This window comes from Molossus molossus, unplaced genomic scaffold (genome assembly GCF_014108415.1).
Source record: "Molossus molossus isolate mMolMol1 unplaced genomic scaffold, mMolMol1.p scaffold_m16_p_12, whole genome shotgun sequence".
NCBI lineage: Eukaryota > Metazoa > Chordata > Mammalia > Chiroptera > Molossidae > Molossus > Molossus molossus.
The window spans coordinates 36,921,559-37,029,351 of NW_023425347.1; the positions used below are offsets into that span (position 1 = coordinate 36,921,559).

At 38.8% G+C, this 107,793-nt stretch overlaps 2 protein-coding genes across 3 annotated transcripts; both read right to left on the bottom strand.

The window, feature by feature from the left end:
* Positions 1-7,772: 7,772 nt before the first annotated feature.
* On the bottom strand, positions 7,773-36,113 carry CLCA4 (chloride channel accessory 4). Of its 2 annotated transcripts, XM_036256444.1 has the most exons (15): positions 35,955-36,113; positions 28,701-28,841; positions 28,409-28,556; positions 25,172-25,280; positions 23,494-23,671; positions 22,944-23,162; positions 20,629-20,862; positions 18,974-18,988; positions 17,008-17,161; positions 15,346-15,452; positions 12,813-13,028; positions 11,917-12,184; positions 9,963-10,133; positions 8,657-8,890; positions 7,773-8,290 (listed from the first exon to the last, which is right to left on the bottom strand). In XM_036256444.1, the coding sequence occupies exons 1-15, from the start codon at positions 36,111-36,113 to the stop codon at positions 7,881-7,883; spliced, it is 2,763 nt and encodes a 920-aa protein (XP_036112337.1). In that variant the 3' UTR covers positions 7,773-7,880. The 2 variants fall into 2 exon arrangements, with proteins under 2 accessions (XP_036112337.1, XP_036112336.1); XM_036256443.1 differs by lacking the exon at positions 18,974-18,988 and having other exon boundaries at positions 17,008-17,185; positions 20,635-20,862.
* Positions 36,114-65,652: 29,539 nt separating this feature from the next.
* CLCA1 (chloride channel accessory 1) lies at positions 65,653-94,512 on the bottom strand. The gene is made up of 14 exons (XM_036256204.1): positions 94,311-94,512; positions 90,443-90,583; positions 90,124-90,271; positions 87,460-87,565; positions 82,355-82,532; positions 79,639-79,857; positions 78,928-79,155; positions 75,708-75,882; positions 73,800-73,906; positions 71,620-71,835; positions 70,801-71,062; positions 69,501-69,671; positions 67,000-67,239; positions 65,653-66,074 (listed from the first exon to the last, which is right to left on the bottom strand). Exons 1-14 carry the CDS (start codon positions 94,470-94,472, stop codon positions 65,686-65,688), a joined length of 2,742 nt encoding a protein of 913 aa, XP_036112097.1. The 5' UTR covers positions 94,473-94,512; the 3' UTR covers positions 65,653-65,685.
* Positions 94,513-107,793: the final 13,281 nt, after the last annotated feature.

The following is a 107,793-nucleotide window of genomic DNA, read 5'->3' on the forward strand; positions in this document are numbered from 1 at the left end:
TCTGCTTCTACAGCAGTGTCCAGCTTCTTTTCCAAAGATTGCTGTGAGAGTAACCCAAACCTTCCCAATAATTAGGGTCTCCTGTGTATTTGCTCCTCCCTTGATTCTTTGCTTCTTCCAAGTTAAACCACAGGACCCTTTTTTTAGAACCTGCTGATCATACCAAATAAATTATATCAGATCAAAAGATCTGTTCTATGTTTAAAGATTGTTAAAAGTGGCTTCAGGACTCGGTTTGTATGACTTTCATTTTGGTTTACTTCCAAACCTGTAAATAATGTATAAGAGATTAGGATGCAAATGATGGGTGCTGATCTTTGTGCCTCTCTAATTCCTCAGGGAACTGAACTATAGTGGTAAAACTCTGTGCAAAGTGAGAAACCATCAGTTGGAGGAACAAGGCAACCATATGCTTGTGAAGTTGGATTCATAAGTCCACCTACTCCATGATGAAAATTCTCTCAGCACCATAGTAGGCCCATGGTTACATGCTCTGTGTTTTATTTTGTTTGCATCTTTGGGGTCTCTGGCAGGCCTGGCCATGGCTTACCATGTGAACCTGCTCTTCCCAACCTACCTTCTCTCTTTAATTGATCTCCTTCATTACTATGGTTATGACTCTTAGGCTATGACTCAATGATAATTAGATATTTAAAACATTTTAGTTTTCTTTCTTTATTTGATATATATATTATTATATTGAACTGAAATAAGGGAGTCTATGATTTGAAATTGGTAACTGATTCTTTTTTTTTTTTTCTGTTATCTTCCATGTCAGTGAATTGTAGTAAACATGGCCTTATTTATATTGTATATAGTGGTATATAATTGAAAATCTTGGGCAAATACAATATCAATTTACACTTAAAATTTCCAAGACCAGAACTTTTCATGCTGTGAAGATGGTGGCACGCAGGACCAGAGCAGGGGTGAGTGTGTGAGAGTGTGAGAGTGTGAGCAAGTGCGAGTGAGAGAGTGAGTGGACGTGAATGTGGACGAGCAGCCTTGAGCAGTACAGAAACATGGGGCAGAAGGTTTCTGTGCTGTGGATGGAAAGCACTGCAGTAAGTGGCTCCTCAGCTAGCTTCTGGGAAGGCCCCGCCATTTTGGAATATCCTTGGTCTTCTCTGGGAGGAGGCAGAAGGGAGCAGCTAGGACCCAGTGACCTGAGTCCACCAGAGCACCTTGCACCATTTAATCAGTGGACCCCGCTGTGTCAACGCAGACCAGCACACAGTAGCAGTGCTATCGAGGTGCGTGCTGTGGTAGCTGCAACCGGCCAGGAGCCAAGCACCATCCCCCACAGCAGCAGCCTGATTGGAGCCAAACACCACCACCACCAGCAGTAGTCACAGCTTGGGAGCCCAGTACCTTCCCCCACAGCAGCAGTGACTGGGTGGGAGTGGAGCCCCAATCCCCATAACAGCAGAGGCTCTGGAGCCAAGACACACCCCCAGCAGCAGGGGGTTGGGAGCCAATATCCATCCCCAGGCAGCAGCAGCACAGATCAGCGGCTGATATGAATCCCCAGCAGCATCAGCATCAGCACAGGCTGATCAAAAGTGGTGCCCCAGCCCAAGCCTTGCTGCTGCTTAGGCAGCCGAGACCCATCCCTGACAACTACAGCAGTGGATTTGGAGTGGAGCCCCACCCTTCCAGCAGCAGCAACATCCCAGGAGCTGAGCATCCTCAGCTGCCAACAATAGCAGTGGATTGGGAGCTGAGAGCACACCCTGGCAATAGCAGCAGCAGTAGAAGTGCAAACTGGAGCTGACACTCGCTGCAACTGATCAGGAACTGAGCCTACTAGGCAGCAGCATACCCCAGCAGCACACCAGTGGGACCCACACACCCCAACAGTTTACCAGCTGGATCCACGCACCCCAGAAGCACACCAGCTGGACCCATGCACCCCAGGCAGCAGCAGCACAGATCAGCAGATGACACCCATCCACAGCAGCATCAGCAGAGGGTGATCAGGTGCAGTGCCCCATCCCAAGCAGCAGAAAGACTGGGGCAGCTGAGATCTGCATGATAGATCTAACATGACAGACCAGTACAAGCCACCAGTTGTCAATCCTCCAGGACCCACAGCAGGCAAGAGGCGCCATGCACCAAAACAGTCTTGGAGGCACAGAAGCCTTATTTGATACACAACAACCTGCCTATATGTTTCAACATTTCTCACCGGCCTAGAACTGCCAGATTGCTAAAATGGTGAGACAAAGAAACAACACCCAAATGAAATAAAAGGAGGAATCACCAGAAATGGAACTACATGAAATGGAAGAAAGCAATTTGTCAGATAAAGAATTCAAATCAATGATTTTAGGGGTGCTCAAACAATTTTGTGAAAACTACAAGCAACTTAATAAGAATTATGAAGAGCACAGTGGGAACTATATCAGCTTAAAAAAGAGGTAGAAGCTATGCATAAAAATCAAGAAGAAATAAAGTATGACATAGCTGTTTTGAAAAATACCTTAGAAGGATTCAATAGTAGATTAGAAGAAGCTGAAGACTGAATCAGCAAGTTAGAAGACAAGGTAGAAAAAAACACACACCCAAATAGAGCAGCAAATGGGGGGGGGGGGGTGAAAAAGCAGGAAGAGAGTTTAAGGGAGCTTTGGGACAATACAAAACATAACAACATTCACATCATAAGGGTACTGGAAGGAGAAGAATCAGAGAAAAAATAGAGAACCTGTTTGAAGAAATAATGACAGAAAACTTTCCTAAATTGGTGAAGGAAAATGTCACACAAGTCCAGGAAACACAGAGAGTCCTAAGCAAGATGAACCCCAAAAGACCCACAGCTAGACACATTATAATTAAAATGGCAAACATTAAAGACGAAGAAAGATTCTTAAAGGAAGCAAGAGAGAGACAGAAAGTTACCTGCAAGGGAGCTCCCACTAGACTGTCAGCTGATTTCTCAATAGAAACACTGCAGGCTAGAAGGGAGAAGTATACAAAACAATGAAAGTCAAGGGTCTGAATCCAAGAATACTCTATCCAATAAGGCTATCATTCAAAATTGAAGAAGAAATAAAGAGCTTCACAGACAAAAAAAAGCTAAAGAAATTTACCATCACCAAACCAGAATTGCAAGAAATGCTGAAGGGATTGTCATCAGAAGAAGAAGAAACAGAGAGAGAGGAACACAGGCATTAAGTAAAAATGGCAACTAATAAGTGTCTATCAATAATAACCTTAAATGTAAATGGCTTAAATGCTCCAATCAAACGACATAGGGTAGCTGATTGGATAAGGAAACATGACCCATATATATGCTGTCTACAAAAGAACAGCTTCAGAACAAAAGACTCAGGATGAAAGTGAAGGGATGGAAATTTTTTTTCCAAGCAAATGGAAATGAAAAGAAAGCTGGTGTAGCAATACACATATCTGATAAGATAGACTTCAAAATGAGGGCTATAATAGACAAAAAAAAGTCACTACATAATATTAAAAGGAGCAATCCAAAAAGAGGCTATAACCCTGGTAAACATATATACACCAAATACGGGAGCACAAAAATACATTAAAAAACATCTGGAGGACTTAAAGGGAGAGATTAAAAGCAATACAATCATAGTGGGTAGCTTTAACACCCCACTGACACCACTAGATAGATCTTTTAAACAAAAAATCAACAAAGACACAGAGTCCTTAAATGATGAACTAGATCAGTCGGACTTAATTGATATTTACAGAATATTTCACCCCAAAGCTGTGGAATATACATTCTTCTCAAGTGCACATGGGACATTCTCAAAGATAGACCATATGTTAGGACACAAAGTAAGTCTCTATAAATTCAAGAAGATTGAAATCATATCAAGTATCTTCTCAGATCACAATGGCAGGAAACTAGAAATCAATTAAAACAAAAACATTCAAACACTTGGAAGCTAAATAGCATGTTATTAAACAATGAATGGATTACCAATGAGATCAAGGAAGAAATTAAAAACTTCCTGGAAACCAATGAAAAATACACAATAACACAAAATCTATGGGACACTGAGAAAGCAGTCCTGAGAGGGAAGTTCACAGCATTACAGGCCTACCTCAAACAACGAGAATAATTCCTAATTGACTTTCTAACCTTACAACTTAAAGAACTAGAAAGTAAATAAAAAGAAAAACCCGCCCTGGCCGGTTTGGCTCAGCAGTTAGAGTGTCGGCCTGCGGTCCAGAGAGACCCGGGTTCGGTTCCCGCTAAGGGCACGTACCTCGGTTGCAGTTTGTCCCCGGCCCTGGTCGGTCGTGCGGGTGGCAGCCACTCGATGTGTTCCTTTCACGTTGATGTTTCTCTCTCTCTCTGTTCCTCTCTCTCCCTCCCATTCTACCTGAACAAAAAATGGAAAAATGTCCTCGGGTGAGGATTAAAAAAAAAAAGAAAAAAGAAAATAAAAAAAGAAAAACCCAGAGCAAGTAGAAGGAAAGAAATAGTAAAGGTCAGAGCAGAAATAATGACATAGAAACTAAAAAAAATTCAAAATACGAATGAAACAAAGAGCTGGTTCTTTGAAAAGATAAACAAGATTGATGGAGCTTTAGCCAGACTCAGCAAGAAACAAAAAGAGAGGACCCAAATAAACAAAATCAGAAAATAAAGAGGAGAAATAACAACTGACACTGCAGAAATACAAAGGCTCATGAAAACACACTATGAACAATTATACACCAACAAATTGGACAATCTAGGTGAAATGGAAAAATTTCTACAGACACACAGTCTTCCAAAACTGAACCAGGAAGAAATAGAAAACTTGAACAGACCAATAACAACTAAGGAAATTGAAGATGTAATCAAGAAACTCCCCGCAAAGAAAAGGCCAGACCCAGACGGCTTCATGGAGGAGTTTTACCGAACATTCAAAGAACTAACACCCATTCTCCGCAAACTATTCCCCAAAAAAATCTAAGAACACGGAAGACTTCCAAACTCATTTTATGATGCCAGCATAATCCTAATTCCAAAACTGGATAAAGACACAACAAAGAAAGAAAACTACAGACTAATATCCCTGATGAACACAGATGCCAAAATTCTTAATAAAATATTAGCAAATCGGATCCAGCAATACATCAAAATTATTCATCATGACCAAGTGGGTTTCATCCCAGGCATGCAAGGATGGTAAATATTTGCAAATCAATAAATGTAACATATTTATTGATACCACATGAACAAAATGAAAGATAAAACCATATGATCTTATCAATAAATGCTGAAAAAACATTCGACAAAATTCAACACCCATTTCTGATAAAAATGCTCAGTGATGTGGGAATAGAGGGATCATATCTCAACATAATAAAGGCCATATATGAAAAACCTACAGCCAACTTCATACTCAATGGGCCAAAACTAAAAGTATTTTCCTTAAGAACAGGAACAAGACAGGGATGCCCACTTTCGCCACTCTTATTTAACATAGTACTGGAAGTCTTAGCCATAGTAATTAGACATGAAGAAAGAAAAAAGGGATCTAAATTGGAAAGGAGGAAGTGAAACTGTTACTATTTGCAGATGACATGATATTGTACATAGAAAGCCCTAAAGACTCCATAAAAAATCTACTAGATTTAATAAATGAATTTGGCAAAGTAGCAGGATACAAAATTAATGTCAAGAAATCAATGGCATTCTTAAGCACTAATGATGAACTCACAGAAAGAGAAACTAAAAAAACAATCCCATTTACCATTGCGGCAAAAAATTAAGATACCTAGGTATAAATTTAACCAAAGAAGTAAAGGACCTCTTCACAGATAACTACATGTCATTGAGAAACAAAATAGAGGCAGATATAAAAAAGTGGAAGCATATACTGTGTTCATGGACTGGAAGAATTAACATCATTAAAATATTCATACTACCCAAGGCAATCTATAGATTCAAAGTAATCCCCATTAAAATACCAATGACATATTTCCCAGAACTAGAACAAATACTCCAAAAGTTTACATAGAATTAAAAAAGACCCTGAATAGCCACAACAGTCTTGAAAAAGAAGAATAAAGTAGGAGGAATCACAATACCAGATATCAGGTTATACTACAAAGTGACTGTAATCAAAACAACCTGGTACTGGCACAAGAACAGGCATATAGATCGATGGGACAGAATAGAGAACTCAGAAATTGACCCAAGACAATCCACTCAATCAATATTTGGCAAGAGCATACAGTGGAGACAAGAAAGCCTCTTCAATAAATGGTGTTGGGAAAATTGGACAGCTACATGCAAAAAAAATGAAACTAGACCACCATCTTACACCATACATAAGAATAAACTCAAAATGGATAAAAGACTTAGATGTGAGTCATGAATCCATAAAATTCTAGAAGAAAATGTAGGCAACAAAATTTCAGACATCATACGCAGCAGAATTTTCACTGATACAACACCTAAGGCAAGAGAAACAAAGAAAAAAAATGAACACATGGGACTACATCAAACTAAAAAGCTTCTGCACAACAAAAGAAACAATTGTCAAAATGGAAAGGAAACCCACTATATGGGAGAACATCATTGCCAATGATACATCAGATAAGCAGTTAATTTCCAAAATCTATAGAGTGCTCATACAACTCAGCAAGAGGAAGACAAAGAACCCAATTAATAAATGGGCAGAGGACCTAAAGAAACACCTCTCCAAACAGGACATACAAATGACCAAGAGACATATGAAGAAATGCTCAACATCACCAATCATCAGAGAGATACAAATTAAAACAACAATGAAGTATCACCTCACACCTGTCAGAATGGCCACCATCAACAAATCATCAAACAAGTGTTGGTGAGGGTGTGGAGAAAAGGGGACTCTAGTACACTGCTGGTGGGAATGCAGACTGGTGCAGTCACTATGGAAAGCAGTATGGTGTTACCTCAAAAAATTAAAAATTGAACTTCCATTTGACCCAGTGATCCCACTTCTAGGAATATACCCTAAGAAGCCTGAAACACCAATCAGAAAGAATATATGTACCCCCATGTTTATAGCAGCACTATTTACAATAGCTAAGATCTGGAAACAGCTCAAGTGTCCATCAATAGATGAATGGATACAAAAGCAGTGGTACTTATACACACTGGAATACTATGCAGCTGGAAGAAAGAAAGATCTCTTATCCTTTGAGAAGACATGGAGGTACCTGGAGAGTATTATCCTACGCGAAACAAGCCAATCAGAGAAAGACAAATGTCACATGATTTCACTTATTTGTGGAATATAATGAACAAAGCAAGCTGGTGAACAAAATAGACCCAGAGACATAGAAGTAGGGTACAGACTGATGCACTCAGAAGACGGGGTGAGGGGAAGAGAAGAGATAAACCAGAAAAGTTATATGCATGTATGCATAACCATGGACATAGAAAACAATGCTGGGCCCGGGGTTGGGGGGGATCAGGAAGAGGAAGTCAATTGGGGAAAAAGGAGAAACATGTGTAACAAAAATAAATTAATTAAAAAATATTAAAAATTAAAAAAAAATTTCAAGACCAAACTCATTTTTACTCTAATATTGTTTGTTTGCTTTCTTATACTTGTATTTGACTGTTCACATCGGCAATTTAACTTTTCCATGAAATTTGTAGTTTTTTCCAGACAGCTATTGTCTCAAATAATCAACAACCTGATATCCATGTAAAAAAAGTTTTTATTCATTACTTTTTCTGATAAACAAAATAATGAGTCAATAAACTTATTAAAAATTAGTACTGACATAATTTTTCAAATACTTTTGGGTGTTTATACTTAAGGTATCCCTTCTAGAATTCCTAAAATTATTTTTATGAGTTCATAATCAGGGGATGAATCAAATTCAGAAATATCCTACACTTTTGTTGTTGATGTGTTTTAAAACCCTGTTGTAGGTTTACTTGAATTTTTTTTCTTTTGTATGGTACAAATGGTGATACTTAGAATAATACTAACAAGTACCACAGATCCAACCACTATCAACACCAAAGAAGAAATGCTGATTCCAGAATTAGGATTTGGTTGACTTTCATCAGGAACAGGAGTAAACAAAGCTACTCGTTCAATGTTGGATACTTTTGATGTCAAATTGCTTTTATCTACACTTCGAATGGCAACAAATATGTGGGTTGCATTTTCTTCTGAGATATTTCCTGGTTTAAATGCAAAGATTTCCTTGGCGTTAGCCTCATTTGGTACCAGATCAGCAGTATTTACTTGTAAAGCATCATCAAAATTGTCTCTTAGATCCAGGATACTTCCACTCGTTCTTATGATATATTGTTTAACTAGGGAAAAAAAAGGGGGTACATGTAGTTCAGAAACTAGAGCATACCATGTTAAATTCCTTTTTATTCATTCTCCTCAAAATATTGTTTAGTTATGCCAAGCTTATACTCATATCCAAAGTCTTACTAATTTTTCAATATAAACTGTGTTTTAATTTTTTGACTTTGCCATCGCTACATTTTTTGTTTGAAAGTGGGACCAGATAAAACGTGTTCTATTTGATTGATTTAAAAATATCAGATTATAAAATTAATAATTTACTGAGTTATGGATTAAAAACTGTTCACCTCCCACCCACCCTCACACCCTTGCTTTTGCATGAGCATCTTTCTCTTGATCAACACCATATGACACCTCATTCTTACCTTTTCCAACATCAAAATCATCTCCTGGTGCTGTCCATGTTAGATTGATCATATCTCCATCAAATGTGGCTTCAAGGTCTGTGATTTGACTTGGTGGGTACAGGTCAGGCAAAGCAGATGATGAAACATTTGAAACCACAAATGCATCTCCAGATGCTATTCTGGTGAAACTCTCCACAATTGTCTGAGAATCCTTATTAATTTCAGGTCTTGGTGGATTCATTTCAATTTTCCCTGCGTTAAAAAGTCCCAGTTTATTATGAGCACAACACTCCTAGTGTTTTCAATGGAATCCCCATCCTACTTGTCCTCTCCTCTTACATATATAAAAGGTTAGGGCAAAAGTAGGTTTACAGTTATGAGTATGTGAAACAGAGTTTATTCTTGTATTATTTACTAATTATTGTATTATTTTTCATAGGAACAACTGTAAACCTACTTTTGCCCCACCACATATATATATATGTATGCACAATGACATTTTAACAAGTTTGGTGACAAAGTCATAAGCATGCAATTGATGGGAGAATTTGTTTTCTTTAGTACCCTGACCAGGATATTGTAGGATATAACTGGACAATGAATTGCTAAGGAATTAAGGCTGCCCTGAATGGGAGTAATGTTATATAAATGCTTTTTTTTTAAAGGGATTTTTTATTTTATTTCTCAAATTATCTTTAAGCCGGGAATAAACCTGTGGAGATTGCTTCCGGTTTCCTTCTAACCACTGTACCCCGTTCTTCCCTTCCTCCCTGCTGCAAGTACTAAGAAATAATACTTCAGGTTATAGTCCAGTTGTTAACAGAAAAGCCCCGAAAGTCACAGATAAGATGCAAAACAAAGGAAAATGAACAAGGAATGCTTTCTTAAGCCTTATCTTTTTCACCTTGCTCAATACATTTTTTTGACTTAATAAAAATATTCAAAATAAATGTTTATTCATTTATGTATCTTTTACAATATGTGTAATCTGAAAGATAAATTCTGCCACTGGCTTATGCTTAGGTACATAACACGTTAACCTGGTCCCTTCACCCTTCGTTAAATTTTGGCATATTATTATTGCTATAGGTAAGGTGCTCCAAATTAATTTAATGGCTGACATTTATTGAATGCTTACTAGATACCAGACACTGTACCAAAGCATATGTTAATTTGAAGGCAAACCCCAACATGACTGAGAACTTCATTGCAGAAATGGGAAAAACTATATTTTGAGTTGTGAAATGTTTGAAGCCTTAATCATATCAACTCTCAATTAATTATTACAGCCAGCACTGGATTTCAGCTGTCATGAGTTACTCACCATCCACTACCCAGCCTGGTATATATGCAGCTCTATTTGGTGTATGCCTGAAGCTTCTGGTGACAGTGTTTGCTCCTCCATGAGCCCGCACTTTCAAACTATATCTGCCATTTGCTGAATAAGCTGTAAAATATCTGGAGTAGACCCCATCATCCTTGAAAGTATCAGCACCTTGTTATAGAAATTAAGAAATAAATTATTATAATAAAGAAAAAGAGAAATTTATGCATTTTCTAAGTCAAGCATATGGCCTTTGTAAGCATATCCTTTAGAATGAACTCCATATTTTGTGATTGACCCCTTGGGGAATATTTCTATTATGCTCTATCAACCAGTATCTTAAGTTGATATCCTTGAATTATGATCTATATATTTATATATCAATATATGTGTAATATTAAATGTATTATAATATGTATAATACTACACACATATACACACACTGATACTTATGTGTGTCTAATAAATACCTTCATCTTTATTAATTTATATGCAGATTATTAAAGTACTTGTTTTATCATTTCTCAGTCAAATGATTTGTTTGAAGGTCTTAGTTTATCTAAATGCATAATTATGTCATCTCTCTGTTCAAATCAGAAGGATCTCCACTAAAAAAGTATATTAGCATAGAATTTAATTCTCACTATAGTTACTTACAAATTATTTTGACATAATCTTCAACCACTTTTTTTTTTTTTTTAAATCCTCACCTCTTGCTCTATGATGCATTAACTTCCTGGTCTGATCATAAGTATAGTTCTTGATATCATGGGTACTGAAGTTATTCATTAAATTGCAAATACATTGCCAAGGGCATTTAACATTCCAAGACAGAGGTTCTTTAAATGAGGACCTTGGATCAACAGAATCTGTATCTCTCTGGATTGTATTAGGAATGCAACTTTCTTAGACCTCTTAGGGAAGGGCCAGCATTCTGTGTTATAACAAGCCCTCTAGGTGATTCCTCTGCTTGCTAAAGTTTAAGAACCCCTGCTACAAGTCATTGATAATCATCAATATATTCTTAGGTAAAGGCATTCTAAATTAGCTAAGTAGCTACCTGGTAAAACCTTGAGAAATGACAAGATACAGGTGATTTTTATGTAGCATGGAAGGAGTTGGGGGAAAAGGAAGAGTTAGAGGATAGTTGAGGAAAATACTGTCAGATCAGGAGGTCACTGAGGTACCCCAAAGAATAATTTTACTTTCTAACTCTTGTTGATTATAGGATTATGAATGAACTGGATTAATTACACTGCTTAGGATACTAAGAAATCTGTGGTAATTCAGATGTCTATCAAATTGGTTTTTTTCTTTGATCACTGACCTCTCAAAAGAAGGTTCAGTTCCCAGACAAACCCGGAGTCTGTGAGAAAGGTTTTTAAGTACCTCTCACCCATGCAGACCAGGGAGACTGTGTGGCCAACAGTATATTTTGTTTTCCTGCCAGTCAGACCTGGTATCTGATGCCTTTGTGATGTCCCCTCCTCTCTTGTGGCAGTTCTGCCTGCCCTTGGGCCTCGGTCCCCAGGACTATATTTGCAGTTTGGGAATCACTCTTGCCTGTCTCCCCTTGCCTGCTGGGGGGTCCAGGTCCCACCACCTAACCCTTGTGGTTGGTGTGCTTCACTCTCTCTGGCCAGACTTCCTTGATGATGTGCCTAAGAAACACACGTTCAGAGTGTTGATGCCATCCTCACTCTCTTGAATGAGACCTTTCTGTCTAGATGACAAACAATAATGACAGTAAATGACATTTATTATTACTATGGGCAAAACACTTCCTAATCACTTTGTAGGATGTACCAGGATAGAATTTCCTGCTGGCCCTGCAGTTCATCCATAATCTGCATCGATTTTCTTGGTGTCTGTCGCTCCCCTATACTGCCATGGACCCAAACATATCCTGAGTTATGGAAACATAGACGAATTCTTTAACCAAACTGTAAATTACCTGCACCATTGTCCAAAAGTTCCAAGACTTCTGTTTTCCCACTACTTGATTCAATGAACGCAGTCACATTGGCTCCAATGATGCGAGTATACCCTTGTAGAATTTCCGCATAAACAACCATTGGGTTGGGGAAGCTGTTTGTATCTTTATTCATTTTAGCATTCACTGTGATTGGAGGCACAGAAGAATTTGCTGCCCGAGAATTAACTGTTATAGTTAATGTTTCTGAGTCTGCTTTGGCTTGAAGATTGTACGTCCAAACACCCGCCTAAAAATTCAAAGGAATAGAGTGAGTATCCAAGATCAAGTTATTTTTTTTTTGTTTCCATTATCCAACTCCAAAATAAATCTTAGAAATATGTTGCAGAAAAGATAGGGTTTGAAATTTTTGAACGATTTATTTATTTATATATTTATTTATTTTTTGAATGTGAAAGGATGATAATGGAGACAGCTTGGGCAGGGCATCCTGGCTATTGTCATGCACAGTCTCCAAACTTTGTGAAATCTCAGCTGGGAAAAATAAGTTTTGGAAAGTTTGCCTTTGTCTTGACCTTACTCATTGACCTGGGTGTTCATAAATTCTATGATCTGGTAATGGTGATAAGGAATGACTATGTACACACCAAGTTGCACAGACTCCCTACACTGCCTCCTCAAAGTTATTCTTAGCCTACCTCATTTTTCCACTTTTCTCCCTTCCTCTTAATGCATAAGTCCTTTTCTCCTTTCCCTGCCACCACAATTTTCAGGACCATACAGGCACAGCAAGTACATTGTATTTTATCTTAATTTTGAAGATGATACAAGTATTGGTACCCATATTGATGATATTAAACAATGTATTTTTAGCCATGAAACAGATTTGTGTGGAAATCAAAAAGGTGATTGCTTACCTTTGCAATTCCCGGAACAGTGAAATAGGCCATTTTGCAATCATTGTCCACAATGAAATTTGTCATTGATGTTCCATGGGGGTCCCAGAGAGAAATCGTGGGATACTGCTTTTCCCATGTGATGAGAAAGAATGTGTCCTTTCCCACAGTGCTGTCAATGATTACAGTTCCATTCATCCAGAGATTATAACTGAGCTTTAATCCCCTACTTTCAAGCTGTAAAAAATACATCTTTAAAAAATTAATGACTGGAGAGAAGAGTAATTTTATTCTTAAAAATTAAAAAACAAAAACATAGTTCTTAATTTCTGGCCTGAGAAATAACTCCTTAGGCTTGTGATCTCCGTGAAAGCTGATTGGGATGTGACATTTCCACAGACATTTCCACAGAAAGTGTGGAAATGTAGGGTCTGAGGAAAGGACAGAGTATGATAAAAGCATCAGAGCAGGAGCGTGGGTTTTACAGTTGGACACGTGGCTGTATTATTTTTTTCCAGTTGTTTCTGTGAACACCCACTTGAGACTTTAGCATTAAAGGGTGCTACAACGTTGAAGAAGAATTAGCTGTAGGGTGTGTGTGTGTGTGTGTGTGTGTGTGTGTGTGTGTGTGAATTACCCTCAGTTTATCCATCTTTATGATGACCTAAAAGAAAATACTTATTGGTGGTGGCTACAGTATTTGAGTAGAGGCACAGGAAAGTCAGGGATAGCAAATAATGAGAAAAGCACTCATGGGTATTTTTCTGATGGGAAATCTTCAAATAAATTTTCACACATTGTAGAGTTAGTAGCCCTGGACATTAAACATGTCCAACAAGAGTGTAAAGAGGACCAAAGGATGTTTATGAAGGTTGGAATCTTGAGAAGAGAAGTGACTGTTAGGACCTTTCTTGGAGAGGAGCCTCAAAGAAAGTTTTTCAAGTCTTTGCAGATGGCTCTTAGGCAAGTATGGTGAATTTTATCTTCTGACCAAAATGGTGCTTTCAACAGATGTGCCATATCATGAAGTGATGGGAAATTCTACTTCTACTTTAACCCATCCCTAAACCCAAAATACTTCCATATCACTGCTGAGAGAAAAGAGTGAAGTCTACCACTGAAACATCATTGCAATAACAAAAATCTCAGTCCTATGTTAAGTGGATATGTCTTTGAGTGAGCAAAGTATTATCGAGTTAAATCTGAAATATGAATGACTTTCTTAGACTCCCCATCAGGAGAGTAGCACCAGGGGACAATGACTGAGTAAGGAGTGGGGCTCCGTATTTCAGCTGTTAGTGAGGGGAACAAAACCTTCTGCCCCATCCATACAGTTTAAGTCCATTTTAAAAACTTTGAGCACTTCCTGTATGCAAATGTGTCTTTTCTGGCTGATTTTCCACAACCTGTTCTTATATTTATAATTTTTAAAACTATTTTATTTTAATATCCCACCATCCACTGAAAATTACTAATGCTTAAACAGAATACAAACTAATATCTTCAAAATTAGTTCGCCCTCTTTGCTTGACAATTTTAGACAGTAGTATTGTCATTTTCTGAGTCAAACAGATTGAAACCCTTGGGAATTGAATTTAGTGTTCTCCTTCAGTTTATTCTCCATACACTGCCAAGCTAGATCCCAGACCACTTTTTAATCTGTTTGCAAGGTAGGGCTACAAACCAGATCTCTACATCAATCTGCACATATACTCCTAATCCTGCCTCCTATCATTTATGTGCTCTTCATTGTTGGAGATGAGAGGAAAATAGGTTTGTTTAGGTGCTCTTGTCAAGTGTGCACATAGGCTGAGACCTTGGTGGGAATGGATATGCATAAAAACAGAACTTTGTAAATATTTGCAAGGAAATAATCCGTGTCGACATCTTACAATGGACACAAGTGAAGAATAAAAATTTAGTCACAGTTTTTAAATCTAAGTAACAGAAAATGAGAGTGTTATTTAAGCACAAATAAAAAAAGGAGTTGAGTCCAGAAAAGAGGTGAATAAAATAGAGAGCCAGTGAAAAGAGAGGTTGAAGACGTAAAAGAAACACTACATTTTTAGATCTGTAATGATTATTCATTCTCTTTCTTCAGGTCAGTTTCTTTCCAAGACACTTCCTGTCCATTTGTAAGCCAGGTTCTTGAGTTCATTCATCTAATCTAAATTTATTTCACAGCAGCCAAGGGTGAGAGAAATCTTGGAAGTATGAGATATTTTTATGCACTCAGAGAAAAACAGATGCTATATTATTGAACAAAGTCTAATTTTTACGAAAAGTTTAACATTTTGATGTTATTCCTTAGCCAAACTCTGTGTGAAAAGAAAAATATAGATATATATATATATCTTTGCTATTTTACTACTTTACTATTTTACTACTTAGTTTGGCCATATCTAAAGAATAATTTCCATTTCATACTTAAGTTTTGATTTTAATTTACAATTGACTTTGAGGAAAATATAGAACTCAAAACTTATAACAACCAAATAATGTTTCTTCGTTATGGCTAAATGCGAACACGAAAACTGAGGAGCGGGACTCAGACCTGAAGGGACTGCTGGGAGGCGGCGGTGTTCCCCGAAGAAAGGGCCCCGAAAGCATCGATGAGGCCATTGCTCTCGGCATTGTCCGAGGGAGAAAAATGTTTTCCTCCTAAAATGAAAATACAGTTGCTAAGTTGCTTTCCAGAAAGCAAGTACTTACCACAAGTTAGCGATTTTAAGGCAACGGGATAAACAAAATAAGTTTCAGTACATATTATTAAAATAGACTCAAACCAGATAGAGGTAAAGTCTGAAATGTTAACTTAAAAACGTCATAACCAGAAAGCGTAAGCCGCTTTGATACCTTACAGAAATCTCAGCTGGTTGAAATGCATTGAATGATCACAGAATACAAAAAAGACGTTACAATTCCACATATTCAAACTCACAGATTTTACGCAGTCCTTTTAGGGGAATTATTCATTTTTATTTATGAGACAGTTCTTAACAGTATTGGCCTTCAGATTTTCTGGCCACAGTGGATCAGAATCAGAGACCTAGAATGGTTAAAGTGCTGCTATGTTGAGGTATCCTGACAATGGCCTGCACTGAGGAGTCAGGAAAACAGTAAGCAATGGAGACAAGTCTAAACAAGTACTACTTTTGGGAGCTACTTGGGACAGAAATAAATTTTACAATGGCCATGAATGCACTTTGAAAGTATGTGAGTTTGTACAACTAAGCATTTAAAAAGCAAGTATATATTTGGTAACATTAGAAGCCAACTCAATATATAATAATTGATGTTCATAGTTTTAAATTATGTATTCTCTACTGTATTTAAGAAGGCATTGAAAACATGTAGTTCATTTTCATCCTGTCTCTGTATCTAAGATAACAGCTACCAAAGTAAATGTTTATCTAGAAACTTCATTATTTACATCTATTCAGCCTGAGCGTGTGTGAATCCCATCGTCCCCCTACCCCTGCAGCCTAAGTAAGCTTTGGACTCATGGATTTCTTTCTCTCCATGTGCCTGGCATTGCCATCCCAACATGATTTTTTTTTTTAATCCTCACCCGAGGACACTTTTGCATTTATCTTTAGATAGAGTGGGAGGGAGAGAGGGAGGAAGAGAGAGAGAGAAACACCTTCATGGGAGAAACACATTGACTAGTTGCCACCCACACAACCCCCACTGGGGCTGGGGACAAACTACAACTGAGGTACATGCCCTTAGCGGAACCGAACCCGGGACTGTATGGTCCGCGGGCCGATGCTCTAACCACTGAGCAAAACCGGCCAGGGCCCAACATGATTTTTTACTTATGACCTGACCATCTTTTGTACTCCTTTTGCTCCAGAGAAATTCAACATCTGGTTCAAGACCCAGCTCAGAAGTCACCTTGCCTCGCATACCTTCTTTCCTTGACTCTATACAAGCCTGGGAGAAATCACGGCTTCCTCTGCTGTCACTGTGCTCTGCTCCTATATACTCCCCCTGTCATGGAAGAGTGTTATCTGATTATACAATCTGATTAGTAGTTTTATTTGTCTTTCTAGCCAACTGGACTCTGGGCTCCTTAAAACAAAGATCAGGTCTTGTTTAACTCTGGTCCCTAGCTCCTGGTACAGTGCCCTCAGAGCTCAAAAGAAGTTGAGTTGTCAGTCTCTACACTTACGCACTGCCATTGAAGGGCTAGAATATATAGGTCATCTTTTACCTGTTATAGTGGTCATCTGTGTGATGGCTTTATCAGCAGATGGTCCCAAAGCAATAAGATGAATGATGGCCCCACTTTCTTTCACTTTATCAACACAGAGACTTGCAGAGCTATCCTCCCCATCGGTCAGCAGCACTATTTCAGATCCACTGAGCTGGGAGTATATTGCTCCTATTACCTGCGAACATAATCAGAACATAATTACCAAAATGCTCCCAGATCAAGTAGACTTATAAGAGATTAGAAAATGGTGTACAGAGAAAATAAACATGCAGAAAATAAGTGATAGCTTCTGTGTTAAAATTATAGAATCTGCAATCAACAACCCATGAGGGAACTTAAACATGACTGTAGGGAATGTCCATCTGCTGTAGGGAATGTATGCTCAAGTGAAATTAGGTGGTAGTAGGGCTTTGGAGCATCCTACTTGGGTTAAATAACAGTGACATCTCAGCCTGGGGACGTCAGGTCAATAAGAAACCAGAAGCGTAACTGCAGAGTGTGGCATTAAATATTTCTCTTCTTTCTTTGACCAGACTTCCCTCTGACAAGCCTTCAGTGTATAAAATCTGTTGCATTTAGACAGCTAAATGCATTAAGAAACCACTTCAACATTAAAAAAACAAAAATTATTTCAAATTAGACAACCCTCAGTTACACTTATAGAGAAAGAATATAGAAAGTTCTAAGCAGGTCAAGGTTAAGAATCTTGTTACATAACTTTTATTTTACATCTGAAATCAACAAGCACAAAACTAAGTATATCTGTGGTGCTTAGAGAATACATAAATTATGTTTATTGAGGTGGAATGTTATTTGTGGCTTGAACCTTTTTCCTATAAAAGCCAAACAGTTTACACTTAGATTTCTGAATCGAAGCTCCTGTAAAAAAAAAAAGGATAAAGACAATTTGTCACAGGATAGCAACTATATTTCATCTTCTCTGACAGGTTTAACAGGTAGTGGCTTCTTGGTATACCATTTTGAAAAATTGAGTGCAGGCTAAGAGAAGAAAACATGACAGATGTATCAGTGGCTTTCATGGACTTGGAGTGGAGGTTTGTTAGATTTACAGAAACAGGTTTGGAATGTGGAAAGCCCTAATGACCTGAGGTCAGGGAATAACGGAAACAGCCTCATTTAAATTTTTGCATGTTTTGAGGCAAATAATGACTATTATATATATTGCAGTTTGGGGGGAAATATGCTCTGATATTCCCTAAAATCAAACTGAGAAATTGGAAATACTTTTATACATTTACAACATTTATACCGTCTCCCCATCACATTCCCCCTACACATTTCATTGCAAAATGAAGATCCAAAGATGAAGTAGATTTCTCTTTTCTCCACCTCTCCCTTTCTTGTATTAGTTATTCACTGAGCACTTAGTGTGTGTTTAGTCACTTTCCTGGCTGCTGGAGATTCAACAGGAACGACAGGTTCCTGCCTTCCTGGGAAGAATGGAATTAAATTTAAAATTGTTTATTGAAGTAGAGGTGAGACTGAGGAGATAGGAGATGAGGGAAAAGACACAATTCATGTATTCTGTAGTTGAAGAGAAACAGCACAGTATAATGGTGCTACATTTTCTGGAACATTTGCTAAGTGTTGAATGTGTTTTATACAATGTGTAATTTAATCCAAGTTCAAGTTCCCAATCTGTCCCCAGACCACTGCCCTACTACCATGCTTACTCCCTACAGTTTATTTTATACAGGGGCACCAGAGTCATCTTCCTAAAATATGAATTGATGATCAAGCTCTCATACTTAAAACCCTCTAGTAGCTTTCTGTTGGACTTAACATAAAATAAAAACCTCTTATGTTTTTAAGTTTTGAAAGATCTAGCCGTTATCTACCTACCGACTGCACTTCCTACCCCCTTATTTACCAAACTCCAGTGCCACTAACTCTAACAACTCTTAGAATAATCCAGTTCTTTTTCACCTCTTTCTTAAGAGACTTTGTACTTTCTTTTCTTTTGGAACCAATGGCTCTTTTTCATCCTTCAAATCATAGCTTCAATGGTATCCTTCAGAGAGGGTCAATGACCTCTTCACCTTGAGTAGGCAGTGCCCCTTCTTGCAGTTACTGTGTCACATCACCCTGTTTGGTTTCTTCACAACACTATCTCTACAATGTCCAATTATTGTTTTTATTCATGTATCTATCTGTGTATTATTTATTCCCCACTGAAATTGCATATACCATGAGGACAGAGAAGCTTTGCTTGGCACATAATATATGTTGTATACAATAATATATGGTATGTTTGCCCTCTGTTTCCTACAATAAATGTATCTTGAATAAATTAAACATAATTGACTCTATATGCTAGCTTTCATTACCCCATTTTACCAAAGAGGTAGTTGATGGCGACAGAGATGAAGAATCATGCTTAGTGTCACAAAGTTAGTAAGTGATCACTGAAGTTTTAACCTAGGACTTCATGTTAGAAAGCTACACTAAAATGCCTTGCAATTCATAAATGAGAGAGATTTAGTAGTGTTGGGAATACATGGAAATGCTACATGAAGAAGGAAGGATTTTGAAGAATTGGTAGAATCTTAACATGCAAAGGTGGAAAGAAGGAAACATTTTAGGCAGAGGGATTGCCTGGGCAAAGGTGCAGAGGCTGTTAGTCCGTGGGCTTGGAGAACAATGTGTGGGCTTGGAGAACAATGTGTGCAGTAAATTGGTTAGAATATAGAGCAACAGAAAGGAGAACTGAGAAAAAAAGGCCAGAGAGAGATATGAGAGCAGTTTTATTGAAGGGGTGAGAGACTTTTTGAATAACACCAGACTGAAGAATTCAATACAATTTTATAGACTGTGAGAATGAAGATTTCTAAGCAGGAAAATGACATACTTGATAGTCATTATAAGCTCAAGATAACAATATTAAAAAAAATAAAGTTTATAATAATAGTTGTGAATTATAAATTTACTATGTAACTTAATAAATATTATTCTAAGTATGTAAATATATAATTTCATTTAATTATAATAATCTCATGAGGTAGACATTCTTATTTGCCTATATTTTATAGATAAGGCATTCAGAGTCCAAAGATACTGAAAATGTTGCCTAAGATCACATAGCTGCTCAATAGCAGTTAGTACTCTGATGTCAAAACTCATGTCCTTACCATAGGATTAAGAGTCCCTGCTACATCTGCTTAATAGATAAAAATCAGGTTGTCCTAACTGAATGTCACAGAGATTGAAATGAGAATTGGCCCAAAGTGGAATCATGCCATGTAACTTGTTCCATTGCCTTAAAAGTTGATGACTTTTGCTGCCCAATCACATTTATTTATTTAAATAACATTTACTGAGCACTGACTTTTGCAAGGTAAAACAAAAAACAAAAACAAGACAAAGTCCCTGACTTTACTGGACTTATATTCTAGTGGCATTTTTATAGTAATATATTTATCTATCTGTTTATTCAATGATTCACTGACCCATTTAGGAAATCAAGTGAATGTTTTATGTTCTTAGTTTTGTATTTTTTAGAATCAGTTATGTTAAAATTAGTGAGCAAGTGTGTGCAGCTGCACTAATAGAAAACTGTCCTAATAATAAAAAACAAAACAAAGTATGCATGCAGTTGACTTTCACCTGAAATGCTGATTCAATCCCAGCGCAGATGGAAGTTCCCCCATTAGCTGCTGTAGGCAAACTACTCAAGAGCTTGTCTTTTTCATTGGTGCTTATTATTTGAATTAGCCCACTTTTAACGATGGCGTTACTATCAAAGTGCACCATCCCCACCCAGGTTCCGTTTTCAATAGTCTGCAGCAGGAAAAGTTTTGCTGCTTGATTCATTCGATTTAGACGATTATAATCCTGAATGAAAAAGGACAAGAAAAACAACCCATTGGTTTTGACAGGAAAATAAGAGCAGATTACATAAAATGAGTAAACAGAATTTGTTAGGAATTTTCTATTAGTAGTTGGTGTTATTTAAGAAAGCAATTTTTAAAGTGATAACATTAAAAAAACAGTTATGTGTACAATGGAACACGTATAGTATAATCAGGTACACAGGCTTTTAAGTAGAAGTGATTCTTGGCTGCTTAGCACCCAAATTACAGGTGTAGGTTCAGGGGGTTGGGTTAGGATTGAGGGGTGATGACTCATGTCTTGAAGACTTCCTAACTACCCCTGGGGTATCAAGATGAAACCACTCCCTAGATCCCACAATATCAAACCAGACTGTCATGAACTCCAGCTAGAGACTGAAATCTCCCCATCCACTTACCTTGTCTGCTCCTAACCTTTCCTCACCATTTCTGCATCAATGGATTAATTGGTTCTTTAGTAACCCATTAAGACTTACATCCCTCTAACCTAAGTGAATGCCCAGGATGTAAGTCTGTTCATACATTTGTCTTTTCTAGTCTCAACACCAAGTTATCTGTAGTACCTCCCCCTTAACACATTCCCACATTTCCTTCTGAACCTCCTAGATCCAAGCGAGAGACGTCTACAGCCCCATCTTTGAGGGCTCTCTCTGCCACTTTGCTTTACCTTTAAACCTGGCTCTGTCATCTCTCCCCAACAATGCTTCCTAGAACACTTCCATGTACTGGTGGCTAGCACTGATGCTCTTTCTGAAACCATGTGCTATTGTAAATTAGTCACTGCCCTTTTCAGTAACTACACAATCTCCCATTTGTTGAATGCATTCTTTCTGATCTTTAGTATGCTCAGTCCTGTCTCAAATGTGCCATTCTTCTGGGTGCCTTATCACATTATGTCTGCTCTTGTGTGCCCATTTATTTCAATAATTATATATTGAGGACCTATATGTGGTAAATACTATTCTAGGCAAAAGGGAGACAAGATGAATAAGACATGGTTCAAGCCCAGCTGGTGTGGCTCAGTGGTTGAACATTGACCCATGCACCAAGAGGCCACTGGTTTGATTCCCATTTGGGGCACATGCCAAGGTTGTGGGCCCAATCCCCAGTGGGGGGACATGCAGGAGGTGGCCAATTGATATTCTCTCTCATCGATGTTTCTATCCCTCTCCCTTCCACTCTCTCTAAAATCAATAAAGAAAAATTATTTTAAAAAAAGACATGGTTTCAAGTATTAGAGGACATGGTTTCTAGAGGATATGGTTTCTAGAGGAGCTCCTAATCCAGTGGGAGAGAAATGTATAATTTCAGTATAATGTATAGTAATAGAGATTTGCTCAGTTTATTGTGGGAGACCAGTAGAAGAGCCTTTAGCCCAGCCTGGAAGACTAGTCTATCTTCTGGAGGAGGTGAATGCCTGTACCAAATTTTGAAGGAGGAATATGAATTAACCAGGTAATGGGGAAGAAAAAGTTTTCTCTATGCAATTGGGAGCCATTCAAGGATATGGGTCTCTGTTCCCAGAGCCTAGCACAATGCCTACCATTTACTAAATGACAGTAGAAGGAATGAGTGGCTGAATCCAGCCATAGCTTCCTTACAGTGATGATTTTGTTTGTATCATTGATCATAAAGAGGTCATTTATATGGATGATAAATATAAGCTCAACTCTGAATGGAGTTCAGCATTTCACTCTATTCTCCTGTCTGTCAAATATTTCCAGTAGATAAAGAGGGCAGATAAGAAAACATTTTCATATTTCAATCTCTTGTTCTGATTTTCTAACTAAATCTTTGTTAATGGGCCTAAAAGTTCTCCCTAGTAAACCCTCCATTTTCTGGAAGAAAAAGAGAGTTTCAGATTAAGTCTTTTAAACTCCATTGTCATCCTTCTTTTATTACAATAGTCACTGCCCATCCTGAGGTCATGATCACAGGATGTGATGGGATTTACGCCACCTTGCAGTTCAGAACTACCCAGGTGAAGGTAGTGTTCAGAGTGTTCTTAGGCATTCGTACCTCCACTAGTCACTATATCCAGGAAAAATGGGCTCATAAACTTACCCCCATGCTTCCAGACTTATCAAGAACTAAGCACACAATTCTTTCTCTGATCCTCAGCAGTGAGAAGGCAGGTGGAGGGGGTGATTTCTCCATACGCGTGGTGTTTTTAAAATCCTCAGAAATACTGATCACCTCCCATGTGCTTCTGGATTGGCACATTTTGTTTTGTAGGTTTGGAGCATCTCGGTTATGGTTTTTTTCATTACAGAACTCAACAACCTAAAAGGTTAGTAAGATGGAACAAATAAGCTTTATATATGACGCATTTAAAAATTCAACTAAAATTTTGATTAAAAAAAATCTGCTATGCAAATAGGCTGTTTATTGAATAAAATTTGATTCATTGAAAATCATACAATAGTAAGGTGGATTTTCAATAATAGTTATAATAAGTAACACTAATTGAGTGCTTCCTGTGTGCCAATGTTCAAAGAACTCTATATTAATACATCTAATCCCTCAGGTCACTTGCACAGATATTTCACGTAAACATGATATCATGTCCTTTGATTATAAATATACTATGTGAAGTAATAATTGACATACTTACAGAATCAATACTTTGCATAAACATTATGGATGTCTTTTCAATTTGCTCTTTATCAGGGAAGAATTGACAATTTTTTTCATATAGTTGTGTTGTAGAATTAATTTTGCATTTACTAAGTGCACAGCTGTTTCCTTGACACTTATAAACTCTATTCATACCAGTAACACTTTCGGAACACCTGAAAATAAGTGACAGTTAGTCTTTGAGGCAACCTAGCCATTAACTTTTAAAAAAAAATCCTAAGTGTTCCTATTCACAATGATCCTTACATCAAGGTTTTTATTCTTATTTTACAGCAAAGTTTAAGGATTTCTACCAGAGCAGTTTTCCAAAAAATTTCAGAGGGAAACTTTAAGTGGTATCCCCAGTATATGCAATGGCTACGTTATCTGCTGAGATTAAGAAGTGCTGCTGACCTGTTTACACTAGTGGCTGTAGGCTCCCCTTTTCCAAACATCTCTCTTGGTAGCCTTGGGAAGTAAATGTATTGCAGGCCTCTGGGTAGGGTAAATTGTGAAACCATTTTCTCTTGGTACCACCTTTGCTTTATAGTTTTTTTTTTTTTTTTCCAAAGAAGATATCTCCAAAGAATTGGATGTGGCAAAACTACAAGTGTTTTGTTTATTCAAGGAGCACTTTTATCCAAAGTGAAAGGTGGCCTAAAGGAAAGGCTGAGGTAGTGCCTGGGATAGTAAAGAATGGTGGAGGCATTTTAGGCATATGTTTTATTGCATAGAATTGGCCACAGGTGGCAGTGATTATAACAAACCTGCTGGCATGTAAATATATCGGATCTTTTCAATGTATTTTCAGTTTATATTTAAGAGGCAATGACTAGCTTTTATTCATTCATTTAGGGAGTTTCCTGCATACATGTAGGCTATTACTGCCCCGAAACTCAGTGAATATAATGATGTTATCTATATGAATGACCATGATGAATTTTCTGCAGTATAAACTAAACATTTAGGTGGAATATGATGTAAACAAATGTAATCAATGTAATATTCTCTATACCAGTCCTGAAACTGGTACTCTGGGATGATAAAGGGTCTTCATTGAAATTATATATCTTAGAGTTTGTACATTTATGATAAGTCTCCAGCCCCAACAGAGCATCTAAGATTGATTAGACTAATGGCACATACTTTTATTTTTTTTTAATGGAACATACTTTTAGATTTCCTCCAACCATTCTGCTCTCTTGACCTCAGAACCAAGATGGTTGTCTATTATTAACTGTGATGTTAGTTTGGTATTTTAAAATAAATTTTATAAATCTCAGGAAATTTCTGTTTCGGCTCCTTGAAGCTGGTTGAATTTTTCCCAGCCTACAGTTACCACTATTTATTAACCTCTTTTTTCATTCTTATGTAATGTAAACACTTTTGAACTCCCAGCATATAGTACAACTCTACACAGAGCACAACGTCAGTGTAAATGAGTTCTGGTAACCATGGTGGAGAAGTATAAAAATATGTCAACTCAGCTTCAAAATGTTCTTGAAGTTATGTGTTAAAAAAAACACACACAACAGAAAAGCACTGTTTTATGATATAACATCTATTATCTGCATTGGGACAAAATGATGATTGGCATTTCAAATAAATATAAATCAAACTAAGGAAAATAGGAAATTACAGCATGAAGTAATTTAAGAAAATGTAAATGATCATGCCTTGTTGCTTCAATTCTTCTTGGCGTAACACTGTAGAAAGGCTCATTGTCATTGTACTCATCAAACACTCCCCAGCGGAGATGGGCCCACTCGTGGACAAACAGTCGACCTGTGGGGAAATATTTCCAATACATGATCGTAATGCTAGTGACAAAATTTGCCCTTCAAATATTTTAAGAAATGTTTTGTAAAAATAAAAGTAATTGTATTTAGCTTTTAAATAACTGCCAATATTCATATTTTTTATTGTAAAAAGCATATAGCATTCTATTGAATTATAATATGGTATATAGTATATTATCTTTTCATTCTACAACTGTTAAATCAATGACACATTTGTTATGTAGGTATGTATATGCTATGGACAGAATCGACTGGGCTTTAGGTTTTGGTTCTTTGGTGGGGTCAAAAATCTTAGCTGTTACAATGATTTTCAGTTCTACAAAGTTCACTTCTACTGACAACATAAACAGATATGTAAAATTTGTGGTACTAAAATTTCACGAGGGCCCAATTAAATGTTAAAAAATGTCTATAAATGTTCCTTAGGGGATTGATACTGAAAAAAAAGGTTCAAAACACTACTATAGATCATATAAAATGTTGGGGCTATCTAAGGGAAGTGATTAGTTTATATTAGTTAGCACATATAATCATTAATTATATGAAATTAATACTATTAAATATATATTTAACACTATACTAGGTACTAGGAAATACAAAGATCAGTAAGGTATTTTTCTTTACTAGGATAAACTTAGAGAGAGAGAATCAGATTAACAAAGATTTTTTTCCCTAAGAATTTCAGGGTAAATAGAAGAATAAAGATAAAGCTGCAGCTTGCAATGCAGGAAGAAAAAAACAAGTTGAATTTTTGTTTTATCAATATTAGGAAAAACTTCAAAGGAAATAGAAATGGAGAAGGGAAGGATAGAAATATAGTCTGTTCTGCTACTATGAGCTTCCCTAACTCAAATGAACGAATGAGATCTGAAAATAGGAGAAAAATATCAGTTATTATGCAAAAATCATGTTTTTTCTTTAAGTCCTTGCTTCTCAAATGTGTTCTTGACCCAGAGTATCAGCATTACCTGGGAGCTAACAAGAAATACAAAATCTTGGGTCTACACTAGACCTACTGAATCAGAATCCGATCCCTAAGTCACTCCTCTACACATTAAACTTTAAAAGCACTGATTTAAGATTTCCTAGGCAAATGGAGTCAGATTAGTGATTATGAAATTATATATAACCTTCAATACAGGAGAAAAAACAAACCCTCATATCACTTAAATTCCTCAAATCATAGGAATTTAGTGAATTTTAAGAAAATTTAAGACCGCCTGCACCTGTGGCTCTCTTTTTACAGCAGTCCACCCTTAGACTCGCTTCCTTCTCAGCTTCTGGCAGGTTGCCTGCCTCCCACGCCCACCTTAATTTGCTAAGAAGGTAGATTTCAGGTCTCACCCCCTGACCCCCACACACAAAGGTGACTATATAGAATCATTTCACTATTCAATATGTATATCAAATCATCATGTTTTACACCTTAAATATACACAAGTTTTATTGCAAGAAAAGCAGCGCCTATGACTTAGAATTTCATCCCCACCTATATCATTGTCTCAGTTCCCGCTAGCCCCGTTCTGATTTCTAGTAGCATTTTGCTCTGTGTGTGTGCTTGTGTGTGCGTTTTTAATATCTACTATGATGGTAGCTTCCAGCCAAACTGAGCTAGGGCCAGGATGGTTCAAATGGTCATTTCAGGTAGCCATTGTCATTGTTGTTATCATTTTTATTACAAATTGCGTATATTTTGAGGACCCTTTTCTTAATCTTATTTTTCAAGAGTTGTGTTGTTTACAGAACACTGTTTTCCAGAATGTGAGATTTTCACAAACACATATATCACATTGTAGGAGAAATTCCTAAGAGCAAGGGGGAAAACTGTGAGTCATGGAATAGCGCCGAGGTACGGGTATGAGAAAAGAGCAGAAGCTCTAGTTGGGATGTTAACTTTAAAAACTGGAGAAAATCCTCCTTGTCTAAAATAGGTGTAGCTGGGCATGCATTTGGAAGTAGCACAGAAGAAGGTAAGGGTTCTAGTTTCTCAACCGAGTCCTCTGTTGATTGATGGGATTGGAAAAAGTGGCCCGAGATCTTGAGAAAATGGTACAAGTTTTAGAACAGCTGCTTAGGAATGAGAAGGAGTTGAGAAGAGGCAAGTACAACGTTGTTGAGTGGCTTTGAGGGCTTCGCTAATTTTAAAACATTTTTTTTTGAATGATACCAATTCATTTTGTAATTTTCTTTCACTGTCTTGGGAACATTAACAGGAGCAAAAGGAAACCAGCTGGAAATGCAGTAGAGGGAATCTGGCACGTTGAATAAAGCATAAGGATAAGAGTGGTGAGGGAATTGAGCTATTTACACTTTGCTGGACATGCCAAGTAGGGAAAAAAAGTATAGCTAGAAGGGAGCAAAACATTAGAGTTGCCAAGGAGAACAAACATGGAGGTTGGATAAAAGTATGGGGGAGAGTTAAGACCGAAATGGGATGAGATGATGGAGCTTTCAAGACTGGGGTGGGTAAGAGGTTCAGGTACTGATGAGAATCAGGGCTAACTGAGTGTTTGACAGAAACAAGAGACTTCATGAATGCTCACTGAAGGAACAGTGGAAGAAGGAGAGGTGATCTTGGGGTATGTGGATCTAGGAATGTTTTCCTGTAGTGATGTAAAACAACATGCTTTAGGTTCATTTGAACGCGTGATCTTAACTTTAAGATTGAGCTTTTAGATGAAATTGCCATTTTTTATAGGTGAAATGGTCACTAAAAGACAAGCACTTCTAGTTCAACCAAATAGGTTGAATAATAGTATCAGCAACTACGGCCTGTGAGTGTTTTTGTCTTGGCCAAAACATCTTGTGTCTTTTCAGCTTTACACCCATCTGCCTTCCGTCAAGGTGAGATGTGGCCGATTAATATCCAGCTGTGGAGAACTGGAAAGTTAAGGTTTGAAAAGTATACTTTTTAAGAAAAAGATTTATTATTGTTGCTCTGTGTTCAGATTTCTATAGACATGCTACTGAGAACTAGCTTACTTGTCCAGAGCTGATAAGTAGGGGAAATCAGATTGAACCTATAGACTATAACTCTAGGGTTTGTACACCTAACCTGGGTACACAGCTGCTTATTGGGATCATTGCAAAGTATATATTAACCTAAATTTTTACCTGTTGGTCCATATTGATTTTGTTTTTTCCCAAGTACAAAGTCAGTGGTGAAATGAATGTGTTCTCCTTTTACTCCACAGCCACTGAACTGCGTGGTGTATGGTTCATCTCCACCTGGTAGGGCTGGTAGTGTAACTAAAACATCAGCCTGAGAATATTTTAAAAGATTTTTAAATAATCAGAAATAGAAATGATAACATTTAGTCAGAAAAACTCTGAAACAATCAATTTGAAGTTCAATATAGGAGTATCAGAAAATATAATATTTTAAGAGAAGTTTTTTGACTCTTACATGTTTGTAACTTTCATGTTTTGGTCTTTTGTATTGAGGGTTTTCCTTCCAAGTCTCAGGAATCAATATTGATATGCTTTTGAAAAAAAATCTTTTTTCCGTGGCTTCAAACAGGTAAGTAGAAGCTGAAGTCACCATGTCCTGTTACAAAAGGAAAAGATACATGAGGATGACCAAGCGACAATGAACTGAATGAGCAGAGGTGCATCACAGGCATTTCTCAGATTAAGTGGATAGAAAAAGCAACTGACTAGTGAGCAGAGCCTCTGACTCAGAATTCCAACTCTGCCACCTTTCAGTCCAAAATTGTAGGTTAATCCTGCATATTTAAAGGCTTTGAGTACAATTCTTCATCAAAAGGCAAATGCTTCTATTTGTTGTTAGGAGAACTTGCATAATGTGAGAAAGAGCATGGACGTTAGAGTTATCTACTTGGTTCCAATGCTGGCATTAGCACTTTCTGAGTGGTAGATCTTGGCCAATTTATATAATGCTATGAAGCTTAGTTTTCTTCTCTCTCTCTCTCTTTTTTGGTTAATCCTCACCCAGGCATATTTTTTTTCCCCATTAATTTTTAGATAGAGTGGAAAGGAGGGAGGGGGAGAGCAAGAGAGAGAAACATTAATGTAAGAGACACATCAGTTGGTTGTCTCCTGAACAACCCAGACATGGGTTGGGGGTTGAACCTGCAACCCAGGTATGTGCCCTTGACCAGGAATCCAACCTGTGACTCTTCGGTCCTTGGGTGGACGCTCACACCGCTGAGCCAAACTGGCCAGGGCAATCTCCTCATCTCTTAAATGGGCTATTCATACCTATCTTTAAAGGTAGGATTAAACATTAAATGAGTTATAAAGTACTCTACACATAGTCATAAAACTGATAGATATCATGACTTTATAACTCTAGTAGAGAACAATCTTAGTTGATGCAAGTTTAGAACAGCCTATAGGCATGGGTCATAGGAGAGGTTTTTCATTATACTATACCTATTCCCCTAGTAGAAGCAGCTTGGTTGAATTGGAGCTTGGGGGTAGGCTGATAGAAAAAATTTTTAGTAGAGGCAGATTTTTTTGATCATAGGCAGAACTTGTTGCTCTGCTATCAAGGTAAAAATAATGTCATCCCATATTGTTCAGCATCCTGAACCCCAAAATACAATGATTAATAAGAGAGATAGTCCTGCCCTAGAGCTTACTATCTGGGGGTTGGGGGTAGATGGATAAAAGGGTAGAGGTATAAAAGGGCTTTATGATAATTCAGTCTACATGATGAACCCATTGAATAATTGAGAGATCCTGGTGCTAGATGATGATATCAACCTCTTGATCTTGCTGGAAACATCCCAGTCTATGTTGTTGCTGTTTTCTTCAAGGTCAGCTCATGTCCTCCATGATACTCCTGACCTGGCATAAGCCCAGAATGGAACTGCCCTCCTTCCGGAATTCCAGGGCTCTCTTTTCTTTCCTGTTGAAGACAGGCCAGTGTGCTACTGCATATGTACTGAAGAGAACAGCAAACGGATTGAGTTCAGGGTCATGAATTCAGAGAATCGAAGGCCCAGAGGACTAGATGGGAGTCAGAAAAAGAGCTTTGAAGAGCTCCCAAGGTAGGTTGGAGGTTACTTCATTACTGGCCTAAAGCATATATGAAAGAATTCTCTACCTGTTCCCTAAGGATACCTTCCCTTTCTTTGTGTTTTGAGATATCTAGGTCTCAGTGATCGCTACCTTCTGCTTGAAGCGATGGCACTCTCTGTGACTAAGAGATTAAAATGTATATAGTGGTTTAACTCATCAAGAAGAAAAGGGAGAGGACTGAAATACAATCAGAAGTGAAAGATGAAATGTTGTACTTGACACCACAGAAATAGAAAGGATTATAAGAGACAATTATGAACAATTAAATGCCAACAAATTGGACAACCTAGAAGAAATGGGAAAAATTCCTAGACATACTAAGACTGAATCATGAAGAAATAGAATATCTGAATAGACCAAATACTAGTAAGGAGATTGAATCAGTAATTCCACCCCCTCCCGCAAAATAATTCAAGACCAGACAGCTTTACTAGAGAATTACATCAAACATTCAAATAAAAATTAATACCAATTGATTTCAAACTTTTCCAAAATAGAAGAGGAAGGTACACTTCTAAACTCGTTTTATGAGGCCAGCATGATCTTGATACCAAAATCAGATAAGGATGCCACAGGAAAATAAAATTACAGGCTAATATCCCCGATGAACATAAATGCAAAAATTCTAAAAAAAATATTAGCAAATTGAATTAAACAATACATTAAAATGATCACACACCATGATCAAGTGGAATTTATTCCAGGGATGCAAAGATGGTCTGACATTTGCAAATCAAACATGATATATCTCATTAACAAAATGAAGGATAAAAATTCTGTGATCATGTCAATAGATGCAGAAAAAGCATTTGATAAAATTCAACAACATTTGTGATAAAACTCTCAACAAAATGGGTATAGAGGAATATATGTCAAAATAATAAAGGCCATATGTGACAAGCCCACAGCTAACATCATATTTAATGGTGAAAAAAAAATGAAAGCTTTTCCTTTAAGATGAGAAACAAGACAAGGATGTCCACTCTTGCCACTTTTATTCAACACAGTATTAGAAGCCCTAGCCAGAGCAATTAGGGCAGAAAAAGAAAAGAAAGGCATCAAATATCAGAAAGACAGATACAACCTGTCACTATTTGAAGATGGCATGGCATTATATATGAAAACCCTAAGGAATCCACCAAACAACAACAACAAAGCTATTGGAACTCATAAATGAATTCAGTAAAATTGCAGGATACAAAATTAATATACAATATATGTTGCATTTCCATACACTAATAACAAATGATCAGAAAGAGAAATTAAGATAATAATCCCATTTACAATTGCATCAAAAAGAGTAAAATGCCTTGGAATAATTTTAACCAAGTAGGTAAAATTTCTGTACACTTAAAACACTTACAGTCATTGATGAAAGAAATTGAAGAAGATAGAAATAAATGGAAAGATATTTCATGCTCATGAATTAGAAAAATCAGCAGTGTTAACATGTTCATACTAGCCAAGACAATCTACAGATACAATGTTATCCCTATCAAAATGCAAATTGTATTTTGCACAGAAATAGAACAACCAATCCTAAAATATATATAAAACCACAAAAGATCCTGAATAGCCAAAGCAATTTTGAGAAGGAGGAACAAAGCTGGAGAAATCATGCTCCCTGATTTCAAACTATACTACACAGCAGTAGTAATCAAAAGAGTAGTATTAGCATAAAAGCAGACACATAGTTCAAAGGAACAGAATCAGAAGTCCAGAAATAAACCTACACATATATCATCAATTAATTAATGACCAAGAAGCCAAGAATGTGCATTTGGGTAAGGACTGTCTTTTCAAAAATGGTATAGGGATCCAGCCAGAGTGGTTCAGTTGGTTGAACATTGTCCTATACAACAAAAAGTTGCCAGTTTGACTCCCGGTCAGGGCACATACCTGGTTTATGGGTTCAATCCCTAATCAAAAAGCAACCAATTGATGTTTTTCTTTCATATCAATGTTTCTCTCCCCCCCCCCCAGCATGTCCTTGGGTGAGGATTAAAAACGATTTTTTTTAAAATTAAAAAAGTGGTGTTGGGAAAATTGGACAGGCTCATGCAAAAGAATGATACTGGACCACTATCTTACACGATATACAAAACCTAACTCAAAATGCATTAAATACCTGAAACCATAAAGTCCTAGAAGAAAACATAAACTCCCTGAAATTGGTCTTGGCAATAATTTTTTTGGATTTGATACCAAAAGCAAAAGCAAAAGCAATAGCAAAAAGCCCCATATAAAACAAAAACAATCAAACAATCTGATTAAAAAATGGGCAGAGGATCTGAAAAGACAATATTCCAAAGAATACATACAAATGGCCAACAGGTACATAAAAAGTTGCTCAATATCATTAGTCATCAGGGAAGTATAAAGCAAGACCACAAAGAGGTATCACTTCACATCTGTTAGCACAAAAAAAGGTAAGACATAATAAATGTTGGCAAGAATGTGGAGAAAAGGGAACCCTTGTGCACTGTTGGTGGGAATGTAAGTTGGTACAGCTACTATGGAAAACAGTATGGAGGTTCCTGAAAAAACTTAAAAATGGAACTGGCATTTGATACAGCAATTCCACTACTGGGTATTTACTAGAAGGAAATGAAAACACTAATTTGAAAAGATTATGTATCCCCATGTTCACTGCAGCATTATTTACAGTGGCCAACACATAGAAACAACCTAAGTGTCCATAGATAGATGAATGGATAAAGCTGTGGTATATATAAACAATGGAATATTACTGAGCCACAAAAAAGAAGGAAATCCTGCTATTTCCAACAATATGGATAGACCTCAAGGGTATTATGCCATGTAAAATAAGTCAGACAGAGAAGGAAAAATAATGTTTAATCTCACTTATATGTTGATTCAAAAAAGGAAAGAAAAAGAAAAACAACAACAAAAACAGGGCTCATAGATCCAGAGAATAAGTTGTTGGATGGCAGAGGCTTTAGGATTGGGAGAATTGGCTAAATGGGTGTCAAAAGTTACAAACTTCTAGTTATGCGATAAATAAGTCATTGTGATATCATGTACAGCATGGTGACTGTAGTTAATAATACTGTATTGTATATTAGAAAGTTGCTAAAATAGCAAACCAAAAGTTCTTAGCAAAATGATTTTGTAATTATGTTATGGTGATGGATGTTAACCAGACTTATTTTGGTGATTGTTTTTGTAATATACACAAATATCAAATCATTACATGGTATACATGAAACTAAAATGTCAATTATATGTCAATTAAAAAAGGTATATATGGTGGTTTGAACTATGGTACCAATCTGGAAATGTAGGGTTGCTGCATACAGTTGTGTGGGCTGTGCATTGTATAACTCCAAGCGATTTTATTAACTTTGGAGTCTCCATGGCCCTTGGACAGACTTGGGTAGTGGTATATTTTCAGGTAATGGAGGTATTTTTCATAGACTCTATATCAGATGACTGTGATCTCCCAGAGCACACTAGGGTGGCTAATAATTGTTCCCACAGGCTTTTAAACAGAATTCCTATAATATTCACTCTAAATTGTTTCTCAGAATTCCTATAATATTCTAGTTGGATCAAAGAAGATTAAGATGATCAATGTTTAAAAAAATAAGTACTCTCAAACTAAAAAGACACATAAGTGAAGGACAAGGAAAGTTGACAATTGACATCTCAGGTCATAAAGTATTAATCAATTCATCATAAATTTTATTATGGTCAGATATTATCCCAGGATTAAAGTTATGTCCACATATTGGTTCACAAGTTACAAAAAAAAAAAAAAAAAAAGAGTGATTTTTGTCATCTTACACAAGCCAGAACTCAAACTCCAGTCTGTAAGTCAGTCTTCAAGTATACTGGATCTCCACTCTGATTATGCTACTTAGGAAATCTTTGAAAAATCATTAAATTTTTCCAAATCCCAGTTTTCTCTTCTATATAACTTGGATGACTATGTTTTACATGGTTGTCTGTATTATAAATGCAAGGACTTTGTAGAGGGCTGAGAGGATGTCAGGAAACATTGTGCAATCTAGGAATGTCTACTAACAATCAGATTTTTAGTTAACACTTTCAGTAGAGGACCTTTTAGCAACCTTTTTACCCCTAGAAATAATTCTTCCAAATATTGATTTCTGAGGTTTAGAAGTATTTGAAACTGATCAACTGTTCCTGGACACTAAGCAGCCATTGTTCAGAATTAGCTATATTAACTGCTATTCAATCCTGTGTTCTTTTGTAAAGGGATATTTATCTTCCCCTGAAATTCAAAGGTATCAGAAAGTGAACATCAATCTGCTGCAGGAGTTTATACAGAATGAGTGATACATGGCAGCTAAAGAATCACCTGCTCACAATTCAGATCATGCCTATCAGCTTCTGCTGGATAACAGCACCCACAGAGTTGGCTAAAACAGGGAGCGTAAGGACACAGTAGTGGAGGAATTCAGTAGGAGGAATTAGTAGATGCTGATGTCAGGGATAGGGGAAACAAGTTTACGGGGCTGTAACACCAATCTCTTTATTAGAAGAAACGTTATAGTTGAAAGAAACTTTAGAAATAAAGTTCTTAATTCAGTTCTGGAGTCTTTCTCTTCACTGACATATTGAATTCCTCCACTACTGTGTCCTAGAGTCAATGTGATACTAGAACATGCACGAGAGAGCACACTTCTCCTCTGCTCGGAATTCTTCCATGAATTCCTATCCCACGCAGAGTAAAAGCCCAACTTTCCACTGTTCTGGGCCTTGCTGCCCCTCCATCTTCAGCTCTCCCACCTTTCCTCCTGCTTATTTACAGTTGTTTCCTTGGTCCCAACAAGCATGCTACGACCCCCATGCTGCTGCACCCTCTATTCCCTACCCCAGATGTCCAATGGGCTCTTTCCCTCATCTCAGGTCTCTGCTCAGAGGTCACATCAACAGTGAGGCTGTCCCTGACTACCCTACATGAAAGAGTAAACCACATTTTCCCCCTGCCCCAGCCCCGCCAACACTGCCTACCTTCTTTGCTGATTTATTTTACTCCATAGCAACTTACCACCAACTGTCCTGCTATACATTTACAGGTTTTAATTATCTGTATCTGAAGAGAATGTACACAGCATGATGGAGGGGGCTTTTTTCATTCACTGTTGTTCTGCTATAAGCACACAATAATTGTTTAAAGACCAGACAGCTTAGTGGTTACAGCATCATCCAGCTATACCAAGGCTACAGGTTCAATCTCCGGTCAGGGCACATACAAGAATCAACAAATGAATTAATAAATAAGTGGAACATATTGACGTTTCTCTCTCTGCCCCTTCATTCTGTCTAACATCAATAAATTAAAAAAACACAAACAAAACAGAACAGACAAGTCCAACTGCTCATTTACAGACGACGAAACTGAGGATCGGGTAAGCCCTGTGCCTTGTCTTTTGATCTTATGTTGAAATAGGAGAAAACCTATCTACAGCCTCCAGTTCCCGCTGTCCACTCCAGCACTGCCCTCACTGCACCATGCTGCTTTCAAACTCTCTGGAGCATTCAGAAGTTTCTGTAATAATTATTAACTACCATTTTTTTCCTTTTCTATAATTCGAACAGAAGAAAATACCCATTTCTTTCTTACCTTTATTTGTTCAATTAGTGCTTCATTTTCTGGCACACCAGGGTCTATGGCAATGATAATGCCTTCATAGCCATTGTTCTCTAGCCGAACAAGGGAGGTGTTGGACCCCTGCAGCAGGTGTAGGACGAAGAGAAAGACAAAGCTTCTGAAGAACACCATTGTTCCTCTCCAGTTTTTCTGGCCTCACTGTTGGTTTCTTCAAGAGGCTTTGCTATCATTTTCTCTCTCTCCATGTATTTATATTGTCCTAATTATAGGTGTGGTTCATTACACAGGTGAAAAATATTTGAGCTTATATAACCATTATATTGTATGTTACTGTAAAAGAGATTAGAAAAGTAGAAGTGACACTAGAACATGCACGAGAGAGCACCCTTCTCCTCTGCTTGAATTCTTTTCATAAACTACATTCTACCTTTTTAATTTGGCAAGCTTTTTCTATATTTTCTAATTTTGCTTAAATTCCTAAATGTGGACATATACTTTGTATTTACTATAGAGTGCATTGTAAAAATAAAATTTCAGATTAAAATGAATAGAAGCAATAACACTAACATTGTTTTTCAGTTTTACAAAGCAATTTAATTATTATTTAGATTATTTACCAAGAGTATAAACAATGGAAGAGAATATAAGATTATTAAATGTAAACAACATCAAATTAAGTAAGGTGTCTTTAAAATATAAATTAAAAACTTTAAATACTTTGATAAATTAAGCGAGATTTGATAAAGTTATTAGAGTGAAATTAATAAAACCCCTGCCGTAAAGAATGAATAGAATTTGCTTTCCTACAAGCATATCAAAAAAGTCTGGCAGAATGTCAAGCACAATGAAAAACAAAAGAGTCTGCTAGTGTGCTGGTTTCCATTACAGCAGAGTGAATACTGTTAGTAGTTAATATTTATTTGGTGCTAACCAGGGCAGAGATTCTCTCACTTAATCCTCAGCACCACGCTCTAAGGTTAAGCCTGATCATTATCTTCATTAAGTATGGGGAACTGAGGCACACAGAGTTTCAGTAACTTGCTAAGATCATATAGCTCATAAATGGCAGAGTCAGGGCTGTACCCAGCATTCCAACCCCAGAGCCCATGGATTTAATTACTTTACAAGAAGACCATGTTGTTTTATAAGGCAAGTAATATAATAAGATTTTTTTTTTTTTTTTTTAAAGGAGGAAGACGACCCAGTTTAGGAGTTGTGATAATGAATTAAGAATGTCTAGTCCTAAAACAAAAGTATCCAGGACTCATCAGAAACCCCAAAGAGAACTGAAACTAGAATAGCAGAAAACATCTTTAAATCAAAAGTTCAGATAGGAGGATACTTGTGTTGCATTCTGGACAAGCAACATCCCTAAGATAGAGGCTTTATTGTATGTGTAGACTCTGTCTTTTTAGGCAGTATCCCACACCCTCCTTCCATTTCCTCAGGGGTATTATGAAATAATTGTACATTCATAGAACAAATATGTTGTATGAGATACAGGGTGGAACTGTTGGCACCGGCCACCCCCGGGAGACCATGGTTTCCTGGAAGGGATAGAGGACTGTATATTAACAAGTAGATCCTAGGCACCCTTGACCTGGTTCCCTCACCGACCTCTCTTCCACTTATTCCTCTCTCTCCCTCATCTCCAGACTGGGGGCTTCAAGCAAATCATGAAGCATGCTCTTATCCCATAGCATTGGTGCTCAGGAAATTGCTATTGATTGATGGACTGAATTAGTGAATGATTATCATTTTAACCCCAAACAACAACATATCACAATCCCTAAACAGAAGCTTGTCCAAGGTATTTGAAATGTTGGAAGAAAATGAGGAACTTAGATCTCCTCTAGTGTTTGGGGTCCTACCTAGACTATTTTTAGAGGGTGTTATTACTCTCAATAAAACCAGGAAAGTCTTTGTTTTAAGGTTGGAAGGGAGATCTTTCCACTTTGTCGGAGGAGTTAAGAAAAGCTCCCTTCAGCCCTGGCCGGTTTGACTCAGCGGTTAGAGCATTGGCCAGCGGACCAATGAGTTGTGGGTTCGATTTCTGTCAAGGGCATGTACCTGGGTTGTGGTTCGTCCTGGCCCCGGTTGGGTCCTGCGGGAGGCAACCAGTCGATGTGGCTCTATCACGTCAATATTTCTCTCTATCTCTCTGTCTCCCTTCCTCCCACTCTATCTGATAAGTGGAAAAATATCCCTGGGCGAGGAATAAAATAAAAAAGAAAAGGAAAGCTCCCTTCAAGCACGGAGCACATGCAGCTCCCTGAAAAAAGACAAAAATGTATGACATCTCCCCTCTACTTGTTCTGTGTGGCACAGAAAGGAGTGATGCTTCGTGGACTGTGAAAAAGGATCACCTACAAATTGAAGACAAATATGTGCTCTTGACTTAATTTTATCTCTTTCTCTGGCTGTGTTTCTAATCTGCTTTATAAAGAGGAAAGTGGGCGGCTTTTCTGGTGTTCTCTGAGCCGCTGCCACCCATAACAAGCTGCCTCTTGCCAATGCCGTTTGTTGGCTCAGCTACAAGGGCCACTGTTTCTCTCAAGCCAACCTCAGGCAGACATTCTGGGCAGAGGCTGAGAGAGTCTAAACTGAATTTTGCGCAGGCAAACAGGCTCATTCAGGGTACTTAACAGGGTTGGGTTTCCTTATATATAAGTAGGTTAAGAAGGACCTTTGAAAAAATTTAGCCATTATCCAACATATCAAATCTGTGATTTCAAAGATATTGCTATTATAAAAATTCCAAATTTTTTCAAGTACATTGATTTAAAGATCAATGAAGAAAACCATAGAATGGTACATGAACATGGCAACAACCTTTGAGTTGGTATGTATATGCATGAGGTTAGGAAACATAATATATGGTAGTTCATATAGAATTTTCTCATTTATTTAAATATTGAATATAATTTTATAATATAGAATCATTATAACTTAAGATTTTCCTTGTTGTTGAATATTATAGGTATTTAGTTTCCAGTTTGGGGATTATAATGTAAGAGAAAGTTTTCTCTATATACTTTCACTAGCCCCAGAAATCATGCATTTAAAAATTATATTTGCAGCTTTTGATTTTTATTGGTGGTGGTGCTCATTAATTCATTCACATCTTTTATAATTAGTCACTGCTTTCACTACTTTTACTTTATTGATTTTAGAGAGAGAGAAAAGGAGAGGGAGAGAGAGAAAGAAACATTGATGAGAGAGAACATCGATTGGCCATCTCCTGCATGCTCCCCACTGGGGATTTGGCCCACAACCTGGGCATGTGCCCTGACCAGGAATCAAACCCATGACCTCTTGGTGCATGGTTTGACGTCAACCACTGAGCCACACCGGCTGGGCTGCTTTCACTACTCTTAGATTTATAATGTAGTTCTTTTTCTAGTTTCTCAAGTAGATTTGGAGCTAATTTATTTTATTGTTGTTGTTTAGGAACAAAATGTTAAAGCAGGTACATTGATTAGTATCTTCACCATGTCCTTCAGGTTTTAAATGTTTTGTGTTCCGGTCTAGACAGTCTTTTTGTTCCACTGATGTATTTGACATTTATTACTACATAGTTTAGTAATTTTAATTTTAATTGTACATAAAATTGGGGAAATTTGAACATTTAATACTAATGCTATTTTGCTAAATTCTCCCAGTGTTCTTAAATATCATACAGTAATTTCATTTTTGGTTGGATTAAATTTATTTTACTTTTTTTTTTTTAATCCTAACCTGAGGACATTTTTTCATTTTTTGTTCAGATAGAGTGTGAGGGAGAGAGAGACATCGACGTGAGAAAGACACACTGAGTGGCTGCCACCCGCACGACCCAACCAGGGCCGGGGACACACTGCTACCGAGGTACGTGCCCTTAGCAGGAACTGAACCCGGGTCTCTCTGGACCACCGGCCAACACTCTAACTGCTGAGCCAAACCGGCCAGGGCAAATTTATTTCACTTTTTAATAAAATTTCTATGTTGATATATACAATATTTCTAAATTGATAAATATTATTTTTACAAATATAATTACTCTCAATTGTTTCTGTATAAAATTTTATAATATATAAAACTCTTTATTCAACTTCAAAATACAGTTTTTGAAGTTGAGTTTTGCTAAGTTTAGTTATCAGACCATAACCCAAAAGGAAAATAGTTGATAAAGTTTGACTAATTGTTTCTAGTGGGTAGCAGCTTCCCTTAGATAGTATTAAAAGTTTGGGTGAGCATTTAGGGTGTTAGGAGAACTTAGCTTTACTGTGTTAATAATTCCCTATCCTACTTTCTTTCTGTCTCAAATAGACATATGTTAAAGAAGATTAGCAACCTTATAAAGGTTGAGCAATCCAACCTGTCATTTTTCTTCTCTGAAATTTTATATTCTTTGTACTATAATAGGAAATTCTACACAGGAAATCCTCCAGATGTCAGGATTTAGGAACTGAGGTTTCCAATATCCACATAATAGAATTTTAGTGCTGGGATGTACCTGAGAGACTGACCATTCAGTTCAACCACTGATGTTTTAGATAAGAACACGTATCCTAGGAAGGTTAAATGACTTAGTGGCAAAATTTGAATGAGAGTCATCTGCTTTTAGTTTAGTTTGACCTTCCTCATGGCTTCCTTCTCATCAACACTGAGCCAGCCTCTCTTTCCTCTCCCTGGCTGATGCTTCTATTGATCTTTGTTATACTGGCCGTATTCCCAGCCCAAAGTACCCCCCACCTTTTTTTTGAAATTGTAAAATTAGCAGATGTTATAGAAATATTGTAACATGACTCCTAAATTAGCTCTATAATCCGCTATCTATATAATGAATTAGGGAATCCTATAATGATTAGGGAGAGCAAACATATACATATATGTATGTATAAAATTGTTATATAAGTTTCAGGTGTACATTATAATTTAACATATGTGTACACTATAAAGTGGTCACCCCCAAAAGTCTAGTTACTATCCATCACCATACAATTGACCCATCTTCCCTTTAGCCCTTCCCCAACCCCTTCCTACCTGGTAACCACTGATCTGTTTTTTATGTCTATTTACGGTATCTATGAGTGTTTGTTTTGTTCATTTTTATATATATATTCCACATATGAGTGAAATCATATGGTATTTGTCTTTCTCTTTCTGACTGTTTTCACTTAACGTTATTCCCTCAATATTTTTCCATGTTGTCACAAATGGCAAGATTTCATTTTTTTTATCCTCACCGAGGACATTTTTCCATTGATTTTAAGATAGAGTGGAAGGGAAGGAGGAATAGTGGAAGAGAGAGAGAAGAAAATATCAATGTGATTGGCTTCCTCCTGCATGACCCCGACCAGGGCTGGAATCAAACCTGCAACCTGGTATGTGCCCAGGAATCAAACCTGCGACCATCAGTCTGTGGGCTGACATTCTAACTGCTAAGCCTAACTGGTCAGGGCAAGATTTCAGTTTTTTTTTTTTTTTTTAATGCTAAGTAGTATTATATATATATATATATATATCTCACATCACCTATATTAGTTCACATTTAGGTTGTTGCTTCCATATCTTGGCTAGTGTAAATAGCGCTGCAGTGAATATAGACATGCTTATATCTTTTCAAATTAGTGCTTTTTTCTTCAGATAAGTACCTAGAACTGGGATAGCTGGATCATATGGTAGTTCTACTCTTAAATTTCTGTGGAATCCCCACAGTGTTTTCCATAGTGGCTGCAACAACTTGTAGTCCAACCAATAGTTTACGAGGATTCCCTTTTTTCCCAAATCGTTTCTAACACTTGTTATTTCTTGTCTTTCTGATAATAGTTATTCTAATAGGTATAAGGTGACATCTTATTGTGGTTTTGACTTTTATTTCCCTAACAATTTGTGATATTGAACATATTTTTATGTGTCTCTTGATCATTGGTATGTATTCTTTGGAAAAATGTCTATTCAGATCCTCTGCCCATTTATTTAACTGAGTTATTTGTTTTGTTGTTGTTGTTGTTGAGTTGTATGAGTTTTTAATATATTTTTGGTGTCAACCCTTTATAAAATGTATGATTTGCAAATATTTTTTCCCATTCAGTGAGTTGCCTTTTTGTTTTGATGATGGTTTCTTTCACTGTGCTAAAGATTTTTACTTTGATGTAGTCCTATTTGTTTATTTTTGCTTTTGTTTTTCTTGTGTTTGGAATCATAGCCATTGAAAAAAAACATTAGACCAAAAAACTGTTTGAAGTAATAAATGAATTCAGTAAGTTCATAAGATACTAATAACAAACTTATCAAAATCAGAAATTAAAAAAAATACCCAGTATCATTTACCATCACATCAAAAGAATAAAACACCTAGGAATAAATTTAACCAAGGAGGTGAAAGACCTGTACACTGAAAACTGTTAAGACACTTATGAAAGAAACTGAAGAAGACACAAATAAATGGAAAGACATTCCATACGTGTGGATTGGAAGACTGAACACTTAAAATGTCAGTACTCCCCAAAGCAACCTACAGATTCATTCCAATCCCTATAAAAATTCCAATGGCATATTTCACCAAACTGGAACAAATAATTCTAAAATATGTATGGACTGTAAAAGATCCGTAGCAATTTTGAGAAAAGAAGGACAAAACTAGAAGTATCATGCGGCCTGATTTCAAACTATCCAAAAGCTGTGGTAATCAAAACAGTATTGTACTGGCACAGAAACAGACACATAGACCACTGGAACAGAGCTGAGAGTCCAGAAATAAACACACACATATAAGGAATTAATTTACAACAACGAAGCCAAGAACATACCGTGGGGAAAGGATGGACTCTTTAATTAATTGTGTTGAGAAAACAGGACAGCCACATGCCAAAGAATGAAACAGGACCTGTGCCCCAGGGCCTTAATGATGCCTCATTTGTCCTCTCTCTTTTCTGTCTACTGTCTTCTTACTCCAATCCCTTTTCGTCATAAAAAGGAAATATAGTAGCTTGGCTGTAGTGTTTCATGCAGTGAACAATTGGGAGTACTTCATCTTACTTGACCTCTTTGTAATATTTGATGTTCCTCATTCCCTCTTTTTGGAAACTGCCTCTTTTCTTGGTTTACATGACACACTTCTGATTATCTTTGTAAATCTCCAGCTGTTCCTCCTCAGTCTAGTTCGCAATGCCTCTTTCTTTACCCCCCATTCAAGGGTTGACTTTTCTTAAGTGTTCCCTGTTGGCTCCCTTCTCTTCTCTCTCTCCGTGCTCCAGGGGGGGATCTCACTGCCTCGCATGACCAGTTATCCTCTGCACTGATGACGGCCAAGTACACGTTCAGCCCAGACTCCTCAACGACAGCCCTGGGGACAACTAGAAATGGAATAATATTTTCAAAGTGTTGAAAGAACAAAGTTAAACTTCATATTTCACATTATCACTTAGATATTAGAGTGAAGTAAAAATGTCAGAAATTCTAGGCGTCTGACGATCTCATACATACTCCTAAAACACTCCTGGGGGAAATTCTTCAACATAGAAGCAAAATAAATAAAAAAGGATAAGATATAAAAAAATAATAATTTAGTATAATTTCTTGTCTAAATAAGTAATGAATAAAAACAACAAAAATGTATTAATTCACAATTTAAACTCTAGAAATATCAACATGAGGGAGGTTGGTGTTAGAATCCAGTGAGAGGCAAGAGTTTGCTAAGGCATTTCTGTTGCAAGTGAAGGGGATAAGAGGACTACAAATATTGTTAAGTGTTCGAATTCTATTACTATAGGAAATAAATCAATTGTTTTCCTGTAACTATATGAAATCATATCTTATCATATCACATTACATTACTTTGTTTATCTCCATGACTAAACTGTATGTCACTGGAAGAGCAGAGACTGTGGTCCCAGCCTCCAGGATGATGCGTGTCATATACACAAATTGTTCTCAATGACTAAGCGGATCCACATCAACAAATATTATGTTCTAGATGCTAGATGACACTAGACTCAGACCAATAGGTAAGAAACAAAAATTTAGGAAATAGATTCTGTGTATAAAGATTACAATGTTTTGTCTGACTGGTGTGACTCAGTGGTTGAGCATCAACCTGTGCACCAAGAGGTCACCAGTTCAATTCCAGTCAGGGCACATGCCCAGGTTGTGGGCCAAATCTCCAGTGGGGAGCATGCAGGAGGCGGCCAATCAATGATCTCTCTCATCGATGTTTTTATCTCTCTCTCCCTCTCCCTTTATCTCTCTCTAAAATCAATAAAGGAAAAAAGATTAAAAAAAAAGATTTACACACACACACAAAAGATTACAATGTTTTATTTTTTCAGTTCAAAAAAAGAGACTGAATAAAACAAGTTCTTTTGTAAAATATTAATATCATTGAATGAGTGATTTAGACAGCACTCTGGTTGCATGTGCCAGAAGACCAACTTAAGTTATTTCTTTACTTGTTTACTGGAAGGATATTTCCTACTTCTGGTTCAAAAGTCTTGGAGAAGTGCTCTGATAAGCTTGTTCTGAGTCAACCACAGCCAGGAGAACAACCTGATCTTCCTGAGTCAGGTGCCTATCCTGGGTGAATGGATGATAGCAAAGAGGGCAGGGTCAAATAGCAAAGTTATGAGGAGTGGGGGCAGTCTCAATACTTGTAACTCAAAGTAAGGTCCTCCAGATCTTCTGGAGATTATTAGAAATTAAGATTCTTGGGCCCCTGAACCTACTGAACCAGTGTCTGTATTTTAACTGGTCCCCCAAGTAACTTATGTACACACTCAAGTTTGAGGATCACAGGACACATTAACCAGGGACAATGTTCTCTGTGTCTTTGGAGGTTGGGAGAATTAGCACTAGTTTAAAGTAGAGGCAGAAAATATTTCAAGGAAATGTTTGCAAGATCATCCTAAGTGTTTAAAACATGAAATACAATGTTTTGCAAAGTTTTGGAATTTTCTTTTTGAGCAAATGTTGCAGAGTAATATCCATTATTTTCCTCTGGGATAGTTTGTCACATATGCAAAGAAATAGACATTTCGACTTCCTTTACTGTTCCATCATTTTTATAGCAAATTCATCTACTCTTATTTAACAGCCCAAACACTAATTACTGGCTCCTAGAAATCACCATTTCTAAACCAGTGACCTATTTCCTCCTTGGGCCCCACTCATTATGTTTTCCTCAGATGGTCTTCATTAGACCATTGGACATGGAGCATGACAACTTCCAGGACATGGTCCTGTGGTGATATCAATACACTTTCTGGGATTGTTTATCGTCATCATTGTCATCATCATCATCATCATCATCATCATCATCATCATTATCATTATTATTATATGACCTGACATTTCATTGACTGTATTATTCTAGTGGTACAGTAATTTTAAGGAATATGGCTTGTCTATGTTGAAGTATTTTCCTTTTACCTTCTGAGCATGTGGTTGCACAGTTTCCAAAGCAGCAACTATCCATTTGAATTTTAAATGAAACTGGAGTAACCAAAGGCTCTCTCCATTTGGTGCAATTGAATTGTTTCTCCTTCAGGAAGTAGGTCCCTGAGAGAACTCGACACTGGTCCAACTGCAGATTATACAGGAACCAACGCAGATACTTTTTGCTGGCAACGTTTTTCATCTAGATCAGATTCTGAAACTATCTGGGGGATGCTTTCCTAAAGCCTGAGATGGTTCCAGGTGACAACACCCTGGTTGGCAGATGCACTAGGCTGCTGCATATGTTGTTCTGGAACAACCAGTGTTAGCTAGTCTGGTGTTCTTTGTTATTATTCGTATGGGTTTATGTCTAGCATCAATTAACAATAAATAAGGTCACTGAATTTTCCAGATAACCGAAACCTAACTCATGTACTTGGCAAACTTAATTTTAAGTATTTTCATGCCTCTATATCTGAACGAGAGTATACAGAGTAGGATATTTTGAAGATAGCTTGGGTAACGTAATGGGACCGAAGAGCGAGTGCAGGTGGCAAGAATCTTCATGAATATCATCGAGTGGGAACCAGGATCATATATTGCAAACCTTTATCCAAAAGGACGCACTTTTATTTTCACAGAAGGGAAATGCCAGATTTTAAAATGTGTTAGTAATCAATTCTAAGTAAATTCATGAGGTAATCAGTTATGGCGAAAGCGAGCAGAAAAAGCTCATTTACATCTCTGAGAGTTTCTTAAGTTTGCCCTCTGTGGCACCTCCTATCTGATGTTAGAATTAGTTTAGCTGCAAACTCAGAATCATCTTTCTGTACATCAACATTTGGGGTCTCCTCTGGAGACCAATGCAATATTCTTGAAAATTAGTTAATCTCAGTGGTGAGTGGCGTCCCATGTGCCTGTAGCATGACACACTGGCCCCTGAAGGCACTGCTGTGATCTTGTCCTATCTGCAGACCTGTATATTCTCCATTTTCCTCCTTCCTGGCTCTTTGCTGTCTTCCCAGTGCCCCCACCCCCTTTTCTGATTGCCATTTTGAATTTCTGGCATCAACCTTCTGTTTTTTGTGTGTGTGTTTCTCAACATGTTTTGGCTTTTGTATTATGTAGATTGTTTATTTTTTTTATGTGAAAATCTTTGTACTAATAAATAATGCATGCTTATTGTAAAAAAATTGGAATGCATTATAATGTTTAAAGAAGGATATTTTAATTATTATATATAATATATATTCTTTAATTACATATATATATTCTTTTCTTTTTAAAAATGTTTTTTATTGAGTTTTAGAGAGAGAGGAAGGGAGAGGGAAAGAGAGAGACAGAAACGTCAGTGAGAAAGACACATAGATTGGCTGCCTCCTGCACACACACAATGGGGATCGGGCCCACACACCAGGCATGTGAACTGATTGGGAATCGAACTGACAACCTCTTGGTCCATGGGTTGACGCTCAACCACTGAACCACATCGGCTGGGCTCTTTTTTGAATCATTAAGACCATATTGTGCATTTATTTATTTTGAAATAATTTTTATTTTTCAATTACAGTTGACGTGCAATATTATATTAGTTTCGGGTGTCCAATGATTAGGCATTTATATAACTTATAAATTGTTTCCCCTGATACATCTAGTACCCATCTGACACCATACATAGTTATTATAATATTATTGACTATATTCCCTATGCTATACTTTACATCCCTATGTCTATTCTGTAGCTACCAATTTGTATTTCTTAACCCCTTCACCTTTTTCACCCATTCCCCAACCTCCCTCGCATCAGGCTACCATCAAAATGTTCTCTGTAGCTGAGTCTGTTTCTGTTCTGCTTCTTTGTTTATTTTGTTTCTTAGATTCCACATATAAGAGAAATCATATGGTATTTATCTTTCTCTGACTTATTTCATTCCACACAATACCCTCTAGGTTCAGTGGCAAGATTTCATTTTTTTTTATGACTCTCATGTCTTGGTTATTGTAAATAATGCTGCAATGAACATATGGATGAATATGTCTTTTCAATGTACTGTTTTGGGGTTCTCTGGATAAATACCCAGAAGTAGAATTCCTGGGTCCTTTTTATTCTCTTGTTATAGCCTTTTTAAAAAAAAATTTTTTTGTTACAGATGTTTCTCCTTTTTTACCCCATTGGCACCCCCTCCTCACCCCACACCCACCCCATCCCCAGCTTTGTTGTCCATATCTATTGGTTATGTATACATGCATATAAGTTCTGTGGTTTATCTCCCCCCACCCCTCTTCTGAGGGATGTCAGTCTGTGCCCTACCTCCATGTTTCTGGGTCTACCGTATTCCTCAGACTGTTATGTTCATTATATTCCGTATATAAGTGAAATCATGTGGTATTTGTCTTTTTCTGCTTGGCTTATTTCACTTAGGATAATACTTTCCAGGTCCTTCCATGTCATCTCAAAGGATAAGAAATCTTTCTTTCTTGCAACTGCATAGTATTACATTGTGTATATGTACCACTGCTTTTTGATCCATTCTTCTACTGATGGACACTTGGGCTGTTTCCAGATCTTAGCTATTGTAAATAGTGCTGCTATGAACATGGGCTTCTTAGGGTATATTCCTAGAAGCGGGATCACTGGGTCAAATGGAAGTTCAATTTTTAATTTTTTGAGGTAACACCATATTGTTTTCCATAGTGGCTGCACCAGTCTGCATTCCCACCAGTAGTGTACTAGAGTCCCCTTTTCTCCACACCCTCGCCAACACTTGTTGTTTGATGATTTGTTGATGGTGGCCATTCTGACAGGTGTGAGGTGATACCTCATTGTTGTTTTAATTTGCATCTCTCTGATGATTAGTGATGTTGAGCATTTCTTCATATGTCTCTTGGCCATTTGTATGTCCTGTTTGGAGAGGTGTCTATTCAGCTCCTCTGCCCATTTTTTAATTGGGTTCTTTGTCTTCCTTTTGTTGAGTCGTATGAGCACTCTATATATATTGGAAATTAACCCCTTATCTGATGTATCATTGGCAATGATGTTCTCCCATACAGTGGGTTGCCTTTCCATTTTGATGATTGTTTCTTTTGCTGTGCAGAAGCTTTTTAGTTTGATGTAGTCCCATATGTTCATTGTTCCCTTTGTTTCTGTTGCCTTAGGTGATGTATCAGTGAAAAGAGAAGTCAACTGAGAGCCTTATGGGGTTTCCTTTGTAGGTAACCTGTTGCTTATCTCTTGCTGCTTTTAGGATTCTCTCTTTGTCTTTAATTTTTGGAATTTTAATTACTATGTGTCTTGGTGTGGGCTTGTTTGGGTTCTTCTTACTTGGGACTCTCTGTGCTTCTTGAACTTGAATGCCTTCTTCCTTCACCAAATTAGGAAAGTTTTCTGTCACTATTTTTTTGAATATATTCTCTATCCCTTGCTCGTTTTCTTCTTCTTTGGGGACTTCTATGATGCGAATATTATTACGTTTCCAGTTGTCCCACAGTTCTCTTAAGCTGTATTCCTGTTTTTTCAATCATTTTTTCCTTTTGGTTTTCTGATTGGTTGATTTTTTCTACCCTGTCTTCTAATTCACTGATCCGGTCCTCAGCTTCCTCTACTCTGCTTTTTAAACCTTCCAATGTGTTTTTCATTTCGGATATGTTATTTTTTATCTCTTCTTGATGGTTTTTAATTTCCAATTGGCTTATTTTCAGCGTCTCTATGTCCTTATTCATGCTGTTGAGCTTTCTCAAGATCATGGCTCTGAATTCTAGCTCTGTTAACATGCCTAACTGCTCCACATTGATCTCATCTTCGGTGGAGGTCTCTTGCTCTTTCATTTGGCTTCTGTTTCTGTGTTTCACCATTTTGGCTATCACAGTGGGCTTTGGAACCTGTCAAGTTCTCCCTGTGGGTGTTGGTGTTCTGCTGTTTGTGGCTCCCTCTCCTGGGTTTAGATGAGTGAGGGAGGACCCACGTTGAACACCACTGTCAAGTCTTACTTTCCTGGTTAAAGTTGCTAGCCAGGAAAGGTACTGTTATCCTCTAGCTTTTTGCCTGGAGGCTAGCAGTCCAGGTTACTTGATGAGTTTTGGGTTGTCAGTTGATTGAGAAACTCCCTCAGGTGCTCCGCATAAGGGGATTTCCTGAGGGTGGGGCAGATGCTGGTTGCTAATGAGTTTCAATTAGCACTTCAATGGCCCACAAGGTAGGGTTGGATCTCCGAGGGAGGGGCTGCTGCCTCTCTCCAGAGCCCTGGGAAGGAGCAATATGGCCACCGTCCTGCGTGGCAGCAACTCAGCAAAAGCTCTGAGCACCCTCCAAATCCCGAGTGTCCCCACACAGCTCCAGTCCAGTCTGCCCTCCCTCTGCCGGAGCCCAAGGTGAGTGGCTGTGGCTGTTTCAGCCTCTGCCTGGCTCTGCTCTGTGGAGCCGCCTGGGAGTGTAACCCGAGGGCGCCGCTCCCAGGTGAAACCGCTGCCGAGCTGCCGACCGTGGGCTCCCAGCCCCCGTCTTGCGCCTTCGCAGTCCTTCCAGGTTCAAGTCAGTGTCCCTGGTTATATGGTCCTCGCAAGCTGCTTTTCTGTTGGTTTTTCCCGTCGATTTGTCTGTGTTATAGTTGTAATTCCAGTTTGGTTCTGGGAGACGGTCTGTGTAGCTTCGTTCACTCTTCCTCCATTTTGGAATCTTCTTGTGATAGCCTTTGTATTAAAGTTTATTTTGTCTGGTATAAGTATTGTTACCCGAGCATTTTTTTCCATTTTCATGAAGTATATTTTTTCATCCCTTTACTTTCAGTTTGTGTGTTAATTTATCTGAAGTGAATCTCTAATAGACAGCATCTCTAAGGGTCTTACTTTATTATCCATTCAAGCCACCATGTGTCTTTTGATTGGAACATTTAATCCATTTGCATTTAAAGTAATTGTTGATAGATATGTATTCATTGCCATTTTATTATTCAAGTTTTTTATCTTTTTTCTTCTTCTTCTTCTTGATGAAGGCCCTTTAACATTTCTTGTAATATTAGTTTCATGATGATAAACTCCTTTAGCTTCTTCTTGTCTGGGAAACTCTTTATTTGTCCTCCCATTCTAAATGATAGCTTTGCTGGGTAGAGTAATGTTGGTTGTAGATTCTTCCTTTTCATCACTTTGTATATTTTGTACCACTCCTTTCTGGACTCAAGTGTTTCTATTGAGAATCAGCTGACAGTCTTATGGGAGCTCCCTATTGATAACCAACTGCTATTCTCTTAGATTCTAAGACTGACAAACCGCAGAGGAGGGGTGGTTGGGGGAGGGATGTGATAAATCAAAGAACTTATATGCACATATTTGTAACTAAGGGACATGGACAACAGTGCTGGGGAAGGGGGCGGGCGGGATCGGGAGGAGAGTGTCTAGGAGGGGAAAAGGAAACCCATCTGGCTCTCAACCTTCCTAATGCCATGACCTTTTAATACAGTTCCTCATGTTGTAGTGACCCCCAACCATAAAATTATTTTTGTTGCTACTTCATAACTATAATTTTGCTACCATTATGTCTTAGGCAGCCCCTGCTAAAGGGTCGTTCAACTCCCAAAGGGGTCGACACACAGGCTGAGAACCGCTGTCTTAAAGCTTTTAAGATTCTTTCCTTGTCTTTAACCTTACAATGTGTGTTGGTGTAGGACTCTGTGTTCATCTTGTTTGAAACTCTCTGCACTTCCTGGACTTGTATGTCTATTTTCTTCTCCAGGTTAGGGGAGTTTTCTGTCATTGATTTTTCAAATAGGTTTTCACTTTCTTGCTTGCTTTCTTCTCTTTTTAGCACCCTCATGATGCAAATGTTCATATGTTTGAAGTGGTCCCAGAGGCTCCTTAAACTGTCATCATATTTTTGGATTCTTCTTTCAGTTTGCTGTTCTGATTGGGTGTTTTCTACTTTTTTCCTTTTTTTGCAATTTTTATTAATTTATTTTTGTTATAGATGTTTTTCCTTTTCCCCTCCTAGACACCCTCCTCCTGATCCCCCCCCCCCCCAGCATTGATGTCTGTGTCCCTTGGTTACAAATATGTGCATATAAGTTCTTTGATTTATCTCATCCTCCCCCCCCCCCGGCCCCTTCCTCTGAGGTTTGTTAATCTGAACCATATACCTTTCTATGTCTCTGAGTCTATTTTGTTCATCAGCTTATGTTGTTCATTATATTCCACAAATAAGTGAGATCATGTGGGGTTTGTCTTTCTCTAATCAGCTTATTTTGCTTAGCACAATACTCTCCAGGTCCCTCCATGTCATTTCAAAGGATTAGAGATCTCTCTTTCTTACAGCTGCATAGTGTTCCATTGTGTATATGTACCACAGCTTTTTTATTTACTCATCTATTGATGGACACTTGGGCTGTTTCCAGATCTAAGCAATTGTAAACAGTGCTGCTATGAACATAGGGGTACATATATTCTTTCTGATTGGTGTTTCAGGCTTCTTAGGATATATTTCTAGAAGTGGGATCACGGTCAAATAGCAGTTCCATTTTGAATTTTTTGAGGAAACACCATATTGATTTTCATAGTGGCTGCACCAGACTGCATTCCCACCAGCAGTGTACTAAGGTCCCCTTTTCTCCACACTCTTGCCAGCACTTGTTTGATAATTTGTTGATGGCAGCCATTCTGGAAGATGTAAGGTGATGCCTTATAGTTATTTTAATTTGCATCTCTCTAATGATTAGTGACGTTGAGAATTTTTTCATATGTCTCTTAGCCATTTGTATGTCCTGTTTGGAGAGGTGTCTATTAAGGTCCTCTGCCTATTTTGTAATTTAGCCCTTTGTCTGCCTTTTGTTGAGTTGTATGAGTACTCTATATATATTGGAAATTAACCCTTTATCTGATGTATCATTGGCAATTATGCTCTCCCATACAGTGGGTTCCCTTTCCATTCTGATGGTTGTTTCTTTTGCTGTGCAGAAGCTTTTTACTTTGATGTAATCCCATGTATTATTTTTTTTCTTTGTTTCTCTTGCCTTAGGCATTGTATCAGTGGAAATTTTGCTGCATGTGATGTCTAAAATTTTGTTGCCTACATTTTCTTCTAGGATTTTTATGGATTCACGAGTCACATTTAAGTTGTTTATCCATTTTGAGTTTATTTTTGTGTATGGTGTAAGTTGGTGGTCTAGTTTCATTTTTTTGCATATAGTTGTCCAATTTTTCCAACACCATTTATTAAAGAGACTTTCTTTACTCCACTGTATGCTCTTGCCACCTTTGTCAAATATTAATTGAGCATAATGTCTTGGGTCAATTTCCGGGTTCTCTGTTCTGTTTCATTGATCTATGTGCCTGTTCTTGTGTCAGTACCAGGTTATTTTGACTACAGTGGCTTTGTAGTATAACGTGATATCCTGTATTTTGATCCCTTCCACTTTGTTATTCTTTTGCAAGATTGCTGTGGCCATTTGGGGTCTTTTTGGTTCCATGTAAACTTTTGAAGCATTTGTTCTAGTTCTGTGAAATACGTTGTTGGTATTTTGATGGGGATTGCATTGAATGTATAGATTGCTTTGGGCAGTATGGACATTTTAATGATGTTAATTATTCCAATTCATGAACAAGGTATGTGCTTCCACTTTTTTATATCTTCCTGTATTTTTTTTTATTTTTTATTTTTATTTTTTTTATCCTCACCTGAGGACATTTTTCCATTTTTTGTACAGAGAGAGTGGGAGGGAGAGAGAGGAAGAGAGAGAGAGGGAAACATCGATGTGAAAGAGACACATCGAGTGGCTGCCACCCACTTGACCAACCAGGGCCAGGGACAAACTGCAACCGAAGTACGTGCCCTTAGCGGGAACCGAACCCGGGTCTCTCCGAACCGCAGGCGGACGCTCCAACCGCTGAGCCAAACCGGCCAGGGCCTGTATTTTTTTTTAAATGTCTTGTAGTTTTCTTCTAATAGGTCCTTTACTTTTTTGATTTAGTGTATTCCTAGGTATCTTAATATTTTTTTCTCAATGGTAATTGGGATTGTTGTTTTAATTTCTCTTTCTGTGAGTTCATTATCAGTATATAAAATGCAATCAATTTCTTGATGTTAATTTTATATCTTGCTACCTTGCCAAATTTGTTTATTAAATCTAGTAGATTTTTTATGGAGTCTTTATGTACAGTTTCATGTTATCTGCAAATAGTGAAAGTTTCATTTCCTCCTTTCCAATTTGAATCTCTTTTATTTTTTCTTCATGTCTAATTGCTGTGGCTAAGACTTCCAGTACTATGTTAAATAAGAGTGGCAAAAGTGGGCATCCCTATCTTGTTCCTGTTCTTAATGGAAATGCTTTGAGTATGATGTTGGCTGTAGGTTTTTCATATATGGCTTTTATTATGTTGAGATATGATGCCTCTATTCTCACATTGCTGAGTGTTTTTATCAGAAATGGGTGCTGGATTTTGTTGAATGCTCTTTCAGCATCTATTGATAATGATCATATGTTTTTATTCTTCATTTTGTTTATGTGGTGTATCACATTTATTGATTTATGAATATTGTACCAGCCTTGCATCCCTGGGATGAATTCTGCTTGGTCATGGTGAATAATTTCTTTAATGTATTGCTGGATCCAATTTGCTAATATTTTGTTCAGGATTTTGGCATCTATGTTATCAGGGATATTGGCCTATAGTTTTCTTTCTTTGTAGTGTCTTTATCTGGTTTTGGAATTAGAATTATGCTGGCCTCATAGAACGAGTTTGGAAGTCTTCCTTCTTCTTGAATTTTTTGGAATAGTTTGAGGAGAATAGGTGTTAGTTCTTTGAATGTTCGGTAAAACTTTCCTGTGAAGCTGTCCAGCCCCAGGCTTTTGTTTGCTGAAAGTTTCTTGATTACATTTTCAATTTTCTTAGTTGTTATTGATCTGTTCATGTTTTGTATCTCTTCCTGGTTTTTTTCTACTTCTTTATCTTCCAAATTGTTGATTTGATTCTCTGCTTTATCTGTCTACTGTTGAGTCCCTGTAATGTAGTCTTCATTTTAGTAATTGTGTTCTTAATTTCAGACTGGTCCTTTTTTATATTTGCTATCTCCATTTTTGTTTCATATCTCTTTGTAGAAGTTCTCACTAAATTCATCCACTCTTCCCCTAAATTTACTGAGTGGCCGTATAACCAATGTTTTGAGCCTTGTGTCTGGTAGATTGCTTGTCTCCATTTTATTTAGTTCTTTTTTCTGGAGGCTTGTTATGTTGGTTCATTTGGGACATATATATTTGTTTCTCTTTTTGCCTGCCCCCCCCCCCCCCGTGTTTGTTTCTAAGTATTATGTAGAGCTGCTACATCTCCCAATCTTGGTAGAGTGGTCATATGTAGTAGGTATCCTATGGGGCCCAGTGACTACGCCTGATCATGTGAGCTGGGCACTCCAGGTGTAACCCTATGTGGGCTGGGTGCACCCTCCTGTTTCAGTTGAGCCTTGATTGCTGTTGGCGCATCAGTGCAAGGGAATTACCCCCCAAGATTATAAGTTGCAAGGACTAGCTGAGACTACAGGGGAGGAACTGCTGGGCAGGGGTCTACCCCACAGAGCAGGACTGCTTCAGAAGGGCTTTGGTACTTGATGAGTCTGCCCCTTGACTGTGTCACTTGTAGAGGATTCTTGATTACAGCTTCAATTTCCTTTGTTGCTATTGGTGTGGTCTTCAGCTGACCACTGGCTCTGGGGCCTCCTGGGAGGTGCAAGTGAAGATCATATGCTGTCTTTGCTCTACCCAGGGCCTCCTAGCATGAGCTACAGAGTGATCTGCATTTGGTTGCTACTTGTGCTGAGTCTGGAGATGCCCAAGCAAGGCCAAGCTGTGAACTAAGGCAGACTGCTGCTAGTGCTGGGCCTGGGTTCACTTAGCAAGAGGAACAGGGCATACTGAGGCCAGGTGCTGCTTGCTTGGGATTTGTGAACCTTTGAGAGATTTTAGGAAAGTCCACAGCATGAACCAAGACAGGCCATTTATATGGAAAAGCCACTATTAGGCCCACAAGTTTGGTGGAGTAGAGTCTCAGGGAACCACGAGGATGGGCCAAGAGTGATAGCAGGTTGATGGAGACTCAGATTAGGCTTTCACCTTTCAGCTCTGGGTGTGGAGGACCAATCCAAGGAACAATGGCCTCTACCAGAACTTCTGTGTGGGTAAAAGCCTCACTTTCAACTCTTATCCCAAAACCAGACAATTCAGTTCCTCCCTGTGTGCCCCTGGTGCCTTTTGAGCTACAGCCCCAGAGTTGGAGCTCAGAGTGACTGAGTTTATGTTCGTGTGCAGACCCTTTAAGAGGAATGCCTGGGACTCCAGAAGCCCCCCATCTCACTCAGTCATAATTCCTGCTAGTTTTTATAGCCAGAAGTTATGAGGACTTCTCTTTATATTTTTTAATTCTCACCTGAGGGTATATTCATTGATTTAGAGAGACAAGAAGGGGGGGAGAGAGAGAGAGAGAGAGAGAGAGAGAGAGAGAGAGAGAGAGAGAGAGAAACATTGATGTGTGATATAAATATCCATCATTTTCCTCCCATATGCACCCTGGCTGGGGAATGAAACCACAACCTAGGTATGTGCCCTTACCAGGAATCAAACCTGCAACCCTTTTAGTGTACAGGATGACACTCAACAAACTGAGCCACCTGGGTGGGTATGGGAAATTCTATTTCTGGCACTAGAACCCAGGACTGGGGGGCCTGGAGTGGGGCTGGAACCATTGACTCTTCAGGGAGGACAAGATGTACCTCCCAGTTTGTAACTGCCACACATTGGTGTGGGACCATCCTGTTCTTCATCTCCACCCCTCCTACCAGTCTTGATATGGCTGCTTATTTATATCTTAAGTTATAGGACTTCTGTTCAGCTAGATTTCAGATGATTCTGAATGATGGTTGTTCTGTAGTTTAGTTGTAATTTTGATGGAGTTGTGAGAGGATGTCAGTACTGCATCTACCTATGCTGCCATCTCGACCAGAAGCCCTTGTGTATTTACTTCTGCAAGCATTTAAAAACTGGATACATATAAGAATTCTACTGACACACTTGTTTGGAATGAGGATGAAGATGATGGAGGTGATAAGGTAACATAGTTATTCATCTGTGCCAGGCCCTGTTCTAACCACTCTGATTATATGTATTCAGTTAATTTTCATATGAATCATATGATGCCTTTATCCTCTACTACAGATCAGGAAGTTTTAGTGCAGTCAGATAAGTAATGTGTTCAATGTCCCATAACTAGTGAGTGGATATATATTTTTAAAGCATTTTTAGGACACTAAATATTTCATGAATCTCATTTAAATGCCTGAGTGGAATTTTATTGCATGCATACATCATAATTTATTGTTAGACATTGAGATTATTTCCAATTGGGGTATCTTTCAGATAATGCTGTTATGAACATCTTTGCTGAAAATGTTATTTATTTTCTCATGATAGCTATCTGGACATAAACTTATGTGTCAAGAGATGAAGATGTTTACGGCCCTTGTCATGGCCAATTACTTTCTAGAAAGACAGTTTCCACTTATAGTCCATGAGATGGTATATGAGAGTATACATCTTATTGCACTTTACAAGTATTAATGTTTAATGATATCTTTATTAGTTAGAAAAGTAAAAATGTGTCCTACATATTTTTAAAATTTAGTAGCATGGATTTTATCATTGTTGTTATTGTGCCCAATGTGTGGGGCTGGTCACAGCACACACAGAGAATTAGGAATGGAAGATACTCCATTCTCAGATGAGGAAATTTAATGAATCAATCAGTTCTGGTGCCTAGGATCTTCTATTTGTTATTCATGGTGATCTCTGTCACTGCTTGTTACTCACTACCAGGTATGCATATCTGATACATGAGTATCTACATAGATCCCATCCCATCCAGTAGTAAAATAGAGCAACAAAACAACCTAACTGAATGACTAGGCTACATTGTATTAAATTTGATCCACACATTGTTCAACATTGAAACAGAAAAACCAAGCAAGCAAGTTAGGCATGAACTCTGTACATTGTTAGCAAATTTTATTGACCCTCAATTCTAAAGCTTATAGCTGTGTTGAGAATAGTCCCTTGTAGCAGTTATTCTGTTAGTCAGCAGGGTTATTATCTTATTTCCTGGTTCCTGGTTGTACTGTAAGTGTGGATAAGGAAGGTATACAAGAAATTGAATTAAATATAAAATGTTTCCTGCATATAGAATGTGGTTACATGATAAAAAATTAGGTCTATAATGGTAGTATTTGAAAATTCTTTTATGAAAACTAAAATGCAAGAAAAACTGGTTAATACAAGGTTTTAGTTAGTTATATCAGATAAACTAAAATGATATTAAAGTTCCCTGTACTATTATTCTAGATATGTTTACTAATCATCTTGTCTGGGTCAGATGGTTTAGTTTCAACTGCCTTCAAGTAGATGTTGCTAACATAAGGGTAGATCTATGTTTAGAGAGAGATGGTTCAAAAGTAGCAACACTGCCTGGGTTAAAATGCTGACTTTGTCACTAATGAGCTGTGCTTCCTTACTCAGTTTGTTGAACCACTCTGCTTCAGCTTCCTCCTTTGTAAAATCTAGATAATACTACTTCTAAACTCATGGAGTTTCTGTGAGGAAAAAATGATGTAATAGAGACAATATAGCAGACACTCTTATAGTAGTACCTGGCACATAGTGAGTGCTAGGTAAATATTACTCTTCTTCTTATTACTACTAAATAATAAGTATTGATATTGTTATTCTCTGTATTCTAAATATTACTACTAAGGAAAGTTACTTGCCTCCTCCCTCTTCATCAAGCTAATGTTTTATAAATAGTATTAGCATAATTGCAACTATGTTTCTGGAGTCAGCCTGCCAATAAGTCAACCTGGAAGTGCTTCTTGGTTATGGCAAAAAGAACACCTGAAAATCGGAGATTTATACAGTGTTGGCCCAGTTCATGCAACTGGGCTTCTGTTTCCAGAGAGAATATGGAAATTCATTAAAGAAATTGGTCTCAAGATTTTGAATAACTCTACTTTAAATACTACTTATATCAGCCCTGACCATTTGGCTCAGCAGTAAGAATGTTTGTCTGTGGACCAACGAGTCACGGGCTTGATTCCAGTCAAGGGCACATACCACAGTTGGGGGTCATCCCTGGCCTTGGTTGGGGTTGTGTGGAGGCAATCAGTCGATGTGTCTCTCTCACATCAATGTTTATATCTCTCTCTCTCTCCCTCTTTCTCCTTCCCATTCTATCGGAAGATAAATATCCTCGGGTGAGTATTAAAAATAAATAAATACTACTTATATCAGATTGCAGGCAAATTTTTGCCCATCTGTGTAGCCTTTTGTTATGACATGACATAACAAAAGGGCTCTGGTTTGGCACCTTGCTGGCTGTGCCTTTCCCAGCCTGGCTTCATGGGTATGAGATCTGTGTTACATACGGCCATGCACTCAGCTAGGTCCTGTGCTTGATTTAATGCTCTGCTGTAGTTGTCTTCAAATTCTTAATGATTTTGTCTTTGGGCTTATATTTGTAAATTAAGTCTGATGGGATATTGCATCATGCATTTAAGTGGAGGAGATACATGCAATATGTGTGTCTACCATTTCTTGCCAGCCCATTTGCATAAAACAGTCACGATGTCCCTTGACTACAGAATTTGTTGGACCCACAATGTATTGGAGTTCAGTGAGACTCAAAGTGAGTGTAAAGTGAACATGTTATGTTTATGACTGAGTAAGCAGTTCCCTGTCAGCCCAGAGAGGCTGTGATTTCAGTCTGATCAAGAACTTTGAATTCAGAAAGAAGGCAGTGACATTCTAAGAAACACAAATGACATAGGAACTGTATTATATCCTTCGTTATTTAGGTTATTTTCTTTGTATCCAACTACTTATGTTGAAAATGATGATTTAGAAGGAAAGAGAAAAACAGGGCAACCCATAGTTTCTTTTCCTCTCCATCCTTCCTTACTTATCAGTGAGCCCAAGGTAGGTAGCATAGAGCAAGATGTGAAATAAAACCACTTGAATCAGTTGTGTGCAGTGTTTTCACTGTTTTGGCAAGAATGAAACACGAATGAACAAGCTACAAAAATACAAATTGTGTCTTCCGTGTACAAGTTAAATTTAGAACTAGCGTTGTAAAATATAAAGATGAATGGTAAAAGTCACGTGGATACTTTAAGAGAGTAATTTTTCTTTATTTAGAACAACTTTAAATAACACGTAAAAAGTACCATGACAAGCCAAGAAAAACGATGGAAGAAAGGAAAAAGCTCCACATGTTTGTAGCTTTGATAAGTTTTTTCACTGCTGCTGGAACAAGGTTGTTCTGCATTTTCATTTTGCACTGGGTCCCTCAAATGAATGAGCTGGCTCTACTATTTCTATGGGGCCCGCAGCTACAGGACCAGGGGTGGTGCCTATTTAGTGAGTGATCTCTCACCCCTGCGAGAACACACTGCAGATAACTGAAACCTGAAATTCCCTGATAAGTAACTGATCCTTTTGTGACCTGCATGGGCTATAACTGACCTGGTTGCCAGGGTCAGCCCTGTCCGGGGTTGATTATTCAATGGTGTGTAAACCTCCAGGCATGTGAGATGAACAAAGGGCAACTGCTGACATAGTATCTGGGCTGAAGGGGCCATGCCCGTGTGGATGAGGTACCCAAGGGTGAGTGAGGCTGAGGACAGGAGTCTGGGAGGATAAGAAGAGAGTGCTCCATGGTTCATATGTTCCTCAGCCACCATGTCCCAGCATGATATGAGAGGGGTCCAAGAATTTTAAATTTGAACCTGGGCTTCTAAGTCACTATGAAGGTGTATTTATCAAAATAGGAGAGAACACATTTTAACAGCTTGTTAACTGGATTTGTAATATTTGCTTATTTAGACACATGCTATGTAGATCTCCATTTGTACTTTTGTCCCTGGGGCTCTTCAATTATTAGGGGGCAGGCCTGGATGTAAGTATGTAGAGCACTTAGTAAAAACCAGTAAATCTTGGCTCTAATCAACATCAGATAATATAACAAATAATGATGGTAATAATGTAACACCATTCTCTTCTTGACCAAGGCCCCGAAATGCTGCTCATCTCTCTCTTCCTCTACACCTCTTCCTCACTTCTGGTCGGTAGGGTTATAGTGGTAGTGGTAGAACTGTATTCTGCTTTCCAGTGCCCAGATACGGAGGCCTTGTTCCCAAGTGGTTTCCTAGACCCTTGCAGTACTCTCCTTGTCCCACAGCTACACCCTCTGAGTAGGATGAGGGGCAGTCCTGTGCCTGCCTGAAGCATGCATGAGCCTGGTTTGCCCTCTGCAGTGTGAATTGTGCTGTCCATTCTCCAGCTAATCACTTGTTGATTTTTGTTTTACTCCTAATGAATTTGGGATTACTTTTGAAATTTAGGAAAAGATTTATCTCTATGGCAGTTAAACCAGGCTAATAAGAACCATTGATCATGGTTCACTTGTTACATTGGGAGTCAGGAACTGAGTTAAAAAGATTTTTCTCAATTACAACAACCATGTCTTGCTTAGGCTTTGTAATATCAATGAATTCCTGTCCTCATGATTTAGTTCTTACCTAGATTGTCATCTTTGATGGTTTCTGTGAAAATTTAATGCAAGCCTTCTTGAACGCTGTTTTGTTGATTTGTCTTCTCTTTCTTTGTTTTAATGAATCCCTCTAACAAACTTGTTTGGAAAGTTTGTTTTTTGGAAAGATTTTGGCATTTCTTCAAAAGTCTGAAACCGCCCTGGCCGGTTTGGCTCAGCGGTAGAGCATTGGCCCAGACCCCAAAGTCCCTGGTTCTATTCCAGTCAAGGGCATGCGCCTAGGTTGTGGTTCGTTCCTGGCCCCAGGGCTGTGCGGGAGGCAGCCAGTCGACGTGTCCCTCTCACATTGATTTTTTTTTCTCTCTCTCCTCTCTCCCTCTCTCTCTACCTGAAGATAAATAGAAAAATATCCTCAGATGAGAATTTAAAAAAATAAAGTCTAAAACCATGTAGAATTATTTGGGGTTGGTAGAATCCATTGAGGCCATATGTCAGGTAGATTTTCAAAGTATAATTTAAAAAGGTGCTGTGCATGTATACATAACCAAGGGACATAGACAACAATGCTGAGGGGGTGGGGGGGCAGGATGGGGAGGAGGGTGTTTGCGGGGGGGGGGGAGAAGAAACATCTGTGCCCTGGCCAGTGTGGCTCAGCGGTTGGAGCGTGGACCAGAGAGTCCCAGGTTCGGTTCACGCTAGGGGCATGTACCCCCCCCCCCAAAAAAGAAACATCTGTAACAAAAATAAATTAATAAAAATTGAAAAATAAAACCACACAGTGCTTATATTTTCTCTCTCTCTCTCTCTCTCTCTCTCGCTCGCTCGCTCTCCCCCCCCCCCCGTTCTTTTGCAAGTGCTGATATCCCCAGACCATCATCAAGTGAATGAAAAGAATTAGATCCCTAGGATCACTCCAGCGTGCGTCTGGCAGTAGATTTTGCCCAACATGTAAGATGTAGTAATATTTGGAGAGGTGGAGTTTTGATTAGAGTCATTTTGTTTCTTTTCTTTCACTTGGTTTTCTCTCCTTGTTTTATACTTAGAGCCAGACATCATGAGAGTGGAAGCATCACTTCCTCTTGCAGACACCACATGTAAAAGACCCTCCCAGACTCTGCACTCTTGAAATAGATGCTTCTCGTAAAATAGTGCTTACACACTGTGCATTGTTGATTTCCTGAACACTTGTTCCTAGGCCAACTAGCTATAAACTCCTTGAGAGCAGAAACCATACCTGGCTTGTTTACCCACTGCATCCTTGGCTTCTAACACAGCAGTTGCAATACAATGTGGGCACTTAAAAAACTTTTGCTGAATGGATAAATGAATGCCTCAGGTACACAGACAATATGCTTAATGCAAAGCTAGAGATTTTTTGGACAGGTGTAATAAGAAGACACGTTTATGAAAGAATTGAAGGGACTTGAAATGACACACCAAGATATGTAGAGGTTCTATAGAGGAGGAGATAATGGACAGGGTAAAAAGAGGCCATCCAGTGATGAGAGGTCATTGTGACACCCCAAAGCCAGTTCAGTGGGGCAGTAAGTGAACAACTCAGAGGAGGTTGTGCCCAGAGTAAGATACTAGATTTTAAGATCTCATTGGTGGTGCTATTTTAGGTCATTACTATGTCTAGATTGGGCCTTGGGAGTATTAAGTCAAATCATGTGGAGTTGCTAATATTCTCCCATTTCTACTTATAAAAGGCTCTTTTATGATTCAACCCAATAGTTTGCTGAAGTTTAGCGTGGATGGGGTGAATATCATGAAATTTGAGGCTAAGAGATTGATAAACTTATTCATATAGGTTCTGACACCAACTGCAGTGATTTTAGGAGGTTGAGTGGGGAGCAGTGTTGTGACTCGGGTGCCTGTCTTGGGTGAAATTGGTAGATGCCAGAGGAGAGGGGATGAAGGATAGCACAGATCAATGGCATAGTATGGATGCTTTGTAAACAACACCAACAAAGCCATGAGAACATAGGAGTGCGGAGTAGTTTGGGATTTGCAAAGGGGAGCTTGGCGAAGACATCTCCCCACCCCTGGCACTGGGTATTGGGAGAAGCAGCAGCCTCTTCTAGAAGAAAGGGAGTCTTCCCATGAAAGTTCAGGCTCAGTTAATTAAAGTAGATAGAGAAGACATTCTCAGAGGAAGGAGCTGTGTTTCCAGAAGAGAAAGCCTAGGTAGGAGAGAGGCTTTTATTAGAAAATTTTAATTTACCAATGTGTAGGATCTATTCACCCAATTTACCCACTTACTTAATTGACCTATCAGAAACTAAAAAACAAACAAACAAACAAAAACTAAGGTCATTGTGAGATAATGATGGCATGAAGCAAAATCTTGGTTTATTTTATCCTATGTGACAATCTATTCCCATTTTGCAACAAGCTGGCCTATAACCCAGAGTACATAAGAATGTATCCTTTGTTGTTACCTACTTTCTGTCTTATCTGTATGCTGACAACTACCTCATTTCTCTGAAGCAATGTTATGCATCCCTACACAGTTCCTCACTATATCCCAAGGCGCATTCCAGAGTTTACCCAAATGGGAAATTAAAAATCTCAGTTAGTGACTTAGAGATTTTCACAGCAAAACCCATGGCAGCCATACTCTATGGGGCTGAGTTTGGGGCCCTAGACTCATTTGTCCACATGGGGCAGGTGAATGGCTTTATAGTCAGGCATGTTCTCTAGTTTGGTTTTGTAACTTTTAGAAGAAGGTTTCAGTCTGACCCTCTGTCCATTCGGTTGGCAGAGAACCTGGATATGTCCTCAATGAGCAACGCTACATTTTAGGATATCAGTGTCTTCTTAGCCTCAGAAGTCTCTGCTATTTAATTATTATAATAAACTTGAACCTAAGAAAAACTAGTCATAGAAAATGGCCTGAAAGACAGGTAATTGGTTCACTACAAATGTTATCTTTGGAGCAAGCTCAAGAGCTAATTGCTAGACTTGCATTGTTCGGGCTCCTGTATAATTAATTGTCTTTCCTGAACAACGCTGGGGTGTCACTCCACTGTAACACCCAGTGAAGTGTGGTTACAATGAAGGATGTTGCGATCAGTGTGCTATAGTAAACGTTGTAATATATGCTCAGACTACAGTCTTTAACATCACAGTACCCTAATTTATTGAAGATCTATAGCTAAAAGGTCACGGGGAGGGGGTCTCAACTAGAAAAAGCCATTCTCCTGAGCCTCTGGTTTGTGTTTCATTGCAGTGTCTGTTAATCTTGTTACCTCTTTGGTCTTCTTTCATATGCCAGCTGGGAAGCTCAAAATGAAATGTGTGACAAGGTTGTAGCAAGTGTACAGAACGTCATATTAAGCATTGGATATGCTGAACCTTCCTTTACTTCTTATTACATATTCACTTCTTTTTTCCTTAAATTTTTATGTTTATTGTATGTATCTGTGAGTTGCCTCAAATCCTGTTCTGTAATAAGGATGATCTATAAGTAAAGAAATAAATTGGGAGGGTCTATACAGAGACAATGTCCTATTTTTTTCAAGCAGCGAGCCACCCACACCTTGAACTCATTATGCTAATGATATGGAGAATTTGAAAAGTCTTTCATCTGAATTGTTTCTGTTAGAGGCGCAAGTGTCTGGGATTAGCTCTTGACGAGGACTGCTATACTGCTAAGTCTGTTTGGCTCCATTTTTTCCTTTTCTTCTCCTTCCTCCATCTATCATGCCCCTAGCCTCTCCCACCTTTTTAAAAGTATTTTTAAAAAAGATTTTTTTCTTTATTGATTTTAGAGAGAGAGGAAGGGAGAGGGAGAGAGAGATAGAAATATCGATGAGAGAGAACATGGATTGGCCTCCTTCCGCATGCTCCCCACTGGGAATAGGGCCCACAATGTGTGCATGTGCCCAGACTGGGAATCAAACCGGAGACCTCTTGGTTGACGCTCAACCACTGAGCCACACCGGCCAGGCCCTCTCCCACCTTTAATCAGTCCTTCATGTGGTCCTCAAGGTACCTTTCTCAAGTGTAGTTCTCATTATATCTTCCCCCTTATTGAACAAAAAAAATCTTCAAGTGTTTTTTATTGCCTACAAAAAAAGGCCAGACTTTGCTCATCTTTTTGTACTCAAGACCTAGCATAGGCCTGGAATGAATGTTGAATGAACTGAATTGCATTATGTAACATAATGCATGTAAGGCATTAGTAGAGCACTTGGCACAAAAAATGTTTACTGCTCAATTGCTTTACCTTCATACCAGGCATGAACCTACCTTTCCCACCTCATCTCCCAACACTGTGACTTTAATCATCACCACCTAATAATTTTACGCACATAACATACATTTCTATGCCAAGGACCCTTCATCATGCTATTCTTTCTTCAGGGTAATCACTTTTTAAATGCATCATCCTTGCCCAAATCTAGAGAAAATAATACATATCCCTGGTGATGTTGGTTCATATTTTCACTATAACAAGCTCTGACATACATATTTAAATAGTTTGAGCTGGTTGGACATTTCTGGCATCTTTCACATACAATTAAATGTTCTGTTTAGCTTGCAAAGCTCCTTAAAAGATATTAAAACTTACTTCCATTTATCAATGCAAGCACACCTTCCTTCTAGTATTCAAAGTCATTAATAAATAAGTGATGATTAGACTTTTGGATTTGAATGTTGTTTAGCATTTTATTTCATTAACTCACCTCCTAAAGGAAGTCTAAAATACAGTAAAAAGTTTTTATGATCCAAAGGATGGATGCTTTATTTATCTCATGAAAACTCAACCCAAGGCTAATGACAGCTGCAATTCTCCTAGCCACTTCCACATAATTTTTAAAATGTGAATGCCAGGAATGGTGCTGTTGACATTAATATCAGGACAAGGAAGAGAAGGACTAGGTGTCTCTGGAGGAATCGGTGGGGGAATAAACAAAGATACGCGTGCAATGTTGGAGATTTCTGACATCAGGTTGACCTTATCAACAGCCTTAACAGCAATGAAGAGATCCGTGCCATTTTCAAAAGTGATGCTTTCCGGTTTAAACACAAAGACTTCCTCAGAGTTGGCCTCCTTTGGAATGAGATTAGTAGTGTTTATCAGAAACGATTCATTAAACTTGTCTCTGAGATCAAGAATACTTGTGCTTATTCCAATGATATACTTGTAAGCTGGAGGGGAAAAAAAAACAAGTCCAATGATATACTTGTAAGCTGGAAAAAAGCAAGGCCTGACTTGCAATTTTCAAGTTTTGAAAAGCTATTAGAAACTATATATCACCATCCTATAAAGTTCCAATGAATAAATGTAATTGATGTTTCACTTGTACAAGGCTTATATCTTTTCATATTCTTGTTTATGTATTTCGACAGAGTGACAGATGTAAAACTGGATCAAGCTTGTTCAGTACTTTTGAGCATCGTACCTGGCTAAGAGAGGAGCTTGTTTAATTATTACTTTATTATTTCTAGAGGAGTTTTGGTGCTAGTGCTTCTCAAATTTTAATGTGCATACAAGTCTTGCAGAGATCTTAAAATGTGGACTCTAGTTCAGTAGGTGTGGGTGTGGCCTGTAGTTGCACAGTCTCACAAGCATCATGTGACGCCTGTGCTGCAGCCCACGGACCATGCCTTGACAGGTTTCTTGCAAAGGACAGCTCTGCTCCATAGATATAGCTATGCTGTATTCTCAATCCTCTCCAGGAGTCATTACTAAGAATGGGGTATATTAAAGGGCACTTTGTCAAGATTTCAGGAAAAAAACTGAGGATTGCTTTTTCTTGCTTGAAACCTCTTGCATTCTAAAATCTTTGTTCAATTATTTTTTTAAATTGAGGTAACATTGGTTAATAACATTATATGAATTTCAGGTGAACAACATTGTAGTTCTTTATCTGTATCCTCTAGTTTCCGTTCGTTATCGTATATTTGACCCCCTTTACCCATTTTGTCCTTACCCCACCCCCTTTATTGCAGAGGACATTCAAGAGACCTCCTGCCCTTCACCTTCTGCAAGCATCACAAAATCCCTGTCCACCTCACTCCCTTCTGTGCCTCTGCTTAGCTGCTAAACTCCTTCACAGAGTCCACAACTTACCTCTTCCGTGATCATAATCATCCCCAGGAGCCGTCCATTTCAGATTAATAAGACTGTCCCCTTGGATTTCTGCCTTCAGGTCAGTGATTTGACAAGGTGGAAAGTGATCAGGTATGGGAGCCGTTGGGACATTGGAGGCCACAAATGAACCTCCTGAGGATGTTCTGCTGAAACACACTTGCTTGCCTTGAAGATCACCTTTATTAAATTCAGGTCTTGGTGGATTCCATTTTACTTCACCTGCATTAAAATATTCCTCAATACACGGTAAGCTGCACAAAATCGTTATACTTCCTTCTGTTTTGTTATTGGATTACCCTCTTCCTACCTTTCCTTTCCCCTTCTTTCCTCCCACACACAAAATTCATTTTAATTATTTGGTGTAAAGATCCCAAATCAGTTTGTAGCAGAAAGAAAGAAAGAAAGAAAGAAAGAAAGAAAGAGAGAGAGAGAGAGAGAGAGAGAGGGAGGGAGGGAGGGAGTGAGGGAGAGAGAGAGAGAGAGAGAGAGAGAGAGAGAAAGAAAGAAAGAAAGAGAAAGGAGAGGAGGAAGGAAGGAAGGAAGAAAAAAAAGAAGGAAAGAAAGAATCACAGTTCTTTATCTCACAGATATTTAATGCAATAACTTTCATAATTTATTTTCATGACATTTGTCCTGGAATTGTTTCTCTTTCCATCTTTTACCCTATCCCAATCATATCTTTCCACAAGGATGGTATAAATACTACTCTGTTTTAAATCTCCTCAGACTACCTCAAGAAATCTCTTCCACCTAAACAATACTGTGGGTTCCATTATCTTTTCTATTTATTTGATAATTAATCACTTGGACCTTGAAGAATTGCCTTGATTCAGTGCATTTTTCTCTTCCCCCCATGTGTGTGTTTTATCTTTTTATTAGATTGTAGTTTCTCATAAAATGTTTTATGCTAGGGGTTCTACAATTTTATGCCTTTGAAATACTTCTGATTTTCTCAGTGAATGCATGGAAAACTAGTTCTTATAGCAAATTTACTTTCTCATAAACTCTACCTCTTTAGCCCTTAACATTTTTGCCTGTACAGACAGACTGATCTTCCTACCCATTAATCTGGTCTTGGGCAGACATGAAATAGGTACATTAGCAGGTTAAGGGTTAGTATTAGATTCAACAGCAGAGATCATCTCTGTTGGTGTTAAAGTTCATCAAGGTATGGAGGGAAGAACATGGTTCCCCAATGCCAAGCCAGGTGCTATTACTAATAGTTATTTGAACCAATAACTTCTCTAGCCTCTGTTTCTCTATCTGTAAAACGGGATAATTAGGAGAATGAAATGTAATAATGTAATTAAGATACTGAGGAAAAGCCAGATACAGCCACTAAAGCAGTCCCCCCACCCCTTCATCCTGCTTTCTTCCCCTAACTCGAAAAGGACAAATAGGAATGAAATAAGCTTAACTATTCAACAGAGCTTTTCAGGCAATGGTGTTATTAAGGCATTTTTCCCTATGATCACATTTGCATGAGGAGAGACCACATGTCTCAGAATTTTCCCTTTACTAAGCATACTCCCAAGTGAAGAGGTAGAGTGGGAAGCTTCTTAGAGGAGCTGTTCTTATTATGCACCAGTGCTAGGAAAAGACCTGCCTAGGACAGAATTGTCTGATGAAAAACAAGTCCCGGAACCCATCAGGACTCCGTCTTGGTCCCAATTCTGGCTCTAGTCTGGGGCAAGTGTTCATAATCAAGAGTGGCGTGGGACTCCCTGTTTCTAGGAGCATAATTCTCCCACCTGCTTACAGGTGGGCTCAGGGTGCTGGCTGGTATTAGATTCAGCCACTATTCTCCTTGATCTGAGCAGGAGAAGAGAGGAAGAAAGGGAGAAGGCGGGTTTATGGTGATACTGATTTAGATAACAAGCCCTAAATTATTGTTTTGATTCTGTGCAAATGCCTATGTCCGTGGAAAGAACTTCATTACAAAAGGTTTTTAAATTTATTAAAAATAATAAACATTTATTGAATACTTACTGTTTACCAGCAATTGCTAATTAGGTATATAGTTCCTTGTTTATTCCTCATAACCATTCTATGAGGTAGTAACCATTATTAGCCCTATTTTACAACTGAGGAAAGTGAAGAACAAAGAGGTCTCCTGAAGTAATTTATATGACAGAGGGCTGGAGTTTGAACCGAGGCAGTCAAAGATATATCAACCTAGTATCTCCAACAGGGGACTATTTTGCCCCCAGAGGACAGTGGATCAGGTCTGGAGACATTTTTGATTGTTATGGCTGTGAAGACTGCTTTTGTTTTCCAGTGAGGAGGCCAGGAATGCTACCAATTGTCTTACAGGGCATAGGACAACCCCACAGCAAATAATTATGTGGCCCCAAAGGCCAATAATGCCAAGGCTGAGAACCCCTGATTTAATCCTGCACTGTTCTTCCCACAGGCTTGATGGTTTCCTCTTGATCCCTAGATTTTGACTAAAGTGAGGTGTGTTATTACAGATCACTTACCATCCTCAATCCAGCCAGGGATGTACATTGCTCCATTCTGCTTGGGTACGACTCTCTGCCTGGCTGTGTTCACTCCTCCCAGAGCCCGCACTTTTATACCGTATCTACCATTTGTATCATACGCTGTAAAATACCTTGAATAGATACCGTCATCCTTGGTAGCATCAGCACCTTGACAGGGAAATGAAGGAATTAATGAATATCCTAGAGGTAACTGGGCACTTGTATATTTCCAAATCATGTGTAGGTTAAAAAATTTCAAAGCAAAGAGAATCCAGCATTATCTCCAAGAGAGTTTAGGATTTGACTATGTAAAGAATGAGGTCTAATTCTTTCACAAGTGTGTGTGTGTGTGTGTGTGTGTGTGTGTGATGTGTATGTGTATGTGTGTATAGTTTCATATATGTACACCTTATCTCCCTGATTTGTTGCTTTTCTTTTTGAAATCAGAGATCATGTCATGTGTCTCTGTTACATCCAACATAGCACAGGTGAACTACTCGATAATATTTGTTGTACTGAATTGAATTGCTATACGTTACTGAGGAGAAAAAAAAAAGTTCTATGTTTATTTTTTAAATAATTCATGACTTCTCCCAGGGTATATTTAGGAGGAAAATTAATTTACAGAACTTGTTCTAATAAGATTACTTGCATCACAGTAAGCAGTCAAGTTCCTTCTAAAAAGAAGTGTAGACTTCTCCTTCCCTTTCTCTCTGTTAGATTTCTTTTTTATTTTATTTTTATTAATTTATTTCTGTTATGGATGTTTCTCCTCCACCCCCACCCCACCCTCCACTGACACCCTCCACTAATGGGCAAGATAATATAGAGTCTGCATAGGTATAGGAGTCACCTATCCTTGGACCTGTCTCCACTGCTTTCTAAATGAGAAAGCCTCCGTTTTTTCATTTGTAATGTAGGGATAATAATATCTCAAAAGTGGGTGGTGAAGATAAAAATGAATATATGTATATATATTCACACAAAACCCTAATGCAGAGTAGGTATTACTTTTTTGAAGAGTGTGGAATACCCTCCGACAACTCCCTAGAATCTCTGGGCTATTGAGCTGGAGCCACCAATGTGTTTGACCTTCGCAGAAGCTAAAGGTAGGCCTTTTTTCATATTTTCCAACATTTAGAAATATAGGAATGGGGGGGCACAGTGAGCTCTCTCAACTAGACCCCCAGTGCTGGCCTCCCTGTTTCTAGGTGTCCTCACCAGGCCATGCCCTCCTGCGGTTCCCTGTCTGCTTCTTGGAAAAGAAAGATGTGTTTGCAATTTCTTGGGTGGGTACCTGCTCCATTGTCCAATAGTTCCAAGGTAACTGTTTTTCCATTCACTGATTCTATCAGGGCTGTGACCCTGGCCCTGAGAATTGGCAAATCTCCTTGGTGAACCTTTGCATAAACAACCATAGGGCTGGGGAATTTGCCTGTGTCTTTGTTCATTTTTGAGGTCACTGTAATTGGAGGCAAGCTAGCACTTGATGCGCGGGTGGTCACAGTCAAAGTCAGGGTCTGCGAGCTTGTTTGCAGACTGTAATTCCAAATGCCAACCTGACCAAAACAAACAGACATTTCCAGTGAGTATCTACGTCACACAGACCTGACTTCACCACCACCCCTAGGAGGAGCCTCTCTGATAGTCATATCTAAGATGGTCTTTGATACTCTCAGCTAAGAGAAACTTTGGTATGTTTGCACTAACTGCACTAACTTGACTTATTGTCAAGAAAATCCTAGTTGGGGAAAAGGAAGTCTGAGAACTTTGTTCTTGTCATTGCCTTGGTTTCTAAGGACAGGATCAACTCGATGGGTTCCTGAGGTAGAGGACATCGTTTTCATGATCCTGAAACTCCAAGGATGATGTTGCACCTTGACTGCCTGCCACTGGGGTGCTTCCTTCAGGGCCCGGAGAAAGGAACGCCGATGTCTTCCCTCCTGCTTTGCTGCCATTCTGAGTGGTTTCCTTTGGATGGAGATGCTTCCTTGTTCTCTCTTTCACTCAATACTGACTTTCCTTTTAGCAACTACCCACATTTACAAAGCTATGATTATTCTATAAAAATGTTATCTTGCCAAATTGTGAGTAGGAAGGAAAGCTGGGTCCATACCTTGGCAGTGCCTGGGATTTGGAGGTAGGCCATTTTGGTGTTCGTGTCCACTAAAAAGCCGTCCTGTCTCTTTTCGCTGGGATCCCAGAGCAGGATCTGGGGAGGCTGTATTGTCCAGGTGATGAGAAACAAAGTGTCGTTTCCCACAGTGCTGTCCACAGTCACTGTGCCATTCATCCACTGACTGTTCTGGAGGGTCAAACCCGTACTCTCCAGCTGTTAAGAAAACAACTCTTGACTTTTTGAAGAATACAGCTCCCCTCATGGAGTCTCTTCCATTCTGCCCCACAACTCTCAGTTGCCCCATGAAAAAGCCCTGAGTGCCTAAGTCCTTGGTTTGGTATTTACCACCTATTACAATCTAATTCTAAATTACTTTTCCAACTTTAGCTTCCACAATCCTGATTCCTGCGCCCAAACCAGACCACTTCCCTAAGTGACTCTACAACTTGGTCACACCTTCACTTCTCTTGGGAGTCTGTATGCTCATCTCCATCTGTCTAGGCCTTACCTGTCCTTCAGAATTCATTTCAGGAGTCACTTTCTCCATGAAGCTTTCTCTGATGTCCATCCCACTTACCAGCTGAGAGTAATCTTTCCCTCCTGTGAGCTCCCATAGAACCCTGTTTCTGTGAGTCTCTTGACATTTTCACATCATGTTTTGCTTTACACCTACTGGTTTACAGAACTCATCTTATTGACTACACTGTACACCCTTAAGGGGACTGATTGGGACTTATTTTCACCCATATATGCATTGTTTGAATTGCAAATAACTAGTGGTTAGGTTGAGTGTGAAGATAAATCAATGGCCAAGGGTGATGTGTTGTTTGGAGTAGGATGAAGGAGCTGAGGAGCAGGGCTTGAGATGGGGAAGGGCTAGTACAACGTTTGTAGAAAGTGTGGTTTTGAGTCATTATCTAGGTTGTGGCCTCGATAATGACTTACTGTCCTTAGAGTGAAATCTATTAGAAGATAGGGTGGCCTGGTCATGGAGCCAGCCTTTCTAGTTCCATAGGGAGATGGTCATCTTGGATATGAAGACAGTGAAGGGCTCTTAGATCTGATTCTTATGACAGGTAGGTAAATAATCACACTCATTTCTCCACCTCTCTTCCTGTTAGATTTCTTAAACACAGAACTGATGGGCAGAAACTGCCTGATTGTGAGCTTGCCCTTTCATCAGTTTAATTACTTTCTAAGACACATTCTTCCCATTTCCAAAGCAGGCTCTTGGGTTTAATTTTCTAAATTTGAACTAGGATGACCCAAATGAGTATAACTGCTTTCTTCTTTAACTGAATAATTGTTATATTGATAGACCAGAAAGCCTGTTGTTTTGAAATCTATCATCATTTGGCTTTGACATCATGTATTACGTTACTTTTATCCAAACTTTCACAATAAAAGTCACAATTCACACGGGTATGAGGGCTGATTGCTTACTCTCTCTAGTTTAAAATGTCATGTAATTTTTGCAACTATTAGAGAAGAGCATTTTAAAATATGTTTGTCCTGTGTTTCTTTTTTTAATTGTACTATGACTTTTAAAAAAATTTGGTTTTCTTGACATTTTAGAATCAGAAGGGCCTGATTTTTCAGAGAACCAGAAGTTTTTTGGTTCATATTTGACTGAGAAACTGAGGCCCAGAGGGGTGAAGTTCTGTGCCCATGGTCATAGAGTTAATGACAGACCCAGAACAAGGATCCAGGTGTTTGGATGGGCTTTTCACAGTACAAAACATTTTCCATTCATTATATGAAAATCTTGGCTAATATCAGAGATTTGAGGTAATGGAAAAATAGAGCAAGTAATCCCTAAACACGTGTCCCAGAAAACTTGTATTGAGATGATCTACTCTGAAGAAAATTCTGAGCCAATTATATTGCTCTGGGTGTTTATTAACAGATGTTAAAACAGAATTCTTGGACCCATAATATTTATGTTGCTAATTTTTTATGAGGAAGTCACTTAGTACTCTTTCCAAATAAGTAAACACTATTGCCTTGTTTAATGAGTAGTGTTACAATTTAAGAATGATGTTTAATATCAGCCTGAAACTTCTATTTGGATTTTAATTAATTACTAGAAGAATGTAGAACTTAAAACTTTTAACCATTAAACTCTCCCTCTTGGCTATGATTATTTATAGACATGAAAATCAAAGAGGGAGCCTGACCTGGATGGAGCGCTGGGTGATAGCTCCATTTCCCGATGAAAGGGCCCCGAAAGCGTCGATGAGGCCGTTGTTCTGAGCCTGATCTGAAGCATATGTCTGTAAACCTCCTAAGAAGAAATGACATCATCAGAAGTTATTTTGTAGAAAGCAAGCACTGGCAACATTTTTGCTATTCTTCGGTAACAGAATACACAAAATAAATCTTCTGTGTTATTAAAATATTAATAGATCCACATCAAATAGGTATCCAGATGAACTAAGAAGCTGATACTAATTTTTTAATCCTACTAAATAACAGCTTCAGCAACATCTCAGTTATATGGCTACGTCAACCATCTGCAAAGCAGCTGTTCCAAATTGATATCATAAAATTCATGTTTTAAAGGCCATGTACTTTCATATGAGAGAATCCATGAAGCCTTTTTCTAAGGTTATGGATTTGTTCTTATTTTAGACATAATCCTAAGAAGGTTGACGTTTGAGCTTTCCCCTAAGTCAGAAAAGCTATTCATGTGACAAAAACAAGAAATAACAGCTGACGAGGAACAGTTATAGTACAGTATGTAATAAGAAGGATATTACACACCAAGCCTAGCAATCCTGGGCTATTTAGAACAGGTATAACTAAGACTGTTGATGTGAAAGTACTTTCAAACTGTTAATACCAGGCAAAGTCTAAGGAGCAGACTTTGATGCTATGGTGGGTGCTCCACCTAGATCCCCTTGTCTAGGCGAGTGCCTCTCTTTTCAGCTGCTCTGTTCGCTGCTGATGACATATAGCTGCCTCCTTTTCCAGAGAATTACCCTACCCAAAGGGGACACCCAAGGTAGGGAAATAACATGCCCCCTCCTCTCCGTCCTGCCCTGACAGTCCACAGCCACTGATCGATGGACACACTGGTACAAAAGCCTAGCCCTCTTGCTTTAAAATGGAGTCAATCTTGTGATGCAGTTCCAGCTCCGAGTCCCCTGTGGGGTCAGGCTTCAGCTAGCTTCTAAGTCCACTTGGATCCATGCCTTGTTCCTTCCCCTGACCTATCACACGTTTCTTTCTCCGGTTCTCCTGAGGGCTCTCCCTCTATAAATCACATGCACCCAAATCTCTGCCTCAATCTCTGCTTCTAGGAAATCCAGCCTAAGACAGCTAGTATTAGGAGTGGACAGCCTTGTCATTTGAGCTGCCTCAGAAGGCAACTTAGCATAATAATTGCTGTCCATAATGCTGGTCCTCAGTAAAAGAAATAAATAAAAATAAGTGGTACCCATCCAGTCTGCTAAAGGAGCCAAGGACATACAGGATCTATTTTAACCATTGTTGTGTATGGGAGTTAAAACACTGGTTAAAGTTCTGCAGAGAAAGTGCACTGTGTCCTACGTTTTCCGAGAGACCTTCCACGTGGTCGAGCAGGCCCTTTGCCTTTCCCCTTGCTACTCCTTGTGAAAAGTCCCAACTCACACGTCATCTTTCTGGAATCCCCCCCTTCCCTTCTTTGTGCCTCATTGTACTTTCTATTGCCAATCAAGCATGTGTATCATGGATTATGTAGTTAGTGGCTTGTCATCTGTCTCGCCTAGGTCTCTTGGCCAGCTGCCAACTGTAAGTGAGTGGTTCCTGGCTAGCCTATTAGATTCCTCCCAGCTCTTATGAAGTTCTTGGCAAGAGAGTTCCAAGTCCTCATTAGGGTGCCATGCTGGTCCCATCTTCGCCAGACAGCCCTAATCCTAGAACCAAGGCCTTAAGCAAATGGGCAGAATAGATCAGAATGTTTACTTGGGGGTAAGGTGGTCCGTTGGCCAGTAAGATTGCCCCTGTCTCCCTCTTTCACCCCTCCCCCACTCCCCAGCCCACTGGAACTCACAGGCCAGTGGAAGAGACAGTACAGTGGGCCTTGCCAGACTGTTCCTCACCTGTCATTTTAGACAGCTCCTCCAGTTCTTTCGCTGCGCTGGGCCCCAGGGCCACTGTGTGGATGACGGCTCCACTCTGCCTCACCTCATCAAAGCACGTGCTGATGCTGGCGTCCTCCCCGTCAGTCAGCAGCACGATTTCAGATCCATCTGTTGGGTATTTCTTCCTAATCACCTGCGAAAATAATTCAGAGCGTGAGTGATCAGACTCAGGCCGGCCAAAGTGTTCGTGGAAACTGCATGTGGAGAGAACAAGAAGAGAAATTCCAGAGAGGATAAATAAAAGTATCTGGGAATGGTCAAATATCTCTCTGTTTTGAGAAGACACAGTTTTAAATGAGAAACGTGTACGGCACTTGATGTGGTCTTTTGCTCTTGGCTCACTCGCTGCACAGAGGGATTATAAAGGGGGGTGCAGGGCAGTTCCAGGGGTGCGCAGCACTGGGAAGCAGGGGAGAAGGTTCCCTTCACATAATCTCTCCTCGGGAGGCTTTCAGGGGTCCCCAGAAGCCTTCGGAAAACATCCTCATTTGAATGGGGATAATATTTGGGCAATATTAGATCTAGGGCAGATTTTAGCTGGATTGGTCAATACTCAGCTCACATGAGTTGTTAAAAATTGTAATATCCCCTGTGATTAAAGCAGAACATTTTCTTCCTATTAATCCCAGTTCTTATTTGTCCTATGACACCTATGATTTTACTATTCCTGCTGGACACAGGCTACAGTTTTTTATATGGTATAGAAAGAACAATATTGAATAGATTATGATGGCAGGAAAATTAGATACAATAATAGCATTATCCATTTAGGGAGAGGAAGGCGAGCGTCCACTCTTCCCCTAAAGAGGGTGGAAGGAAGACCCAGAAGCAGGGAAACAAGCAATCAAGCCTCCCCTCTCTGCTCCAGACTCTCAGAAAGGGCAGGCATCTAAAGTAGGTTGGAAGGAAAGCTGGGAGCAGAGAAGACTTTTTCCCCACTCTGAGTGAACTCAGAGGGGGCGTCCACACAAGGGAAGAACTGTGACTGTTGCCATGTGAAGGAACCCAGAGCCCAGGAGCCTGTCAGCCATGGCCGTGGCCTTGGTCTTGGTCTGACCGAGCTGCAAGGTCTTAGAGGCCAGACAGAGGGCTTAATTTGGATTCCCTGCTCAACAGTCCCCATCGCCACTACATGGGAAACATGCAGGCGTTCCCACATAGACCACCAGGGAGACAGAAGACAGCGGACTTGAGAGTTGGCAAGCAGAACAGGTCATCTTGTGGTAGGGGACTGAATGGAGGAGGGAGGTGTGCTCAGAGCCAGGGTGGGGCTGAATTAGCTGGGGAGGACCACTGGGCCCTGATCAAGCCTAGAAAAGAAGCAAAGTTCAGTGGCCACACCTCAGCAGACTCCACTACCAGGAGCCCAGGAAAGACCTGACCAGGGTCCTTTAGCAAGTACCAGTGGGACTCTTGAAAACGGTATAGGATCCAAGACCCTTTAGCTCATCACTCACGAGCTCCCCTTACTCCACACTAGGATTCCATTCAGCAAGAGGAGTGTTTAAATCCCAACTGTGCCCCTCACACCCCCTCACCTATCTGAGCGGAAAATGAAGAACCAGACTCCCTCCTCATCACCAGGCCATCTGGCATTAGTCATCTCCCTCAGGGTGCGCGCAGCAGGGGTTTAGTCTGTCAGTGATTCCGCTGCCAGGTTCCCTCCCTTGTTTGCTTCTTTAATCAAAGCTTGCCTGAGTGGCAGAGACGAGAGGACCCAGATGCACACAGCATCTGGCACAGTGTTTCCCAGCTGACACAATAGAAACTACTGTCAGGGAGCTGACCTTCAAGATAGAATAAAAGGGCCAGACTGCATTGGAGGGAATGGTTGAGTCCATTGTTCACATGCAACTCGATGTTTCTGCTGCTGTTTGGGAATCTGGAACTGCCCCATTGGTGTGCTGTGCCCACAGCAGGCACAGGGCAGACCTGCCCAGGACTGCTGAGATTCCGAGACCTTAGGCCTGCCAGCCTCCTTCAGCCTCCTGTTCTTTGTTTCATGGGGCTAAACAGCCTCTAAATAAATATAGAATATTATATTCTGTATGTAGAGCAATTAAGCATCAGGTGTAACCAAATAACTCCATTCAATTTTATTTATTGAGAACTTCCTGTATAAAAGATGTTGTGTCAGCAGTCTGGGAGGTAAAAAGACAAGTTTTACTTAAGTGAAGCACATGATCTTATATATGTTATAAGAGTCAGAAAGAGAATTCTACACAGTTGATAAGATCAGGAAAGATGTCAAGAAGTAGGTGCTGTCTGTGATGCTCCTTTGAAGAACGAGTGACTGGAGGTACACAGGGAGGAGGAGAACGTAAGTGGGGAGCTAGCCTGGCGAAGGCATGAAGCTCTGAATGACAGATGATCTAACTAGCTCAAATGTAGGCTACTTGGAAAAGAGTCCCTGGTCCTTAAGTCTGGAAAGGTAGGTAGGAGCTATGTTATGAAGGCCTTAAATATTAGAGAAATTTTCCCTTAAATTTGTTGAAAATGGTGAGACATTGATACCTAAGAAGAGGGATGACATGATTGGATGGTCAGATAGGATCTTTAGATATACCCCCAATACATTTAGAGTTATACTTCTTAAGACCTCCTGCTTCAATAAATAAACCATTGGCTTGTCCCCCCCCCCCCAAAAAGACTCTTCTCTATCCAGAAGTTTTGAGTGTTGAGCTACCTCAAAGTTTAACCATAATTCAGAACTCTTTTTTTTTTCTCATAGAAGATACTCTCTTATATCCCTCTGTACCCTCCTTCATAGCACTCATTATAGTTTATGAATATAAACTTATTTGTGTGACTGTGTGGTTAATGTATCTCCCCAATAAGCGTATAAGCTCTGTGACAGGAGGTGTGGTGTCTCTTTGGCCCTCATGGTATTCTTAATGCCCAACACAGTCCCCTGCACGTAGAAGGCACATGTGAATATTTTGAATGCAGGCATGTTTGCAGAAAAGCATGAATGTACTGATGTAGAAAAGCACAAAAGCATGAATGAATTAGGTAACAATAGCTTTGGGGGGCCTTTGCCTTTTATCATTTGAACCATCGCTGTGCCTAGTTGTCTAATTTAACTAGACACTAGGCATGTATGGACACACTGGAAAGGAGGACTTCTTGAACATAAATTGTGGACATTGGCACTCTACAGGAGGGGAACTTGTCTCACAGTAAATGCTGATCGAAGTCCAGTGCAGATGGATGTTCCTGCTGAGGCCGCCGTGGGTAACTTTCCGATGAGGTCATTCCTTTCTGTGCCGCTGTTGATCTGTATGAGTTCACTTCGGACATAGGCAGCTTGGTCAAACATCACCATCCCAACCCAGGAGCCTTGCTCAACCGTCTGCAGCAGGAAAAGCTTGCTGGCTTGATTCATTCGTTTTAGGCGGTCACCACTCTGAAAGGAGAAGCAGAAGACAAACCTAACCATCGAACAGTCCGGTTGTGTTTAGATGGACAGACTAAGAACAGGCTAGAGGGAATTTGGAAGTGGTTGTCTCAACATAGAGTAAATGGCAAGAAGCTACTCAAGGCACAGCCTATGGGAGAGATAAAACCAGAGATAAAACCAGATTAGGCTTTAGTCCAATCGTTGGTTCAATGCTTTAGTAATATGTCTATAGACCTACGTACCATCAGCGAAACATAAATGTTAAGGCTGTGTGATTCATAAATTGAAAGCTAATTTAATTTGGCAAATGAGACGCTTGATGCTGATCATGGAATAAAGTGGTGGTAGGTATTTCTGATGGCGACTCTAGTGTTGTAACATCTGACTCTCTGGGCTGTGTTTATTCCCAGGAGTTCCAAGTTGTGGTCTAGATTATATTGCATGCAAGCGTGAGATCTGCATCCAGAGATTGAGACTCATTGCGCACACCTGCATGCTTCCAGACTTATCCAGGACTAAACACACAATTCTCTGTCCAATCTGCAGCAATGAGAAGGTGGGTTTGGGTGGCTGTGTCGTCATAGGAGTGGTTTTCTTAAAGTCCTCGGAATCTTGAATCACTTCCCATGTGCTCCGGAGATTGCATCTTTGGTTTTGCTGGTTTGGGGCTTCTTTATTATGGTTTTTTTCTGTACAGAATTCGACCACCTGAAATTGTCAATAAAATGATATAGATAATGGTAAACTACTGGCTAAAATCTTTAACAATTTGAATAATTAAAATACGTTAATTCCTTGCTCTCCTCCCTAGCCTGCCTTGCTAACCCATAATCTTGGCACAATCCCACAATCCCTGCAGAGCTCTGCTGGAGAAGATCAGTCGTGATTAGAATTCCTATCTCAAAACATGTGTTCAACCTTAGGGCTCCACAGCAATCATTTACCTGCTTTTGGCTTCCTTCCTACTTTTCAAATCTGCCATTTTGAGCCATCATGACTATCTTCAAGACACCTGCATCTCAGCATTTCTCTCCTGGGACCATCTTATCTCTCCATCCTTTCACTTCCCAACACCTTGCATTCCAACTTTCAACACCCAACATTCAGTCTCTCTCCAAAATCCACTTGAGTGTCCCACAGGCTCCTCCAGCTTCACATGTTCTTAATTGAACTCGTCACCTTTCCTCCAACTCTGCTCCTCCTCCTATTTCCTAGCTTGATGTCACTGTTCACCCAGTCACCTAACTCAGGAACCTGGGAGTTTCCCTACCTTCTTCCCGCTGCAAAATAATCAAGATCGATACATTGCACTGTCTCAAGTTCATCATCTGTTCTCCTTCTCCCATGGACTCCCCATCGCTCAAGCCCTCACAGTCCCTCCTCACACGATGGCAGTCTCCTACCTGACTTTTCCATCTAGCTCCCCCTCCAATTGGTTCACTCCACAGGTGCCAAGGCATCTTCCTTCTTACTCCTGTGTTTAAGAACCTTTGGTGGCTCTTGACTGGTCTCACGATACACGCTGTACTACTTCACATAGCAAACAGCACTTTCTGTAATATGCACCATTGCTCCCCTCTCCATCTTTACTCTGGCTGCCCTGCCCCCCCCCCCCCCCCCCCCCGGAGCCTTGCCAGGCTGGTGTATATGTCTGTGACTTGGCTCATGATTCCCATCTTGGAAAGGAGTTCCTCTTCCTCTCTCTTCTGCATTGTGAACTTTACCTTCATGTTTTAGCCAAAAGTTCATTTTTCAGAATATTTTCTCATTTTCTATCTTTCCCCCAAAGAATTTCCACTCAAACTTGTGGCCTCACAGTACCCTATAGAAACTTCAGTAAGGCCCCTTTAACACTGTAGTATACTTACTGGGCTGTAAATGCATCTATGGCACAAACCTGTCTTATTAAATTTTGCTGCCTCAAAACCTAGTCCAGTGTCTGACACATAATAAAAGCTCAATAAAAGTTTGTTGTTTTTTGAGTAACCTTAACCAATCGGCACATTAAGTTTTTTTTAATTTATAAGATGGCAGTAGTTACTATGCACGAATTACAAGGAACATATGCAATAGGGTTAATACTAACACAGCCAATAAATGAGAGCCCCCCCACCCCCCGCTTAAGCATTTACATTCCTAGCATTTGAGGAATTAAAAAAGAAGGCATAGTATACAAAGTAGGTATAACCTAGGTCCTCTTCTCAGTGATTTTACAGTGTTATCATTCAGTTAAAAACTTCAGTATCTGGGATTCTATAATTTAGGAAATAATCATTAGCTGTAAAACACTTTTCTCTTTGCATTTTTCAGATTGTTCTGGTAGCATTTCTATGTTATCATTATGCCTACATTTTAGCAGGGGAATCTGAAAAACTTGTGTAAAAACCCCAGACAGTGGTTCCCAAACTTCATTATGCATCAAATTTAACCCCATGATTAATTTAAATGGTATAATCTGGGAACCTTTGGGGAATTCTGAGTAAGTCTGGAAGTGGACTGCAAAGCCAGACTGGTAACCATGGTGCTTCCCATTTGTAGAACTTGTGCCACATTGTTATTGACAGACTCTTGCAGGTTCCTCCACCGTCTACTCCAAAAGGAAAAAAAAAAATTATGTAAGAGACTAGAAGACAGGAGGGACTCCTCACTAAAGTCAGTTATCAGATGCATTTTATCTTTGTTTGTGCAAAATCACTGATGGATATGTCTATCATTAACAAGGATAATTTGTCAAGTTTATCTTTTGTCCAGTTGGTCATTAAAAAACCATTAAGAAATATTTTAAAACTATTTAAAGCTATTACAACTATGTACAAACTCCCTAAGGGCTCTGACACTTTTAAAAAGATAGAACATTTCGCTTGCCAACCAAAAGTAAATATGCAGGCTGAAAAGAGATCTCTGAAAATTAAATTAAAGGCGACTCATCTTGTCCTTATTAACTAATTAAAAGAAACGCCTGATCCCCCTGGGTAAATTTCTTATTTAACTAAGAAATTTTGTGCTTGTCTGCTTTAAGGGTGTTGGAAGTAATTCAAAGCACTTAAACTAAAAGCTAGTGGGAGGGAGACGATGGAGAAGTAAGAATGGACCCACAGAGACGCAGCTGCTCGGTGATGTTTCCCTAAAAGTTGATCCTCTCCTGCAGCATCTGGGATAAAAGCCTCATTGAACTCACAAGTGTCAAGAAAAAATGGATACTCACAGAATCAACACCGGGTGAAAACATGATGGAAGCCTTCTCCGTCTGTCTGTCATCAGGTAAGAATTCACATTCTTTTGCAAACAGCCCTGTTAGTTTGTCGACCCTGCAGGGCCTGGTGATACAGCTGCCTCCTTGACACTTCTTTACTACATTTCTACCCGTGATAGCTGCCGAACATCTGAAAGTGTATGAAGGTTAGACGTTTCAGCGACGGAATCATTGCAGAGGGCTGGACTCTAGGTTCTAGGGATGGCCTTGTCCATGATGTCCTCTCCCAATTCAAGAGATAAATACACCCTTAAACAGAAAAATTATTTAATTCTCATCAGAGTTGTTTCTGTTTGCCAGAGAGTATCTGAGGGGTCCCCAGAATGGTATCGGAAATGGTTTCTGTGCAGCAGAAAAGCTAAATCTGGTTTATGGCTGCTGTTAAAAGGAACCAGAAGCCAAGGGTGAGGCGTCTCTCAAACGCGGCCCCTGCTTTCTGGAGAATCTGGAGGCCTCTTTGTTTCCCTCAAGAGGCTTGCTGACATTTCCTGGATTTTGGGTTTCTAATTAGTTTACGTCATACATTTTTTACCTAGTTCTTGTATGTTCGTAGGTATTTTAGATTTTTCTTTATATCATATGCTTATGAGACTTGTTGCTATTATAAATGGAATGCTCTCCTCTAACATTTTTTTTGCCATATAAATAATATATAAACCCTATAGACAATTTGGAAAATTATAAAAAAGTATCAAGAAGAAAAAAAAATCACATCCCACAATCAGAAATGAACTGTTAATGTGTTGAAGAATTTTCTTCTCTATGTATCAACATAACCGCATAGTTTTGCTTCATATTTTTAAAAAACTTAGCATGTTAGCCCTGGCTGGTTTGACTCAGTGGTTAGAGTGTTGGCCTGCGGTCTAGAGAGACCCCGGTTCGGTTCCTGCTAAGGACTTGTACCTTGGTTGCAGTTTGTCCCCGGCCCTGGTTGGGTCATGTGTGCGGGAGGGAGGAACTCGATGTGTCCCTTTCACATAGATGTTTCTCTTCCTCTCTCTCCCTCCTACTCTATCTGAATAAAATATGGAAAAATGTCCTCGGGGGAGGATTAAAAGAAATACAAAAAAATTTAGCATGTTAGTATAATTAAAACTTTAATACCTTATAATTTATAATATTCTTTCAAAATGTGATTTTATAATTGCAGGAACTCATACTATAAAATAAATTTAGTGTTTATTTAATTAGTCCCCCAACTTGTCAGTAACTTCAATGAATAAATACAATTTCACATAAGATTTTGACTCTATTTCCAAGTTTGCTATATGATTGGTGGCCAGACTAAATGATTAGATCTAAAAGTGTGAATATTTTATAGATTGCTGATACAGCTTGTTTTACCATTTCCCTTAAAATAAGTTTTTAAACATAAAATTACTGGCTCAAGAAAAAGGAACTATTTTGGAGATTTGATATGTGTCACCGAATTTCTTTCCAGAGTTGTGCCAATTTATGTCTCTAACAATCCTTAGTGGGAGCTCTCACCATGGACAGTCGCTTACTAATAACAGACGATTCCCATCTCTGTCAAATTTGTACCACCGTGATTGCTCTTTAGTCTGAACATTTTTTATGTTTATGGGCCATTTTTATTCCTTCTTTTGTGAATTATTTATTCTTCTCCGATGTCAATTTCTGTTATGATGTTATTGTTTTCCTACTGGTTTTCAAATGTTCTTTATGTGTTACAATACTAAATAGCATTTTAAAAGCCTGTTTTTTTTTTAAGTTTTGCAAATAACTTTATTTTCTACCTTTTTAGATTATTTGATTTGTATGCAATAAAATTTTTAATTAATATGTAGCCAAATTTATTATTCTTTTAATTATATCTTTTTATATTCTTGAATGCATAGAAAGACCTTTCCTATATAGGAGTATGATTTTTATTAATATTCTTCTAGTTGTCACTATGACTATGATAATTATATTTAAGGGGTCTATCCAATTGGAAAAAGATCTGTTAATATTGTATCTCCACACTGCTAAAATTGTCCTTAAGATATTAGGAAATGCTGTTTTTTTTTAAAATCATAGATCTATAATTCTAGTTATATTAAATAGTAAGTTATTATATATGTCTATCAGTTCACATTGTTTTAATTAATATACTTTTATTGTGTATATTTAAAATTCAATAAGTAAAAGTTCCCTTTACTACTATTTTGTTTCAAAAATGTTCTTAGCTACTATCTATTGAGTGAATTCTGAGATTTTAAAAATGAGGTAAAAATCGATGTGCTTTTGACTAGAGTTTTATAAAGCCTATATATTAATTTGGGTTGAATTGAAATCTTTTATAAATTGAAAATCTCTCAATTTATCTTGACTCTCTTTTAAATCCTTTAGAAGGATTTTATAGTTTTCTTCAAATATGACATCTACCTTTCTTAGAGTTTTACACTTCATTGTACTTTTAATTGCTATCTTGAATGGAGTATTCTTTCCATTATATTTTTGAACTGGTTTTAATATTTGGGAAGGCAATTTGAATATTCATTTTGTATCTGGTCACCTTATTGACTTCCCCTGTCTTTAATTTCTATTTATTCTCTTGGGTTTTCCAAGTGGACCACATATCATTTGTATAAAAGCAATTTTCTCTCTCTCTTTTCCATAGCTTTTCTTTTCTTTCTTTTTTTTTAACCTCCCCAGTTTCATGTATTATTACATTGGCTACCATTTTCTAAACAAGATTAGATAACTGTGCTAATAGTGGCCATCCTATGTTATTTCTGGTAATGGGTCTAGTATTTGCCTTTTTTAAAAATTCTCACCTGAGGATATTTTTCTATTTATCTTCAGATCTAGTGGGAGGGAGAGGGGGAGAGAGAGAGAGAGAAACATCAATATGAGAGAGACACATCGACTGGTTGCCTCCCACATAACCTCCACCAGGGTTGGGACAAATTGCAACAGAGGTACGTGCCCTTGGCTGAAACTGAACCTGAGACTCACTGGTCTGAGGGCCAATGCTCTGACCACTGAGCCAAACCAGCCAGGGCTCTAGTATTTGCCTATTAAATATAATGTAGGCTGTTGGCTTTCAATTAATGTTTTATATCATATTAAGGAAATAACCTATTGTGGGCAGTACTGTCATTTTGCAATTGCTTCTAGGCCTTAAAATAATTTTTAAAATGGGAAGATAGTCAATTACTAATATGTCAAAATAAAATTTCTTTTTAAGAGAACATAGTAATTAGCCAGATTTGCTAATGTTATCTGAAGAAGGAAGAATGTGCTGAATATGTAGACATTTCTAGAATATCTCTAAAAAGGAATACGTATTACTCAGCTTTTCTCTTAAAGGAATATACAGTGCCTAGCTGTATGGAAGCTTAGACAAGAGGAGTGGAGAAAGTAAATGCCAGGTGTGGAATGGCATCCATTGGCCGAGATCTGAGAGGTCAACCCAATATATGATCACATCAGGGAAGCGTGATGGAGTGTAGTTTATATAGTACGGAGGGAACAGCTAACGGAATGCAGTACACTCTGCGTGGCTCTAGGAGGCACTTACTGTCTATGTATGCCTGAAGTGGTATAACAGTGAGGGAACATGTAATGGGAGTGGATCAAGTTGACAGAGTTTGGATGTAATGAAGAAAGGGAAATGTGGAGGGCAGTGATGTCCCGGTGGGAGCATAGGAAACCAAGGCTGAGCTCTAAACCGAGTACAGCTTCATTTGGAAACAAGTACCAAATACAGAATAACTAAACCAAAGCTGAGTACATCTTCTTAAGGAGGCATCAGGCAAGCAGGACTGGAAGCAAAAGTGGAGAGGGGTGTCAAACCAGCTTCTAGTGGTTTTTTTTTTTTTTTTAAATCCTCACCCAAGGACATTTTTGCATTTATCTTCAGATAGAGTAGGAGGGAGAGAGGGAGGGAGAGAGAGAGAAACATCGATGTGAGAGAGACACATCAACTGGTCGCCACCCACATGAGACAAATTGCAACTGAGGTACGTGCCCTTAGGGGAACCGAACCTGGGACTCTCTGGTTTGCTGGCTGATGCTCTAACTGCTGAGCCAAACTGGCCAGGGCTCAGCTTCTAGTCTATAAAATGAGATTGTTGACTCAGGCATAAGTGTACAAGGTTTCCAAATTTCTTCTAAGAATCTGTTGGAAAAATTGTTTATTTTTCTTCTTGACTCAATATACTATTTTACTTACTTACTATCACAGCATTGGGGGATTTCTGGAAGCCATCTTATTTGGGCTTAGTGTATTTGTTATTATTCCCTTAATTCTGCCAGATGTAACTTACTGTTCTTTTATTTAAAATCTTTGTAGAAAGCTGTATCTATAGAATTCTTTTTCACACCATCTCTCAGGTTTTAGTATCTGAATTTTACGAGCTCTTTAAAACAAATTGGGAGGTTCCCTGTCTTTGATGTGTGTACTAAAGCGGTTTATATACACTGAACTGTTGGTTGCAAGAACTCACCCATACAGTCATGGCAGCCAAGAGTACTTTCCCAGTGATCAGTTTGCTTTCTGCTGGCATCACATAGTTAATCCAGACTGGGAGAAATTTTCTGGTTTGTTTTAATATTTGGATTATCTTTCAGGGAAATTCCACAGTCTCTCCCAGGACCATTCATACTGACAAAGTCCACACTGATATCATTCTGTCCTCAAGGCACTGAAGAGTCCCATTAACTGATAGAGGAAGATAGAGTCACTGAACCTAGCACCTGTGGACTTCTTATACTTTTACACACACACACACACACACACACACACACACACACACACACAGGCAAATGGCTTGTAGCTGTAGAATAGAGAATTCAACCAATTGAAGTGCTTGTAAGCAGAGCAAAACTGGTAGTTTTGTGGAAAACTGCTACAGGAGGCACTAAGAGAGAATGAGAGAGAGAGAAAACAAGGCAAAACACACACACACACACACACACACACACGCAAAAAAACCCTCCAGAAAACAAAAACAAAACTAAAAATGCAAATGACATTTTTAAAGCAATGAAAAAAAAAATTGGCTGTGATTTAAAAGAGTTTGGGAAAAGTTAAGTAAAAATATCCATACCTGACTGCTTCGTTTCTTCCATTAGATAAGTAGAATTTCTGGTCTTTATTGTACTCATTAAATACTCCCCATCTCAGATGCGCCCATTCATGGACAAATATCCTTCCTGTGAGAAAACATTTTAAATACTTGATTACAACAAGTATGGTACAATTACCTTCTCACATGGGAGAAAGTAGTTCTTCTGAACTTTTATTATGCTTTGCAGTTAATTTTTTAAAGTTTTGATGTTCATAGAAAGAAAATTCTGACATGACAACTGTACATTTCTGAGAAATATAACTACTTATTTTGGCTCAGGAAAGCCAGTTAGGCACATAATAGGTGCCAGGAAGTTTTTGTACAAAGATGTAACAACTGCCTTGTCCTTACATAGCTTCTGGTCTACTGGATGGCATACGTAATCAGATAACTAAAATCCTTGCTGGTGCACGTGCAGTGATGGAGGTCGGCGCATGTGCTCTGGGAGCTGGAGGCACTGCTGGGGCAGCCAGGGCAGCATCCCCAGTGGCTCACGTCTGATCAAACCTCAAGACCTGCCTGTTCCACCCCTGCTCTATCCTCACCTTTCCAGTCATGTTGCCATTACTCCTGAATTAGTGCAGTAGCCACCTAGCTGTCCTCCATGTCTCCAGTCTCCAGTGGCTCCCCCATGGTATTCAGGGTTAAGGCCAGCTCCTTAATATGGCATATGAGGTCCCTGCTCCTCTCTGCAGGCTTGTTTCTGGCTGTTCTCAACCTAGTTCCAAAATCCTATAATCCCAATAAATTCCTGCCCTCCTTTTACTTCCTAGAGCCACACCGTGTTCTTTCTCATCTCTGGTCCTTTTCACGCACTCTTCCTCTGCTTGGGATACTCTTTCCCTGTCTAGATAATTGCTTCCCTTCTCTGAATCCCCAGGCTGGGCCCGGTTCGCCTCCTTTACCCTTTTGTCGTGTTCCACTATGGCACTTATATCACAGTTGCTGCTTTCTTGCCCGGCTTCCACACTAAGCACGTGCCTCCTTGAGGACAGGCACCATGACTTCTTCACTGTCATGCTTTGGCACATAGTGTCTAGAACTTAACAGGCACCCAGTGAGTGTTTGTTCGATTTAGAAGAATTAGGGACTTAATGTACAGCTCAGTTTTGCTGGACTGTAAATTCCCAGAGGCTGAATTTGGAGGGTTAGGTGAGGGCACACAACTGAGGAAATGCTAGTTTCTCACACTGAGGATTTGGACTTTATTCTTTAGGTGTTGGGGAACAGTGGATGGCCTCTTTTTTTTTATCCTTACCCGAGGACATTTTTTGTTGTTGTTCAGGTGGGAGGGAGGGGGAGAGAGAGAGAGAGAGAGAGAGAGAGAGAGAGAGAGAGAGAGAGAGATAGATCTACGTGAAAGGGACACATTGAGTGGTTGCCACCTGTACGACCCAACCAGGGCCAGGGGCCGACCGCAAGCGAGGCACATGCCCCTAGCGGAAACCAAACCCAGGTCTCTCCAGACCACAGGCCAACGCTCTAACCACTGAACCAAACAGGCCAGGGCCAGCGGTTGGCCTCTTAAAGGCAAAGGAAGATTGTGAGGGAGCAGAAGTGGAGTCACAGTACAGAAAGGAGAGTCCAAAGGAATGGCATTATATATGGCAACTACGATGGCTGGAGCGGGCTCAGGAGTGAGATGGGACATTTAGGTACATCAGTTCCACACGTATTTTGAGCCATACATTGGAGTTTTCTGGCCCTGTTATGGAGGTGAGAGAGAGTTGTAGAAGCACAAAGAGGTGTGTTTGATACTTCTTTCTGATCGAGTCTGTAAGTGCTCTAGTGCATGTGGGGTGGGGCATGGCAATGCCAGGGCTCTTTTGTTTAAGTGAAGAAAATCAAGCTGGTTCTCATATTTTCAAGATAATAAAAATGTGATACTAGTTATTAATTAACTTAATTAGCCAATACTAATCACATTGGATTCTACTTGGAAAATACATCTTATATAGACTTCATTGCTTGTTTCTTTTAATATTTCCTCTGATGACTGTTCTATACAGTCCATGTAGGACTGATGAAGAGTTTATTTTGTGAAGGAAATTTACATTTTTTCTTTTATTACAGTTTTTTTTTTTTTTTTGAGAGCTGAACTGCAGGAACCAGGATATTCTCTGTGCTACTCAAAGTGTAGGCCATAGTCAAACAGTATCAGCATCACCTGGGAGCTTGTTAAAAGTGCAGATTCTTGACTCCACCCCACACCTACTGCATCAGAATCTGATCATTAATGATACCCCTTTTACAATTTGATTGCACAGAAAAGTCTGAGACACTGTGAGTCTCTGCCATCTGGTGGCTACTAGGTGAATTGCAGGAAGGAAGTTGAATTTGTTCAGCAGTATCCTTAACAGATCCATAGAAACCTAATAATACTTCAATAAACTATTTCACAGCTATTTTCTGATTAGTAATTAAAAAATGAAAAACTATATTTACACATTTACACAGAATATGAAGAAATTACATCTCTAACTGAGAAATTTCTGAACCCCTGTTTTAAGTGAAAACACATGCTATAAATTTATTTGGCTTATATGTACTTCCTCAGAAAGATAAAGCTACTTTTGATCTACTTTGAATATAAAATTATTAAGTTATAGAAAACACAGCAGAACATTTAATTTCTACCCATACCTTGTGGTCCATATTGACGCAATTTTTTTCCTGTTATGAAGTCAGGAGTGAAACGAATTCTTTCTCCCTTTTCTCCACAATTTCCCATCTGCTCAGTATAGGGTTCATCATTACCTGGAGGATTAGGTTCAGCAACTAGAACATCAGCCTGAAATTTAAGAAAAAGTTTTTCTCATTACAAAATTTTAGCAGATGAATTGACCTTATTTACGCTGGAATATTATAAAACAATTTCATTTTGGTTCTAGAATATTATGATGAAAATCATCTAGATCACAGAAGGAAATTGAATTTGAAAAAAAGAACTTGATAATCTCACATTTTTGTAGGTCTCGAGTTTTGGTCGCATATACTCAGGCTTTGTCTGCCATTTCTCAGGAATCACAATGGCAACATTTTTGAAATAGAATCTTTGTTCCGTAGCTTCAAACAGATATGGAGATGCTTGAGTCACCATGTCCTGAGAGAAAAAGAAAACATGCATAGCAAGCAAAATGATGACTGTCACTAAACTTCATTCAAATTTACATCTGTATTTCGCAGTAGAAAAAACTACGCAGTAAAGACCAGTTATTTCTCAAAATGGAAATGCGAGGTGTAGAAATACCTTTTATTGGTAAAAATAGCTAGCCTTTTAGAGCACTTATCACATGCTCTGTGTCACAGTGTGATGACTGACAACGCAAACCTCAGAGGTTGACACTAATCTTGGCTCCAACATTTACTGTGGGTCATCTGGCAATCCTTAAGCCCTCCTGAGCCTCGGTTACCCCATTTATAAAATAGAAAACATTATGGTGACTAGCTCATAAGATGTTGTGGGGATCCAGTGAAGTTAAGAAAGCATTTAGAACCATGTTTACTTACCACAGATGCTTATGAAATGTTAGCTATTAGTGTCATCTCATTTGATCCTTTGAGGATCAAAAACCTTCAAGGGAGACACAGAATTAGAGAGTACAGGTCTCAAGGTCTCACACCAACTAATACAGGAGAGAACTCAAATTAAAATGCATGTGACTTCGCCAGCTGGCCCTTGCAGTAATTTTGGAACTAACTAAATGTTATGATAGTATTTAATTTTAGTATGATACTAAGTGTCAGATATAAGGAAGTGGCACTGTCATATAATTTCCTTTTAAGTTACACCTAACTTCATTTCTCTAAAATAAATGAGCTGTAGTGTTAAATTATAAATGCCCCAAGATGCATTATGAAAATAGTAGCGAGGGCATTATAAGACGTTTATTATTGAAAGGGCATTGGGTCTATTAGGATGGAAAACCACTGCCCTCAAAAGTGAATATAGATGGAGGCGAGAAGAGGGCTAACGACCCAGCCCTGGGAGCCACGGGCATTTAGTGGTAGGAAGAGGAGGAATCAGCCAAAGGGACTCAGAAGGAGCAGTTGGTGCATGGGAAGGAAATCGGAAGGCATGCGGTGAAGGTGTTTCAGGAGGAAGAAAGTGATCATTGGTGTCAAATGCTGTTGAGAAGTCAAGAAAGGAAAAACAAATGAACAAAAACTCACAAACACAGACAACAGTATGGTGGTTACCAGAGGGAAGGGGGTGGGGGGCACTAAAGGGTACAGGGGGACAAATATATGGTGGTGGAAGATGCTTTGACTTTGGGTGGTGGGCACACAATGCAATAGACAGATCATGTATCATAAAAATGTACACTTAAACCTATATGATCTTATTAACTAATGTCACCCCAATAAATTTAACAATAAAAAAGAAAGGTGATCATAAGAACGGACCAAAGTATTTGGCAGGTTGGGTGAGCTGGTGTAGTGGAATGGAGCCCACACCCCACTCCACTCCACTCAGTCAGTCTGTTCTCTGTATCTACTAGTCTGTTTCTGTTTATTTTGTTCATTATATTCCACATAAAAGTAAAAATATATGGTGTTGCCTTTCTCTGACTAGGTTATTTCACATAGCATAACACCCCGAACAGAAGCAAGTACTTGAGAGCTGACTTGACAGCTTCTGTCCCCACAAGGGCACCAGGGGGAGGGTCTCTCCTCAGAAAACGGAGTGAGGGTGGCCTGGAAAGGCAGAAAAGACAACTGAAGTCCTTAACTCTGCAGCTCTGGAACCTCCACGGGGAGGAACTCGCTTTTATGAACTACTCAGTAAGGGATTCTGAGCACACCATTGCCCTTAACTCTTTTATTTTATTTTTCAATTACAGTTTTCATTCAATATTATTCTGTAGTAGCTTAGGTGTACAGCACAGTGTTAGACGATCATATGCCTTTACAGTATGTGGAGGCCAACCTATCTCACACCCAGCTCATTCGTGACTCACCCTGGAAAGCCAACTTAATGACTGAGGTAGGAAAGTGCATTTCTCAGGAGGAAAAATCCCCCAAAGAGTGAGGCGAAAGCACCTAAAAGCCCCAAAGCACCATATGAATGTGAATTAGCGTTGCCATTAGACATACAGACACATGTCCTTCTGGCATGTTCCCGACTGCCCAGACACAGGGACATGTTGGCTACCGTCTCTCCCACGCTGTCCTTGCCTGTGGCTCCAGGGGCACTTCACTTTTGCTGATGCCATTTCTAAGGCTAGAGGCAATCCCAAACGTACCCAAGGTGTTTTCTTGTTGAGAGATTTCAAAAGGTCTGAACTTCCCTTTCGCCAATGGCAGTACTGTCTGATGGTGTTCAGGTCAGACAGGTAAGCTCCCCTCCCCGCTCAACTGCGGCTCTGCAGCCCCGAACTGCTAGAGATGGTTGTCTCTCCAAACTCCATCTTTCTGGGTTTGTTTCTGCTCACAGCAAGGGACATTTGGGGGCAACCATTGGGGCTCTTGCACTAGTGACTTGTGAGCTCCCACTGGGGAACATTGGCTTATTAAAAAATAAATGGCCCTGGCCAGTTTGGCTCAGCGGTTAGAGCATCGGCCTGCGGTCCGGAGAGACCTGGGTTCGGTTCCCGCTAAGGGCACATACCTCGGTTGCAGTTTGTCCCCGGCCCTGGTTAGTCGTGCGGGTGGCAGCCACTCGATGTGTCCCTTCACATCGATGTTTCTCTCTCTCTCTCCCTTCCTCTCTCTCCCTCCCATTCTATCTGTACAAAAAATGGAAAAATATCCTTGGGTGAGGATAAAAAAAAAAATAAAAATAAAAAATAAAAAATAAATGAACACTTTCCATCTAGAAGGACTAAAAGGGGGACTGGTGACTGATGGTTCTGCCTACCATTAATTGAGCTCTTACTGTGTACCAGACACAGCGCATGCATTTTTTAAGTTCTTTAAAAAATATTTCAAGATAATTTTAGACTTATAAAACATGCAAAAATTATACAGAGTTCCCATATACCCTTCACCAACCTTCCCTTATGTGCATGCTTTGTTAAATTTAATCCTGAAAAAAATCCTATGGGGAAGGTACTTATTATTGCCCCATTTTACAGATCAGTACTTTCCCCTTTACCCAGCACTGCCTCTGGGTATGCCACAGCCAGATGCCAGGGTGGTAATTTACAAGCCATTCCCTCTAATTCCTAGCTGTTCGCTGTTGTACATGACCTCCCCTCCTTACAACAGTTAGACACCTCTGCCCAGGACAGGAAGCATCTTCTTCCCGAGTTTTTCCTTCCCCCACAGAAGAAGTAACAAGTAAGGTGAGGCCACTCAGTGACCTGACAGGGTCCTTGCATCCGGGCTGGAAAAATGCAGAGTTTCCTCCCACTGAAAAGGACAGGGTGTCTCTTAAGTGAGAGACTGCATCCTGGCTTCTATATTAGGGTCACAGAGAAGGGGGTTGCAATGAGGAGAATAAAAGGAGAATCTGATATGAGCCAGGCAAAGGAATCATTTCCTGTGCATCTCACAATATCTACCAAATACAGCTGGCTCTGCCTTAGTGCAGAACTGAATAATCTACGTGAAATCATCCCCAGTCAATAGATGTAGACATCATCTATTAAGCACCAGCCATGCATGAAACTCTTGGTTATGTGCATTGCATTTATTCTCTTCTCCCTCAGAAGAATCCCAATGCTTTACTGTATTTTCATTTTACAACAGAAGACACTGAAACACAGATGTAAAAATAACTTGCCAGTATCACACAGCTGGAGTCAGAGAACTCATGTCCGCCCTATCACAACAGTAGGTTTACTTTTTTTTTTTTAAAGCACGGATAATTACCATTTCGAACTTACCTTTATTTCTTGAATGAGTTTTTCATCTTCTGGCACATTAGGGTCGATGGCAATGACAATGCCTTCAAAGCCATTATTGTTCAGCTGAATGAGTGAATTGCTCAGGGCCACTTCCAGAAGGTGAAGGACCAAGAAGAAAATGGAATTCTTAACTGGCCCCATGACTGTACATCTCCTCTTGATTATTCTCTTTGGAAAGTGTTGGTTATAGAGGCATCTTTCTTTACCCCTATTTATATGTCTATAGAGACACACATTCTCCCAATCACAGGTGGTTTACTACAGGACTTTAACCCCTTGACCCCAAATTGTTTCATTATTGCATTTGTCTCCACGATGAGGAACAATGGCTATACCTTAATCTTAAATTCTGTGTACTTTAAATATTTAATTTGAAAGGATCATTAGCCTTGCCTTTGCCAGATGCCAGGAAAGAAGGTGGGAAGACCACACCCAGTTTCCTTAGAAGAATTTACAGGTGTTGGGCGGCTTGGCACTGAAAGATGTTTACTTCTTACAAATGTTTGTCCAACCGGGGGTACAGGCCCGCGGGCCACCCTCCAACCCCCGCCTGCCGGTGGAGGCCCGACTGCTCCATGTGTCCCATACGTATTCGTTAAGCGTAGGTCATACATCCAGTTATCACTCAAGGCGGTCGTTATCTCTCCCCTCACTGATGTTGACATACGTAACCTCAGCTCTTCCGGGGCTTCCTTAGACAACCCGCTCACACCCAAAGCATCAGCAGCGACACAGATGATATTGAATATTTTCTATCGGAGAGCATAGATAAACATTTATATTTCACTGTGCAAAGCAAATTCTTTCAGGTTTCCTCATCAGACCTCTATTGCTCAATAAAATTTAAATGAACAACTTTACATTATGCTACTGAAATTAAATATCTCTTAGAACATGAACTATGGGCTGCCTGCTTCTACATGGGTTCTTTTAAGTTTTCCAAACCCCAGATGAAAACACCCGTTTCCTGTAGTATTCAAATTACTTGAACTATCCCTTCATTCTATGACTTTATTTGATCTTCACATGATGCCGAGCATCAATTTCAGCTGGTCGGTCCCTTTTCTTTGACACTGGCGCATAACAATTAAATTAGTACTTATTGCTAATAATTAATACCCTTTACTTAAGTACATATTGTTTAGCAATCAAAAGTGAAGCATTTGATAGAGTGAATGCACTCAGTTTTAAAGTGGTTGTCCAGATGATCTGCTTTTATATAAAATCATTTATTCAATGCTTATTGAATAAATGTATGCATGTATTATACCTATGACATAAAGATTTTAGATTCTAAAATATCTCAAACCCCCAACCACATGTGTCTTTCTTGGATTCTGTAGAAAAGAGGGACAAGCTTATGTGCTAATGATCTGAGAGTTTAATCCCAGAGCAGTGAGGATGAGGGAAAGGGAAAATGAGTAGGGGAATGTTGGGAAGCAATGAAAGAGACGTGTGACTAAGCTGGCTACTGTGGTACAATGAAGAGACCCAGCAGGTCAACCTGCTGGTGCACCGGCCCTGCCCTCTGAGAGGTCTCCTAACAGGCTACACGAAGAATCCATGTCTTGGGTCAGTCCATTGGAGGGAGGGAGGGAAAGTGTTTGGTTCCTTCTCATCCCCTTTCTGTGAGCAACTCCCGTGAACTTCCGGCCAGTATCATCCAACCCTTCAAACAACTCTTGTAAAGAAAGCACCCATGCCCTGTGGAGCCAAGGATCCAAGTGGTGCCTGGTTGATCTCTGGCAGTGGAACCACTCACGCCTGTAAGGAGTGTGCAGTGACTGAGGTGGAGGAAATGACTGAGGGTCCAGTAGAGTCGAGGAAGCCACGCCAAGGGAGGTTCGAGATGAGTCCAACACAACTCATTGCTTGAACTACTCAGATGCACTCATGCCCTTTCATCATATGTAGCTCCAATATATAGAGTTTGCATTGTGTGTGTGTGTGTGTGTGTGTGTGTGTGTGTGTGTGTGAGCACAAGCTGTCTCACTTTCTCCCTGAGAGAAAGGACAGGTCTAATCATTCACAGAATCTCCTTCCAAGTGGTGGGCAACTGCGATCTCCTGAGATACCTAAAGCACGAGTTGTTGAAATCAGTCGTAGTGCCTGCGGCCACATGGTACCTCGAGACCATTATAGATAATTACCACCTCCTTCCTTCATCACCAACTTCCCTCTTTTATCCTGCATTTTGGCTGATGTATGTTGTTTGTTTGCCTGTTGCTGTAACCCAACCCTTCATTTCTGAGGGCTCTGGACGCTTGTTGGGTTGTAGCTGCCGTAGTTTGCCTATGACAGGGGTCACCTGGTGAGACGCACCCAGTTCAGGCGCCTCCCCAGCTTTGCTTGGCCTTCCCTGCTGGCTGGTCTTGACTCCTTGCTCAGTGGAGAGTGCTTGCTGCTACCACAGTTACCTCATCTTGTAGCACCATGAGCTTGTCTGTTTCCCCAGGGAGAGGGCTGAGTTTAGCATGGTCTCCACTGGGGAGGCTGTGGTGGCTGCTTCATAGTCTCTGGCATCCACGTCCAGTCTAAATAGATTCACAGAGGCTTGGGCTCATGTAAAACATTGCACCATGGCGCCTGGGGTCTGGCTTTGTCAGAGGCTGCTCAGATGGGCCAGGTGACACAAACTTGAGGAACAAGGAGTTAAACACCCCGAGAGACAAACTTTCACCAAAGACGTGGAGTAATTTTAACATCACAGGTCTCCCTTACGTTCCCTTCCAGTGAAAACCACCAAATGGTAACCACTATTTTGCCCTCCATTCCCACATAGATGAATTTTATTTGTTTTAATACTTCATATAAACAGAAATATACAGTATGCCTTCTTGTGTCTGGCTACGTTCACATAACCTTTTCTGCATGAAGTTCAGCCATGTTATTTTACGTAGCAGTAATATGTTCTTCTTCTTTTTTTTTTTTCCTGCGTTGTATTTCATTTAAAAAATATAACACAATTTACTTACCTACTCATTTCTATGGACATGTGTATTATTTCCTGTTGGTGCTATTATAAATAAAACTCCCATGGGTGCAAGCCTTGATTTCGGTTCGGTTTGTACCAAGAGTGGAATTGCTGGGTCACAGGCTGTGTACATGCCCGGCGTTAGTTGATCTGCTAAACCCTTTTCCAAGCGATTGCGCTGCTTGCTCCCCGTCTCTGCCAGTACGCGGAACTGCCAGTCTTTATCCTTTTAGCTACTCTGGCAGGTGTGTGATCATAATGTACTGTGGTTTTAATTCGCATTTTCCTCATGAGTAATGCTTAACACCTTTTCATAGACTTATTTGCATTTTGATAGAGGCTCTGACGTGCCTGTTTAAGTCTTTTTGCCCCATTTTTAATCAGGTTGTCCTTATTGTTCTGATTCACAGTAGTTCTTGATACATTCTGCTCATTGGGTCCTTTATTGGGTATTTGTATTGCAAATATCTTTTCAAAGTTTGTGGCTTGCCTTAATGGTGCCCTTGAATGAACGGAGGTTCTTAATTCTAACGGAGTCCAATTTATTCTTTTCTTTTACGGGGAATGTGTTTCGGTGGCCATATGTAAGATCGCTTTCCCAAGTTCATAGAGATACTATATAATATTCTATACTAGAAGCTTCACCGTTTTACCTTTCACTTCCACGTCTGTGATCTACCTCAAATTATTTTTTGTGTACTGTGAAAGATTCAGGGTATTTGTTTTACTTTGTTATGTTTCCCTTTATGGACAGCAATAGGCTCAGAACATGTATTGAACGGACGACACTTTCCCCCACTGAATTGCACTTGTGGTCTTGTTGTGAATGATGTGACTACAGATGTTCAGGGCTGTGTCTGGACTCCCTATTCTGTTCCATTGGTCTGAGACCCTCCTTACCTCGGTATCAGCTTGTCTTAATTACTGCTGCTTTGTAAGTCTTGATATCTGGTAATGTATACACTCCAGATTCGTTTTCCTTAAGGTTATTTTGACTATTTTAGATTCTGTTCATTTCAATATAATATTGAGAATCAGCTTGTAAAGTCTATCCAAAAATCTTCAGGGTTGGGTAGGATTGCATTGAGTCAGTTTAGGGTGAATTGCCATCACTATAATATTGACTTTTTAAATCTATGAACATGGTGAATCTCTTTTTTATTTAATTGATCTCAACCGAGTTTTATAGTTTTGAGGGTAGAGGTCTTATGCATCTTTTATTAGATATATTTCTAGACGTGTTTTTGGTGCTAGTGTAAATGGTACCTTTATAAAATTTTATTTTCTAATTGTTTATAGCTGGTATATATAAATATAATAGACTTTTATGTAGTCAGTGAGTTTGCTAAATTCACTTATTTCCAGTACATACTTTGTAGATTCTCTTAGATTTTATATGTTTATAATGATGTAATATGTGAATAATAACTTGTTTACTTCTTCTTTTCCAATCTCATACCTTTTATTTTGTTTCCTTCCCTTATTACGCTAGCTATGACCCCCTGCAAATGTTGAATACAAATGGAGAAAATATCTTTTTTCTTGTTTTCAACCCCAGGTGGGAAAGCATTTTGTATTTCACTGTTAAACATGCTATCATCTAGAGCTATTTTGTATATACTCTTATCAGATTAAGAAACTCTTCTATTCCTAGTTTGCTAAGAGTTTTCATTTTTAAAATCATGAATGGGTGTTGAATTTTATCAAATGCTCTTTATACATCTATTGAGATGATAGTGTGATTTTTCGACTTTATCTTGGCAATGTAGTGACTTACATTACTAAGTCAACCTTTCATTCTTCGAATAAATCTACTTCATCATGATGTAGTATCTTTTTCAATTTGCTAATATTTTGTTTAGTATTTTTGCACCTATATTCATGAGAGACTGGTCTTACTTTTTCTTTCTTATAATGGCCTTGACAAATATTAGTATTATGGCTGTCTGTCCTCATAAAATAAATTGGAATGTGTTTTCTCTTTTTCTATTCGCTGAACAGTTTTTTAAAAAAACTGATATTATGTCTTCCTTAAATTTTTTTCTGACTATTGTTTTAGCTTTACCATGCAAGTTTTGATATGCCATATTTAAATTATCATTTAGATCCAAATGTTTTCTAACTTTTGAGTTTTTTATTTATTTTAGCAAACGGGCTACATAGAAGTATGTTGCTTAATTTCCAGACATTTGGGGATTCTCTAGTTAATCTATTATTTATTTCTAGTTTAATCCCACTATAGTCAGAAAACATACTCTAAGATATAAATCCTTTGAAATTTGTTGAGACTTGCTTTTTGCCTCAGTTTATGGTTTATTTTGGTAAAATGTTCCATATGCTTTTGAGAAAAATGTGTATGCTGTAGTTGGGTATAGTGTTCTATATATGTTAGGCCAAGTTGGTTAATCACGTGATTCAAATATTCTCTATTCTTACCCATTTCTTGTTTGCTTGTTTTTTCAGTTACTGAGAGACGTGTGTTAAAACCTCCAATTATGATTGTGAATTTGTCCATTTTTTTTTTTTTTTAGTTCTATCAACTTTTGCTTTATTTATTTTCAAGCTTTGTGTTTAGTGCATATAATTTTAGAATTGCTACATAGTTATCATAGTAAAATGTCTTTCTATCTCTAATCATACCCCTTGTATCAAATCTAGATTTTATGATGTTAGCTGTGGCATACTGGTAACAAATACAACACAGCTAACACAATGTCTGACACACAGAATTCATTCAGTCAACAAAATATCTTTACGCTTCACCCCCCCCCTCCCCACTTACCCAAACCTTAGCCATGGAGGGAGAGAAGCCATCGTGATGGAGAAAGCTGGGACTTTACATTAGCTAGCATCAGGTAAGGATGACCAAGGTATATTTTAAGGACACTGATGTTTAAGAGTCAATTTTAAGCTGTTTGTCATGCAGTAACTCAATATGACTCCTGCTTCAACCCCTAGTTCATTACTTGTTTAAGGCCCTGAGGAGACAGGTATTCATACATTACTGATGAGAGCAAAATTTGTACCGATGTTTTAGAGGGAAATATTTATCCAAATTTAAGGATGTGTATCTTTTAACATAGCAGTTCTACTTCTAGGAATTTACCCTACAGATATACTCACAAAGGTGCATAAGATTGCATATACAAGGGACAAACACACAGGTACATACAATTATATGTACAGGGGTAATATAATTTGTCCCTCAAAGCCTACTTAATAATAGCAAGAAACTGAATTATCAAATGTCCATTAATAAAATAATAAGTAAGCTTAGTTATTTCATATCCATTTTATTTGTCACATCATAAACATCTGTGCTTTTTATAATAGCATGAACTACTTTTGTAATTGAAATAAATTCAGACATAAAAATATTGGACTAGAGACCATCAATTTGAAATCCTAACATATTAACCTAAGAGTGGTGGTCCTGTCTTCTCTACTCTTAATTTCTCATCTTTTTATTTTTTTCCTTTTTCATTTCAATCTCTTCTTTTCCTTTTATCTTCTTCTGGCTTTTGCTTCTTCTTTCTTATCTTGGTGTGAAGTAAGGTCATGTCCGTTTTAAGAAATGTTGCTTTTGGATGTTTGTGCATTTGTATCGACTCTGTTCCGCGGTGTCAGGGAGATGGCAAGCAATTGCCCACTGTATTAGATAGCTTTCTCCTTGTTCCATTGAAGTGATTGCCTGGTGGCAATTGTTCTCCAGCAGTGTTTTGATAAGACTTATCAGCCTGTAGCTGAGAGGGAGTGGGAAATAAAATTGGCCACCATCTGGGTCATTCCCTACCCATCTCAGGAACCCTCTTGCTGATAAGAGCTAGGTATTTACATACAAGAGGGATTTATAGAGGGAGGCATTCCTTTTGACCTTTGGGGATAAGTTCTAATTACCTTCATGTACATGAGCATTTGTTTTTGTGTCCTTGACTGTTCTCACTTTACCATCATGTATTCTACGATCTGTATCTCTAAATTTCATATTTTAATCTTGTCTTTCTCTTTGTGCCTGATCTGTACCTTTTTTTCTTTCCTATAATACATACACAGTGAATCTGATTCTCATTTCTTCAGATTCCATTACTCATCTGACTTCTGCTCTGCTTCTATTCTTTATTTCCCTATTTTTACATTCACAGATCATAACACAGATTTTTTTTTTTTTTAATCCTCACCCAAGGACATGCTTAGAGAGAGGAAGAGAGAGAGAGAGAAACATCCATTGACCACTCTCCACACGTTCCCCAACCAGGGATCAAACCCACTACCCAGGTAAGTGCCTTGAGAGGGAATGAAACCTCAACCCTTCTGTGCATGGGGATGACGCTCAACCAAGTGAGCCATTCTGGCTGGTTCATAACACAGAGCTGAACACATAATGCAGCCTCCACCCAAATTTATCTCCATTCCCCTCTTTGATTTTGTCATCAATTGGAATTTCTACCAGCCTTATGAATCCAATCTTCTAGCATAGACCATCTTCATTTTGTTTAAAATATTTTTTTTTTCTTTCTTTTTTTTTTTCTTCTTCTCATCTTCATTTAAATCAGGCTCAGTTTTGTGACTTTGGTTCCCCTCACTAAGGACACTTTTTCTGATTTTCTTTTTTTTTTTTTATCCTCACCCGAGGATATTTTTCCATTTTTTGTACAGATAGAGTGGGAGGGAGAGCGAGAGGAAGGGAGAGAGAGAGAGAAACATCAACGTGAAGGGACACATCGAGTGGCTGCCACCCGCACGACCAACCAGGGCCGGGGACAAACTGCAACCGAAGTACATGCCCTTAACGGGAACCGAACCCAGGTCTCTCCGGACCGCAGGCCGACGCTCTAACCGCTGAGCCAAACCAGCCAGGGCTGATTTTCATGTATCAAAGATCTTTATGCATGACTCCTCTTGGAGTGAAATTTATATACAATAAAATGCACCTATCAAGTATACACAGATAAATTAATTTTGACAAATATACATACCCATGTAACCATTACACTTTTGCTGAGATAACCACTATTATGACTTTTTATATCATTTGCCCATTTTTATTGTCTTCTTTGTCTTTTTATTACTGATCTAAACTATTTTTTTTTTTTTTTTTTTTTTTTTTTTACAGATAGAGTGGGAGGGAGAGAGAGGAAGGGAGAGAGAGTGAGAAACATCGATGTGAAGGGACACATCGAGTGGCTGCCACCCGCACGACCAACCAGGGCCGGGGACAAACTGCAACCGAAGTACGTGCCCTTAGCGGGAACCGAACCCGGGTCTCTCCGGACCGCAGGCCGACGCTCTAACCGCTGAGCCAAACTGGCCAGGGCTAAACTATTTTTATACATTCTGGATATGACTTCTTTTTTTTTTTTTTTTTTTAATCCTCACCCGAGGACATTTTTTTCATTCTTTGTACAGATAGAGTGGGAGGGAGAGAGAGGAAGAGAGAGAGAGAGAGAGAAACATCGATGTGAAAGGGACACATCGAATGGCTGCCACCCGCACGACCAACCAGGGCCGGGGACAAACTGCAACCGAGGTACATGCCCTTAGCGGGAACCGAACCCTGGTCTCTCCGGACCGCAGGCCGACGCTCTAACCGCTGAGCCAAACTGGCCAGGGCTGGATATTACTTCTTCATCAGATATATGTGTTGGAAGATTTTCTCTGTAGCTTGCCTTTTTCATTTATTTTATTTATTTTCATTTTTATTTTTTTTTATCCTCACCCGAGGGTATTTTTCCATTTTTTTTTGTACAGATAGAGTGGGAGGGAGAGAGAGGAAGGGAGAGAGAGAGAGAAACATCGACGTGAAGGGACATATCGAGTGGCTGCCACCCGCACGACCAACCAGGGCCGGGGACAAACTGCAACCGAAGTACATGCCCTTAGCGGGAACCGAACCCGGGTCTCTCCAGACCGCAGGCCGACGCTCTAACCGCTGAGCCAAACTGGCCAGGGTGCCTTTTTCATTTATTAATGTTGCCCTTTGATGAGCACAAATATTTAGTTTTAATGCAGTCTAACTTATTTCTTTTATGCTTTGGGTTTCCTCTGTGCTAAGAAATCTTCCTACTCTATAACTGTAAAGATATTATTTTATATTTTTTAGAAGTTTATATCTTATATTTATATCTATAACCTACCATGAATTTATATTTTATTAAGGTAGGAGTGAAATTGTTTTCCTAAATATATGTCTAGTTGTCTAATACTATTTATTGAATAGAACTCTCTTACCCATTAAGTTGCCTTCCCCCACTGATTTGCAAAGACCTTTGTAGAAAATCTATTGACCATATATATGTGTGCAGGTCTGTTTCTGGACTCCATATTCTGAGAGTTTCTTTATGCATGTGATCTAATTTGGTAAATGTTCCATGAATACTTAAAAAGAGTGTGTATTCTACACTAGGTGATTGGATTTTTTAAATAAATGTCAAGGTCAAATTGGTTGATAATATTGTTAAAATATTTTCCATTCTTACATTTTCCATTCATATTGAGTTTTTCTGTCTGGATATTCTACAATTATTGACAATGGGACAGTTAAATCTCCATCTTCAATTGTTCATTTGTCTCTTTCTAGTTCTGGAATTTTTGTTTGTTTCTGGTATTTTAAAACTCTATTAATAGGTTTATGCACATTTAGGATTGTTATATCTTTTTGATGAATTTTTTTATCATTATAAAATGACCCTCTTTATCTCTCTCTCCTTTCTCAAGGTCTATTTTGTTTTATAGCTGTATACTAACGCCCACTTTCTTATTCTTAGTGTTTGCATGTTATACCATTTTCCTTTTTTTCACTTTCAACTCATAAGTCTTTATATTTTAAGTGCATCTGTTGTAAATTCCATATGGTTCAGTCTTGCTTTTTTACCAAGTCTGAAAATCTCTGTTTTTTAGTTGAAGTGTTTAGTTCATTTATATTTAACATAATCATTAATTCAGCTGGCTTTAGTCTACCATCTTGCTATTTGATTTCTGTTATTCACCTCTATTCTTTGTCCCCATATTGCTTTTTACTTGTCTTCTTTGAGTTAATTAGGTAGTTTTGGGGTAGTGTTTCGTTTTATTACATTTATTAGCTTTTTAAATACTCTTCCCTATTATTAAGGAGTGCCATAGGGGTTGAAATATACACCCTTAGTTTATCTTAATATTGAATTAATATTATACCACTTTATGTATAATTTAAGTACCTTTCAACAGAATAATTCCGTTTGTTACATTTCTGCCCATCTTCTTTATAGTATTAATGCCATAAGACATTGTTTTATTTTTGCTTTAAACAGTTAATTATCTTTTAAAATAATTGAGTAAAGAAAATCAACATTTTACTATATTTACCTACTATTTCCTGTGATTTTCCTTCCATACTATAGATCTATATTTCCACCAGACATCATTTTTCTTCAGCCTAAAGAATTTCTTGCTAGTGAAAATTATTTCAGCTTTTATTCATCTGCCTTTGTTTTTAAAGATATTTTTGCTCAATATAGAATTCTGTGTTGATAGATATTTTTTAACCCTCTAAGATGTCATTTTGTTGTTTTCTGACCTCAACTGCTTTTGATTAGTGAGTCATTATTCCTAGGTTATACCTAGGTATTATTTATTTTCTTTTGTAGATCATATTTTAGGTTAACTGAGTCTTTTAGACTTGTAGGTTAATATTTCAATCACTTTTGAAAATTTTCATCCAATAATTTTTGGATATTTTTATGCCCAATTTCCCTTGTTTTACTTCTGGGACTTATTTACATGTACACTTGACTGCTTGATAATGTCCTACTGGTCATTTTGCCTTTTTCATTTTCAATAAAATGAATGTTTCACTTTAGATGCTTTCTATTTTCCTGTCTTCAAGTCATCTAATACTTTCTTCTGTAGGACTGGTCTGTTGTTAATTTATTACAAATTTTAAAGTATATTTCATTGTTCAATTTTAAAATGTTCATGTTTCTAAAGTTTCCACATCTTTCTTGAATTTCCTCTTCTAGTCATCACTTATACTTATCTTTTTCTATAATTTCCTTATCATATATATAATAGTTGTTGAAAACTCATCTGCAAATTCCAAATATAAGTAATTTTTTAACCCTCTTTTATTGACATGTTTTTATTATTTTAAATTATGGGATTTATTTCCTGCTTGTTGGCATGTCTATTACATTTTTATTATACACTAGATGATGTGTTATCGAGACTGTATGATGTAATTTTCCTGACTTATGTTATAGCAGTAGTTAAATTATTGGTGAATCATATTGATTCTGTGGAGATGTGGTTTTAAGATTTGTCAGAGCAAATTTATTTCAGTTTTGCCTTTGGTTCTAGGGCATAATTGTTAGATAGGGACATGATTTTTACCCCTAATGTGTCCCTTCTAGAGTTTCAATGGAAACACAAGATGATTATCAAGTTTTCTAACTTCGGTGAGATTAAACCTTAAACTTTTTCTCTCCAGAACTAGACAGTTGCTGAAATCTCTGTTCAGTAATTTTAGCCTCCAATCGCTTGTCTTATATTAGATTCCGTTGCAAGGTATGATTCACCTACAGATTGAGCGGATACAGATTTGGGAAGTTTCTCCTTGGCATTTGCTTCATTTGTGGGATTTCCAAGTGCTTTGGTTCCCCAGAACCCCTACTTCTGCCTTGTCAACCCAGTAAGACTGCTGTGCTCTGTTTGAGCTTATCCAAATGTTCTATGCAAACTGGAAATGCCTTTAGGGGCAAACACTGATTAAATGTGGATCTCACTTAGATTGCTTGCCTTTTCTCAAGGACCATATATCCTTCAGTTTCTACCTGTTTTTGTTGGTGTCTAGTGCCTTCCAAGAGTGTGTTTTATATTTTTCTAGAGTTATAATTGTTATCAACAAAAAGGATTAGTTTAATATGAGCAACTCTGCCATTAGTGCAATTGGATTTGTCACACTAAGTTTTTAAAAAATATGTTTTTATTGACTTTTGTAGAGACAGAGAAACATTGATGTGAGAAACATTGACTGGCTGCCTCCTGCACGCCCCCTACTGGGTACTGAGCCCACAACCCAGCGTGTGCCCTGACCTGGAACTGAACTGGGACCTCTCAGTCCATGGGACTGCACTCAACGCACTGAACCACACCGGCTGGGCATGTCACATTAAGTTTTAAATGAATGCTGTTATTTAGAGATCAACTCTTCTAAGGATAATTATATGATAGCAGAAAGCAAAGCCAAAACCAAATAAAAAAAATTTTTTGTAGACTTTCTTGTACTAACATGCAGATTGAAAGGAAGGTACTTTAGAGCAGTCCAGAGTACAGCCACGAACAGCAGTCTGCTCAGTGCATAGGCTATATTAACTCAGCCCCTAAAAATCTCCTATCTTCTGCTTCTATCCCCCCCCAATGAAACTTAACTTCCTTTTTCTCTAAATCAAGATCTCTCCTCATTTACCACATATTCATTTTGTTCTCTAATGCTTCATGCCTTACAACTACTGAATAGTGTTTACCCCAAGCACTTGAGGAAGTCACCCTTTCTACCCTGCTATCATATATCTGTTTGTCACTTAGTATCCTTTATCTTAGTTTTGCCTCTTCCAATTCACTAATTCGTAACTTCAGTCCATTTGTTTTCATTCCGGTACCTACAAGATGGAAATAACAACAACAACAACAACAGCAACAACCACTCAGTTCCTTAAAGCCAGACCTGTTCCTCTGCTATTTGATCTTGAAAAAGTTCAATATTTCTAGGCATAATCCCGAGCTTCTTCCTACACCTTCTTAAATACATAGAGTGAAGGAGCAGTCTGAGACCCTGGCTGTCCTCCTGTGTAGCTCCGCCACTAAGCAGCGTGCGCTTTGGATTACTCACTGAAGCCTCCGTTTACCTGTCTGTGAAATGAGGAAAACATTTGAGGATTTAGAACCTACCACACTCCATCTCCATATTTTACCAGTCTACTGAAACCGCGGAGAAAATCCCAGGGTAGCAGGTGTCATGGCATTAGAGCGAGGGGAGACTGACTGCCAAGTGGGTACTCGAAACTCCTAGCTGCAAGAATTTGGGACTTAAAATGTGACAGGCCAGACCGGGATGTAGTGTGAACTGCAAGGAGGCAGCTTAGGTAGAGAGATTTGTCGGTTGTTCTGCCCTGTGCTGTCTGAGGCGCTTACCCTCTCTGTCGATTTTTCTTCTCCCAGCTCGCCACAATTTCCTACCCCCTCCCCAAAACTTAATCTAATTTTCACTTTTATTTGGTCCTGATTGTAAAACAGATCTATCTATTGTGCATTACTCTTTGTATTTACCCAATTAAGTTTTCAGTTCTTTAATGCACAAAGCAAATGATTCTATTGCTCAATAATCTTTTTTTTTAAATAAGAGAAGTAAAATTAGATGAAAGATGATTTTTACTTCCTTGTGACATATGCTTCCCTCTCTCAGTTCGCTCTCCACCCCCTTAATCAAGGTAAATAACCCTCAATCTAGAAAAGATT

Bases quoted from the DNA above. Each gene is read 5' to 3' on its own strand.
- CLCA4 (XM_036256443.1), bottom strand. From the start codon at position 36,113: ATGGTGTTCTTCAGAAGCTTTGTCTTTCTCTTCGTCCTACACCTGCTG. The intron at 20,863-22,943 runs GTAAGTTTATGA...TTTTTCATTCAG, and splicing joins ATAAGTCTGGAAGCATGGGG to GATTATAATCGTCTAAATCG. The intron at 15,453-17,007 runs GTAAAAGATGAC...TTTTCATTTTAG, and splicing joins ACAGATGACCACTATAACAG to GAGGAAAACATTTTTCTCCC.
- CLCA1 (XM_036256204.1), bottom strand. From the start codon at position 94,472: ATGGGGCCAGTTAAGAATTCCATTTTCTTCTTGGTCCTTCACCTTCTG. The intron at 82,533-87,459 runs GTATGGATATTT...ATACACTTTCAG, and splicing joins GGAAGAAACGAAGCAGTCAG to ATGTTCGGCAGCTATCACGG. The intron at 79,858-82,354 runs GTGAGTATCCAT...TGACAATTTCAG, and splicing joins TTTCACCCGGTGTTGATTCT to GTGGTCGAATTCTGTACAGA.